The sequence below is a fragment of the Rhamphochromis sp. 'chilingali' genome, assembly GCF_963969265.1.
Source record: "Rhamphochromis sp. 'chilingali' genome assembly, chromosome: 6".
Lineage (NCBI taxonomy): Eukaryota > Metazoa > Chordata > Actinopteri > Cichliformes > Cichlidae > Rhamphochromis > Rhamphochromis sp. 'chilingali'.
Window position 1 is genome coordinate 33,431,607 of NC_137933.1, and position 144,179 is coordinate 33,575,785.

Genomic DNA, 144,179 nt, shown 5'->3' on the forward strand with positions numbered 1-144,179 from the left:
CAACTGAGTTTGAGGTCCCGAGACGACATGCTCCCACGACGTTTGGGCCACCATTTGTCATTATACAATTTGTCGGTACCGTTTTCAGCAAACAGGAAGTTGCTTAAAACTAGCAGAGAACCTGGCAAGGACTTGTCTTCTCTGACAGTCTCATAGAAAAGAACTGATGGGATTGGACACGTTCAAGATGGTGTGGTTATATCTGAAGGCTCAGACCATTTCCTTAGTTTTTCGGAGGAAGGAGCCAGTATATTTGGACAGCCCTCTAGCCACTCTAGCGCGTGAGAGCTCAATCCCACAAAAAACATTGTCATTCTTGTACTCTTTTTGCCTCTGGTTTTTATCCTGAAACACAAGCACCCATGTGTTCCAATAACTGAAGCAGCATTTCGGTTTGCACTCCCAGATTTCCATTACTTCCCCTCCCTGTCTTCCAGTGGTTCCAGCTGGTGTTGTTGGACTGCATATTGCAGCATGATCCTTGGGGAAGGCATTGTTATGGAAGTTGGGTCTAGTACACTAGAATCTATTCTAACTCCATTCAACAGCCTCCCTGTCTTAACACCACAGCTGTCAGCAATGTCACTACATGATGAGCTGTAACACCACCGAATCTAGCAACGCTTTGTCACCCTGATACACTTAAGCATTGGTTACAGAGCTCCAGCTCGGCAAAGACATGCTGTCAAGTAAGGAAAGACCATTATCTGCAATAGACACAAAAGTACAGGGAATCCCTGCAGACACAGAGATGATTAAGGGCTAAGTGTCATTCTTCCTGTCTTGGTGTATTTTTCTAAAGAGCTCTATCTCTTACTGTCCTTTTTACCGTACACCTCAGACTTATAGCCCTATCTCTCATGCTTGCTCTGGAAGGACACACACCATGACAGCCGTGTTGTGGAATTATCCCGAGGTACAAGCCTTGGTCATACACCACAAAACAACAGAAAAAGGACAATATATGAAAGTAAATCAAAGAGAATTTATAAGTATATATATATATATATATATATATATATATATATATATATATACATATATATATATATATATATATATATATATATATATATATATATATATATACATATATATACATATATATATATATATGTATATGTAAGTGGGACACTATTAGTGATGAGCACAGTAACAGATAGTGTAGCTAAGTGTCATTTGCCGTGATGGGAAAGTATTTCAGGAATGCATGCACAAGACTCTTGGTTCTGGAGGTCAAAATAGTGATGCTATGCCTCATTGGTGTCTGATTTCCCAATAATGACACTCCCAGTGTCCGAATGAAATTTCTGATTTCGAAGTGAGATTCTCGCTGGGGTCAGGCACGCTCAATGCTGATACCCTCAGGGCATTTTGGAGCATTTTTTAAAAAGCTGTCTAATTATTTTTTTTTAGTCACACTGCATTATTTATTCAAAGAAAAACTGTTATCTGCAAACATTAATTCCTTTTTTGAGGAAACTTCAGTGGTGGCAAAAGTTATTTATTTATTCGTTCATTATTCTGTTGTGTGTGCCTTACTAAAATGTGTGAAAATTTGAAAACGGAGGTATTTTGTGAACTTATTAAATTTAGTAATTCTACTAAAAAATCGAATAATTACAGAGTATTTTGTTTGTATATATGGAGTGCTTTCACTTTTATGCTGCAAATACATTTGTTATGGTTTTCTTCCTTTTGTATGTATTTTTTATCTTTGGCACTTTACATTTATGAGTTAAAAACTATGAGTTACAGGCGCCAGCAACTACTTCACAGAGCCAGTTCAACTCATTCCCCTTGTGTTTCCAGTCCTTGTGTTAATCTTAATTAAATGGCTGCTGCAGTCATCTTATATTTTCTTACAGACATGAGTCATAATTTTTTTTGCAGAAAAGCAAAGCTTATTTCCCCAAAATGTTAAAACCTCCCTTAAAATGAGAGCTATCATTTCTGTAGCAGTTTACCCTTTATGACATCTCACTTGAATGAGAGCTGTCCAGTAACACGCCAGCTTCACCACCCTCTAGGCTACTATCAGTCTGCCCGAAGAGTGTCATTAGTATTCACAAAGACAGACAGACAATCAGGCTCCAGTTTTATCACTCAGCATTTGTAAGAATCAGATCTGAGACACAGCGGTATCAATAAAAGATCTAATTTCCAGCCTTACTCCAACAACTGTGCCTCTTTCAACCTACGCTGTGGGTATCAATTGTGCATTCAATAATGAAAAGCAATTATGCAGCTAAACAAAGCTGTGGTGGTAATAGGCTGTTGTTTTATTTTTATCCACAAAATTAAAATAGATTCTGCGGCTGTGTGTGGCTTTCTTTTTCAAGAATGGGTCATGCTCAGGACAAGATACTCCTGACACCAGTCTGCCTACAGCATGATTATGATGGAGGTTTCGATCCAGATGAATTAGACAGCAAGTCAGTACGAATGCAGAGACAGTGGCAGACAATCTGGCTGAAACTAGGAAGAAACAGAAGTCGGCTGCTTAGACTATGTCTCAATTAATTATTCAAGAGCCAGATTCTCTATCCAATGACCCCGGTAAAGAAGCACAAATTATTTAGCAAGCTGCCACATCAGTGCTTGGTGTGAGGACACAAAGCATGGGCTCTCACTAAGATAGCCTATCATAGGAGGTATGTGAACCTTTGTTCAGGCAGCTTGCTGCATGACACACGGCCTCATGGGTATTGATGGCTGTATCAGGGTACAGGGCCACAGTTTCTCTCTCTGTCACCCATCCACCCTGTCCACATCCGCCAGGTCTGATAAGAAGGGTAAATGTATGCCCTTGTAATCAACAGTGACAAAACAATATCAGATATCAGTCCTGTTTGAGGAAAATGTGACACAGACCCAACAGAAATAGTACAAAGGAGAAATGTGGTGCATTTAAAAAACCAAAAAAGACAAACGAAAACTTCTACGGGAGCAAACATATCTAAAATTAAGGTCTACTGTGTATACATGACTTTGGTTGACTATTTCTGGTTTTAGTTAACCATTTGAGTCTTAATATATTGCAAATGTTTCATGCACTGGATATGTGTAGTGGAGCATGTCGATGTATTTATGCTACACTGACACCAAGACAAAGTCTTGAACTTGGTGACATACAGTAAAATGAGACAGCCACGTCTGACACAGTGATTGTCACCCTGTTATTTCTGTTGCTCTTAAAAAAAAGCTATATACTTTCCACAGCCACTCAAAATGTGTTATAATTTCAGACCATGCCAAAGAGAGAGGAAGAGAATGAGGGAGAGGCTGGGTTAGGCGAAGGCGTCAGAGTGTTTGCACACACATGTGCAGGTGTATGTGTTTGCAGTGTATGTGATGTGATAGAGAGTTAGCCTTGATCTTGTTAGTGGTGATTGGGGTCTCTGTGAGACCTCACACACTGGGCTGTGGGTGTAATTGGCCCTGGCAGGCCGGCCTGTAACCATGTGGAGACTTAGGGAAGAGGAATAGGGAGGAGAGCAAGGGCCTTTGTTTGTGGCAGCCGCCACATGTCTGCCTGTGTGGCAGTGCCGTGCTCCCGGGTGTGGAGGCTTGGCTTTGGGGAGATGATTGTTATAGCACTGGCGTTGGCTTTAGAAATGCCTTTTTAATGGGAATGCATTTCACAGGCAAGAGCAGTGAGGTCTGGGAAACCAACAGCGGGGTACACTAGTTCAGCATGTGCTCGCGTCAGGATCTAGTCCATCAGTGGAAACAGCCTGCCATCTGCTGCTGAACACAAGTATGACAGGAGGCTTCTTGAACGCCTCTCCAGACTCTTCAGCTTTTAGATATTTGCCTTTCTGAGGTAATAAAAATGACATTTTTGCACACAAAAAAGCTTTTAAAAAATTAAACGATAGCTTGTGAAATTGATTTAGACGCACATGCACCTTATACTGTCCATATGCACAGATCAATACTCTTTTAAAGTAAACGTGTATTTACCTATTCAGCCCATCTAACTCTTTTCCATTGTTTTAAAGTTATTGTCTGTTTCCCTACTAATTCTGCTTGTAAACAAGTATGATGCATATGTCGTCCGTTGTGTAGCTGTCATTGTAGAGTACCTTAATTAAAGATCCATTCAATACTAGACCATTTCCACTTACCTCAAGCACTTTCAACACTTTTGCTTAATGAACAAATGAATTATGCAGTAACATAAGCTAAGCCAACAAAAGGTATTTGCTGCCTAATGTGTTTGCCTAAATAGCAGTGAAGAGCAGGCCTACCTTTTAAGTGGATAAGGTACCACTGTTTGGCTTGGGGTAAGTGTCTCGTTTAATTTAATTCAATAATCCTGATAAATGAAATAAATCCCTTTTGGGACATCCATTCCTTGAGTAGTGAGATAATATAAAATGAGGTTCACAGAGAAAAAATGAGGACATTATGGTTGATTGAGCTTTTACAAAAAGCAGAAATATTAATACAGAGATATTCTTTATGTTTATAATTTTGCAATAATGAATGAAGCCATCCATGTGGAAAACAATCAGAGCTCAAAGTGGATGACAGTGATTGTGAGGCTTAGTGAAAGAATGCATTAGCATTTTCACACACTCCCAATGCAAATTGTTTCACTTAAACTTTTTAAATACCATTTTGTGTTCCGACTTAATTTTAATAAGTTTGCAGATAAGGAAGCATAAGCATGGACTTGAAAGGCAGATCGTGAGTCTCTGCAACACATTTATTCACCATTTGATTCATGAGAGGAAACGGGAAAATTGAAAAGAATGAAAGAACGCGATCTTCTCTGAGAAATAATCAATTTTGTGCCGAACTGAGATTATTTAAATATAATAAGAAATATCCATATCAAACATTCATTTGAATTCGGTATAGATGCTCGTATAATTATATGCAATATTCCACACAAATTAAAACTTCCTGGAGGCTGGTGCTCCTTATATTGAAAATGTTTTACTTATTTATAGTTTTGTTTGGGCTCATATTTAATTAATACATATATTTTGTACTTTACATATTTCTTATAATAAATGACAGCAATAATAAGGTTTTTTAGCATAAAGCCAAACACATTATTGTCTTAAACATTTACTTACTTTAATAGAAATTAGGAATTTATATTTATTTGTGTTTACCTATATCTATAAATAACAGCATGCAGTCAAAGAAGACAGAACTCGTTTAAGAAATAACCTTTTGTAAGATTTTTAGCGAGGTATTCATTTTGGTAAGTTTGTGCTGTAATCTTAGAAAACCTGTCAATGATCTCACTCTCAAAAATGGGCGTACTGCACCTGCTCATTACCGCAGTGAACTGTTTTTGCTCACCCCAAGTTCCCCCCAACACACACACACATACAAAATCCTATCACTTGTTTCCGGCAACTGCGGCCTCTTGTAAGTCAAATTGATTGAGTTATCCTTGAACATCTGTTGTTCAGCCAAGCCTCAAAGGTAATCCCACTAATGGCCCTCTAAGCTATCCACATAAACACACACATAAATAAAAATGTTTTCTAAGAGATTTGGTCATTGACTCGCTGCTAATCAATTCTGCAGCTGCATCTGTTGATGAAGTTTTGGAAGTAGCCTACAGAGCAAGATATATGTAGCGATCAATGCCTGGCACTAGGCTGACAAAAGTGACAGTCACAGCTCCGCTGGGAGTCAACATTTACACACAGATGGGCCGGCCTTGTCGGATGTCTTGGCAAAACGCTGCGGGATATATGCACGTGCACACATACGCAGCACTAAAACACTGACCAACAGAATGTTGCCCATAAATGACAGAAGAGGGAAAAATTATGGGCTCATTTGAAGCGCAGTCTTTAAAGTGAAGAACTGACATTTTATAATTTGAGCTACCAGGCTCTGGCACAGACTGATATGACTGCTCTTGGAAGAAAGACAGTTTTTCAACATTTTAGAGAAAAAAGGGAAAAAGGCTTTTGTACTTGCTGGCCATGTCCTTTTTTTATACATTTTGTCACTGGCTTAAAAGAATCCTCTTTAACCATAAGATGCTCACACAATTTAACAAGGGTAAAAATAATGATAACCAAAACTTAGGAGACTTAATGCTACACAAGATCACGTGTAACACACCATCCTGCAAAATTTGTCCAAACTTCTTCCATCCAGTTAGGTCAAGGTAGCCTGCAGTTCTACTTTTAAACAAAGACAAAAACTGAAGAACAGAAAACATGTTCATATACAATGGCTGCTGGCTTCTCAACATGTTACTCATGGGTTGTGGGGAGGGGGGTCTCAGAAAATTTCCAATACCTGTGCTTACAGCTAAAGAAATATCTGCATATGACAGACCAACTTGGCTTTTTTTTTTTATCTCTCCTGCTGCCAAGCAATATTCATAAATTTAATTTCCAATCTGTTCTCCTTTTATTAGTTGTGTGTTATTAAATGAGATTGCTTCATCTTAATATAATATATTTCCAAGGCCTGTGAATGTGGCTAGGAGCTGATATTCAAATTCAATAACATGGCCTGTACTTAGAGCATGGCACTAATAAATGCCAATGTATGATGCATATGAAGACAGGCTCAGCGAGGAAGTGGTAGCGGGTGATAATAATCTTGTGAATGTCCTTCACAGGAGAGACATGCTTGTCTTCCACCCCTGTGCTCCACTGCTCATATACCTGTAGGAGCTCAGATGACCTACATATGGAGGATGAGTGTGCTGCAGAGAGGAAAGGTGGCTGTTAATATTTCCCTGTGTTTTATTAACTAGACAGACAAATCCGCAGTGTGTATACACTAGCTGTCAAACTTCACTCCAGAGAGAGAACAATGTAAATCAGAACTGTGCATCTGACTTTTAACCTTGCCACTGGACACTGAAGAAACAGGCCTGTTAGTTCAATCCGAAGACATCAACAGTGTTGTTTTGGAGAGAGAGATAAACACATGGTACAGTAGTGGTACAGTTCGCAGCAGATTGGATTGGTCACAGGGTTTCACATATTGGCTTCTGTATGGTTAAAACTTGACGTCTCTCCATTTTCTTTCCTATTCTATCACTGGAACCTAACAACTGCTCTTGCAAAGGTTGCAGCTTAGGAAGCTTAGCCACAGCAGTGAGTGACCTTTACTTTTATTATGAATATTTCTATTTCATCATTATTATAGAATGAAATCTATGCATATGATCAGCACAATGGATTTCTTTTTCATTAGTTGTGTAAAATGCCAGTCAGTGAATAGAGGGGCAGCCAGGGCTGCCAGCCAGACTAGAACCCCCCCCCCCCCCCCCCCCCCCCGCACATACTGGAGGGATCTGACAATTGGAATTAATATGCGTGGAGCTTTCCCTCCCCGTATGTTGGCTGAGGTCTTCCAGGCAACTTTATCAGGGGTAACATTATCAAGAGCTTTGCCGAGAGCTTCTTCATCATGCTCACATCCGAGCCTGCCCAACACTTGTCACTGTCAATCACAAGGTGATAATACACAGATGATTCTCTCATTTGGTTTAATAAAATCTCCAGGCTTATTTCAACTGCAGTCATTACAGCAAATAATTGCTGCATTGAGGTTTTAGCCAGGCCATAGCCTCAGGGATAAGGAAAGACTATTGCTATATGAAGGATTTGGTTGATGTTGTCTTTTTTTTTCTTTTTTTAACCTTTACTCCCCAGTCGTTCATATTTCTAAAATGAATATTACATTTGAATCTAGATTTGGCTTTCTTTATTCAAACTAACATTGTTATTACATATTATCTGGATGTGGAGTCATCTGTTTTCACTTTTTTTTATCTATGTGCTGTCAAGTCAGGTTTCACCAGGGACTGCCAATTGTAATTTTTAACTGTCATTTAAACTAAATTGTAGATCTGAATCAGCGGGCCTAAAATTCTCTAAAGATATGGACTGACAGAAGGGAACATATTTCATCTTAAATTTAAATTCTGGCTCCATCTAAAAGTGCACAGCTGGAAAATTCTGCTGAAACCACTATATACTATATAAATCTTTTAGACAGGAACAATCAGACAGAGAAATATCCCATTACATCACTGATCTACTTGGCAAATGTATATAAAGGGATCTGATGCCAATATGATGCTTCCTATTCAAATGCACACTCCAGATTTGCTGTATATCTCCTGGCAAACTTAGAATCTGTTTAAGCGCCTGCTCAAATAGATCTTAAGGAAAAAAAGTGAATGCTGCTGAGGGTATGCTATTTGACTCTGGCCATTTCAGCTAAACAAAAAATTTCAATATAAAAGCAAATCCAGCTCCAACAGGTCACATATTTAATTAGGTAATCCAATCTCCTCGTTTTAATTACATTCATTAGTATATTTGTTTGACCAAACAAGGTCACAATAATTGATTAGATAAAGAATCAATGGCAAAGACAAAAAACTCATTACAGGAGCAGTGGTGTGGATATTTGCACCCTTGTTGGGGTCACACAGTTTATCCCAATGTCAAAGAAGGCAAAGCAGGCATAAACTTATTTGTTTTGAGGTGGTCTTTGATTTGTACATGCCAAAGTAGTGATTGTGACCTTGCCTTGTTGGCTGCCCCATAAAAAAGCAGTACACTAATTACTTTTGACAGTGACGTGTACTTGGGACAATATACAATCAGATAACAATAACAGAGTCAATAATTTGTATTTACTCTGAAACTTGGACAATGTCATTTCTTCCAATTAGTGCAATCACCCATGCATTAAATTAGTTTTTTCCCCCCTCTCACCCAGAAAAATAATTAGCGGTAATTATTAAGAAATCAATCAATCAAGAGAGTAAACTGTCAATGAAGCATGGTCAAAAGTTTAAAAAATGTGTGACACATGGCTTGGATCCATCTTGCCTCCAGGGGAATTTGTTATGCAGTACACCGAAAGGTTAAAGTAATGCAACAGCGCAGTGTGTATTTTGATGTTTATTTAAAATGCTAGATCCATGGATCCACTAATATTTATTTAATCTAAAAGTTAGCTTATTCAAAGTGAAAAATATGTTAAAACTTTAAATATCATACACAAAAAACAAATAGGTAGGGAGAAAATAGTCATTAGGCTATTAGGCGCACACACAAACATGTTTTTTAAAAGAGCTGAAACTCTATCAGAGGTTCATTTAACCTCTTTAATATGGAAAATTATATATAAAGTAAAAATCTTGGGGATTTGTTCTTAAAAATTTAAAATGGGAGTTGGAACATATACTCTTAAATAATAAAAGAAAAATAATCATACATAGTTTATTGCAGGACAAATTCATATTAAAAAAAAGGTAAATCATTTCAAAATTCTGCAACATGTAACCCCTGAATAATCACTGCTTTACTGTTTCCACTGTATATGATTCAAAAAGTGTTTAACGTCTAATAACCTGATTCCATCAGCATCTACTTTTTCTCACATAACAATAATATTAACAGTATATGAACAGACTTACAGTAAAAAGGTAAAATGTGGGCGGAATATGTAAAACATAACACTGAAGAAAAAGATAAATTGAAACATGGGGTGATAGAGGTTGACATTAGTCAGTAATTGTATATGTATTAGATAATGTTAGGCTATTTGCTGCTTCTTATTTTTCAACTGAATGAGAAAACTCATTGATGTCAGTTGAAAATATAACAGAGTTTGGCTTCCAATTGGTCCATTTTACCTTATTTATATGACACTTACCAAAAATGACGAGAAGACGGGTTGGAAAACAAATGTTTTCATCCACCGAGTTATTCACAAAATAAATTACAATGTCTCTCTATCATAAACGTGCCTGTTTTACATGCTTTTTTTCCTAAATAAAACATATCTATCTATCTATCTATCTATCTATCTATCTATCTATCTATCTATCTATCTATCTATCTATCTATCTATCTATCTATATATATATATATATATGAATGATTATTATTTTATTTTTTTACTTAGAGTACAGAAATTATCACATAAATTATCATCCACATTACAGACAATGACTTTTAAGGTGTATTATTCGCAAATGTTTAAATTAAACTTTAAACATTAAACATCAAACATTTTCTTCACATTGCAGTATTTGTCTTTTTTGAATTCAAGTCACCATAAATAGAAGACTGTAATATTTGTGCTGGTGGAACTGCTCTCTTCTGGGGTTTTTCGGATGTCATTATTCTCTAGATTTTTTATTTTTTTAGATTTATTTATTTGTGGATTTATTTATTATTATTATTATTTCAAACATCCAAGTCCCCATTGAATTCGAGGCCTGTGTGTTAAAGGGCACGCTGTCTATCACGTGACGAAGTCACCAGCAAATCACCTGCTAAGATTTGTTTCCTTATGAACCAATAAGGACGCGTTGTACAGCAGCAAAACGCCCTTCATTTGTTAGATTGATCTCCGGTTTCTCTGTTTGTCAAATTATTTAGCTAACCTACGTTAGCCAGCTAGCTGGAATGGTAACCAAAGGCATGGTGAGCAGCTGTGCACTTTCCTTCGAAAATTAAGGTGGAACACGCCTTAACATTTATTAATATTTAAAGGGGCGTTTATACAGTTCAAGCAAATACGGTGAGTTTAATTAATAAGCTCTCTTAAGTGCAAGATCCACAGTTAAAGACTGGTTTTGTTAGCAACGTCAAATGTAACCTTAAACCTGAAGCTGACGTTAGGTAAGTCAAGTAAAACAAATGAGACTGTGTAAATCTGGTAAAATTAACTCGTCGTATGCTTTGACCGCTTATGTTGCCAAAATTCCAGCTGTCAAGTAGAAATATGTTACGTTCAGCTGCAACACCCTGGTCCATAACATTTGCTAACGTAGCACTGTAATCTCAGATTGTGGTGAATGACACTATCGCTCATGCTTGTACTAGAAATAACGAGACTTTAACAATACATTTGGTTAAAATCAGAACATTAGTTTAAAATTTGTTACGGCTCCGACAAACAACGTTAGACACACAAGCTTTAAAACTTCTTCAATGAAACAGCTAGGTTAGCACGAAGCTAAGCTAGCCGAAACAACCCGTCCTAGTGTTAACTTTGTGGTGGCAAGTAGCTATGCTAGCTAAATTTGCATGGGATGCTTGATTAGTATTATTGTTGTTATTATTATTATTTTTTTTTTTTTTTCGAGATGCGTGTTTAGGTTGTGTGTGTTTGACTTCAACTATAGCATTTATTTCCTGTTTCCACCAAGGCAGCGAATGGCCCGGAGACTACTTGTCGTGGGACCTTCATAAAAAGAGGGACATCAGTCTGAACCTCTGAACGAGTGATGAACTTAAACCCCTTCTGGAGCATGTCTACCAATACAAGTCGTAAGGTAAACGTTGTGGAGGTTTTTTGTTTGTTTGTTTTAAGCTGTAAACATACTGTAAACATTGCCATTCCCATTCGGTATTTTTTGTGGAAAAAATGGCAAACTTGATATTGATACAACACTTTAGTGTCCAGAAGCTTGCCCTTAGGTGCCTTTCAGATATGTACAAGCCTGTGGAAACCTCTCTCTAAAATGTGCTGCACATGATAGTCATGAGCTTTGCAAAGGAGATTTTTGATGACTTAACAGTGCAGTAAGTTTTGTTTGTTTTAACTAAAATCTTCACATATAAAATGTTTTGACTGCCTATTAAACCTGGAGTATAGTAGAGCTTACTATGGGTTACAAAGGTTGTATTTCTGCTGATTGCACTTCCTAAGATTAAAATAAATAAATAAAACCTGTACTTGTCTGCCAAAACTTGATTTCGATAGTCCTAATAATTTAACATTTGAGGGGACAAACATCAAACTGAGAAAATGTATAGCTTTGTCTTTTCTCAGCCTTGATTCCCGCACCTGTTCCCACTTGGATTCATATTGTTAAGCTTGTTAACAAATCTTGTTAAACTGGAAAACTTTCATACTCGACCTAAGGGTGTGGTTTTTCCACTCATTTTGGGGGAAATATGCTTATATTGTGTGAAGTTTAACTATAACCATATGATTTAAAACTACATTATAACAAAGTCTCCACTCTTTCTGTGTTGTGGTGTTTGGTGAAGTTTGCTACTGCTTGACTAAATTTCCACCAGCACCCACAGTGGTGGGGAGGGGATTTAGGAGGGACGAAAACGGTGTGAGTGACCTTGTTTGTCTCATTGAAGGTACATTTTAACACATTCTACAGTCAAGGGTTGTTTTTTTGTTGTTGTCGTTGTTGTTGTTGTTGGGGTTTTTTTTTTTTTTTTTTTAAAGTGATTTTTTTTAAGTGCAATATTTATTGCAAGCATTTCTTGCACTGTTTCTTATGGCTTCCTGATGTATCCTGCCATTCAAAACAGCATTCTTCTGTTTTGTGTTCAGAGTGCACTGTGACACTTTACCGCAACTCCTCCTATCATCCTTGCGTCATCAGTAAGATGGCGTTACAGCTAGGCATGAAAACGCTTGCTCTTGTCTAGACATGGCTCCCTGACGAGCTACAAACCAGATGGGCAGTGTAACTTGAGAGGTCACTCACAGCACATGGTCACTACCCTGTGCCATCGGATTACTCCTTAGGTCTACCGTTTGAGCATTTATATACACTATCTAAATTTGACTGAGGGGGTTCCTTCTGATTTTTTTTTTTTCCCCTCCCACATAGCATGGGCTTTAATGTTTGATGTGTTAAGATCCCTGTCATGTTTTCAATCCTGAACAGCCGAGATCTGACAACGAGGAACAAAGCGGGCATGGGGAGCAGAGGGCCAGTCCAGCCCGGATGCCCTTCGGCAGAAAGCAGCTTCCGCCGATTCCTAAGAATGCAGCCCCTATTACCAAGCCTTCCCCAATGGGTACCCCAATCCAGTCTGCCAATGGCACGCATGCCTCTTATGGCCCTTTTTACTTGGAGTACTCTCTGCTGGCTGAGTTGTACGTATTGGTCCAGTATCAGAATTTAAATTTCAGTTTGTTGTTAATTTCTTGGCATGCTCCAATATGCTGGTAGCCCTTGTTTTTAAAATACCCACTGTATACATTTTGTATTAAACTAGTTTCACAGTATCATTTAAATTGTTTTTATTTGGTTTCCCTTCTGATTTTTCTTGTGACCTGCAGCACATTAGTGATAAAGCAGAAGCTCCCTGGAATTTATGTCCAGCCATCCTACAAGTCTGCACTAAGTAAGGATTCCACTTTTAAAAGTTCATGCAATTAATCACTTTTTATATATCAGGGGAAAGACAAAAAAAGTGATAAGTGATTCTAAAATGGCATCTCTCACTGTCTAGTGTGGTTTGGTGTCATATTCATCAGACATGGCTTGTACCAGGATGGTGTCTTCAAGTTCACTGTGTATATTCCAGACAATTATCCAGATGGGGAGTGTCCTGTAAGTATTAAAAAAATGTTCTTGTTTGATATTTTGCCCCTTACCAAAAAGTGAGATTGCATGATTTAGCTAAAAAGAGTAAACATTGGAAAATGCAAGATGTATGTCATTATAAATAAGAAGTAGCAGCATAAATGATGTATACATAAACTGTCATAAAATATGGTTTAAGAAAAAATGGTGCAAACAATTTGTTTCAGAAATTAGTATTTGACATACCAGTCTTCCATCCACTTGTTGACCCTGTGTCTGGAGAGCTTGATGTCAGAAGAGCTTTTACCAAATGGAGGTAGGTTTATCATTTTTCTGCTTATGTACTTTGCTTTGTTACTTTTCTCGAATTATATTTTGAAGTGGAAGGAATTGGGGGGGAGGTTGGAAAAACTTGAGCAACTAAATGAATCACCAAGCTCAGTGTGGGCTGCTGCTGTAGGCTTCAAGGTTCAACAGAGGTGCTCTTTTGCATACCTTGGTTGTAACAAATGCTTATTTGAGTAACTGTTACTTTTCTATCACCTGGAAGGAAACTGGCCGCCGCTGGCTTCTGGTGCCTACAAGGCATTTTCAGCAGAGAACTGCCACTTGCTGATGTTTTCTATTTTTAGACTGTGTTTTAAACCCAGTAGATCAGCATTTTCTTAAACAAACAGACTAGTTTGTCTGGTGCCCACACCCATGCTACCACCCAGTCATTCAAAGTCATTTAAATCACTTTTCTTTCCCATTCTTATGTTTGGTTTGAAATTCAGCACGTCACCAGGTTTACATGCCTGACTGATTTACTGTCATGCGATTGCCTGAGATATTTGCTGTAACATACAGTTGAACAGGTGTAAAATATGAGAGAGAGAGAGAGATATGCACCAGGAAACGTGATTCTGAAAAGTAACACAAATCCAAAAACTGTATGCCATGACTAGCTGTGCTTCTCGACGTTATCAAAAACTGAACTACGCACAAGGCAGTAAAAACAAGTTTATTATGCTATTCAGCAAGGACTGACAGTGGCATGGACTGTAGTACAAGTTTTGCATTTAAAGGCATCTTGGCACTCCTCCATGATGCAGATGTAGCTAACAGCTCTGTTTGTTAACAGAGGAAAACTCATCTGTTCCTGAAGCAGAGTTAACTTACAAATTACCTGCTTGCTAGCAAGTTTTCTTCAACAAACTTAGTATTTCTCTCTGCTGCACTGGAATCATCTTAGTGACACCAACTAATTCATAAAGTAATATTATATGTGCTTTATGCTGCAATATAAAGCACCTTGGGGCGACAGTAATTTTTTATTTTATTTTTTATTTTTTTGGCTCTCTATATACGATATGTAACTGAATTAAAATAAATCAAACATTTACTGACTTCATCCACCTGTGTGTGTGTAGACGGAATCACAACCACATCTGGCAAGTCCTGATGTATGCACGTACAGTTTTTTACAAGATTAACACCACAGACCCACTCAACCCAGAGGCTGCTGTACTGTGAGTTTAACATTCTTGGTTTTTGCCTTTTTTTTTTTTCCCTTAATGGAACTTGTTGTGTGTCTATATTTTATTTTTCCTCTGAAAATGTTAAAAAAAAAAAAAATCTTGTTAGTCATTTATAGAAAAACATAATTAAAATCTCGACTAAGAAACTGGTCTTTTAGCACTCGGTGCAAAGTGATGTTTCTAGCTAAATAAGTTTGACACTTGCTTTTTTTTTTTTTTCTTTCTTTTTCCCCAGCTACGAGAAGGATGTGCAGTTGTTCAAAAGCAAAGTGGTAGATAGTGTGAAACTATGCAACAGTCATCTTTTTGATCAGCCAAAGATCGATGATCCCTACGCAATAAGGTTGGTCAACTGTCCATTTCACATTCTAGTGCTGACCACAATAAGGAAAAAAGTGTGTGTGTTTGTTAAAACTCTAAAGAGGGAAAAAATTATCTTGTGTTCGGTTCTCCACTTTGATCCATTGGTTTCAGTTTTTCCCCATGGAACCCAGCTGTACATGAAGAAGCAAAAGACAGGATGTTCACATACAAGGTAAGTTTTGCTAAATTAAAACTTTGCACTTTTGAAGCAGGAGAGAGTTTAATCTGCATATTTTATCTGGTGATTCTTATTATGCAGCTTTTAATTTGTTGTTGTTGCCCTAGAGACGACCTGAGGATCACCACAAGGCATCTCAGGCATCGGGTTTGTCTTGGGTAAAGCCTGGCTCGACACAGCCCTTCAGCAAAGAAGACAATCCTCCCCAGAGCTGAATCTGCAATGTCAAGATAGTGGCCACTAGAGGGAGTCAGAAGCATCAGATTCCATGCCACAGGCTTGCATCAGCCATCTGTGTGAAAGTAGAACCTTGGTAGTTGGCAACTTTATATTAGCTCTTCACATTTATTGCTTGGCTTTAAAAGCTTTTTTTTTAGGCCTCAAAGAGTTTTAGAAAAAGGAAACCAAGTTTGTATCATATTTAAATCAACAATGACAAATGGATGCGTCAACATCCTTTAGGGTAAGATGCAATCAAAGTACATTCTCATTTTCGTTTTCTTATCCATTCACATATTTAGTTACGTTATGACATACAGCTGCAAAAGGCTGTGGACGATGTGAGTGAAATTATTTTCATTCTTATTGTAAGTACAGTGGATTGCATATCAATACCACTTGTTCAATTTGGCTCAGGACTGTTTATTTGTAAGACTCGGAATGTTTAATCACAGCTGTGTTGGTGGGGAAAAAAAACCCCTGTCACATCCTCCTCTATTACCAAGTTAGGTTGACATTTGCTTTATATTTGTGTTTTATTGGACAATGAGTTATTTTTTTATTTCCACTGTGTAAACGGTTGTCTTACTTTGCAGCAGAGTTGGCAAATATGGTTTTAAATAAGATTCTAAGTAAGTAAGCTTATGTATTTTGCCAGATTTGAAATAATTTTGAATGTTTTATATATATATATCATTGGTTATTAAAGGTTTGATGTGTAAATAATGGATTCTATGCTGAGGTTTAAGAGACATCTGCATTGGTGCTCTGTAAGAGAATGTCTTTTTTTTTTCTTTTTTTTTTGTAGATAATTGTAAATTACTCCCAAATAAATGACGTTACTCTAGAATTACAGAAGTCTGGAAGACAAACGCCTTTATTTTGATAAAGTTTAGTTATTTAGGACACTCTGAACAGCAAAATAGGATGGTAATAAACTGGGGTGCTTCATATTCTTTAGTTACAGGCCAGTGTCAGTTCAAACTTGAAGTCTTCAAGCAGAGGAATTTGGCTTGATTGCTGTATTTGGAAATACTGTAGGAAAATAGATTTAAAATCAGTATAAATTCAATAAAGAAATGAGCACAGCAGGTATGTTGGCCAAAGTTGTTTGAGCTGCTGTAAGAGGGAAAGTTGTAACAATAATTGTAATTTACATGATGCCATTTGGGCTCTTCAGAAGTTCAGATGTGTTGATGCGTGAACCATTTGTTCTTGACTGCTTAGGTTTGAAATTGAAACGGTATTCTTTGAAATCAATAAAAGGATTTTTAAAAGCTATGTATGTTTATGTATTTTTTTTTTCAAGTGTTTGTTTTGAACTAATGAAAACCTGATTACAAGAAACGTATTTCAAACATAATTACTCAATACAGTTACTGATACAAAGTGGCGATTTCTGTTATACTAGAAATGATTCTATCAAAGAAAACTACGTTCAAATTTGAAGTTACTTATTTTAGCGAAGTATTTCCCTCTGGCAACAGATGGCGTTATGTACCCACAGCTGAAAGCATCTCCGGCTCCTGTCACGTTCGCACTGAGGACAGACTAGGGTACATGTGCGAATATAAAACCTCTCCGGATTGGCTCCGGTTTAGACGCGGCCATCTTATGCACTCTGTCAACACAGCAACTTTACAAACGATGACATGATTTAATCAGCAACGCCCTGGCGCCACCGTCCTCAAAGTAGTCACAGTTGGTGAACCGGTTTTTAATTTAACATGGAAATTAGTGATTTTGGCAAATTGTCAGCGGTCCAATCACAGAGAGGGTTACTAATATGCAAATGCGGCGTTATCACAGTCACGTCAGCAGCAGCAGCAGAGCCGCTGTGCCGTGGTCGCCAGCAGGAGTACAACTAACAACACAGTAACAACTTCGCTAATACCACTCTGTCTTCATTGGCGTCTGGAGCTGCGCTTTGTGGTTCTTTCAGGTAAGAAACTGCGCTAATTACGTTGACTTTTCTGAGACGCGTTTGGACTTGTGGGCTTCTGTTTCATACAGTCAAGTAGCTGTCAAATTTCGGACAGTGAGTCAATGAGGGTCGCCTCAGCTGTCTGATGACACACCGCCTAGCTGGCTGTGTATCTTCCCTGTAGAAGCAAGGGTGTTCAGGAGCCAAAAACTTGTTTGTTTTCTTTGAATTCGCATCGAAAGCAGCAAATATCATCGTACTTTTTCAGAGTTTGACGCCTACATGTAAATGCGCGTGTCTCCAAAGTACTCCTTGGTGGGTTCTTCTTGGTCATGGTGGTCCTGAACTGACAGCGACCAGCCGGGCTCAAAGCAGCATGGCACTTGAATGTGGACGCCGATGTACTTAACAGTGCCAATACTTCGACAGGTTATTTGAAATGAAAACGAAAGTCAGGCGAGGATAAAGTAGTTGGCTGTTATCACGGTCACAATCATTGACGACCTCTCCATCCATCTCCGGCCCCCTCCCCCTCCCTATCTTCTTCTGTGAGCAGCGTCACGACACCTTTTGAATCCTTAGGTTATACGGTTCGAGTGCACGTGCGCACCTCGACAAACAGTTTTATATCTAAAACTCAAATGTTCCACGTGCGTTCATTTTCTTTCCGCTCGCCGAGCAGTTGCGCTTAAAGTAGCGCAACACATTGCCGCCTCGTCGGCTTATCAACCACCGCGCTCGCAGAGGCTGTAGCCATTTCTGAGGGAAGATGAAGAGGATGATATTAACTCAAGAGGTGAGCTCGGTGTCTTGCTTAAACATGGTCGCTTAAGGGCTTTGAAAACACCACAGAGGTATAGCCATGTCGCCAACTGAGACACTTTACCAATAACAACCTTGGAAGTTTCCTAAAAGTGGACTGAAAAGCGTTCGTATACGCGCTTAGCTTTTGCTTCAACTTTCAGTTAAATTGATATTGTTTCAATTTTGTTAGTTTTACACGGACATCTCCCCAAATTTCAGGAGCAGTTTATAAACACAGTTCATGTTGATATTAGGCATGAGTTGCACGTGCCTGGATGGTGCTCACAACGTCACAATTATGAAGGAAACAGCTGGAAAGCATCAGAGGGGAGAGGGGACTGGTCTATGCCTCGGAGCCAGATGGGTGGCGTTTGAAGGTTAGCAGTTGCTTGGTTTAGCTATAGGGAACCTGCATATAGATAGGGATCTACAGAAACTTAAAACTGACAAGTAATTACATGGCAGTCACATGATTTCCCAATAAACATAATGATCACTAGAGAAAGCACTGGAGAGAGTCTTGAGCTTGAAGAACAGCCCAATGTGAAAACAGGAATTGCTTCATGCCTGTGTGAATTGACTTTTGCAGGGACCTGGTGGTTAGTGGGGAGAGTGGTAATGTGCATGACAATGAGTCTTAAAAGGAAATGTAGTGATAGTACAGTAAAGTAGATTTCCTTTCTCTGTATGTTTAATTTAAGATTTAAATATTGCTTTCAAAATGCAAAGCAGTGGCATGAGGTGGTGAGAATGTTATGAATTGTTTGTTAATATATGAGATTACACATTTCTCAGGTTTGATGTTAGTAACGTTATAAAGTCACTATAAAACTCGTAATGTAGCAAGTGGAACTGTTTAACTCTGAGAGTTCATGTAGACATTTCTGTTGCTATGGGCCAAGCAGGCCACCTATGCTGGTTCACCTTAAGGTGAACTTAACTTGCATACAGAGAAGTTGGCTGTTAGAATCACTTAGTCAAAAGGATTTTTTAGGTGGGCTTTTCTTATAGCCATCACAAAACTGCAGCAGCAGCTGGATAACTGCCAGTTAAACAAGAAAAATCAAACTTATGACTTTATCTTTTTTAGGAATCATTTTTTAGTTTATTAGCTTGTGCACATTGCTCTGTTGTTGTTGTTTTTTGCATAATATTATCCATATTAGGCTGGTGTCTCTGATAACAAATCACACAGTCAGTAGTTGAGAGCACCATAATTTTTTTTATGCTGGTAGAATGTTATGGTAAACCATTTACTAGCATGGCTATTATTTTAAATATATGCTGTGATAAAGAAAAAGATGCCAGACAAAAATATGGGACAAATGTCTGTGTTCATTTGTGTGCCTGTGTGCATGTTAAGTCAGCATAATAACTGACCTCGGTAGGCTTCTGTCATCTTCCGCTGGTCTGTGGTTGCAGAACACGCACATGCGCATGCTTAAAGGGCCTCCTTTGCCTCTGTCCTTAGCTGTTGAAATTCTATCAGCTGTCTGCACCTCCCACACATTCTGCAGTAGCAGGGCAGGCAGCTTCATTGGTTGTGAAGGTAGGGGGTTGAGGCGCATTTGTGCGTATGTGTGTATTTGAAAAGGGTGGGGGTACAGGAAGAGGCACCTGCTGGTGGCTGGCGGTTGGTTTGCACCAGCTGCTTTGCTGCACACATGAAAGGCAATGCTGACAGATAACTGACAGTACCAAGTTTCTCCAGAACCATGACATAGCCTTCACTTGGATAAGTGCTTTTATATGTCAGATTGATAGAGTCATGCAGTTTTACTGCTCTCAAAGAATGCATCATTGATGATGAAGTGGATGACAAAGTTCAATATGGTGGACAAAAATATACTTGATAAACTGTTGTGTCATCTTTTAACTGGAAATTATTTGTGCATGTGTTTAAAGGTTGATTATGCTAATAAGTTTTTTTTTTTTACCAAATGAAATCTGATGTAGGCCATAGATTACCAGCTGAAACTTTATCATCTGATATAAGTATTATAATTTATATTTTTTCTCTTCATTTTAGGGCATGAAAACTATATAGTCGGCATGCTGTAGCTCTAAAGAGAGGCATTTGGGGACCAGTTTGGATCCATTGGTGTTCCAGAGGTTCCAGTCATCCTCCAGCCTCCACCATGGACTTCTTTAATGACCCTAGCCTCTTTGGTGGAGGTTTGGAAGGGCTGGATGACGATGGCTTCGCTTCAGCACCATCACTCGTGGATGAGCTAAATCTTACTGCTGACTTTGAACCGCTCCAAGTGGAGCCTCTTGGCCCTGGGAAGCATCAAGACATGATGCCACCAGCTTCTACCCAACAAGCTATGCCTAGTTACAGCCAGTCAATGGGTCATTACATTGACATTAAGGCCAATGTGGCTCAGGCATTTTCTGGTTCTCAGGGCATAAGTGAAGGCATGATTACAGAGCAACATGGCTCATACCATAATGCTCCCATGAGTCAAGTTCCTCAATCCAATGGGCTCTTCTGTAACAGTGGCAGTCCGATGTGGGGTAACCAAGACCAGAATGGGAACATGTACCAGGCCTTACCTCAACAGCAGCTTTGTCATCAACAGCAACAACTACAAAGCCAGCAACTTCATGGCAGACATCAAACACAGCACCATCCCTGTTATCAGCAAGAGGAGCAGCAGCACAGAATGCGACAGCAGCAGCTGCAACAACAGCAAAGTCATCAGCAACAGCTGTTAAACCAGCACCAACAAATTAACACACAGACTGTGTCCCTGCAGCAGCAGCATCACAATTTCCCGTTTCACCAGGGAGGCCAGTCCAGCAGCCAACAGCAAATTCACCACACTCAGCAGCAGGTTCAGCGCCAACTAACTGTGAGAGAGCAGCAGTTCCACTCAAGAGCTCTTCCAAGTAAGCATTATTTGGAAAGTCAGAATGCTTCTATGACTGCAACTTGCTTGCAAACACAGCCACAGCAAGGTAACTACCAGTTGGTCAGGGAATGTCAAGCTTTCCCTGGAACAGGACTGGAAGAATCTAACCTGTCCTTTCCCATGCACTCATCATCTATGGTTCATTCCCTGCCCATATGCTCTGTCAGTTCTGCCAGAGCTTATCAACCAACTCAGTACCCTACTTATCCTGGGGAGCCAGAATTACCCAGTCTCAATGAGCAATCTTTGTCCTCAGCCTCGGTGTCTAGGCCCAGCAACACCACTGCACCACTCACTTCTACAATACCCGAACTTACAGGGACACCATGCCAGTTTTCATCCACTGCACATTTGAGTCAGCAGCACACTAGGACCCCAATTAGCCAGGCAGAGGAATGTCCTTTCCGTGCTATACGTTGCTCCAGAGAAACCCAGGGAAACTGCAAGTCATCTGAGCTGTTTGGTGAATCTATGCGACCCTACCCCAACATCACCACCCACCTGCCTTCTGAGCAGCCTCAGAGTTGTAGGGTTATCAACACTAATGGATACCAAGCTTTGGGAGACAGCCTTTTACCATCAGCAGCTCATGATGAAGACTTGGATGGCCTGGAGCCTCCTGACCTCCTGCCTGACCTACTGCCCCAGCTTGAGCATGTTTTTAAGCAAGAGGACAAATCTAACTGTGGCTGGACTGATACTACTCAGGAGATTGGAATTGAGTACAGGAAACCATCACCCATTGAGTACAGTGAAGATAAGGTAACACATTTCATCCTTTTTGTTCCTAAAGCATTTGTTTAAAGGCACTGCACTGATCTTTATATATAACCATACACCTCATACTTAACACCCATTTCTAAGTTATAGTCAGTGACAAGAATGAAAATGAATAAGCTGATTGAAATGAAACAGTGATGTGTTGAATTTCACAATTTTAAATATTTTTTTTCTTTAATAATGGAGAAATATTTTCTTCTTTCCATATTATGGCACAGAATTTGGCCACTCATATAATGCTTAGCTATCTCAGGTAGAACATGTGCTTGCCTAGTAGAAAACCTGCAATCAGCAGTGGAAAGGGGAAGGTGTATCTTGGGCAGTCTGAAAGCTATCTGAAAATGATAATGGTCAGTCCAACCTGGCCTGTCTGTCTGGGCAGTGCACTGACAGCAGCTCAGGCCTGATTAGGCTAAGAGTGGCAGGAGAGTCTTCAGGACTTAGCTGTAAGCATACTTAGGGCTATATCAAGATGTGGGTCAGGGCAAGCCTGAAGCACTTGCACACTGCCTCGCTGGAGTGTGGGGGAGGTTGCACGCTGTTGTGGTAGCTGCCACAGTTTCTGTGCGTGAGTGCGTGTGCACGTGTGAGAGAGTGAGCGGTAGGAAAAGAGCACGGTGAAGGAGAGTGGTTAGCACTTCAGAGCGGGGGAGGGGGTTTGAGAGATGGAGAGGGCAGCAGCTCATGGAAAAAGGAGAGCTTAGGAAAGAAAGGGAGGGAAAGAGACAGAGAGGAAGAGCATGACAGAGAGAAGAGAAGCGGAGGGGGAGGTTGGGTGAATGCATTAGCTGGCTGTAACAGGCTTCAGGCGGTTCCTGGACCTCAGATGGCTTGTAACTTAGCAGCATCCATGCACTACCATCGCCCATGAGTGACACATGACCACCAGCTAAAGTCACAGACCTTTCATCATGCTCTGCACACTTTATGTGCATATGTAGATAGAAACATATTTTTGTGTTTTCTTTTGAGAACATTTGTGTTAGATTTCAGAATTTTTGTTACTAAAACAATGAAAATTATTTTTTTAAGGCACGCTTTATATATAGGCACTTTTTTAAAACCATAAAAGCACTTGTGTTTCCTATGGCCCTCTACTGACAAAACATCTCATAACCACTAACCGTACAGAAGTGTTGTTTGGCAATATTGTACCAACCTCACCTTTGTCTGTATCTGCACTTACCCTAGTGTAGTAAACACTTATATTACTACAATTTTATAGTATGTGTTTGAGTGACTCATTTAAATCTCTGTAAACAGGGACCTCTTACTAGCAGCAGGTCCATTATGTCTCCCCAATTTTAAAAGCAAATATATGCCCCAGAGCCAAAACAAAACTTGTGTTTTGAGTAGCTCATCTATACCCCAGCATTCAGCAGGTGATAACAAAACTGGTGCTGCGCCTAAACCAGAGCTCATCCACACAGGCCATTTGCTCATCTGCAAAGGTCCTTGATTGAAATGGGGCCATGAACCACAGCCATATGAACAAGCCTCTCCCTGTCTGTGTCAACATCCAGCCCTGTGTTGATGCTTACAGGCTGACTGTGCTATTCATGTGCACTGATGTGTGAAGAGCCTGCTGATAGTGTGTTTGCTGAACAGGCAAGGCATCAGGGGATAGCGGCCCACTCTTCACTCCCCCACAGTGAATGTGGCTAATTAGGATTTCCAATGTTTGTAATGGTCAGCTACAGATGTAATGACTCGCCAGGGTTAAGATTTAAGACTTATCACAGGTTTCAATATTCTGTACTTTTACATAATTAAATATTTAGAAAATGTCAAAGTTCGGTTGAAATAAATTTAAAAATAAACAACAGACCTTCTTGCAATGGAACCAAATCAAATATCATGTCTGTCAGCATACTGACATTAAATCAGTGAGATAGCTTTGGTTATCCTCTTTCGCTTAGTGGAAGGGCAGCCCATGATCCCAGCTGTCATAGGGCAAGAGGCTGGGTACACCCTACCTGGTAGCAATTTCTGCATTATTACATAAGCAAAGGTTGAACCACACCCATTTTGGTTTTTGCTACATACCTGTTACGTTTCTGGACTTGGTTTTGAACGACTGTAGTGTTGACAAAAATCAGTCCTCAAACATAAACGGTTGCCAGATGTACTCAAGACAACATTGGAATAGTTCCTGCTATTCCAGAAGCAATAGTACCACATTTTGTCACAGTGACAGAAAATTATACCACAGCAGTATTTCAGCTACTACTAGATATGTGTAGAACTCTTGCTTTATTTCCATGAATCAATTTGGCAACATGTATTCCATGCTAGTGGGCTGATTCTCATGATTCGCATTTCTTTGGTCATTTGGTAATTGTTTAGTTTGTTCCTTAAACATGGGTAAACTAAAAAGTACCTTTCTTCTGGTCATTTCATCTCTACACTAAGTTGCAAATTTGAGTAAATAATCAATTAGATCATACTACATTATTATTTATTTTTTTAGGCGTGGGAAAATTCTGAGGGTTCATCTCTAATTCTCAGCATCTTGATCCAGTAGTAAAAGCAATAATGAAACTAGAGCTAGTGATGACTGGGGATTTTACAGTACTAGAAATTTAGTAGTTGGTACCAATACCAATAGAACTAAAAGATTCACAATGCCAAATTCAGTTGTACTTAAACACAAAGTCCTTTGTTTGCTTGGGGGTGGCTGGAGCCTATCTCAGCTACCATAGGGCGAGAGGCAGAGTACACCCTGGTCAGGTTGTACACAGAGAAACAGAGAACCATTCACACTCATAGTCAGACCTATCTGCAATTAACTTAACCCAACTAATTTCATTTCTTGGACTGTGAGAGGAACCCTGAGAGAACCCACACAAGCACAGGGGAGAACATGCAAACTGTGTGGTCCTTTACGCTGTGAGGCAGCAGTGCTAACCACTAGGGGTGGGTTTTGATAATCGATTTATCGATTAAAATAGATTCTGGCTTGGATAACGTGATATCGATTCATTAAAATCCTGAATCGATTTTGTAATATAAATTTATTTCGCCCGAAAAGCCAGAATTTCAGGTTAAACCTCATAAAATTTCAACAACCACCAAACAGCTAAAACAGTAAATGAGAGCAGGTACACGGATTCTGCACAAAGATGTAAACACAAAGCGTAGATCCGCCGACGGATCAGAAGCAGTGAGATGTCGCCTTTCTCACCCGACGGCACGGACACGGTCGGGGCTGAAAGCCAACAGCTCACTGATTCTGATGTTTCAGCGGGTCCACGCTTTGTGCTTATGCCCTTTTTGTGCTGATTCTGAAGCTTTATCTCTCTCCAAACAATATTGACCAAACCAGCAACAAAAGACGATCCAAACTACACTTCACATAAACATTGTCTTGAATTCACTCAGACTTTTGCTGTTTTGCTTTCACTACGATAAAACGCTTAGTCGTGTCTCTAATAAAACCTCTGTAACTTCAGAGGTAATGTTCATATGTTGATTAATGGTTTTCTTTCGTTTTTGATCGACTGCAGAATAATTTTATAAAATCCCAGGCCAGGAAAATCACCTTGGTGTTTTTCTGTGTTTTATCCTCAGTTACTTTGACACAAAGGCATCTGCTGTGATGCTTACACCTTTGATAAAGTCTTGCGAGTGTCAGCTTCCTTTTTATAGATACAAAAATATGTAAATGTACTGATCTGAATTATGATATTTCTGAACGTCTGAGGCAAAATTTCCCAGATTCAAATCGAATCGAATTGGATCGAATCGTGGATCGAATCGATTCGGGACCTTGTGAACCGGAATCGAATCGATTCTAGAAATCAGTGACGATACCCAGCCCTACTAACCACCACCTTACTGTGCTGTTCTGGCCTACTACTGTTAGTTATATTATGTTAGCATAGGCATTTAATTTTAGCCATTGAAAAATATTTTAGTATCTGGAGTAAAGCTGGTTTCAGAATATCAGTCTCAGCTGTCTTAAACAAAATAGTAACAAGCATTTCAGGATAAAATTAGAGAGGTAATACTGTGGATGTCGTTACCGTGAATTGAAACTTTGAAGAAATCTGGAGGCTTGTCTTCACTAAATTGGAAGTATTTCGTCCCTTTGTTCAAAAACTGAAAGAGCATCGTTTGGATATTGGCTTTTGTGAATCAATTAAATCAATGTCTTGGTCCACCAACTCAACCCACCCTACTCTAAACACAAAGTGCTTCTATAGCTGAATCTTCCCTTGTCATCAGTGATTCAGAACAGAGCTATTGTGACCACTACACTACTCACTATTTTTCATATGTTGTGCCATTTCTAGTTTTGCCTTTGCTTCTTTCTTCTTCAATAGGTAAGGCTAGACTAGAATACTTGTAGCCATGTGCCTCCCCCTGCAGTTCTGGAAGAGTAGCCACCTCAGTCAGTACACTGCTTACAATGCCAAAAAAAAACCAAGTACCATCACGTTTTCAGGATTTTGATATTAAATTGTGTTGTAAGGATCGGTCTTCTGACATCCCTAGTGCTGTCAGGAAATTGTATTGAGTAATACAAAGAGAAGACTGCAATGAATACTCATTTTATATTCATCCACCATGCAGTCACACTGGCCACTGAAATTTGAATTGATTTGATAAAGGCATGTTTGAAATAATGACATTTATCCAGTGTCATAGGTTGTTGAATGTTTGGTGTCTATGTTGGCAGTGTACCCAGTAAAGCAAAATGAAAGTCTGCTAAATACACACACATATCACTTTGTTTATTTTTTGCAAGTCATATTGACTTAGGCTTTTTTGCAGGAAAGACTTAAGGGTATGGTAATCCTTTAGAGCTACAAATTGAAAATTAATTGTTGGTTATATAGGTGGTGCAATGGTGCGTGTCATCTCACAGCAAGAAGGTCCTGGGTTTGAATTCACTGTGGCCTTTCCAACCCCGAGGACATGCTCTTGTTTTTGCTTTTTTTTCTTCTAACTTTATTTATCACTGTACAAAGAAACAGGGCAGCTGTGTCCTCAGAATTTTGAGATTCTAGTTGTGAAGGACAGATGATTTTAAAATCTCAACATTGATATCTCCTTAGATATATAAGTTATATGATTATCTTCACCCCCCCCCCCCCTTTTTTTCTTCTTTTAAGAATATCAATATGTTGTCTAGCCCTGTTTTTAAATCAGCTATCGACTAAACTAGTTAGCAAGCTCAGCTAGAGCTTTTTAGCTTTACTTGAAAATGCTTCATTGTGTGTGTTGGTCAGCCAAGGCTTATACTACAAAACAAGCTCAGCCTACCCAGGATATCTTTCCATTATCTGGCCTTAAGAAGGTGGTTATCAACTTGAAAAGTCAACCTAAGGTTTCCAAATGTAACTACAAACACGTTCACATGAAAGGTGTAGAGTTGGCAGCATATGACCAGTCCCAAACAAGGACAGCTCTACATTATAAGTGTATATTAGCAGAGCGGCCAATTTTATAAAGGAAGATATGATGATTCTGTGATATTAGAAAAATATTAAGAAGGTAAATATATGTAATACAGGCTGCAAGCAGCATATTTGATGCAGACATAGGAGTAAATATGTGTAATAGGAAATGTTTGTATTAAAAGCACTATGTGAATATGTGAACCTTGTGTGCTTTAGTTAGTAAAACTAAAAAGTAACTAGTAATTGAAAAAAAGTATTTCTTTCTGATTTTAAATCAGAAAGAAAACTGGATAAAACATTGAGACTTGGGCATCCACTTCTGAGAAGATTGACAAATTCCTTAAATACGAAATTTCTATGTTTCTGTAGTGGTTAATTCACCAGTATGTGTGCAAGCTCTTTTAACAAAATGCTATTTATCAAAATTAAATGTTTTAATACATATTGTTGCTATCCACTATTTTAAAATGGACTGTTTTATATAAAAGCAGGAAAAAGTGAAGCACAGTATTATTTTTTTATTAAGATGCCAAATTACTGTTATTCACTTGCATACCCAAAAAGAAGAAATTGTTTTAGTGGTTGAATGTTGTACTTGACTAATTTCAGACGTCTCAGAGCAGTCCAGTGTGCTGGCTTAAATTTGGGTGGAAAAAACGAAAATTCATTTATTTGAAACTTCTGTTCCTAGTGTACTCAAACTGAAAGATATTTGCCAAACAGATATTTGCCAAACAAAAGGCTGAATACTGAATGTATTGCCTTTTGGTGTTGAGGACCCATTTCCATTCAAAACCAAAATATTTCTGGGCACTCAGCTCACTGACAGTCCATAAGGCCGATATGACATTACATTGCATATTTTGGTCGTACACATTTGATTGGGACTGGGATTTTGATGCTGCAAGTTTATAAAAAAAGAAATAAGACAACTACTTTTGCCATTAAGCCTCTCTTTCTTATGGAGTCATGTTTTTACCATGTGATGTTATTTCAGCTTCAGTTCATTTTATTCTGTTGTGGCAAATATAAGGCCCTATTTGTCATTGTTTTGGCACCTGGATGTGTGGAGTGCTAGCTTTGTTGTGTTAATGAATGGCTTTGTCATTTTTTCTTTGGCATGCTACTACACTCTACTGTTTGTAATTTTCATAACACTAGAGGCTACGGCTTTCATGCTGAATAGAAAAGAGAAGTGAGACTGATGAACACTGATTGCCCGGGTGGCTGTAGTCATTTGGGGGGCCCCCCAGCAGTGATACTGGGCAGGTACATCCCCGCTGGCTTTCTATATCGCTGGTGTATTGCTGCTTTCCCCTCTCTGCCCAGCCTTTTCCTCTGAGTTGTATTTCCAGTCATCAACTTTGAATATGCATGCTTGTAAAAAGGATTGCTGTTTCTGTGACAGGCTAGCTTGAGTACTTCCTGACCTCTCTGGGGTTTATGTAACTTCTAGCCACCCAAACTGGGCAAGCAATGCCATAATCAGTACTGAAACATGACACCATGCGTCACCCCGTTTGTCACCCCACAACCGACATGTGCCACACACACACACTTGTACTTGGAGAAACCTGTGCCCACATGGTGATAGCCTGTCTTATTCACACACTTTCCACTTTGTCTAATAACCTGCTCCAGTGTGACACGCAGAGCTTTGTATGTGTGCATTTCTTCTTCTGTCTGTCTTTCACTTTCTGTCTTGGTTGCTCACTCTACGAAGCATTCTGTCTGCTTCATCCGCTCTGATTGTCTTGTCTGTTTGGAGGCCTGCCAGATGAGGGCGGGGGATAACTGAGGGTCAGAGGTAGACAGGAAGTCAGGCGGCCTTTGCTGTGAGCGGAAGGGGAGGGTTCAGTGGGAGGAGGGGCTGAGAACTGAGAGGGAGGAGGGAGTTGTACTTGGATTGAGTGTGTCAGGAGCATGTGGGAACGCTGCCAGCCTCAACTGCACAGTAGGTCTGAATTTAAAGTATGCCCTTTTATGCTGCTTTTCTTTCCTTTCTACTCTCTTTTGCCTCCTTCTCCAGGGATTAAATGGCTTTGAATATTTTTGGGGGTGATGGGTGGGTGAGTGTTTGCCCAGCGGTCAAAATGTGAAGGGTTTTTTTTGTGTGTGTATGTGACTGGAATGTCTTTTTGGTTGTGACGCAACCTTCTTGAACTCACGCTAACCTTTGACTGGCAGAAAGGGCGGTTGGACTACCACAGTGTCTCTTGAGTATGAAAAGATTCAGTTCAAGGGGGACATCTTAAAAATCACTTGTAAATTATTTCAGTATAGGGTGCAACAGATGAAATAAGAAAAGACGCAGAGGAGTAATGACCCCTTTGTCCTTGTGTTTACACCTATACAATGAGTGAGAAAATTGAGAGGATAAAAGCAAACCCTTAATATGACTAAAAACTTAAGGAAAGTTATCTAAAGTGAATAAGACTGGAATAAGTGCATAAGTCTGTCATTCTGTTCCAGTCTGTGGTTTTTGCACCACAGCTTGACTTTGACACACTAAATGTCAATTGTATTGTCCCGAGAGACGGCAGTTGGCTTAGTGATTTGTAACTTCAGCAAACAGGTTTGTGTCAGTAGGAAGTCATTAAATAGTTGCCATGGACGTTGTAAGTGGAGACTTTTATTGTGTGTTATGCTTGTGTGTGTGTTTTTTGTTTTTCATTTTTTTAACAACATTTGACTTACTCAGTTGACTGTTTACCTTAGCAGAAGAGGGTTGACTGTTGAAACCGGTATGTCATAATCAATCATTGCTCCCCGTTTTGTGAGTCAGGCTACAGTGTTGTCAGACAGGCTTTGCAAAGGTTAAAAAAATGACAAGAGTATTTTAGTCACCTTAATTTTGGGCCTTTAATGTGAAAATCTGACTTTTATTTGTGTCTTTTTGGGTATATTTTTTTTATATTGATCATGCTGTAGCAAACCTACAAAATGTAATCCACATGGAGCCAGGGTTTTTCTTGCATATGACAAAAAATGTTGGTCACCATCAAAGAGGTGCTGGCCTTCCAAAGGAAAACAAAACAACAAACAGCCATTAAAATTTCATTTCATCAAGCTTCAATTTAATTTTTGTTTTTTAAATATCCAGAAACAACAGGAAAATGCACAGAGATCTGTTAAGTAAGTTACCCCACACTTAACCATATTAGCCATGTGCCAGTCAAGTATTTGAACCAAATACTGATCTGATACTGATTTTAAAAAGTGGATCGCATATTGGTGACAATGACACAATCCATCAGTTCAATCATAGCTGTTCTCTTTTGTTCAGCAAAACTAGCAAACACCAGCCGTTTGGAGGTGTTTCACACCGGCTATATCAACAGCTGCTATTTGTACGTTTGCAGATGTTTTTTTGTTTTTTTTGGGGGGGGGGGGGGTTATCTTTTTTTTACCTAAACTGTGGTCAAAGCAAATGTTTTAGTAAATGACATCCTGTAGCGCTGTTTTCTGCCCATCTCCTAGCCCTGGACCTGTACAGGTCCTGGATGGAGGGAACATCAGCACCAATGATCCTCTCTGCAGACATGATTGTCCTTTCCAGTCTGGCCCTGTCCTGCTTTGTGGCTGAGCTGAACCAGACAGTGATTGACATGCATAGGACAGATTGGATGATGATAGTGTAGAACATGACCAGCAGCTTCAGTGGCAAGTTGAACTTCCTGAGTAGCTGCAGGAAGTACAACATCTGCTGGGCCTTCTTTCAGACAGAGTTTATATGTGAGGACCACTTCAGATTGCGGGGATCCACTTCCTGTCTGTATGCTGACACATCATATTTCTGGATCAGACCAATGACAGTGGTGTCCTTGATAAACTATAGGAGTTTCACATATGGTTCTCCTGAGGTGCACTCATTTGTCTAGAGAGAGAAGAGCAGCGGAGAGAACACATCTCTGGATGAGGCTGGTGCTAATGGTCTGGTGATCCACTGACAGGTGGAAGCTAGGTGAACTTCCAGTGCAATGTCCTTCTGGTGGCTTAACACAAGTCTTTCAAAGGACTTCACAGCCACAGATGTTAGCACGACAGGCCTGTAGTCATTTAATCCTCTGGTGGACTTTTTTGGCACAAGGATTTTTTTCTTGGGCCTGTTTTAACAAATGCAAACAGTTATGTGGACAATGCTATATCGCTATATAAAGTGCGGATGCAACTGAGTTAATCATACTTAGCTGCTTCATCAACACCCCAAGGCCCATTTTAAGTTACCACAAGGTCCAGTCATTCTTTGTTGTACTGTGAAAGCCACTGAAAATAATGGGTTTGAGAGAGCAGCACCTGCTGTTTGTGTGATGCATAACTATGTAGAGTTGGGACCGAACAGAGCTGTAGTCTTGCATGCTCTATGCAGTTTCTCTCTTCCTGTTAGCCCCCAAAACCCCATTCCCTTAGACACAAAGAAAACAAAAAACCCCAACAATTGTTTGACCCCCTTAAAGCAATCACTTTGGAGAGAATGGGAAGGGAAAAACTCCCTTTTAACAGCAAGAAACCTCCGGCAGAACTTAGGCAGGGGCGACCATATGCTGCGGCTGGTTGGGATGAGGGGAGGAAGACAAGACGAGACACACTGTGAAAGAGAGCCAGAGATTAATAATAACCAGTGTTGGGTAAGTTACTTTAAAATAGTAACTTAGTTACATTACTAGTTACTTCTCTCAAAAGTAACTCAGTTACTTCAAGTTACTCGTTACTTTCAAAGTAACTAGTTACTAGGGAAAGTAACTTTGGTTTTACTCAGAATTCTCTTGTTAATGTGTTTCTTCCATAACGTTGCCAGTCTTCTAGCTTGCTTACTTGCCACAAGTGCACTGTGCCACCTACCAATAGAAAGGAAAAGATAATGTGCATATTTCCACGAGAGAAATCCCACGCCTGGACCGTCATTGACTGCTGCCATGATTCTAGCCTACGTCACAGAGTCATCTGCGCCTTTTACATCCAACACAAAAACTGCAGTCGTGGTGCTTTCGATTGTACTCAGAACTCAGAAATTCTGCCTTCTGAATAGGAAGATGTAGGTAACACCAGACTGCAGATGAGCTGCATACAGGGCTGGACTGGGAAAGAAAATTGGCCCGGGCATTTTGACTAGAGACCGGCCCACCATTATAGGAAAAATCATAAAGCCTTTGAATGAAAACAAACACTGTTGTGACAGTGATGTACACTGTTTTGATGGTATATATGCATCAATCTATCAATCGTTTGTTGTAAGATTCAGATAATTATTTTTTAAAAGCTAGACATTTTAAATGAGAATAAGAAAGAAAAGTATTTCTTTGTGCCCCCCATTCCCTGTTAATGCCCTACATGCCCCCTTGGCCACACTTTGCTAGATCCGCACCTGCACAGTTACCAGCTGTCAGCTACCTAAAAAAGGATCCTGGGGTTATTTGTCTCTCAGAAACAGTTCATAACTTCCCTTCAACTCATTCATGTCACCTAAAAGGTAAACCTGTTTCTCCATCACCTGTTCAGCTCTGATGATCCAGTAAGGACATCTCCTGGTTTCATCTTCATGTTTCCCTCTCACCAGATAACCAAACCATATCATGACCAGCAGCTTTTTTTTACAGCTGTGGCTCCAGCAAACATCAGCTGATACTAGAAATTAATATTAAATAAATTCTAACAACAGCTGATCAAGCTTAAACGTGCTGCTGTTGTTTAGCGCGACATCCGCTGGTTTCCTCTTTCGGCGCAAAGTGGGCGATAAACAAACAAGAGAGCCGATCAGCTGATCATTGATCAGTTTCATGATTGAAGTAGAAACGGGAGAGGGAGGGGGGAGAATGAGAGAAGAAGAGGCAGCTGTGCAGCGTAAAGACACAGAATAACTCCAGCTTTGTGTCTTTTTCATTGTAGCTGAATTACGGGACAAACTGTTCCTTTTCACCTCAATAAGAAACGCGTAATATTTTCTCTGAATACCAGACGGGACGGTTGGCAACTCTAATAACTTATGAACAAAATAAAGTTCAACATCAGTAACATAGCACCCACCCAGCTGTATAGAAACTCCGTCATGCTAGCTAGCACGCAGTACGGAAAAAGTCAGAATAACGAAAATAAACTCCACCTAAACTTGGTTCATATCTGACCCAGAGAGACTGCAGGTCATAACTTCTTACCTGAAGTTCAGTTCACACTTGGACCGGCGGCCGCCTCGGGTCTCTTTTCCTTCTGCGTCCCTTTTCCTTCATCCACCTGCTGCCTCCACCACTTGCTAATGTTACTGAATCTGTGGAAACTCCGCGATGCCACCACACGAAGTAACGAGTAACGACCCTATCTAAATCCCAGTAACGAGTAACGCGTTCCTGATTTTGGCATAATAACTAGTTACCGTGCTCGTTACCACAATAATAACGTAGTTACTGTAACGCGTTACTTAATAACGCGTTAGTCCCAACACTGATAATAACTAATGATTAAATACAGAGTGGTGTATAAATACATAGTGAGTGAAAAAGAAACAATGCATCAGTTGGAGTCCCCAGTAGCCTAGACCTACTGCAGCGTAACTAAGGGAGGATCGAGAGTAATTTGATCCAGCCCTAACTTTTATCAAAAAGGAACGTTTTAAGCCTAATTTTAAAAGTAGAGTAGGTGTCTCTCTCTCCTGAATCCAACCTGGGAACTGGTTCAACAGAAGAGGGGTCTGGAAGCTGAAGCTGTACCTCCCACTTTACTTTTAAGTACATTAGGAAAGTAAGTCTGCAGTCTTAGAGTGAGGTAAGGGGGTTATTCTGTACTGTAGTGTCTATAGCCCAGTTTGATCACACCAGTAAAATTAATACATATATTGTATGTTAAAAAATACATTTACATTTTTGTAAAGTACATTCTGAAAACATTAAACTCAACCATAGCCAAGATTATTTTTTTAAATAAAGCTGAAATCAGAAGCATAATTGAAGACTTGCTTTAACTTGCTCCCTTTAAAAACTGCTAAATTATTTTTTTTTCATTTAAATGTGGAATATTTGTAGAAGAAATGCAAATAGCATAAAATAACTTCAGAGTTTTTCACACACCATAAATCTGCATTACAATTTTGAGATCATAGTGGAAAAGAATAAAAACGTAAAAATAAAATATAGTACAAATACTGTTGATATGATTCATACAACTTGTTTCGTTGCCATTGAATAAGAGCATGGATGGTACCAGTATATTTGGTCAAGTAATTTACCTAACTATAGTTTTAATATATTTATACTTCATTTTAGTATTTCTGACTCAGTTATAAATATTTTGGACTCTTTTGTATTTTATTTTGTGATTAAAAATAAAAAAAAAATAAAAAAATAAAAATAGTCTTAAAATTACAAATTTTATCAAAAATAACTATCGTTTCATGTACTTTGTTCAATAATGCATCAGGAAAACAAACCTGAAGAGCCTTAGTTTATATTTTGTGGCCAAACATTTCATAATGTTGTTCTTTACTGATGAAAATTTGACAGTCTGTTTGAAACTGAATAACTATGAAATGAAGTGTGTTTTAAACCCTGCATTTCTGTGTTTATTTTGGGGTTCAGCTGTAACAGTATCAGCAGGGAAGCTGCTTCTTTGGCCATAACTCGTCCCTGCCGCTAGACATTTGTGGCTGACAGCTGTCTGTCTTTGACTTAAGGTGATTTCATACTAGTACAAAAGATGGACAAATTTGTCAATTTAAGTAAAGCCAGGAATATAGTCCCCACAAGGGACTAGTGAAATGTGTGACTAGTTGACTAACTGATGAAATGTTGGCACCAGAAATGCTAGTTGGTTAAACTAATCATATATTGTTGATTTCACTTCAGTTAGCTTTAAGTTTAATAAGAAAAGATCATTAGGGTGGATTGAACACGAGTCATGATTGAATTAAGCTATTTGGCAACTAGAGTTTAATGGCCCATCACAGCTGTACAGATTCCTAGTGATGACTTAGGCAAGACCCCCTGGAGTCTAGATGCTGGTGGTGGTGATGAAGACGGAGGCTTGGATGAAGTTCTTGGTAATGTGAGAGAGGCAGAGATGAGGAGCTGGTGGTTTACACGAAGGTAACCTGTAAATTTGTATATTTCATTGTAGGGCTGCACGATTTTGCATAAAATGAGAATCACGATTTTTTGGCTTAGAATTGAGATCACGATTCTCTCACGATTTTCTTTTCCAGTATAAATATTTATTGCACTTATTAACTGCACATCAACTTCGTATCAGTTGAGACTGAACATAAAAACAATAAATAAACATAAAAACAACAAATGTCTCACGTTTTGTTGTTGCCGCAAAATGTTGTACTACTTGAAATTCCGTCTCCACCGTTGCTCGACGCTGCGTGTATAGAGCAGGTAGTGCAACAATAGAAAAATAGTTGCGGGACGGCACTGTGTAGCGTTTGTCTAGGGTGTTGATCATTTTCCTAAATCCCTCGTTTTGCACAGTGTTGATGGGAGCCATATCTTTGTTCAGGTGATAAGTGATAGCCTCCGTAATTTCTTTGTGCCTGCGGGAGTTCGACGTGTATAGGGAAGCGCTGTATAAGGTTCCTGTTATTGATGTTTGGGTGGTTGACCGGGACGGATTTTCTCCTGTCACTTTCTCGTAGGGCTGCTCGATTATGGCAAAAATGATAATCACGATTATTTTCACTGAAATTGAGATCTCGATTATTTGACGATATTTATTTAACCCTTTAAGACCTACTATAGAACCAAGTCCACCAGAGCTTATATTATTTTTTTACATGTTGTAGTGCCATTTGTGGGAGCATTTCAAGTTGCTATACAACTGTTATAGCCCATATTTTAATAATATGTATGCATTAAGTCCATAGTAACTACATTAATTGCAAAAAAGTGCAATAATCTACAAGAAAATTGAAAATCGTTTTTGTTTTTTTACATATATTTCTACTTGGAGAAATTTAAGAGGTTTATCCCTCAAAACTTTAAATACAAAAAAGTTGCAAAAAATAGTTTACAACAACAGGAAATTTATTTTGAGTGTCTTCATAGTTTTATTTTGGAGATACAGCAATTTTTATATACTGCAGGAAAAACAAAAAAACAATCCTATGATGCAAATTTGCAAAGAAAACAGCATGTGCATCAAAACAAACTATTTCCAGCAGTGCAATTTGAGTTCTACGCATCCCAGAAACTATTCAGAAAAGTCAAACATGACCAGTATAGGTTTTTAAGGCCTACAAGTAAAAAAAACTACATTTCCGCGAAAATGACATCACTTCCTGTTTCGGCCAGGAAATGGCGGACATGTGATAGTTCGCACTGACGACTTTTTCTGGGAAGTGTTATGAACAGCTGATCGGATCGGCAAAGCGTGTTTCTGGAATATTATGTTTTTGTTCCTGCAAGCGCTTTTTATGCAATATTTGCAAAGCTTTATGTGGAAGGAAACCGTGACCGAGGACAAGCTGATGGCATAAGATGTAACTACAACTCATCCGGTTTCATATGCAAAACAAATTATTGCGCTAGCTTACACGGTTCAGGTTCTACAGGGATTTAAAAATAGTTACACAAAACGGAGCATGCTGCTCTGACCGGATTTAAAGGGTTAACAATGACTTTAAAAAATAATATAAAATAGTGTGCAACACCACTGAAGTTTTTTTTTTTTAAACCTCTCTTTTCAACCAACAGCAGTCAGTCTCCTCTTCAAATAACTTCTGCTTAGCTTTCTGAGCTTCCCTCGGGTCCTCTTAATCAGCGGTCTCCAACCTTTTTTGCGCCACGGACTGGTTTATGCCCGACAATATTTTCACGGACCGGCCTTTAAGGTGTCGCGGATAAATGAGGGAGGGGCTAATAATCGGCTCAGTCATTTTTAATGATCGTTGAAAGCCCAGATCGTAATCGTGATTAAAATTCGATTAATTGAGCAGCCCTACTTTCTCGTCATCCCTGATGTGCTCTCCGTTGTTTTTTCCCTGCTAATTTTAGCATCACACGGCACAGCTTCTGTATCACGTGGTATAAGGCTCCGCCCTTGTCATTTGTTGAGCAAGAAGAGTGAGCGCTTGTTTTCATGCAGAGTACGTCCCGGATCAAAATGCGGTACAATCGTCGTCGTCGTCTTTTTTTTTTTTTTTTTTTTTTTTTTTTAAATCGTTGTCATTTGGAAATGAGATCGCACATAAGTATGAATCGAGATCGCGATTTTCTAACGATTAATCGTGCAGCCCTATTTCATTGTATATCTTACTGTAAACCTACTGTCATTTAATGGTCGGGCATTGCACAGCTATAAGCATTTCACCTCATGTCATACTGTGTATGTGTGTGTGTGTGTGTGTGTGTGTGTGTGTGTGTGTGTGTGTGTGACACAAATAAAATTTGAATTTGAGGGAGAATGCCTGATGAGCACTGAGTGAAAGTGCACAAAGTGGAGGCCGATTGGCTTGAAGATGGTGGGCCGAAAGATGATTGGTCCAGACCAGTGATGTCAGCAGTGAGCTTGATAACTTGGGAAAGTGGAAGTAATGAAATGCACTGTCTAGCCTCCAAACATTCGGGTAGTACACAGATGTGTGATTACACATCTTCCTTATTGAACTTACACATAAGGTTCATTTCAAAGATGTAACACACCCACCTACCACTAGTAAGGGGTAAAGTAAGGCAGATGACTGCAGTAGTTTGACCAAAAAAATGAGTAAATTGGCACGTAGCAACTCGACAGGAGCAGTGTGTAACCACATTTGTTTGGATACAGTTTCCACTCCTTTTTGATTGTTCTCAATTTGAGTGTATTTTTTCTTTCATGTTTAATTGACTAGTAAATTAGTCAACAGGGAACCCCTGATGAGGTGTGAATTACGTTATGCCTCAGTTGGCTTGGGGGTGACGACCCGATCTTGTTAGACCTCACCATGCTCTTTTACCTTCTTTACCTTTAGCTCAGATTGCATATTAGTTTGGAAAAAAAAAACAACAACTCAGTTTTATGTTGCAGCTTATGAGACATGTCATAAAAATGATCTATAATTTGGATTTAACTGTTAAAATGTCATTATCTTAATATAAAGTTAAGATGCAACTAAGGTAATTCTTTTCCTTTTTTTTTTCCATTTTTGCGGGGAAAACGCTTCTGCTCTGCACTCTCGCTCTCTTCGTTTCATAGATATCTGCCATGCGCACAGGAGAAGGTAGAAATCAAAGCTGGGGGGGGAAAAAAAAGTCCTCACTTCATCAAATCTTGAAGGCTGTAGGTTAACTACACACCTGCACTGTGCTTCTTGTGCATGAATGTATGTGGTTGCCTCTATGTGTGTTCCTCCTTACGCAGGCACTGGCCCTGCTCTGCCTTTGCACTGCTTCAATAATGAAGGAGCTGTAAAGGTCTGGCAGTAAGCCCTTTGCTGAGTTCTCTTCCACCTCATCCCTCCCATCCTCCCTCCCTCTCCTTCTGTCTCTCTCTCTCTCTCTCTCTCTCTCTCTCTCTCTCTCTCTCTCTCTCTCTCTCTCTCTCTCTCTCTCTCTCTCTCTCTCTCTCTCTCTCTCTCTCTGTTGCATCCTAAGGGACCTCCTCTCGGCTCCACTCTTCAGTTTGCACCGATGTTCCCATTAATGAATGGCATCATCCGGCTTGCTTGTTTTGCACAGTTCAGTTCCACTTCACTGCCTGGTGTCTGACCTGCTGTGCCATCTCTGATTCAGAGAGCACCACATCATTACTCAGAACAACCACAGCACACACTAACTCAAAAAACCTCTAGAAGGGCACTTTCAAAGCACATCCTCCACCAAGGCAAATGTCCCATTTCACAATTTTTAAGAGAGCAATTCAGATTGGTCCCCATATTAAATTGTTTCTGCCTTAGTGGAGTCTTCCAGCATGAACAAAGTCCCATGAAATTTGACTTTAGAATGAGCACATAGCCCTGAGAATGGACCATGGACTCCATAACCATTTACCATTTCCCTCGGGATGAATAAAGTATGATCAATCAATCAATCAATATAAAGTACAGACACACTGATCCCTTTAACATGCATTCTTTCTCATGACCAGGTAACTCATCTGGATGTCCATTTGTAGAAGTAGGAGTTTACAAATGAAAATGGAAACCACCCTACTGCTCAGTTGATCTATGATTGTTATGTTTATTACTTTATCATTTCAGTTGATAGTGAAAAAGTACAGTAACGCAGGGTATCCTTTAGAGTGGGCCTACATTGTGATTGACAGGTCTCCACTGAATGAATATGGTAGGGTTGGGCAATCTTCTGAATTGGTCTTGTTGCCCTCCTGTGAGATTGCCAGTAAGTGAAACCACTTGTGCAGGGACAAGTCATGCAAAGGTGGCACTGTCCAATCTCCATGTTTGTGTACTGTGTGGCTCAAACACAGAGCAAAGCTATCCAACTAGCTCGACTGCTAGCAAAATAAAGAGACACAATTGGATTTATTTTCTAATTCCAGCCTGACATGTAAGGCTATACCAGCAGGAGACATTTGTGCATATATGGTGTTGAATGATCATAACGAGCCTACCGTAATTAGTGGGCGTACATTTGTGGATATCACCTACAAAGTTAGAACTCTTAAGTCATTGAATTTGCTGCTGCTTCTTTTTTTTCTTTATGCTTAAAGTTCTAACTTGTTCCGTTCATTCTGTTGCTATGAGTATTAAATAGCTTGTCTGTCTCTCCTCCCTTCTTCAAAAGGCACCACACTATGGAGTCTTTCATTTGCAAACAGGCCCCTACAGTGAGGTAGGGGGGAAATAACTGAGTATCTCTGCAAACAGATTTTTACATTAAGCTTTAATTTAAATCAAGATAACAGACAAAGAGGTCCTCCTGCATTCTCTAGTTTTGTTCCAATGATGAATCAATGCCATGGCTACAGATGTTTTTAAAGAGTGCAGAGCTCAGGATTTATCAGAGTTGAAGGGGAAAACAGTGTTGATTGGCCAGCTGTGGTGATCAGTGATGGAGTTACCACCAATAAGAGTTATGAGTTTACCTTGAAAAATGTCATCCCTTGTTAGTAGGGGTTTTTTTTCCACATTAAAGTGAAGTAAAGAGGCTTATGTGGATTGGAGGCAAGGGAGGCAATGCTAGTTATCTTGGGCAGCATAAGAATTTACTTGCATTTGAGACTAACAGTAGACCCTCTACAGAAATATATTTGGGAGAATGCATGTGAATCAAAAATATTACAATACAAGTAGCTCAAATAGCTTTTTGATTCGACATAAAAACAAATTTTTGTAGGGAATAGATGAGTTTCCAAACTCTCCCTACACTTAAACTGTGATGTATAAATAGGGGGTAGCAAGACTGAGAAAGTTCATATAAATTATGATGCACCGTCCGTCAATTTCTTAGTCAGTTACACTTCTTGCTTGAAAAGTCCATTTTCAAAGCAACAAGATGGCAATAGTCAAAACTGACCCTTCATGACAGGACTTCACTAACTGGTGTTGTCACATTGACTTTGTGTTTTATATTCTGTCTAGGATAGGGTCCTCTCCTCTGTTTGAAAGTGATATACAAATAGATAGCACTTCCACAAAGATAAGACCGAGTGTGTGGGGGTGTTTATGTGCGATAAGACATACACAGATTTGTTTTGAATGTCAAGAATAAAGTATACTAATTATATTAACCAGTACTCAGAAGTGAGGCTCCTTAGTTGCACTGCTGGTATGTAAAGTGTGTTTGTCAGCTACTAATTGTGAGAGTTGTCCCTCTCTGGATGGATGGTCTCTTGCTTTCATTTTGACTCCTACTCATTCGTGCATGCAAGCAGTGCTAGTCCTTGAAATATCATCTTAAATCTCACTGAGTGTCTGCCCTCTGAGCTGACACTTAAAGATGCAAGAGGGGCAAATGTCCTACTTAGAATTGCTCTCTCTCTCTTCTCAGTCATTGGCCCTGGTTGTCAAAGAGCCCAGACTAGACCATACTATGTATTCTGACCAAGTCCCAAACCCACGTCATGGCTGTTAATTTTTTTAAAAATGTTCACTCACTGGGAAAATTAGCATCATAAGCAAAGCAAACACAAAACAGAGGCCTGAGTTTATTTTCCTCAGTATGTTAATTAACAAAATATGATTTTAAATCTAGTCATCAGCATAATGAAAGACGTTATTGCTATTCACATGGCTTTAGTTTAATTAGTAACTTTAGAAACACTGCTGCGGGGCAGACAGTGCTTCCGTTTTATTTGGTTAAGTGGGTAGTAAGTCAAAGAGAGAAACAGTTTCAAATATTTACCCATTTGTGATAGTACTTCAGGAGTTAAAAACAATACTGTTTAATGTAAAATCAATTTCCTCTTTTTTTTCTCTTTTGCTTTATTAGTGGAATTTAGACAAAGGCCTGACATTTACTCTGGACTCATACTTGGATGTGAATCACATAAGGTGGCTGTAGACATCTTTTCTCTATACCTCACATTCCTGCTTTGTCTCCTCACAGTCACCCCCTAGTGTTTAAAACTGACATAGCTAGATGATTACGTCCAGCATACTATACCTATATCCCATCTGCGCCCAAAAGGCTTTTTGTTGGAATTAAGAATGTCTTTCAGCGCTAAACTTGTTTAAATAAAGGAAGAAGTCAAATAGTGCATTGCACAAACACAAGGATATATGGTCTTTCTTTATGAAAGCCTGTTGGATCTGTTGTTGTGCTTCTAAGGAGTGTAGCATGATTACATTTATAAAGCCTGTCCTTCAATTTGCTGGACCTATTAGTTAGTTAACTGTATCCAGTACATTTAGTGTTGTATTTGTACTGAAATAACCCTGATGTAAAGATCATGCAGTCTGTTGGAGAATGTTTGTTTGTTAAAGGATGGAGGAAAGAAAACGTCCTTTTTGGCTTTGAGATCCTGGTTTACTTGCACGTTATCTATAATTATCTTCACAGATGCATACATGTGCACACACAATGCATAGTGTGCTGACAGTGTTGTTTCTCCTTAGGCTAGTACAGTTTTCATGCTCATTCACTTCTTTTGGGTGTGTTGGGTTTATTGAATGGTTAACCCAGTGGATGCAGCATTATAATTATCTGTATAATGTTTTGAACTAATAGTAAGATGAAAGTGGCCTGAACAACTCCCATGTGACCAATTGTTATTTCTAGCTGCAGCATCACCTTTTTAAAAACACCTACATTACAAGCATTTTGATGGTTTAACACATTTCACACTTGCAGAAGACAGAGAAACGCTATGTCTAATTTAAAGTTTATTAAAAATATTCAAAGCTGGCTTCTTCCTGGTTTAAATGTTTAGGGAGTGACTCAGAATATAAGAACAACTGGCACATAGTTCAGGCAGCGACTTAAGTGAGGTCTCTCAATTTCCCTCTTAAATTTCACCATATGAAAAAGAAAAATACATTTTGATCTTAAGTATATTAAACCCAGCTTAGAAAGTCCTTGTGAAAAATAGCAGTTCTGGTGTTTGTTTGTTTTGTTTTTTCTTTTGGAGAAAGCCAAAACCTCTTTCATTGGTATCAATGTTTTGTTTTTGTTTGTTTTTTAAGTTTAAATATTTGCAAAACAATTTCTGTTATTCTAAACTAGAACACCTGTTTGGAAGGTGAATGAATAACCTGCCCATCTCCTTTCAAAACATACAACCTGGCTGAAATTAAACAGTCATGGTCATCCAGAATTTTTCCAGACTGAGGTGGAGGTAAGAACACAAATAACAGGTTCAGCTCAAGCAGTCATCAAGTGGTCTTTACTCTGTGAGCTCCCTAGTTAAAAGGTCCATGTCATGTTTCATTGTGCACATGGGATTGTAGTGCATTGGCAGTGTGTTAGATGTCTATGGGCAGCTACAAACTGCCCATCTACCTGTAGAAATCATTAGATAGGGGCAGTATCAGAAGTATGTGGTAAAACCGGTCTGTGGGCTACTCTTGCTTGTGCTATTGTTGGTCCATCAGCCAGCCACGGAGAAAAGCAAAGTTATAAACATACAACGAGCTGAAATGAAACAGTGTTTTAAAGCAACAAAATGAATCCACTGCAACTAGGTTTCTACTTTCATACTTTTATTTCTTTAACTTTGGAGTTTTATTGGGGGGTGCTTTTTCCATTCCGGTTAAATGCCACTATCACTCCCTTACTTGTTCTGTTAAATGCAATGCATGTCATCCATATCCAGCAATGAGCAGTTGGGATTTTGGAGGACTGCACAAGTGTACGTTTGCAAGTGTACGTGGACAAATCACAGGACCATACGTTTAGCACAAGAAGGCAGGTAACTATTTGGTGAATTCACTACAGGTGATTTTATGTGTTCATTCACTTGCAACTTAAGTGGACTATCTACTTCTGTGCTACAAAATGAAATGAAAATAGTAGATAGATATAATAGAATATTGTGAATTGATTCTCATTAAATTTTGAAGGCTGGCTTTGTTTTCCAAGAAATGCATAAATCATTATATTGTTGAGGCCTGTTTAAACTTTCTTTCTTTTTTTGGCTAAAAAGAAAAATGGTTAAACAGGACACCATCCATTTTCATCATAGCATGTCTAATTCAGAATCATGGCAAGGATAGATTGGATCTAGCATTGGTCACTGAAGACAAAACAAAATCACACAGTTAAGTCTCCGCTACAGAATAGCTGTCCTTGATTTTGTGTGTATTTTATTTTTAGCTTGAGAACATGGCAGTAAACTTATTCACCAGTGAAAACCTCATTATATGAAAGAAGTAGTGTTTTATCAATCACCTTTTCAAATTTAATTCTTAAATAACATTTAAAAATGTGAAGTGTGTGCATTGTCTATTCCAGTGCAGCCTTTTTTTCATCCCGCACAGTGTTGTCACTGACACTTGGTGTCATTGCATTTGAGCTGGATAAGGAATTAATTTTTGGGATATGAGAGTAACAGCTGGCTTTTGGCTCTAGAGCCTCGTGGGTGCTAGCCATCTTGTCATTTACAGCCAGTGCATTGCTAGCTCTGAGCTCTCCATTTTCTTAATGGTGAGTTGGTGGAGACTCTCATGGTGGTTCAGGCAAGAAATGAGAGCAGTAGCGCACTAATACAGACCCTTTGATGAGGAAGTAATGGAGTGTTCAGCGACAGACACCTGTGCCTCTGCAGCCACGCTGCTTCTCTATGCGCACACACATTTTTTTTTTCCACCCGCTTCCTTTTACCAGCTCTGCTACTCCCCTCCCCTTCTCTACTTCCCTCCCCTTCTCTACTTCCCTCCCCTCTTCCTTTCCCCTCCCTCATCTGTCCTAAAACGAAGCCACTCCCCTTGTACAGAGCTGCCAGGCTTGTTTGCATATTAACTGTCTAGTTGCCAAGGAGCTGTGGCTTCATGCCATGTGACCGTTGAAGCATGTGTACGTTGTTGACTGCTATACTTTTTTTTTTTTTCCCCTTCATTTTTTAAAATCTAGTCCGGGTAGAAAAAACATTTACCATGGAGCAAAAATGTTTCATTAAAAGCAACATAGTTACTGAATCTGGTTTTAAATGAGGCATTATTCCGACTCTCTGGAGGCTTGTACCAGGTTATTTTATTCTTCAAATACTTGATGTTTTTTTTCCTGAAGATAAACCATTGTGGGATGTACAAAATTGCATACTTGTGTAAACCTGTGGCAGTTAAAGTAATGAATGACAAAGTTTCTTTATTTTTTCACTGTTGCAGTTTAATGAGGACTGTGAGGAGACTGTATTTTTAGTTATGTTTATGTTTGTCTAGGGTGGATTGAATATATGACTATGCAATATGTGACTGTGAACTCATTACAATGTGAGTGTGAGTGTGTGTGTTGTCGAGTCATCCTTGGGGAGTGTAGCCTGGTGGACATTATCTGACAATAGATTTGTTTCGCTTGGAGATAATGCTGTTGCTCTGCTCGCAGCAAGCATGTGGTCTGCTTTAAAGTCCAAACTCCAAGGCCTGACTTGGCAGGTTGATACAAGGCACGCTGCTGCAAACACTTAGAAAGGAATATTGCTGTGCACACATGGCTGTGATCTCTGTAGAAAAGACAATATAGAGCTTTAAGAGCAAACCAGAGGGAGATGGTGTGAGAATTTCTAAAGCCACTGCTATAACAACACCCCCATTTACACACATACAGATTTTGAATAAGGCTGTTAGAATATGTGTACAACATGGAGTGTAAAGCCATATTGTATTGTAACCTCAACACACTACCCCACACATTTCACACCATAAACTCACAACCCATGTGAGGAGGATCGGCATTTAATAATATAATAAGTTATATATAAAGTAACACTATATGGGATGTGTTCCTGCCTGGAAGTCTGACTCCTTGCTTCCTAGGATAATGTCTTACTCTGTGTTTTATTTACTAATGTCTTCACAACCGCCATGCAGCTTGTGTCACCCTGACCGGTCAGATGGCATGTGTTTCAAAAGCTGTTCGTGTTTTGAATTGTGGTAATTATTCATCCCATGAATGCAACCATTTAGTCCTTTAGTTTCTTGGTGTCTTAGATTTGGCCATTAGAATAACTTCTTTTTTAGAAACGGCATGAAAAGTGTGTCCTTCCTTGAATTGAACTGGACAGACAACAAACTGTGTTGTGTGCAGCTGCATTTGAAATTGACTTTGTGTTGTGTGGGAAGGATATTGGTTTACCTTGTTTTGCACAGTAAACACAGACTAAAAACAGCTGATGGCGTCCGTCAGTAGCTCAGGCCTAACCCAGTCGTTGGGGGGTATTGTACCTGGCGTCAAGCCAGCCTGTGTCTAAATAATTCCCAATACCATGTGCCAGGCTTTGCACATGGACCCTACATTGTGCTGTCAGGAGTTCCCTGAAAGGCCTTCTAGCTCAAAGAGTTTGTGGTTCACAGGAAGAGCTCCATGTCTTGGACACATCCCAGCTTCCACTCTTGGTCACCCCTCCCCCAAGACTCGTAGCAGGGTGACCTGGCTTTGACCTGGTAAAAGTGTTTGAATTCACCGCTGGAGACAGTGTAGGCTGTGTGTGCCAATTTAATTAGGAAGTTGAAATCTGTTATACTCTGTTTGTATGAGAAATTTATTTTTAGCCTTTGGAAATTTGTTTTTCTGTTTGTTCTTCTGTCTCTCTTGGAATCTGCTGTTCTATTTATAAATCAACATATCACTATCAGTAACCAATATGAGGAAGTGAAAAGCTACGATGTTGACAATCTGTGGCGTGGGAGAAATCCAGTACTTTGGGGGTTAAGTTGTGAAAGTTAATGTAATAACTGCTAGCACCATCTGCTGGCCTACTTCCTTACAAAGAGAGAGAGAGAGAGTGAGTAAGAGAGAGAGAGAGAGAGAGAGGGAGAGAAAAACGAGTCTGGGTTTTAACGACATCTCTAATATTCATGCTGATGCATTTTGCTGCTTTGTGCTTTCATTTTCCGTCGCTCTGCCTGCCAGAGTCTCGAGCTCGCCACACACGCCCGAGCCAAGGAGAGCGGAGGGCAGCGAGGGAGAACAAGGAAAAAGATAAGTGGGGGAGAAAAGAGGAAAAAACAATCAGCCAAACAAGCGAGCAAGATAACACAAAAAAGGCTTTTGTGTGTAATAAAAGGAGTAACCTACCTTATCCCAGCTGGTGAAGAAGACGAGGAGAGGCACAAAAAGAGAAACGACTAAGCGGGAAGAGCAAGAAAGAACAAGAAACAAGAGGGTGAAGGCTCAGAGAGGCACTGAGTGCACTCACGAAAGGCAGGCAAAAAGAGGAATCAATGAGAGGGGAGGAGAGAGGAAGGCAACTCTGACACACACACACACACACAGAGTGAGTGAGGGAGACTTGGGTGAAGCCGGACGACAGTAAAGCAGCACACAGCAGCAGAATGAGAGCTTCCTGGACTGCCACGCACCTCCTCTACCGCCAACAGCGCTGCTCCCCCATCACCCTGTGAAGAGACAGGCGAGGGTGAGAGAGAAAGAGCGAGTGGGAGAGAGAGAGGAGAGAGAGTGAGCTCCCATGCGCTCCTCTTGAGCCCTGCCTGCTGGGGGAGGAGGAGACGAACAGATCCGGCGCTCTTGCACTGCCCGAGGAGAAGAGCTGACCGGGAAGGAGGAGGGGAGGCAAACGAGGAGTGAGGGAGGGGAGGGGGGGACACACGGCTCAAGGAAGAGTGAGAGACAAACGAAAAGGAGAGAGTGAGTGTGTTTGTAACAGAAAGTGTGAGTGAGCAACGGAGAGAGAAGAAACCCAGCGAAAGGGCAAGGCTTTTGTTAGCCGGTTGGAGAGGGGGAGGAAAGAGGAAGGGAAAAAAAACACCATGTCTACAGTGAAGAGGCCAAGAGGAAGGGTAAGTGAGCTGTGCTGAGAGCTGGGAGGGAGGAGGGACAAGGGGGAGGAGGAGGGGCCGGCAGGAACTGAACAACCTCCTCTGCTACTGGCTCATGCTGCACTGCCGCCATCTTGAACTCATTGCTGCTTTTTTCCCCTTTCCCTCTATATTCATTTGCTTTGCTGTGCTGGACCTTAGCATGGTTTACTGGATGTACAGTATTTTCCCCATCCCCACTGTCCAATCATACATCACTTTTCATTCTCAGTTGAATTCTGCTGCCCTGTTCTGTAGTTTATGTACAGTGTATGGTGTGTGTGTGTGTGTGTGTGTGTGTGTGTGTGTGTGTGTGTGTGTGTGCGTGTGCGCGCATGTGTTTGTGCCCTCTATGAGTTGAGCCTGTCAGTCACCAGAGACCTCACTACATGTGGAAATGAGAGGGTGGGAGCGAGGGAAAGGTGTCCGGCCCAAATGGAGCTTACTCTACCTTTTCATTAGCTGTAATAGTCCCTGCCGTTTTCATGGGACTGCGTGCTGCTAGAGAGATTGAAATCACTGCAGTGCTGGCAGGCTGTAATTTCAGTTATTTATAGATGTATTACACAGCTGCAGTGCTCTCACTTTTGGTGCATTTTATCTTTTCTCTCTCTCTCCCTTGCGCTGCCTTTCTGATAGAAACCTGTTTTCATATTTAGTCTTCCTCTTTCCTACCTCTTTCATGTGCGTTCATGTTCTTCCGCTCTTAAACATTACTTTCTACTCCTCCCTCTGTCTCTCTCTCTCTCTCTCTCTCTCTCTCTCTCTCTCTCTCTCTCTCTCTCTCTCTCTCTCTCTCTCTCTCTCTATTTTCTTTCTTTTCACCAATAACTTAAATGAGAACATTCCAGCATGATCTGGTAAATTTCCTCCTAATAGCCTCAGCGGCGTGGCACACGTGAAAATCATAATGCAGCTTTTGTGTGTATGTGTGTATTTTTTTCTCCCCACTTCTTCCAAATGAATTGCTAGTTATTCAGTTCCCTCCCCCACTTTGTCAGTGAGGTTCAAGCTAATTCTCTTTATTTAGCTAGCAGTGTGGAAAAAAAGCAACCAGCCGCGCCTGGGCCATGTAGGCATACGCAACACATTTTTAGATTAGGTCATCCATTTATGGGTTCCCTCTCTGCTGGGCTTAAAGCCCACCACAGGGTGCTTGTGTAGTCATAACCGCAGTCACGCCATCTATTATGCACATATTATCATGTATCAGGCAGGCTAGATTATTTATGTCTGCGAGGCTCACTGTGACCTGCTACATTGAACCAGTGTTTAACCCTCCGTTTGAAAAGCTTACTTGAGCCAAAAGAATTTCAGTTGACTTTTGATGTCACATGGTTTCAGAGTTCAGACAGAGGGTCGTCTGCCCTTGATCTAAATGAATTCTTGGAGGAAACATTGGCCTTTCATCAAGCTCAGTGTCTACTAGTAGAGTAGAGTTAAAGTGAGCATCATGCAGAGCATGGCAGGTCCACCCCCCACCCCCAGCTTTTGAGATGGGGACAGCAACAAGCTCTGCTGCCGGAGTGCTTCACACAGCCTTGAGAAGGTTCTGTTTTTCTGAATGAGTGATATTTTCATTCGTCACACGAATGCACCCTAGTATGTTGCGAATTCATAGAAGGCTGGATTTTAACATTTAGTTTCTTCCTTGTTTTAGACCTTGTTTCATATTTATTACATTCAGCTGCTTACTGTACAGTAAAATGGCATCGCACTGTGCTTCCACGATATTCTATGAAGGAAACAATATTTCGATTGTGTTAGCTGAGCTGTGTGACTATAGTGGATCCACATGCTGAATGCAGCTATAAATACAAGCAGTGGTATTAATGGTTTGTTTTGTTTTGTTTTTTTAATAAATGCTTATGGTGTTACAAAACAGGAAGATGTTTTGAACAATATCTTTTTTTCCTTTTTTTTTTTTTTTTTTTTTTTTAAATTGTTTTTTACCAAACCTAGTGACAACACACCTATATAAGTAGAAATGCATAACCTGTAAATGGCTGCAGGCTGTATCAGTACATCCACATTGTACCTCATTGGCTTTGTAATCTGTTATATGCATTATGTAAATTAAGGCTGATGTTGTTGTTTTTTTGTTTTTTTTCCTGTTTTGCATTTTTTATTTATTTTTTGTGAGTCAGTGTTTTGAAGCTAGTATTTGGACATTTGTTTTGTTATTAAGCTTTTTCTTTTTAAAGATCTTTGCATCACTAGATTTTTCTAAGGTGCAGCTTTTTGTTTCGAAGGCTCGATGACATCACACACCTTTTACAGTACCATGCTCACTATGTTTCTGTTTATTTTTCTCTTTGACCATAGCCTCGAAAGAACGCTAATGGTCCCGGAAGCCAGATACGGGTCCTCAGTCCCCCAATGAAGAGCAGCTCATCCTCGTCATCATCCTCTTCATCTTCCTCTTCATCTTCATCCAGCTCCTCATCAGAGAAAAGGGTTCCACGGAGGACGCATCATCAGATGGATTCAACTCCACAGGACAAGCAGGAGAAGGCAAATAGGATAATATCAGAGGCTATTGCAAAGGCTCGGCAAAGAGGGGAGAAAAACATCCCAAGGGTTATGAGCCCAGAGAGCTTCCCCAGCTCTTCTTCGCAGTACAAAGCCCACCGTGATCATGAGCACAAAGGAAATGGGAAGGCACGGTCCAAGGAGAAGGCCTGCAGGAAAGCTTGTATTGTACCCTCCTCCAAGCCCAAGCAGAAGGCCAAGATCGGGTATGTAGTCACAACCATTAATGCTCAGCTATAAACTGCTGCAGTGCGCTGTTGCTTTGGCAAAAAATAATCCACTAAGCATCGCTTTGATCTCATGTCTTTTAACTCAACTCATGCTTTAGTAACAGCGGCATTTCATGAGCCCGTATGCGCAAGTAACATGTGCCACTGATTAACTATCTGTCATTATACTTAATATACAAAAGACAAAGAAATCGTAGCTTCAGCGTTTCAGAATTCAAATTAGGATTTTTAAAAAATTGTATAGCAATAATATACACCACTTTAATATGTAAATAGGATAAACAATACATTGAGACAGAGATTCATATAAAATGAAAAGTTACAGGACCAAATCTTACATATTGGAAAGCTTATGTCAGCTATTGTATTTTCTATAGATTATGTAGTGAAAAACATGTTAACATTATTGATCACTATTTTGTCACTACTGGAAAATGGTTAAACACATAGCTTGCATTCAGTAAAAGTCACGTTTATGTTGAGGCTCTTCACTTCACTTCATCCACATCCACTTTTCTAACAGTTCCCACTGAAGCTTAGGAATTTAAAGGGATGGTTTAGAGTTTGAAACTATTACATATTTATGATGATTGTTCTAAATGTTTGATTTAAGAGCCAGTTTAAAAAGAGCAATTTTCAATAGGGGGAAAAAAATTTTTTTCAAGTTCCCAAGTCACAGATCAGTAAGTTTAAACTTGAATTAATGTTACTATACATGTACTTTGTCTTTTTCTGACTTAAGGTAATTCCTTCTTGCTATTTGCATCAATAAAGCAGCAGCATTTGACTGATTTTAGGTTCTTGTGCATCGGTTGATTTTTATTGGTACATTTCTACATTTATTTTCTGCCTGTGGTTGCCAAGATGGAAGCTCAAAGTTCAACAGACTTTACTGCACGCCATAACAATAAACCAGGCTCAGTCATCAGCATAGACATGGGAGGAGCACACAAAGACTCCATTTACATGCAGGACAGTGCTTCTTAGTATGTTTTTGTGAGTAGTGCTGATGTAAAGATACCTTAATCTGTCTCCCATCCCCCCGTTTTTAACTGCTATAAGCAGTATGTAGCTCTAAGCCACACCCAGCGCAGCCTGTTAAGATATCAGCTGGTGCAGATGTGAATGCAAAGGCAGGGAACTGAAGGAATGGGGGAATGTTTAAATATATCACATTGTACAGCTAGAAAAAAAAAATCACTATTGGTTTTAAAGCAGCACCCACATTTGAAACCTAGCGTGAGAGTGGCTGGAAATGGTCAAACTGAATATCTGGTTGGCTGCGGCCTTGGTTAATAATTAGATGAGGTATGCTGAGGGAGAAAATCTGTAGCACATAATGAATTTCACATGTCCTGTGTGTGAAAATGACAAAGTTTTGGAAGTGCTAATGTTTGGGAGAACAGTGAGATGATGGAGGCATCAGTCATTGTGATACAGTCTGCCTACACTTTCAGGTTTAGTTGGAGGTAGGTGTCTGTTGGTGTTCACATTAAGTCATGTCTCAGCTCCATGATGAGCTCCATGAGGTTTGTGGATGTGATTGAATTTTTGAACAAGCTCAGGTGTGATCTTAAAATGAAAGCGTTGTTTGAACTTGTTATTTATCTTTGACTTTTAAGATCAGGAAGCTTCACTCATATTGGTTAGAGAGTGCACACCCAGATCTTTTACTCTTCTAACCACCTTGCATCCGTTGAGACAGTTCTTAAAACCATCAGTATGTAATCAAGTGCAGTCTAAGACTTGATGGCTTTAAAGGACAGCTAACCGTGTGTTTGCAGTCTGTCATTTAAATGTGTCACAGATAACAGTCATTGTTGTTATAAGCTAATGAGCTAAGTAACCCAAGCAACCATACCTGGGGTACATGTTGTTTTAAAAAACAAAAAAACAGTCAGACCAAAATACAGTCAGTGATATAGACCACATTTTATAGCACCCATTTCTTCATGTATTCCAGCCATTTTGAAAAATGAAGTGTATTCAGGTCAGATGATGGACCGGTCATCTGACTAGAATGACCATACTGAGAAATTTATAAAGTGCACGACATTTCAAATTAGTTTGACTGCTTTGCTTTATATTTTGCTAAACATTACATGACATTACTATGCCTTAATTAATCATATTTTGGGATTTAAGCTATTTAAGCTATTAAAATTGCTCTTAAATATGTTAAGCTGTTAAAATGCAAAAGACTTTGGTGCGAACACGGCAGTGACGTATAGCTGTCTGTATATGACAAGAGGTTTGTAGGAGTGTGTGAATGTTTCCTCTGAGGTGTGAAGATTCATAGCTAAGAAAATCTTGAGGCTAATGGAGCTTTTACTTTGCTAATTAGCAAATAAAGAACAGACAAATTGGAGCGGATCTTTTTCAAGAGCTCCACTTAATGATGCTGCTTGAAGACTCAAAAACCAAAATAACTGTGACTCTTGATGGCCATGTTGATATAAACAAAGACACTTACAGGAATAGAATGTGCATTCACCTAAATCCAGCAAGTCCAGTTTAACTGAGACAGGCAGGTGTAGACCTTGAATCACGAAGTCAAAACATGATCCGCCACAGTCTCACAGCACTCTAATCATAAACATAAAAACTAAAACCCATTGTCCTGAGCACTGGATGGCCTGATTTTGTCATAAATACCATTTTCAACACCCACTTTTTTTTTTCTAAACAGTAATGAAGTAAATGTATTATTGCAAATGCAAAGGGAGTGACTACTTGTTGATGAAAGACAGAAAGGAGAAAACTTTCCAGGCTAACAAAACAAACATACCAGCTATAAAAGACTGAAGTGACTGGCACTGTTGTAACAGTTACAGTGTTTATTTTCATTTTTGCATTGTACATTTTGACTATGGACTTGTAGAACTACTTCACAGGGCCTATCCATTAGGGCTGAACGATTATGGAAAATAATCTAATTGCGATTTTTTGCCCCAATATTGCAATTGCGATGCGATATGCGATTATTTTTTAAGGTCTTTGTCTTCTGTATTATTAAACAAAGACAAGCAATACATCATATAGTATGGCCAATACTATATTACATTAATTTTAAACTGTTCTTTCCTGGAAGACAGACCTCTGTTATGATGACATGAGGTGATGCATGAATTGATGACTGACATTTTTATTTAACTTCTTCAATCACAACAGTATATTTGAACATACACAATAGTTTATTTTTAGCTTACAAAGATCTGAGCATAAAGTGCTGACAAGGAACCCTGGTGTAAACATTAAAATGAAAGTCAGTGCAATGTGCAGATTGCAGAAATATACATAAAAAAAATCAGTGGCTTTACCACACTCAGTTTTTCGACATCTGTGAACTACTAGACAGTCATTCAATTAAAAAATAATATTAAATAAATAAAACTAATAAATAAAAAATACACACATCTTACTGATCTCTGCAGTCAGTAACATTACACATAAAGTGCAAACATAATAGCAATTGTATAAACACACACACAAACACGCCTTTAAAATTTAAAGGCGTGAAATTGGACGGTCTAGCCTTCTGATTAGCTAATCAGAAGGCTAGTTCTGATTAGCGTCACCGCTGTCTCGGTGGAGTTTAATAAACTCGGCCGTCTGCTTCTTGCTATCTAAAATATAACCAGACACTGGCGTAAATTCTCGACTGTCTCATACTTCTGTTTAATAAGTTTTCTGTTTGACGTTTAGTCAGCTGTGTGAAAACCAAGGAGGAACCCACCCGGGGGATTAATAAAGTTTTATTTTATCTAATCTAATAACTTTAATCTCAGCCAAACCGATTTACTCACGAACAAACAAAACACTGAAAAAAGCCCAACAATAACATTTTTAGGTTGTCTAAGTGACTTATATATTACGTTTAACCCGAGCAGCGAAACTCCGCGGTGATCTGAAAATGATGTGCCGGGAGTTGTGCCGTTCTCGGCCGCATCAGTAACCCTCGAGCTCCCGGCTAGCTGTCGAGCTGGTGGGTAGCAGACGCCTCTGAAAACGTCGAAGCACTTTTGCAAATATGGGATATCTTGATAAACCGAGCAGATATTTGATGTTTACACAACTACTTTCTCGCCTGAAAATATGTTAAAAGTTTATTTTGTGACCCTGAAAGATTAGTATGAGTAATTTTAAAACTCAGTAGCGGCTGCCATTGCTGGAAACTGGAGTTTGGCTGGGCCGCGCTATGAATTCTGGGATATGGTAGTAATTTGGACAGCCTTCGGCGCGTCGCTGTGACGTAATCGGTCTACAAATGCGGCCTCAGGAGGATGCAGCCCATGAATTTGGACATGTCCAGAGTATAATCGCAGCCTTTGCGGTTAGAAAATTGCACTTGATCATGTCGCGATATTATCGCAAATGCGATATATCGTTCAGCCCTACTATCCATAATAGTGTTCTTGCATTAAGGCTATGAATGGCTGTATTTCTGACTGTGCCTTGGCCTCTTGCCCAGGTTGACTCTTGGTCTGGCAATAAAAGCCCAATTCTACACACATTTGCATACATTCAAGAGTACACAATTAATTATAGATATGTTGTATAATGCATAGTCTGTTTACTAGTTCTTTCTTTTTTTGTGAAGAAGATTCAGTTTCTATTTTTGCTCCACACAGATGCAGTTGGAATATGTTTATATATGTACAGGGAGGGGTAGATCTGTTGCACTTGTGATGAAGACTGCGGTGATTGAGACTATAACACGAAGCGTCTTTTCTGTATTCATAGTGGAGAGAGTCCTGTTTATATGCATGCACCACCAAGGATCTCCACATAAAATATTAATGTATACCGACTGCAGAGGTACTAACCTTCCGCTAAAGTCATTAATTCAGGCTCTGCTCTGTTGAGGGTGTGTGCTTGGCTGTGTTCTGAAAGCTGGAGGTTGTGTGTATTTGGTGCTGTTTGAGTATGTGCTCACTCTTCCATCGCATCGTCTGACTGTTCTTTAAGCAGGGAATTGGATCCCACGATAAGACCATTACCCTAATTGTCGGTATACTTAAGGCTCTGTTTCTCTGAGACCACTATACTGTCATCACTACCTATGTTTCTCGGAGAATCAATTCTGTTTAATGCCTAATAAGTGTCCTCTGGATTACTTGGATAGTTTGCTCACCAGATGCTTGGAAAGCAAATTGGGGGGTCATACAATCATATGGAAAATCTGCCTGTCTGATGAGAATAAATAAATTAATGCAGCCGATTAAAATATGGGTGCAACAGCCGCTGTGACAGGTGGACATGACAGATATCCAAGAAAAATCAAACCGGAGAACAAATGTTACATATTTGTTATCTTTGTCTTGGCTAATATGCTTCAGTATCAAATGACTCTTCTTATCTGGGGATTTTTAATGAAACTATAGCCCAACAAGAATTTCCCAACACTAAAGTCCTAACTGATGTCCTACTTTGGGAAAACAAGATGTGGTACATTAAAATCAGCTATTGGGGAATTCTAGAGACTAATTTTCAACTTGGTTTATAACCGTCTTAATAATTAAATTGACTTTAATCACTATGACTGCTGAATATTTATCAAAGCTTAAACATAGACCATTAGATCCCACAGCATTTAGGCAAATCAGACACATCATCATGGAAGCTCTTATGCTTTGCTGCTATAAGGTGCGATAACCCTGGGGAATCATTTCAACTGTTAGTACTACAGGTGTTTATGTTGAATCTTCAGATTCACTCGTTTGTGGCGTTTTTTTGTTTTTGTTTTAATCAAAAGGGCGTTACTTAAGCACTTATTTGTGCCTCAAAGATATATCATACCATAATATCATACATAAAATTGCTTGTGGTATGCTTTGGAAATGACAGACCGTAATAGTAAAACAGATTAGTGAGTTAACCCATCATTGTAAAATAGTTCATTTTTAATTATAAAAGCTTTACTTGCTTTCAGCGTGACATGATGGACTGACCCTAAAAGATGTTGTGGACAGGATGCCTTTTTCAGGGTCACCATAGGACCTGCATATCCTGTTTTTAATATTGTGTAAATACACCTAATCTTAATAAACAGGACTAGGGCACTGATAGATTTTTCTTTTCGCTTTTCAGCCAGAATTTTATAAATTTAAATATTAACCAACATTATCTACTCTAAGGAGAGGAGGTGGTTATTTTACTGGATAGGCTTGACCGATCACGGCTCTCTGTAGGCTGGAATGTGCTTTTCTGTGCAGCCTACCTGCTGAAAAATACCCTCAAATAATTATCAGATGAAAGCAGTGTGCTGCTCTTTTTGTTCCACCCTCCCCCTCCTCTTTACATTTTTTTCCTAATATAAATTTGGTTCAATCAGCATGCTCAAAGCTGTGCATCCAATGCTTCCTGTGAGCAGGCATGTTATAAATATGCTGATACTACAAAGCAGCAGGGTAGTAGGAAAATATCAAACAAAATGGTGCTTGTGAGATCAATTACATGATAGAAAATGGAGGTTTAAGTCTAGTGTATGTGCTGCAGCGTATAGCTGTTCATATTTCAATGCTTGCCTGCTAGCTGTCTAATCTCTTCTCCCTCACTTTTTTCATTAGGGAAAGCTAAAGCTGTTTTTTTTTTTTATTGTTTTCCTAGTTAATCCCTTGCAGGGTGCATTTTTGTGCGTGTTCACATGTGCAGGCATGTGATATATAAACATTCTGGGGGTCTGTGCATGTCTTAATGCAAACTCAGATGTTCTTGTGTGTGTGTGTGTGTGTGTGTGTGTGTGTGTGTGTGTGTGTGTGTGTGTGTGTGTGTGTGTGTGTGTGTGTGTGTGTGTGTGTGTGTGTGGAAGAGAGAGAGGCTACTACCCATTTTTAATTTAAAAAAAAATATGTTTGCTGTATAAAGCAGAAATCCCATGAGGCCATGTGCTCTGCGCTGATATAGTATTTGTGTTTTAGAGGGTGCTTGATAGAGCTGCTGCTGCTGCTACTGTTTCCAGTTGTTTGCTATGTGGTACTGAGATTATAGCCTTCCATTCATAAGAAGGGGGATTTCCTGAGAACGACCTGCACTGCTGTGTCAATAAGCCCCTCAGGATAAGAAACGCACACAAACACGCAGCATACTTAACGGCATTTTTGAGTATAATTCGTTCACTCAAAATCATAATTTTCTGAGGTAGGCTATCTAATAGGTGAATACTGTTCCTCCGACATGCTGAAATGCCTCATTGCAGTTTTGGCTGGCAAAGCACCATCAGATCTTGATTCTATTAAAATCAAACCCTCACTCATGCACTCTCACTGGCGGCATGCCAAGTAGGACAGGACAACACTGGGGGACAAGGGATGGGGTTATTTGGCACAATGGGGGAAAAGCAGCCAAGAAAGCCGAGCAACTAGATTATTACTCTCAGGAAAAAGCTTGTGATAGCCTATCATCAGTGATACAGAGTAATGTCAGATCAGGGACAACTGTAGTCAAATTAAAGATGTAGGATTATGTCTTGAACATGGCCTTGTAAAATTTGGAATCTTTATCAGGAACAAACATTTCCACCCAGCAACTCTGGGCGGAAATGCACCATAAAGTACAAATATAGGAAACAAAAATGAGTAGAAGTGGTGTCCTCTGCAACCATAGTGGTTATCACATGTCAAGAAACATGACATGGTTGCCAAAGTTATGAAGTCACCTTCTGATATCAGTTAGTTTTAATGGACAAACTATTCATCGAATAATGTTTCGGAGGGTTGGTCTGAAGGTCATTTGTTTTGCTCAAGATTGGGAAACATCAGTGAGAACAAATTTAATAATTTGAAATGGTTTTGACCCGATTGATAAAATTCAACATGAGAAATTGCATCAATATAGAGTTGACTGTTGGTATTATAAGATAATTATTTGTTTAACACATGCCACAGAGACTTTGTTGCAGACAGTTTCTTCTTGTGTTCACTTTCTCATAAATTTGGCATTTTCCTTCAATATAAAAAAAACAAAACTCTTTTTACAGCTGTCTCTTTGCCTGGTCAGGCTGTTAGGCATTTTGAATACTTAGGAGAATGAATAGAATTTTTGTAATTCAGTGGTTTTCATGCTGATCTTTTAAAGTTCTTTGCATCAGGGAGAACTAACTACTACCCAGAAGAGTCTGCTTTTGTACCACTTTTTGTCAGTAAGGGGTTGACTTCAAAGTCTGAGTTTATTCCCTGTCATTTGAGTTACCATATTTCAGCTTGTGGGAAGGCTATCCAGTCAAAGGGAGAATGTGCATTAGTATTGATGTTAGTAAATCTTTGGGTGGTCCTGTGTATCAGCCACATAAGCGGTGGAACAGGATGTTACCATCACTAAGATGTGGGTTTTGTTTTTTGTGTGTGCAAGTGTAGAATCTATTTTTCATTACTATGGCATCTATGTAAATCACGTGACTCTCGTAAATGCCATGCACACATGCAGCAGATGTCGATACAAATGTATCACACCGGCATCCGTATTTTCTGTCTTCACTTTCTGGCTCAATTGATGTTTCTACAGTCCTCAAGTATCTTGCTTCACAGTTCAAGTTTTCCCATATGGGGGTCAGAGAGATGCTTTAGCCCTGTTATGTGCTGTTAGTTGCCGAGCTGCTAAATGGTGATGTGACACTGCTATTCAGCAAGACCCATATCACAGCCAGCTTTTATTTAGTCAACGATAAACATTGTGTTCAGTCCCATTTAGCTACTTTATTATCATTATTATCAGTATTGTTTTTGTGTTGTTTCATTTTGGTTTTTGTCTTCTTTTCTTGGCGTCAGAGCTGGAAACTTTCTTTTTTCTTCCACTGTGTCACTCTGACTTGGCATATATCTTAGCCATTCGTAGCGTTAGTAACCATGTACTGGTGTTGTTTTCACAGGAAGTGATGTCATGAGGAAGATTTAATACCCACATAGCCAAATACACTCCCAAGGGCATGTTGCATGGCAACCATAAAGTGTCATTGTCAAGAGGATTTGTGAGATGTAATATCATCCAGAGAGGGGTGGAGGGGCAGGGACAGGGACAGGGATGCCAACTGAGGGGACAGCTCTTCAGTGTTGCTGGAAGTCTGTTATTTTCTACCTTACACAGTCAGATATTATAATGGTATGTGGATGAGTGTTTGTATCACCTGAAATGTATCTAGTCTATCAGACCACTAATTCTATGTTGCTTCAAGTATTTTTCCATGTAGATAAGCTTCAGATGATTAATTTTTTGACATTAAAAGTGAAATGTGTGAAAAAGTGTCAAAAATATGTTTTCGAGGAATTTTATTTTGTTTGTTTTTACTTTATTTTAACTATGAAAAAAATTGGGTTATAATGATATTTATGCACACTTACAAATATATACGAAGATAAGACTTTTAAAGAAGTCTTAAATCGGAATGAAATGATAAATCGGAAACAACAAAATTAGTGGCTTTACATATTGAAGTTGCTATCTTGACAGTTTGTTTCTTTGCTGTCCTAGTTGCACATATTTTTCCTCTCACACTCTTAACATGTTTGAAAGCTTATAGGGAAGAAGATATATATTTCCTATCAATATCACACCAAGCCAAAGATTTACCACTTGCGGCTAGCAAGAGATTATGCATGTGGAGAAGTGTCTGCATATGTGGTTAGAGAATATATGGAGAAAGGTCACAGAAATGATATGTGACTGAAAGAGAGGAGATTAGAATATGAAATGCTGGCAAAAAATTAAAAGCTTGCATATAGTCATTCTGCAGTTTAGTGATATTTGCTGAGATGCTGAAGATATCTGGAGCTCTGGTACTATAAATGTATATTAGACCAAGGTAAGAGTTTCATCACCCACAAACTAGGAATGGTATTTTAAAGAGGGAAAAAATATTTACCAAATTAGGATCGAATGACGTTGGTGTGAATCTTCCATTTAAGGAGGAGCTTTAGTAAAGCACCGAATTCCTCTCTGTATAAACTGAGGCAGCGTCCATTGTGAGCATGTTAATACGTGCAGCCATTCTCTACAATCGTTCCACTGCTGTTATATGTATGTTGGAGTTTGACATTAAACTGCATTTATTCCTTTTGGAGTACAGTGCAGCAAATGCTTTTCTTTTTCAATGTATATGTTTGCAAGGGGCCCAATAGTTTTGGTTGTCTTTCCACCCTTCTCTTAGAAGTCATTAATGATAGCCTTTTTGTTAGAAGTAGTTCCTTATCCACCCACTTAAAAGCTGTTAAAATGTCTCACTTTAGATTTAGTTCAAAATAACCCTGTTTCTTCTGAAATAAATGTCAGTTCTTTTGAGGTGTTTTTGCTTTCTGTGATGAGCTCTTAAAAATGCATTCACTTTGCATTAATATACTCCCTAAAGTTTATGCAAGTGCAGAATTGTCAAAAACAATGAACAAGCCAAATTGCCCATGTAGAATATTTATACTTGATAAACAGCTTGTAGAATGTTTAGCAGGACTTCATACACTTGAACACGTTTATTGGGTAGATATTTTTTTTATCATTTCATATTTAAGAACTCTAGACATGGACACATTTGTGAGATAAACAAGATTTTTAACAATGTTTTGAAAATAAATGTAGATTAATTTTACAGTGTCGAATCAAGCACGAAAAGGCAGAAAACACTAATCAGAAGCCTCTGGATTGTACCATTAGGGCATTTGTCCAGCTAAAATATGCCTAAAGCAGAGTAAAAATTGTATATTTGGTACATGTTTTTTATTGTTTTCATGGGGTCTTTTTCTCTCTCTTAGGAAAATTGTCATCAAGATTGGAAAGAAGAAAAGGCGAAAGCCCGAGTCTTCAGAGGAGTCGGATGATGACCCTCCCCCTCAACACACTTTGAAGGATGATGACTCTGTGAGTTCCAGTATAAAGTATACACAAACTTATGCAGACATACATGCACAGTACAAGCCAACAAGGAACAGGGGCTCTAATGAGACTGGGAGAAATTAGTGCATTTCATTGCCGTTTATCAAACCAAACTATGAACCTTACATATGAGACAACACTAGAATTTTAAGTTGGAACTTGGCTATATTTGACTGTGTTATTTCCCCACTTTATTCAGATTTTGTGCAGGTGTTATTGAGAGCAGACGAGAAATACGAGACTCTTTTTCTGTTAGCTTTCTGATAAAACTTAAGTGGTGTCCTCGGCCTGGCTGTTCACACTGCTGCTGAGCATTGTAGAAGACTTAACAGCTTTAGTCTGATTCTGGAAGGCTCCACTCTCTGGTTCATATGGAGGTCATACAGTGGGTGGCTATCTCAAGTGCACATTCTCATCTGTGTTGATGATTGAGAAAACTGACAGCAGAGGTTTTTATCTAGGTCAGAGCATCAATGGATAGAATGGCAAATTGAACTAGGTGTCACCTGAGTTTACCCTTTAGCATTTAAAACACACTTCTGGTCTGTGTGGAGCTTTTCTCACTAGTAGGTTCTGACAGATATCCAAAAGGTTATGAGTGACATGAATGAATGACTGGGGACGACACCCCACTAACTACAGTGTGTTGTATGATATAATTACGCCCGCTAAGTGGCACCCCAGGACTTAATTAAAATAGTCGGTGGATGACTCATTTATGATGATCTTGTGGAAGAGGTTGAAGTAGCTTGGCCGCCGGCTGGAACAGGAGCATGATCTCCTCAGGGGCTCGCTCCTATTGTTGTGGCATGCGGCAGGTTTGAGTCTCCAGCTTCTGGTCAGTTTGGGTTTGTGAATGTGAGGGTATATCTCCACGGGAATACTGTGCTGCACACCTAATTAACTGTGGCTCAGTGGCATTTATTCCTAATTAACTACATATTATCATTAGGAGGGGCTCGTGTATTGATGCAGGATGCAGCTGCCCACGCATATGATAATTATAAAGGCTTGACAGGAAGGAATAGAAAGAAGCCGGATTTTAGAGCACGTTTTTTTCTGATTTTAAGGATATTTTTCTGGACTTTGACTTGGTTTTAGTAACGTAAGGCCAGTAATAGGTTATGTTGGGCAATGGCCTGCACAATGGAAAACTCTATATTATCATTTTGAACAGGGAAATGTATAAATGTTAAGTGCTTTTGCTAGGACTGTTCGATATAATGATGTATATCGGATGACGATATAAAAACATCTATTGTTTCATTTTATGCTTCGTGGTGTCGCAAAATAAACTATTTATGGCAATATTTTTTCATCGTTTTGATGGTCACTGTAGTGACTATATTAATTTCTTAAAATTCTCTCTTTCTCTTTTATTTAATATAACCACACTACGGATGGACAAGCGCCTGTTTTTATGTGCTGTCATTGGCAACAACGACGGTAAAATCATCGCGTGTCCGCTTGTTTATTTTCCAGGTAAACCTTTCACAATAAAGCTCAAGATCCTGTTGAGACTTTTCAAAATAAACTGAATCACATGAAAAAGTATGCAGAGTATTTATAGATGAGAAGCAAAAAAGAGCCTTCGGGTGCTAAAAAATAAACCTTAGACTCAAACATTAGAACAGGCTTTCCCCCGCAGCACGCTGTGTAATAAACACTCACAAAGAAAACGGCGGCCGTTACAACCTATGTCTAAAAATGTATAGTTTCATGCATCAGTTAAAACACTCGACTCCAGGTACACGACACCCAGCTGGAAAAACTTCAGCTACCCGAGATTCACAGAGTTTACAGAAAATGTTAAATTTTTGTGATTTGTGTCGTTATCAGGACGATAGATGTTTTATATCGGGATATGAGATTTTGGTCATATCGCACAGCCCTAGCTTTTGCCATTTGTGTTTTCAACCAGCAAGAAGGATAACATCTGTGATCATAGAATATTAAAGAAAATATATTTGACAGTAGACCTGATTGTTAGCCTAATGCTTTTCTAATCTTATTCTAAATTCTAATAATAAAATGTTGGAAGTACTGGCAGGGATTTATATGAGTAAAAGCATGCTCATTAGTCACAACTTTAAAATAGTTTGTAGATTTTGTTGCTGTCTGTTTAAATCACACTAAGCGTAAATGCATGTGTAATTTGCCTTAACTAAGCAGTGGGACACTCTAGGGCTGTACGATATGACCAAAATATCATATCCCGATATAAGAAATCTATCGTCCTGATAACGATATATAAATCACAAAAATTTAACATTTTCTGTGAATCTCGGGCAGCTCGTCTTGCAGGAAGTGTTTCCAGCTGCGCGTCATGTAGCTGGAGTCGAGTGTTTTAACCGATGCATGAAACTATACATTTTTACACATAAGTTGTAAAGGCCGCCGTTTTCTTTGTATTTATTACACGGCGTTCTAACGTTTGAGTCTAAGGTTTATTTTTTTAGCACCTGGCGGCTCTTTTTTAAATTTTCATCCGTAAATAATCTGCTCTTTCACGTGATTCAGTTTATTTTGAAAAGTCTCAACAGGATCTTGAGCTTTATTGTGAAAGGTTTATGTGGAACATAAACAAGCGGACACGCGATGCTGTTACCGTTGTTGTTGCTAACCACAATGCATAAAAACAGGCACTTGTCCGTCCATAGTGTGGTTATATAAAATATAAGAGAAAGAGAGAACTTTAAGTAATTAATATAGCCACTACAGTGACCATCAAAACGATGAAAAAATATTGCCGTTGTTGTGCCAAAAAGTGATTGTCTGCCAAAAACTGATTTCCGGTATTTGCCAAAAAGCGATTGCTCATATTTAAAGTGCTATAAGTAACTTGTTGGGCTATAATATGTTAAACATATGTCAAATGCATCCCTTATGGATGACATAAAGTCATCTTGAGCCACAAACAACATTCGTGTAGCAAGATACAAGCCGCAATCAGTTTTTGGCAGCGACTTTTATATAACCTTTATTTATGCAGTAAAAAAAATCTCATTAACATTAAAAATGTATTTTGTAAGAGTAAGTTGCCCAACAGGACAGCAGAAATGGCAGCAAATATTACAATAGTTCTGTAAAAATATTTTAAGTGGGGATAAAGGACCGGATTGGTTATAATGTAAGTACAAGTTGTAAAGATACTTAAAAAACAGATAATTTTTTAATTCTTTATGTAACCCCTTTGTATCCCCTGTTCACCGAAGTCTATTTCAGAATCAGAATCAGAATCAGAATACTTTATTGATCCCTGGGGGAAATTATTTTTTGTTACAGTGCTCCATTTTAAACCAACATTAAGACAAGACAGACAATACGCTAACTAAGAATAGTACAATATATACATATATATACATACATACATACATAAGTCACTTACAAATAAATATTTGGAAAAGAAACATGTGTAGTTGTAGCAGCAAACAGTGTGTTAAGTGGATGCGTTGTACAGGGAGATGGCCACAGGCAGGAATGATTTCCTGTGTCGTTCAGTGGTGCTTTTCGGTAATCTCAGTCTCTCACTGAACGAGCTCCTGTGACTGACCAACATGTCATGGAGTGGGTGGGAGGTGTTATCCAACATTGTCTTTATCTTGGACAGCATCCGCCTCTCCGACACCACCTTGAGGGAGTCCAGCTCCATCCCCACAACATTGCTGGCCTTACGGATCAGTTTATTAAGTCTGTTAGCATCTGCGACCCTCAGCCTGCTCCCCCAGCATGCAACAGCATAGAGGATCGCACTGGCCACCACAGACTCATAGAAAATCCTCAGCATTTTCTGGCAGATGTTGAAGGACCTCAGTCGCCTCAAAAAATAGAGACGACTCTGGCCCTTCCTGTAAAGTGCTGTGGTGTTTTTAGCCCAGTCCAGTTTATTGTCAATGTGTACTCCAAGGTATTTATAGTCCTCCACAATGTCAACACTGACCCCCTGGATTGAAACAGGGGTCAAGTGTTTCCTGGTCTTCCTGAAGTCCACGATCAGTTCCTTGGTCTTTGCCACGTTGAGCTGCAGATGATTCTGCTCACACCACGTGACAAAGGAGTCGACCACAGCCCGGTACTCTGTCTCATCATCCCTGCTGATGCATCCAACCACCGCAGAGTCATCAGAAAACTTCTGAAGATGGCAGGTCTCTGTGCAGTGGCTGAAGTCTGTGGTGTAGAGGGTGAAGAGGAAGGGGGAGAGGACAGTCCCTTGTGGTGCCCCTGTGTTGCTAATCACCTTGTCAGACACACACTGTGGGAGACGTACATATTGTGGTCTTCCTGTCAGGTAATCAACAATCCAGGACACCAGAGAAGCATCCACCTGCATCGCTGCTAACTTATCACCCAGGAGGGTCGGCCTGATGGTGTTGAAAGCACTGGAAAAGTCAAAAAACATGACCCTCACAGTGCTCGCCGGCTGGTCCAGATGGGTGTAGACACGATTGAGCAGGTAGATGATGGCGTCCTCTGTTCCGAGACGAGGCTGATAAGCGAACTGAAGGGGATCCAGATGTGGTCTTACTATGGGTCGCAGCTGGTCCAGGATGAGCCTTTCCAGGGTCTTCATGATGTGGGAGGTCAGTGCCACGGGCCTGTAATCCTGGGGGCCACTGGGACGAGGCGTCTTTGGTACAGGGACGAGGCATGATGTCTTCCACATCACCGGGACCCTCTGCAGACTCAGACTCAGCATAAACAGTTTATGAAAGACTCCACACAGCTGGGGGGCACAGGCCTTGAGGACAAGGGGACTCACTCCGTCTGGTCCAGCAGACTTGCCTGAGTGAAGTCTCCTCATTTGCATCTCAACCTGGTATTGAGTGAAGGTGATGGGTGGGGGAGGGGTGTCAGGAATCTCACAGGAGGCAACATGTGAAGAGAGAGGCTGGCACAGTGGTGTGGCTCTGGATTCCAGGCTGACTGGAATCTTTACGAACATACGTAAAGATATTACACATAAAAAATACACAGAAACACTGGAAATCACTTTTTGGCACAACACCGTAAACAGTTTATTTTGCGACACCACGAAACAAACGATAACGTAAAATGAAACGATAGACCTTTTTATATCGTCATCCGATATATATACATCGAACAGCCCTAGGACACTCTGAGCCTTGATAATACGTCAATCATGAACCTGATCATATAGCGTTTTTTTTCTTTGTGTTTTCTTTAGCTAAGTTTATTACCTTGCTTTGGCGACCTATGTGATGTAGTTACATTGTTGCTTTGGTTTGTAACAGGCACACTAGTTAAGAATGAAATGAGTCCATGCTCAAGATTCTGTTAGAAAACATCTGCTCAGTCTTGATCAAATCTTCAGTCTTAGAGCCATATGGGAAATTTTCATGTGAAGCAGTCATTAATTACCAATTTTATTTTGCAGTTTCAAAATTGATTAATGAAGTATTTGAGATTACTTTGTTTTGTCTTTTGTGTAAATGTGCTTCTTACTCCTTTTTTTGGCTTATATCTTATAATTTTTTAGAAGAGGCGGTCTAATCGACAGGTGAAGAGGAAGAAGTATGCTGAAGAGCTGGAGACCAGGTTGTCAGATGAAGAAGTCAAGGTTATTGTCAAAGCCAAGAAAACCAATACTGCAGCATCCAAGGAACCCGCTCTTCAGCTATTTGTAGTAAGTAATTCTGCATATAACTCTGTGGGAAACACGTTTAATTTCAGTTGTTTCAGTTATAACATAAATGGGAAAATACAGCTTCAGTGTATTAACTGGAATCAGTGGATGTTGCATTTGTGAAAAAGATACAGTACACCCTATGATTGACTAGCTGGTAGAACCATCTTTAGCAGCAATAACTTGAAGTAACTTATTTTCTGCATGGTTTTATCAGGTTTGTGGGAATTTGTTTATGCACAGCTATCTTAAGGTCCCGCCACAGTATTTGAATTGGGTTAAAGTCTGTACTGAGCAACTGCAACAACTTGGTTCTTTTCCAGTTACTCTATTGTAAAGTTGCTGGTGTGTTTGGGATCATGGTCCAATGACCCATTTTAGACCAAGATTTTAACTGTTGGGCAGATGGTCTAACATTTGGCTCTAGAATACTTTGGTATACAGGGGAGTTTGTGGTCGACTTGGTGACTGCATGGTGCTCATGTCCTGTGGCCTTAAAACAAGCCCAAATAATTGTCCCTCCAACTTGCTCTTAACAGTTGGTATGAGGTGTTTGTGCTGATATGCTGTTTGATTTTTGTCAACCATGGTGCTTTGGTCTATGACCAAACCTCTCCACTTTGGTCTTGTCTCTCTTTTTCACATGTATTAAGAGTTTTGACTTGAAAAGAAATAGAATTGTTTGTGGAAATAATGCACATAAACATTGTTGGGAAGATCTTATTTTTGTACCATAAAAGAACACAAACACACTCAGTAAAAAAACAAAACGAAACAAAAAACAATAGGACTGCTTGCTCTGCTGAATAGCCTGTTCTTTTCAACAACACACTGTGACGTACAAACCAGGACCCCTGCAGTAAGGCTTTTAAAAAGAAGAAGGATAATATTCACTGTCCTTTTTTTATGATTTAGATGCAACAGCACAGAAGTTAGAAAGGGCCACAGAAACATTTTAATGCTTAAAAATAAAATTAGTTGTCCTCTAATTTCTGTTGTCTAAAACTGTTTTTTTCAGTTCTGGGATATTTTTATGTAATGCAGAATCACAAATTTGACAAAGTAATTTATGATGTGTAAAGCGTAAGAGAGCATCTGGTGTTTGTTTTTGTTATCATATTATGAAGACATTTATGCAACTTAATGCTCTGGGGTGACTGTTATGAATTTATCAGTTGACATTAACCATATCATGTTCTCTCTAGGAGAATCCCAGTGAAGAGGATGCTGCTGTTGTTGACAAAATCATGTCTTCTCGTATTGCTAAGAAGGAGGTAAATATTTAATTTGTTGTTTTGCCTTATTTTTTAACCATTGTACAGTTGTGATAAAAGCTTCTCTTGCAAATTTTTAGCTTAATAGATTTTTGGGACTATGTATTGAGTTGTATTGTTGTATTATGTTTTTTTTCCCCCTTATTATAGCACTAAATGAAAGCATTGCTTCTCATTGTTATGTTTTTGCATTCTTTTTCTTTAGGTCTCTCCAGGAGTGGTCATTGAGGTGGAAGAGTTTTTTGTAAAATACAAAAACTAGTAAGTTATTCATATGTAGTTTCTGGGTGGTTAGTGGCAAATATGTTTTTGTCTATAGATATATCTATAGAGACAGAGGCAACATGAAAGCTAGAGGATGTAATTAAGAACTTTTGACATTTCAAATGTCAGTACATCACAGGCATGCATGGGACAACTTTTAGTATTGTCGTGTCCTCAATGTTATGATGACTGTTTTTTCTGTTAATAAAGAAGAATACAAATTCTAGCGTATTCACACACCAAATTATCAGTTTTAATGTTTTGGAAATTAAGATTTAAGTGTCATACTCAGCTTCCCAGAATTTTTTTTTGTGTGTGGCAGATAATCTGTCATCAGCCAGATCACATCCATCATTTCACAGCCAAATGATAACGAGGATGGAAATATGAATGTGAAAACACTTTAATATTTCTAAACAAATATGACTGAGAACAGCATGCCAGTGGATACTGTGACCACATCTGCAATCTGTGATCACACCTGCTGGCCTCAGCAATTCCCCCAGATGCTGTTTAGGTGATTGCAAGAGTCCCTTACCTTACTGAACTTGTGTGTGTGTGTGTGTGTGTGTGTGTGTGTGTGTGTGTGTGTGTGTGTGTGTGTGTCAGCTCCTACCTACACTGTGAGTGGGCCACAGAACAGCAGCTGGAGAAGGACAAGAGGATTCAGCAGAAGATCAAACGCTTCAAGATGAAACAGGCACAGAGGGCACTCTTCTTTGCAGATGTAAGGATGTGCGACTGGTTTGTGTCTGGGGACGTACTGTACTACCCGTGTCGACACAAATATTTGGTTATTATTTATTTATTTTTATTTATTTTTGGGGGGGGGGGGGGGTCTTTTTGTCGAGGACATTTCTATAAGTGGGTGTGCGTGTCTCCACAATTTGGTGTGTCTTTTAGGATGCAACTGCACGTTCAGTACACATCTGCGTGCATATATTTGAGTCTCTTTACTCACTCATTTGATACAATATAATGTTTATCTCAGTTTCCAGATGGTGAGTGGGCACTTTGGTTTATTCCCTTTATTTAATCTTTTTCATTTCCTTTTGTGTTTTCCTTCTGTCTCGCTCAGATGGAAGAGGAGCCATTTAACCCTGACTATGTAGAAGTAGATAGAGTGCTGGAGGTGTCATATTGCGAGGACAAAGATACAAGAGAGGTAAGCGAATCCTTTTTCATTTCATCACATACGTGAGTTCTGTATTTGTGTAAGTTCCTGAACGGTTTTCTTGGTTTTGTTCCTTTCAAAAGATTCTCCACTCTAGCAATGTCTTTGTATCTCAGAAATGCCCAAGGCCATCCTAATGGGCTTCCTTGCAGCCTTTGTTAATATTGTAAAAGCAAAGCTTGGCCTCACTCTAGTCTTTTTCAGTGCTAATCCTCCTCTGCTTGTTACAGGAAGTGGTGTACTACCTGGTGAAGTGGTGCTCTCTGCCTTATGAAGACAGCACCTGGGAGCTGAAGGACGATGTAGATCAGAGCAAGATTGAGGAGTTTGAGCAGCTGCAGGCAGCCAAGCCAGACTCACGCAGGGTGGTAAGTTGTGCCTGCCAGCCTTCTTCAGTTATCGCTGTATTTCCATGTTTCTTTATCACTCTTGCGCGTGTGCGTGTACACACATATTACAGTGATCTAAATAAGACAACACTCACACAGGGGTATGAGCGAGCTTGAAAGACAAACCCCTGCTGTCAGTCACTTCAACATCAGTGAATGATGTTTTTATTGGAAAGGTAAAACTAGGAAAACATTTTCTATTGAAGATTCACAAGACGTACTGAACAGACGGAAGTCAAAATTAGGAGAAACAAAATAGACGAATCTTCAAAGAGAACAATGTTTTTTTGTTTTTGTTTTTTATCATACTCTATAGTTCCCCTTTATTGAGAAACAAACTGTTGTATTTATAACTAGACTACACAGAGATCAGTCGTGTAACTTGTACTATGAAGACTGACAGTTTTTGTTTCAGGTTATCTTTCGTCTTTTATTTCCCTGTCCACTACAATAGTTCACACTTTGCATACCTGTGGTTGTAACAATAGGTCAGTTTTTACACCTCTACACCTGTGTGTATATCTTTTTGCGTGCAATGTTACCATATAGGTTTGCAGATGCAGAAAGGTTGGCGTGCTGGAGATTTTGTTTTTATATTGCATGTATGTCACACTGCTGGATTTCCTTATTTTTTATATATTCTAAACCAATGTCATTCTCCAGTTTGCTTGAATAACCAACATTTTGCTTATGAACACTAATGCTAGCTCCACATCCAATTTACTATTGTATAAGTTACAGATCCTTTAGCCTATCTCGGCTATAGTACACCCTGGATGGGGTGCCAGTCAATTGTACGGTCATAATGCTAACATTATGTATAAGAAATTGTGTCATGCATTTGTAATATTTACGTTCTATGGAAAAGTGTTCATCAAAAATGTAAAGTTAACTTCCAATCTGCCATATATGTCACTTAGGAGCGTCCTCCTGCCAATCTGTGGAAGAAGAGGGAACAATCGAGGCAATACAGGAATGGCAACAGCCTCAGGGACTACCAGCTAGAAGGAGTCAACTGGCTTCTTTTCAACTGGTACAACAGGTTAGTTTTAAGCACTGTGAGTATGCATACCTGTAAAAAATCTGCAGCTATTGTGAAAAACCCAAATAGCTTTTAACTGGTATCACAGTACAGAAATTATGCCATCATGTAGTTTTTGTAGTTGTCAGCTGGATATCCATGATGTTAATCTCCCACTCAGCCACACCCCAGAGATGCTCTATTGGGTTGCAATATCACAGCCCAATAGAAAACCTGGAGAGCATTTCATTCCATTGAAGTCATTGCCGTGTTAAAGAAACCTGTTTGATAAGATTTGACATGATTTAACAAGATCCAAGCCAACATGAGCGAAATATGCTCTCTTTTCCAAGTCCCTGTTAATATTCTTGCTGTAGCATTTTGGATCAGCTGAAGGCTTTTCAAGGAGTTTTAGGAGGGCCTACTAATACTGAATTACAATAGTCCAGTCTAGAAGTAATAAATGCATGAACTAGTTTTTCAGCATCACTCTGAAACAGGGTATTTCCAATTTTAGAGAGAGTGCACAAATATAATAAAGTACTCCTACGTATTGTTTGTTATGCACATTAAATGGTCAAAAATGGCTCCAAGATTCTTCACAGTGTTACTGGAGGCCAAGGTAATGACATCCAGAGTAAGCATTTGGTTAGATAACACGTTTCTAAGATTTTTGGGGCGAGTACAATAACCTCAGTTTTATCTGAATTTAGAAGCAGAAAATTTGAAAATCATCCAGGTCTTTAAGTCTTTAAGGCATTCCTGCAGTTTAACTAATTGGTGTGTGCTATCTTGCTTAATGGATAATGTTGGGTATTACCTGCAAAGCAATAAAAATGTATGCTATGATACATGATATTGCCTAAGGGAAGCATATATAATGTAAAAGGAATTGACCCTAGCACGTGACTCTGTGGAACTCCATAATTAACCTATGGTGTTTGAAGAGGACTCTCCATTTACATGAACAAATTGGAGTCTATTTCATAGATATGATTCAAACCAAAAGCAGTCAACTGTATGACGCGTTGCACAGAGCCCCCCACACACGCTTCTTTTTAATTTAAGTGAGATCAAATTTAATTATGGAACCATTGTTTTATAAAAATAAAGGCATATAATTTCATACACATCACAAATTGCAGTGGTTATGTAATGTGCCCTAATTTCATAAAGGTAATAATATTTTGTTTTTTATACTTCAGAGATGTGCTTATCCAATTCTGTGGTCTCTTTTGGGGATATAATATGTAGTGTTGCTAATCTGTTTAGCGTTGTACAAAGAGGTTTGTTTGTTGTTTTCTTTGCTCTATTTGTATCAGTGCAAATTGGATTAATAACAGAAACGTCCATCAGTTCAGGATACTGTAGTATATTTTATTTATTTTACATACATTTTGTGTTTCAAGAAGAGGTCTTTTGGGTGTATTGGCATTGCAGATAATAAATAATGAATGATTTATCTTGCTTTGAATCCTGCGTGTGTGGGACCATCTTGTGTTTTTCTGTATTCACATTATTTGTTTAGGCCTGTGAGGGTAGTCAAATTTCCTGTCAAGGTGCATACTGTTGCGACATTTGCTTTTCTTCGCCTACAATCTCAAAAGATGTGCTGCACAGTACATCTGCTGAACACAGTGTCAGTGCGCTTGCATTAACCCTGGGAATTGGTTTTGTTATGTGTGAGCATGCAGGAGTTTGTGTATGCCTACGCAGAGAGATTCATCAAAAGTAGAGAGCTGCTTAAGAGGCCAGTGGGAATATCTGCACGTTGCAATTAGCATCAAGACATAATACCCCCACCCACTGGACAGCTGAATAAATGGTTAGCTGGAGTACACCACGCAGCAGAGGCAGTTGCATTTACCATTGTGTGCTGTATGATATCTTGGGACTATTATTACTGCTGATTATCTTGTTTTCACTGTTTTTTGTTTGTTTTTTTTTTGTTTGTTTTTTATTGTCACCGGAGTTCTGCATTTTCCTTTCATTTTCTTGCTCTTCCTCTTTTCACCTATTCCCCTGGCCATCTGTACACATTTTGTATATTGTTAGAAGAGAAGAATTTCTCATAATATACACCACGCTGTGTTTGTGATAAAATTGCATACAGTACTTAGATTCAAAACATTTGCACCCCCCCACACACCTACTTTACTTTTTGTACAAAGCAAGGAATTTATTTTCTCCTGCTTTCTTTTTGTCCTAAATCCACTGTGTTTTCTTTTCTAAGACGGAACTGCATCCTGGCAGATGAGATGGGCCTAGGGAAAACAATACAGTCCATCACTTTCCTAGAAGAAATCCATCGCGTTGGAATCCAAGCGCCCTTTCTCATAATTGCCCCACTCTCCACCATCACCAACTGGGAGCGGGAGTTCCGTACCTGGACCCACCTCAATGTCATCGTTTACCATGGAAGCATGGTCAGCAGGCAGATGCTCCAGCAGTATGAGATGTATTTCAGGGATGCACAGGTAAATGAATATATCAAGTGCAGAAAATAATACATTTTAAAATGAGTACAGCAGATTCAACACAAGAATTCACAATTATTGCTCTTGAGTACAGTAGTTCTTATTTTACAAGTACCAGTGTTATTCTGTCACACAATCAAGAGAATAATATAGAAAGGAGCCCTTTAAGAAGCTGAAATGTGCTATGTATTACTTGCATCCTTTCATATAGTTTTGGCCAATGTGTAGTAGGTACCGTAATATGATTGTATATCACCACGCTGGCTGTTTTTGGCTATGAGAAGACTTAAGGACCTATAAAGGAATCAGCTCTGGATGCACAGGGGTACTCCCAGCTTGTTTCTCTTACCAACCACATAGAGAAATGTAAGGATTTGGAGGTCTTTTAGTTCATTTTAATATATATACCTAATTTTTCCTTTTTAAAAACAGGCAAGCAGAACTCAATTCTGCTGTGCTTACCTTTTAAGAGTGAAAGGCTGTGATTCACTTAGATTAAAGTAATCACAGTGCTTTTTAAAAAACAGCAGCACTGTGTCAGTAACATGAAATCCTATGAGTAGTGTAATGATATGTTTCAAAGCAGGAGGCCTTCTTATAACAATAGGAGTCGGATATTGAAAAGCCAGGAAAACCGTGATTGTGTGTGCAACACAAACGCCAGATACCCTTTACAGTCCTATAGCTAGTGCAGCAACCTCATTTAACACCATGTTTTTCAAGGAAAACTCATCTGCTGTAAGACAGGAACAAACAACAGTTCAAGCACAGTGGATTTCTGTGCTTGGTGCAAGTTGTTTGTAAGGTTTGTGTCAAGGCTGTGTTCAGAATCGCTTGAAAAGGTATCACTTTGTAGCTGTATTGATTTTTGTCAGCCTGTATAAAATATAAATCTATAAACAGCTTGGGTTTGCTCAGAGAGAGATAGCGTTTCAACAAATATCTGGTTTATAATACTAAGATATGCATATAGCAAGAATCCAAATAGGGCCCGTGCCTGACAATATGTAGGCTGCTAGGTAGTTAGTGAGCCTTGAACAGAAGCTTTATGTGGTTGGCAGGCCATGTGATGTGTCACAGCAGGCAGTTAGGACCTTTTAGTATTCTGACGAACCGTAGGAGGAATCTAAGGCGAGAGGAGAACAGAGTGGAGCCGCCACCAGCCTGTCTCCCAGGCAGCCTGTGATGTCATAGCAGCCCCCACGGGGAGATCTCTGTCATCGCTGCTCAGACATATCAGAGTGGCTGACTCCTCAACAGCAGCCTGTTGGCTGGCTGGCTGGCTGGCTGGCTGGCTGTGGGAGGGGGTTACTGGATAACTGAGTATCCCTTGAGGACTGTTGTCAAGGCAATGGATACAAATGGAGGGGCGGGGGAAAGCAACGCTTCCCCAGACAAACAAACAAATAAACAAATAATAAATACTCACTGGCAGGTGCTTGTGTACTGGATATGCTGTAGATAGCCTCCTAACCATAATGTATGTTTTTTGATGTTTGAGAAGTCTAAATAAAGGAAACCCTGTGTTTGCTGTCAACAGCTAAAAAGGTTGCAAATATGTAGGTTTCTAATGTCAACACAGAAAAGGACAAGCTTTGTCAGAAGAACTATGTACCTTTCATGCGCATCTGTTTATAGCACTTTTTCCAGTACATTTTTTTTCAGATTCAGTGCTTGTGTAAATAGAAAACAACATTGTTTTAATCACATAACACATTGAGCATACTTCAGCTAATAAAATACGATATTTTAACTAAACGGATGAAATATGTACACTTCTCCCCTTTTTGTCTTCAGGGTCGTATCATACGTGGTGCCTACAGGTTTCAGGCTGTTATTACCACATTTGAGATGATTCTTGGAGGCTGTCCCGAACTCAATGCCATAGAGTGGCGCTGCGTTATTATTGATGAGGCCCATCGTCTCAAGAACAAGAACTGCAAGCTGCTAGAGGGATTCAAGCTCATGAACCTGGTAGATAAATCATGAGCTTAGAGAAAATTATTACACATTGTCCGAATTTTATTCAGAAATACCAATTGAAGCAATTTTCACTTTACATTTAAACTCTTGTCCTCTTCAAGGAACACAAGGTCCTGCTGACAGGTACTCCTCTCCAGAATACAGTGGAAGAGCTCTTCAGCCTGCTTCACTTTCTGGAGCCGGCACGCTTCCCTTCTGAAAACACCTTCATGCAGGAGTTTGGAGACCTTAAGACTGAAGAGCAGGTGAGCTTAGATATGTGCACATTCTGTCTCAAGAGTTTTATTCTCCATGACAAAAATACACCTTAGAGAAAAACTGCATCAATGTGTGTTGTGTTGTTGTGCTTTTATGGCTCCACACAGCACCTTAATATTTGCAGAATCTAAAAGAGATCTTTCTTTTCAGTGTTGGTTTCAGTATTTTTTTTATGAATGGGCAGCCAAATTTCAAACACACTGCTCATCAGTGAAGATACTGTTGAACTGGAGCCTATTCTAACTAGGGCACAGTCATAAAACGCACACATCCAACACATGATGAATAATAACAATTGATAACAGGTATTGCACTGCTCAGTGCTGGACTATGTGACAGTTTCGCATTTCCTGCTACATACTGCTGTTTGGCATTTCATTTTTAGTCAGTGTTACCAAAGAGGTGTTCAATGGAAGGCTGCTGAAAACATCTCAATGTCAGGAGTGTGGAAGTGTGGAGCAGCCAGTGTTCAACACATGGAACTAAATTTAGAAATGTGTAATTCTTTTCATAGTAAAAGCTGCTGGTGCTGTTAGGAGACTTATTTTCTCCACACAGCATAACTGATATTAAATGAAGTCCTGCACAGGGTGTGTAATAAAAAAAGCACTTTGTAAAGCTGGCCCAGTCCTTGGAGTGTAATAGTATCTACACCGTGATGCTGCACTACAGCACAAATTCATGATTTGTGAGATGTAGGTCTTCATAAGATGAAGGAAAAATTACTAGACATACATATGAGATGGCCTAGATTATACCTCTTTGGCAAGCTACAATAATAATGATAATATGTAGAAGGTGACTCTGTAATATAAAATACTGTGCTTGGATCAGCTTTACTCTTCAGCGACTTCTGCTTTAAGAGTGAAATTGTATGTGTTACTATGGTTGCGCTTAACACCAAATGATGCAAATAGTTTCCCCACTGTGGCATTTCTTAACAGTAGCTGGAAATGAAAATAATTTTGCAGTCAACTGCTGAGCTAACACCGAGTTACACTTCTAGCCAGTGATTATTTACATAATGTATGTTATCTACTTTTAGTGGTTCTTTGCATCACCCGCTATACTTGTGAAATACACATTTCCATGTGTAATGATACGTGTCTGTCTATGATATGGAACAGAAATTGAATTTCTTCATTTTTTGCTGCTCTGTAACTTTTAAAATACACTTATTAAATGCAATAAATCTAAATTTGAAAATGGAAATTTGATGACTTGGATAATACTGTTCGTTATAACCCAACACAGCTACAGTTGTATCCTTTTCAAACATACAATTTTTAGACCCCAAACAAGTGCAGCATAGAAGCAGCTGCCAAAGGTGAGTTCAAACTGTCTCTGTGACCCACAGGTGCAAAAGCTTCAGGGTATCCTGAAGCCTATGATGCTGCGTCGTTTGAAAGAAGATGTGGAGAAGAAGTTGGCTCCGAAAGAGGAAACCATCATTGAAGTTGAGCTCACCAACATTCAGAAGAAATACTACCGTGCCATCCTAGAGAAGAATTTTTCTTTCTTGGCTAAAGGAGCTGGCCCGGCAAATATGCCCAACCTGGTCAACACTATGATGGAGCTAAGAAAGTGTTGCAACCACCCCTACCTAATCAAAGGTAGGACAGCGCTGAAAGCTTAAATAAAGAAGTTCTGTAATAACTGCAAACTAACAGCTTTTGTTCTCACCTTCTAGAGCTAACAGCCAAATTTAGCCAATTTACTTTCTTTCTGTAATCTGCTTTTTTATGGTACACAAGTACCATTGTTTCTCATATAATTATGCTCTTAAATATCAGTCATTGAATCGAAATCCGGCTTTAAATAAAATAATTAATTTTGACAATACTTTTTTTTAATGCGCCCATGTCTTTGCTATGACAGGAGCAGAGGAAAAGATCCTAGAAGACTTCAGGGAAGTGCACAGCCCTACTGCCCTAGACTTTCACCTGCAGGCTATGGTGCAGTCTGCTGGGAAGCTCGTCCTCATTGACAAATTGCTGCCTAAAATGAAGGCAGGAGGGCACAAGGTGCTCATCTTCTCCCAAATGGTCCGCTGTCTGGACATCTTGGAAGACTACCTCATTCAGAGAAGGTAACAGGATGTAACTAGACAAACTGTAGTCCTGCAGTTCAAATGTGATATCACCCTTACTCGCTTACCTTTGACCTCGTTCCATCCAGTCTGATAGTAAGGAAGCACCATATCTGTTGTACACAACCAAACAAGGTTTTAGTTGTACACTTAGTAGTAGTTTTAAATGTTCCTTTCTACCTGCATTGTTTAAATTTCTAATTTCCTTTATGTTCAAAGAGATGTCAAATTATCACACCAAACTGCCAGGCACTTTACACGACAGCCTGCTATTTTAATCTTCTCTTTAGCATTTGTAACTTGATAATGTCTCAGTTCCATCACAGGGTTTTAGGTTTAAATTTTAGAGTGCAATACACGGAGCTATTTCAATCAGTATACGTGAATTATTTTTTTTTCTCTTTCATCAAAGATATAAAGCTAATGTGTACAAACTAAGTTCCAGCTAAAGCCCTTCACTGTCCTGTTCTAGCTCTTCCTTTCTCTTTCTCTTCTTTCTTTCTGCTGGCTGCCCACCAGAAGCTAGAACAAACCTCAAGCTATTGTAAACATGTGAGGTGCTGTGCAACACAGACCTCAGACAGGGTTCAGCAGTAGGTTACAAAAGCCCTCAGGGCTCCATCACATTAGACAAGTGGGAGATTCTGAGGTTTCTCTTGAGTGGAAGTGGATAACCCCAGGAAGAGCAAGGGGTAGGATTGTAGGAGGGGATGATTGTGGACTCGAGGATGAAAGAGCATACTCACCTCTTGTAGAAATAGTTTTATATTTCTCGGGTTAAGAAAAAGGGAATACAAAACAAAACAAGAATACTTGATAGTGTGAAGACCATAAGTACTGTGGTCTTGTTTTGAGTATGGATAAATTAATATGGCTGTCAAAGAATAACGCCCACATTTTGGTGTTTGATTAGATAAGCACTATACCTGGATCCCATGTACAAGAACTCAGAATAAACTATTTAAAAAGGTATTGTACAAACATTCATCATATTTATTTCATTTATGTTGCAGGTATCTGTACGAGCGTATTGATGGACGGGTTCGTGGAAATCTGCGACAGGCTGCCATCGACCGCTTCAGTAAGCCTGACTCAGATCGCTTTGTTTTCCTTCTGTGTACAAGAGCTGGTGGGCTGGGAATCAACCTCACAGCAGCAGACACCTGCATCATCTTCGACTCTGACTGGAACCCACAAAACGACCTGCAGGTAGGACTCAGCAGTGGGTTCAGCGAAATGCTGTAGACTTTGTTTTATTGCTGTTTCGAGAAAGTGGCATACTAACAGTTATCTGAGATCTGCTCGTGCAATTAATAGGCAGCAAAACTAGCCACCATGGGAAGTGCATTACACTGTGTCTAGTAAAAAGTACATGTTGTGAATGCTCAGTCATTCCACAAACAACTTACATGTTATTTGTTGAATCTCATTTTAATGAGTCATTTAAGAAGAGCAGTCTGTCAAACCAATGTGTAGATATTAAAACAAATTATATGCTCGGTGCAGTTTCCTCAGTTTTTGTATACTTTACAGGCCCAGGCTCGCTGCCATCGCATCGGTCAGAACAAGGCAGTGAAGGTGTACCGTTTGATCACCAGGAACTCATATGAGCGAGAAATGTTTGATCGCGCCAGCCTCAAGTTGGGTTTGGATAAAGCAGTGTTGCAGAGCATGAGTGGCCGAGATAACAGCCTGGGAGGAGGCACTGGGGGAGGGGTAAGTTTGAGAATTGTCCATACGGTCTGGAATAGAAATGAGTAGTTAAATCTTGAAATCTTGTAAATTAGAAACCATCTTGCAGAATTACACGAGCCCCAGCGCCAATGACTAATGCCTCATATGGGGAGATGCAAATAAATTATAATAACATGTTTTTTGTTTTTTGATCGAAGTGTTCTGTTTATTGTTAACGAACAGTACACCGTCCACTCTCTTCTCCAGCTTTGCCATCTTAAACTCTGAAAAGCTGGATATGAAACAAGTTAATGATCTCCTGAAAATTATTACATTTATAAAAGACAAGAGATCAATGCTGCATTTCTTTCAGCTGCCATTCCAGTAACATAAAAGTTTTGACATACATACCCGGGATACTGAATTACATTAGGAGGACACTGTAGCAAATGTGAAATGACACTAAGCCAATTTTTTCTTGTCAAGCCAACAAAAAACTAAAAACTAAAACGTGAAGGTCACTCTTAAAATTTCCACCGATCCTGTTAGTCTAATCTGTTTGTGAGGGAGTGTGTCAACACTGTGAGGTGTGTAGGTGGATGCTTAGCTGCAGTTTGTGTCCCCTGGGAGTTATATGAACAGTAAGGAGGATGTATTAGCAGTTTTCTACATCTGGTTTGACTGAACATATCTGCATACTAAACAAATGCCGGGGTTGGATATATAGCTGCTAATTTTGTGATTTTAATAATTCGGCACGCTTTTTGTCGCTCTATCTGTGTGCCTGCATTTAGTGTGCTATTTCTGTCAACTGGAGATTTGATCAACTCATGCATTATGTAGTGCCATTCCTCCTGTGGTTCCATTTCACACCTGAAGTCTATTTTGTAGACTTCAGGTCTATTATCATGTAATTATAACAGTGTTATAGTTTCATGACTTTAATGTGATTTTTTTTTCTTTACCTTACAGGCTGTGCAGCAGCAGCTGTCCAAAAAGGCGATTGAAGATCTGTTGCGACGTGGGGCCTACGGGGCAATCATGGATGAGGAGGATGAAGGGGCCAAATTCTGTGAGGAGGACATTGACCAGATCCTGCAGCGCAGGACAAAGACCATTACCATTGAGTCTGAGGGACGAGGATCCACTTTTGCCAAGGTAAAAAACAAGAAATCTGATAAATAGAACTCGTTAAGTACAAATGATTTAACATCAGCTTTATTGCCTTTTGTGTACATGAGTGTGGAGATTGCATATCGCTGGCTATTTAAAATTCTCAACCTGTGCCCATTCCTGACTCAGGGATACGGGGAAAAACAAATATGATTATAACTTAATGTGATTCTGATGTCTGCTTTCAGGCCAGTTTTGTAGCATCTGGAAACCGTACAGACATCTCCCTGGATGACCCTAATTTCTGGGACAAGTGGGCCAAAAAGGCTGACATTGATATGGATATGGTCAATGGCAGAGTGAGTACCAGACTAAAATGGATACAATATCCACAGAAATGGATAATTGGAATGTGACATACACAGGACATCTATTCCCTTTTAACTGCATAAAAGACATAAAGTCCATGAAATTTTTTCCCCCTCTACAGAACAGCCTGGTCATTGACACTCCTCGTGTCAGAAAGCAGACAAGGCCCTTTAGTGCCACCAAGGATGAGCTAGCAGAGCTTTCAGAGGGCGAGAGTGACGGCGATGAGACCAAACCTAAGCTCAGACGAAACTACGATCGCCTGAACAGCTATGGCCGCACAGAGTGCTTCAGAGTAGAGAAGAACTTGCTTGTCTATGGGTAAGATATATTTAATAAGTTTAACCTAATACTAACTATTAAATAACATAGCTGGTATTTGGAAGGACTTACCTGAATTTTTGTCAACAAAGAGGCTCCTGAAAAATTTGTAATAGATTGAATTAAACATCCTATTATCTCCACTTGAATTTGTCCATATACATACAAACAAACAAGACCATCAGGATTATAAATTACAGCAATATGCATTTTTGCTTTAACACTAAAAAACATTATCCAAACTGTATATAGAGTCTGCTTCCATACTCAAATGAGTATTCCTAAGTGTGGCATTCCCATTCTGTTTCCAGATGGGGTCGTTGGAAGGATATCCTCAACCATGGCCGTTTTAAGAAGCAGTTGACTGAGTGGGATGTGGAGTCCATCTGCAGGGCCTTGTTGGCCTACTGCCTGGTCCATTATCGTGGAGATGACAAAATCAAAAGCTTCATGTGGGACCTCATAGCCCCTACCGAGGATGGACGCACAAAGGAGTTGCAGAATCACTTAGGTGAGTCTCAGCAATTCAAGCCGACATTTACTGACTTTATTACAATCAGTAAGTAGTAAGAATTAATTTGAACCACAACACTTTTTTATTTTGCTAGGCTTGTCTGCCCCAGTTCCTCGGGGGAGAAAGGGTAAAAAGATGAAAACCCAGTCTAGTTCTTTTGACATCCACAAGGCTGAGTGGCTCAGGAAGCACAACCCTGAGCATATGCTTCAGGACGATGGCTATAAGAAGCACCTGAAACACCACTGCAACAAGTAAGTATTCACTTATGGCACTTTTCATCCAATTTGAGTTTCATCAATTAAGACAAATAATGTTCCAAATGACCACAATATAGAGGTTCTATATTGCTATTTCAAAAGCATTATAAGATAAAAGAGAGTATGCATTTAACTGGCTTATAGTGGAGATGGGGACTAATTGTCTATTGCTGTGTTGTTTAGTCTCCCGTGCATGAGAAAGAGGTGTGTGAGTGCTGATGTAAAACTTTAAGCTATTATAGAAACTGGCAGGTGGTGATTATTCTCTTTTAACAAAGATGATCTCAAGTTATTTTTCGTGTAATGAAGCCTAAGTGTATGAAAATACAGTTTGCACGTGGCTCAAATTTTAACCGCGGCATCTTCAAGCAACAATAATTAGGAAGCACTAAAACATGTATTGGAGCTGACAGTTCGCTGATTGATTAACAGACTTGACGTTGACACTAGCTGATAAGAATCTTCATGAGGCTTCAGCCCATCTAATGGCTGTCATAGATCTCTCTTATTTACAGAGGGGGGAATAGCGCTGTAAAACGCAGAGCTTGTGTCCATTGGGCTTTGGATGCAGAGCACTGAAGCTTCCATAGAAAGTTCTCCATTGTTTCCTTTTCCAGTATTGCTGAATCCAGGGATTGTCTGATATGTGACACACCGGGCAATTGGGGACATGCAGCTAGCAGGGTTTGCTGACTTGTGCGTTTTCCCTCTGAGGACCTGGAATGTGACTGGTGGGGTGGGGGTGTGCACTGGCTTCTTAACAGACCCACAAATGTAGGACACAGCTCTTGCACAGCAATGGTTGCTATAGGAAGAAGGGGTAAATTACTGTAGACTGTTTGCTAAAAGACTTGAAAAGTTTAAAGCATCAACAGGTTATGAAACTGTGAACATCTTGGACCTTACTGAATAAAATGCAGTAGATTTTTTTCCCCTTTTTACTGCATGCTGAATAATATAATTATGAAAATATACTTATACTATGCAGGTTTAAGAAGGCATTTTATGGTCATTGCGTGTTTTGGATGAGAATATTATCTATGATGAAGAATCTCTCTGTTGCGCTGATGGTGTTTTCTATGTACAGCCCATTGGAGATTTTTTGCATGCCACTCATGTCAGACATACTTGGGTTATTTGTTTTTGAAAGACTGTGTTTGACTGTGCTGAGATCCTCTGCAGCCTCTCTGAGTGAACCACATCTCTCACACACAAACACAAATGCAACTAACAGAGGCTTGGAAAAGGGGTGCTGACAGGCAGAGGAAGCAGCAGCTGCTCCTGGGTGGGTCCAGTCACACAGGAATATGGAGGGTGGAGGACGGAGGGAGGAGGACGTTCAGCTCTAATTTACCAGAGCCACAAGTCCAGGCCGGTCAACACAGACATCCATCACTCCTACAGATGGACAGACTCTGGAGCCCTCCGGTTGTTCATGGTCGTGTCAGTAAATGAAAGAAGGATTTTGGGCTCATTTATAACAATATTTAGCCTAGTTATACCAGAAGAAAGATGGAATGCCTGACATGATGTATTTGTGAGCAGCAGCCCACAGTTTTTTCAGTGCTCTTGATAGAAAAGCTGTGCTGAAAAGAAGCCTTGGCAGGAGAAGCAATGGATCCATATGATGATGTATGAATATAGTGGTATAAGTGATGAGAAAAAGTGGTCACAAATACAAGGAAGCAGACTAGCCTGCCAACAATGGTACTAACAGAGATGTGACCTAAAAAAATCATTTTAGGATTTTTCAAAATTCATTCATTTATTTATTTATTTTTGTCCTTGAAACCTGAGAGCCAAAATTGGCCAACAGGCATCATGATGTGTTCTTACAGAATGACTAGACCGTAGGTCTTCGTCACCAAGAAAATCTCAAGGCTTGCTAGACGCTACAGCTCTGGTACACCAGCACATCGGTTCCCAGCACTTCACTGTCTGCGCTCAAAGCCTGCTGCCTGTAATGTGTGATCATGCATCACAGAGCTAATGTCTCCCCTGTGAGTCAGCCTCCTCTCTACCTTGTCAGCCTCGACTTCCCAGCCTTCATCTACTGCCAGTACAACCACATGACAACTGGAGAGAGACGCTTGTCTGTTCATTCAGTCCTCAGAGCCGAGCTGTGGATGTGCTCATGACTCCCTTGTGACGTCTATACAATAATGTCACTCTAAGTGATACAATAATTCATAGTTAATTGATCAGGGTTGGCACATATGCCGGTCTCTTCAGAAGAGTTGAGTAGAGTCTCCTGCTCCGTCAAAGGCCAGTACAGTGGAGTATTTATAGCTGTACTTTGCTCTTAGTACACTTAAAGATGAGAGATTATAGGCATAAATTGATGAATGTGACTAAATGTATAAGTGAAAATGAAATGAGTATACAATACAGTCTGTAGTCTGACCACACAGTTAATTGCATTCTGCCCAACAAATTGGTGAGTCTGTGTGCGTATGTCTGTGTATTGTGTATTACTTCTGCTTGCTCAGCAGGGCTGAGTGGTCAGGGCTTTGTTCTGACCAGTGGGTTTTCTCTGTGCAGGGTGCTGCTCAGGGTCAGAATGCTCTACTACCTGAAACAAGAGGTGATAGGAAGCCAGGCCCAGAAGGTGCTAGATGGCGTGGACTCCAGGTGAGCTTGACTTTTACCTAGTCTGATGTCAACTTGGGTTGTTTGCACTGAGAATTAAAACCGTTTATCACTAAGATGAGTTTTTCCTGAAACTCTTATTGCTTGGGTCTCCATTAGAATTTATTTTTGGCAAAGACTATACTATACTCTTCTTAGGACATAACTCATCTGTTTATACTTAGCAGTAGACAGCTTTTAAACCTTTATGCAGCATTTTTATAATTGTACACTACTCGCAATCTCACTGTACAGAAAAGACCAATGCTTCCTCTGCCTTAATACAACAGTAAATGCCTTGATAGAGATGTTAAATGACAACTCTGGTTAAAGGGTTAAAGGCGTTGCCACAGGCTTCTCTCCTGGAGTGGTGTCATTAGCCTATGGTATCAACCTGTTGAGGGAACAAATGATCAGCCAAATTCATTAGAAGGTTGCAGAGCTCCACCTGCTGGTGAAAGACGGGACTTATTTATTTTCTGCTCAAGAACAAGATGGTTCAACTACAGTGCTTTTGCATCTTTGACGTGGCCAGATTCAACACTAAATTCACTATAGCAACCTTATTTGTATTTAAGGTATAATGCCACATTGTGATCTTTTCAAAAACATGCCAACTGCCATGAACATGAAATGACTATTTACATTTTACAAATAGCTTTGTATGGATTAACAATAAAAGACGTTTGTATTGAAGCAAATAGATGTATAAGGGTTTTGTTTTTTGTTTTTTTTAAGTTGTTTAATCAAAAAATATATATATATATTTTTATGCTAAATTGTTTATTTCAAACAGTACATTTGTATTTCTGAGCAGAAAATCATTATATCAAATAAAGCTCTTAACGACCAAAAAAAAAAAAAAAGTTGTTTAATCAAATCCAGCTGCTTTTTAAAAATGCATCAAGAAGTATCTTTTGAAAAACGGTCACAACTATCAGCAAGTATATTGAAATGTATAAACATCACTCCCCATAATACCCGTCTAAAGCTGTGCGTCTTCTTGTCCTCTACAGTGAAGTAAAAATCTGGGTTCCAGAGCCTGACAATTCAGAGCTTCCAGCACTGTGGTGGGATGCAATCTCTGACAAGTGTCTTCTGCTGGGTGTCTTTAAGCATGGTAACACAGTTTTTCTACTAATGTGACTTGCTTGTTTGTTTGTTTGTTTTAAAACTTCAGTACAAAAAATGTAATTCTGGATTTTAAGTTCCAACTAAAAGTTAGCTTTTAAGTTAAGCTTTTTCCGTGATGATAGTGGTGAGTTTGGTGAAAAGGAAAAGTCAGCATTTGTTATTTAAAGTACCATCAGTGGAAACCTGCTAAAATATTTTTCGTTGGTGGGAAATGAACCAGCTTGTCTACTTCATATCTGTTTCCATGCATTATCCTTAACTAATTTTGGTGTTTACTTATCCTCCTGTGCTTTCCCAGGTTATGAGAAGTACAACACTATTCGTGGAGACCCTACCCTGTGTTTCCTAGAGTGTGTGGGAAAACCAGATGAGAAGGCCATCGCTGCTGAACAGAGAAACAATGATTTCATGGATGGGTGAGTACACGACACCCACCTGAACTGTTAAAATACTTTGTCTTTTACTTTAATTTGATTAGGCTGGTCCAGATATCTTTTAATCTGTCATCTGCAAAAAAACCCCAACAAGACACAAACTTTCTCTATGTGGATAGGGATGTGGATGATCCAGAATACAAGCCTGCTCCAGCACTGTTAAAGGACGACATGGAGGTAAGGTCACAAGACTCAAAGGTGAATGTTGCTATTTGATATTTATTCCCCAAAATGTTATTCTGTTCATGTGGATGTAGCGTTTTTCTGTTCAGCTGAACAGAATCAACTTTTTAGGATTTCCTTACCTGGATGATTGAGCATGCATCAAGATATTTGATACTTAATTTGACTTGTTGGGGTTGTCAGTTCTCCAGTAATCTTCTTTAAACATATATTCTTCTCATTCAGGACGACGCCTCTTCTCCTGGAGACTTGGTTATCACTGACAGTGCTGGAGGTAAGTATTAGATGCTTGTAATTCACAGCAAATTATCATGATTACAAGCACAGGCCTCCCACGGGCAGGAGAAATCTAGAGATTTCAAGTGGTAAATTCAATAAAAATATTAGAAATAATGCCACTCTTTTTGCTGTTTATTTAATTCAGATCCTGTTCCAGTGACAGAAAGTGAAAGTGCCTACTGGCCCTCCCCCTCAGTGCTGACAGCCAGGCTGAGACGTCTGATAACAGCTTCTCAGCGCTACACCAAGAGCCGCCAGATCCTACACATCCACCAGACTCAGTCTCAGTCCTCCCAGCAGACTATGGTGCTGTCTGCTCCACTTTGCCCGCTACCCCCCACTCTCAACGACACCCTCAACCCCAAGATGGCTGCCAAGATTGAACGGCAACAAAGGTTAGAACACAGATTATATCAGTGATGGCTAAAAAAGAAGCAATTCAATATTCATATGCTCTCGTAAAAGCAGAATATTATGTGTCGGGGTTGGGCAGTGTGGGAACCCATTACCCAATCTGCTGACATAGCCTCCCAGAGCAACAGGCAATTTTCTAGGATTTCAAATGGGCCAATGGATATTCATTTTCAGTTTTAAAAATAGTAAATACAAATCAAGATTGTTAACGATAGCCATCAGTCTTCTGATGCACTTTTTCAAATTCTATTCTTAGTATCGCAGTTTCAAACATGACTGGTCAATAGTATGCCAACCAGACATCAGAAATCTTTTTTTTTTTTTTTAAGAGAGAGCGTATGTTTAACTAATAGAATTTAAATTTATTTTCCACTTTCAACAGATGGACCAGACGAGAAGAGGCTGACTTTTATCGCGTTGTCTCTACTTTTGGTGTCGTTTTTGACCCAAACCTCGGGCGGTTTGATTGGACCAAGTTCAGGGCTATGGCTCGGCTGCACAAGAAGACTGATGAGAGCCTGCAGAAATACCTTTGTGCTTTTACTGCCATGTGCCGACGTGTGTGTCGCCTGCCACCTAAAGAGGGAGGTCAGATGCTCATTTTCTTATTTGCAGACATGTATGCAGATCACAATGTCATATATTATGGTCCAGTCACACCTATATCTGAAGGGAAGATCCTTCAGATTATTTTCAACAGTTAGTGTCTCTAAGCCATTTGATCTCATCAAGAAAATCCATTTAGTTGGATAACTTAACGTGAAAACAGTGCTTCATGTAGTATGTGGCTCACTCAATCCTGACTCCAAGGTTCTGTTTTGGAGGATGGTCTGTAACACCTTAGTAAACAAGCTGGCTCAGCAGTTCTGAGGTAGACGACTGACTGATAAGGTTAATCATTTGTGGAAAGATAAACACTGTGACATTGAAGCTCCAGACAAAAACAAGTCTGAGAGTTTCCTGTTGAGAATTTTTTTTTTTCTCAAACCTGCTTGTTCATTTTGTTCCAGACTCTGCAGTGGACCCTTCTCTAAACATCCAGCCCATTACAGAAGAGCGAGCATCTCGTACCCTGTACAGAATAGAGCTGCTTCGGCAGGTGAGGGAACAAGTCCTTCGACATCAATTATTGTACGAGCGTCTGCCACTGTGTCAGATGAGCTCTGACTTACCTGTTTGGTGGGAGGCTGGTAGTCATGACCGTGACCTGCTAATTGGTGCTGCAAAGCATGGTGTAAGTCGCACTGATTACCACATTCTGAGAGACCCTGAACTCAGCTTCATGGCTGCCCAACGCAACTACAGTCAAACAAAAGCTGCACAGCAGCAATCACGTACATCCACACCGCTCTTACACCCTCAGTACCAAGCTACCACTTCAGTGTTGACAGGCTCTCCACTGCCTCCACCCACTCAAAGAGACGCAGACCTATGTGGGGTCACGCCCAAAGTGGAACCAATTTCAGAGGGTGAGGAGAGCAAGGAAAGACAGGGAGCAAGTTGGACCCCGACTCAAGCACCAGCTACTCCCACAGGTCTGGAAGAGAAGCCTGTTTCAGTAACCAGGGACAATGAAAGGCAGATGGTGGCAGCACGAACGAAACCCCTCACACCCAACTCCTCAGAGAGGAAACCGAAGAAGACCAAGAGGGGCCGCAAGGACGCCAGGCATGGCACAGAGTCCGACTCAGATGGCTCCTCCTCAAGTTCGACGTCACGCTCTTCTTCCTCTTCATCGTCATCCTCATCTTCCTCATCACATTCAGGGTCCAGCTCCTCCTCTTCTTCTTCATCTTGCTCTTCTGGCTCTTCATCATCATCATCCTCCTCCTCATCTTCTTCTGATGACAGTGAAAGTGAGGGAGAGGAAGGAAAAAAGAAGGGTGAGTACTTTCTTATGCAAGTTCCAGAAAACTTAAAGCAAGTAATGTTTTGTTAGGAGTGCTGACAGTGAGCTTTTCTAGGTTCAAATAAATGCATTTTCTCTGTTTCATTCTTTGTGGATCTCAAATGTCTTTTTGCCGATTTTTCTCAGTCCCCACTGTTACAAGTGTAAAGGGATTTGATGAGGACAGTGTGGCATCTCTCAGCGCTACGCAGGATGAAACACAAGACACCCATGTAGCTGAGAATGGCATCTCCAACAACTCTTCACACCCTTTCCAGGGTGGAGGGTACATGCTGGCTGCATCATACTGGCCAAAGGTGATTAACTATGCATATGTGCGGTTTGCATAATTTGCTGATGATGTAATGCTGAAAACACATTAATATGTCCACTTACAGTGTGGTCAGGTGCTGTGGGGAAATCGCACTAAAATTCTGTGGCTCTTGCTTTTTAAGGATCGCGTGATTATTAACCGCCTGGACAGCATTTGCCAGGCAGTGCTTAAAGGCAAATGGCCGGGAACACGTCGGGTCTATGAGCCTGGAGGCGCTGTGGCCTCCTTCTACACCACCAAGCTGCTGGACAATGCCAACAGCATGTGCGAGGACCCCTCTGCTTCACCACAGGGGTCAAAGGTGACCAAGCATGTTGCAGAAAACAAGGAGTTCTCAGTAAAACTCAACGATGTATGTTGATTTCTCCCTTCCTCCCCTCCTCCCTCCGCTTCGCCCTAATCCTAGGACCCTACCACTTCCTGCTGCCATGACCGGTGTTAGTTGCCGTGTTCAGCATGTTTCTCTGGTTTTCTTCCTGCTTTCCTTTGGGTATGATTAGTGGTTTTGACTGCCTGGCAGGAGGAGAGATTAATTTAATAGCAGCCTTCCTCTCTTTTCCCACACACTCAATTTGAATTGGGCTCTTGGGCTGTGATTACATGAGCACAAATCAGTCAGTCATGAGAATATAATAAGGTTCAGTCTGAAGCCTCTCTAGACTGAAGGGGGTCTTGCTAATAATCAGATTGAAATGGAGACCTCTGCTGTGGGTGTTCTCTGATATGCTCCTAAGCAATGTGGCCATTAACATGGCAGGCTTCAGATTTGCTTGTATTCATCTTTCCTTTTATGCTGTTTTTTGATGGGGATCATTTTCCAAATTTATGGTTTTTACCATCACAGATCATTAAACACCAGAAGCTTGTTACCTTCAATATTAAGATATTATATGCTGACAGCAGCTATTGCTTTGGCATGGCTTTCAACTCCAGTCTGAAAAAGCTTTACCCACTGCTTTGCTAAGCACTACCCACTGTGTGTCCATGTGTCCCAGTATTACTAACCAGAAAATATCTGAACAAGATTTGTTTTTATTTTGTGAGAAACTTTTTACAAGATGAATTAACAAAGATCTCAAGTAAGCATTTCCATTAAGAGAGAGCAATGAGAACAGCAGTCCTAGTCATCCTTAAATCACAAGACAAAAAGAATGTGATCATTCAGGAAAGTCTCAGACAGACTCAACAAATAAAGTCTAAAGCTTTTCTTTGTTTATAAATCTGTACATTTCCCCGACAGTCATTTTCCTAGACTTGTCTTACACTGTTGTCTGTATAACAGGAGGGAGGTCTGAAGTTGACCTTCCAGAAACAGGGTCTACCTCTGAAGAGGGCCCTGGAGTCTGAGGAAGGTCCCCAGGCCCAGCAGCAGTACCTGGCTCGGCTTCATGAGCTCCAGAGTGCCTCAGATACAGGACTTGCTGACATCACCAAACCTCAGTCCAGCTTCCAGACGGGTATGTTTCTTTAAAAATAATCTTCCTCAACAGATTTGGCGTATGAATACGCAAATCTCTAGGCAACAGGAAAGACTTTAGGCAGCAGAAGTTCTCTGTTTGTAGTCCAAGTAGTGTTGACCATTCATATTTGAGTAGGCTTTAGTTGTGTGCAGTTAAACAGTTGGTGTTATCCAAAAAGGGAATACATTGCACTATAGAAATGTATTGCCTGATGATGTGTGCTGTCTAAAATATATCTGAATGTAAATAGAGCAAAGATCTGAGCATCTGTTCGTGCACAGTGTGCTGAAATGGACAATGCTGTTTTTCTTTAGCACCACAAGATGGTAGCAAAGGATCAGAGAAAAACAGTCTGGACTGTTGCATTGGCTTTGCGTACTCAATACAGACATTTTCTTTATTAAATATCTTAATTCTGTAAGAAAATCATCTGGTCTGTTCATAATATTCTTAAATGTAAGAAAAAGTCAAAGTCCTGACACCAAAATATGAATGTGGCTCCAATTTAAGAAAAGATTTAGAGTTAGCCCTTTTTCTGACACAGTAGTTCACTGCTAACAGGCTGTTTCTCCTCCAGTTCCTACAGGTCTTACTGGTCAGATGAGGCCAAATGGAGTAATAGATGGCCAGCCAGTGGTTAAAAGGAGGAGAGGGAGGAGGAAGAACGTTGAGGGAATGGACCTGCTCTTCATGAACAAGAGTAGAGTCCCAACAGTTCCCGATCAGGTAAGCAGTTGTTCTGTTAGCTGAGCATACTTCTTAGTAAGTATGTTATGCTAGAAATCAGAAAACAATCACAAATGGCAGTTTCCTGATTTTTTTTATTTTATTTTTGGAACCAATTATATTTGTTAAAAGTGCTCTTCTGATTTTTTTTTTTTTTTTTTTTTTTTAATGGCTGTTCTGCAAAGTATACAGTATATAATGACATGCTCATATGCTTTCAGGTACCTCCAGGGTGGGGGGGTATTGGCCAGGTGGGCATGACTCCAGGCCCTGCATCAAGCTACAGTCAGAACCCCAGTCAGGTCCCTGCAGACACTGAGAGCAGGGTCCCGGTTATCAACCTGAAAGATGGCACCCGGCTGGCTGGGGATGATGCCCCCAGGAGGAAAGAACTGGAGCAGTGGCTAAAAGAAAACCCTGGCTTTGTGGCAGACACAGGAGCTTTTATCTGTGTAAGTGTTCCAAGGGCTTCAAATTCTTCTTGTCTGTTGAAAAGAGACAATTCCTGATTAACTAAAATAATAGATATTTAGAAACATTATTTTATTTAGTACATATTTAATTAAAAAAACAGAGGAACCAGTATGAGCAGAAAACTTCTTGTAGTTAGACATTCTATGTAACTAACTGTCGTTACATTTCATGTTTAGGGGGTAAATAAGATGCAAATGCAGTTCCACTTCCAGGATGGCCGGCCAAAGCAGAAAAGGCACCGCTGTAGAAATCCCAACAAGATTGATGTGAACAGCTTGACGGGAGAAGAAAGGGTCCAGATCATCAACAGGAGAAACGCACGCAAGGTGTGTTGGTGGTGTTTAAGTCATAACCAGCCATACAAATACAAAGATGGCTTTTAATTTGTTAATAATCATTTTGACAGTGTGTACATTATAACAGTGATGTGCACTTGGGTTTATGTTGTCTGTATTCTTTCTTGAAGATTGGTGGAGCCTTTGCTCCTCCGCTGAAGGACCTATGCCGATTCCTTCAGGAAAACCCAGAGTATGGAGTCCCGCCTGAATGGGCCGATGTTGTTAAACAGTCGGTAAGTTACAGAGTAACACTTCCCTCACATATTATAAAATTTATACCTTATAAAATTTAAACAGGCGTAAGTTCTACTGTCATGAAGGTTTTAACCTGTTTCTGATCATTTTAGAGACGGCAGTTTGGTGCCATCGAAATGGTTTTTAAATTCACCCCATTCATGTTATTGAGTGCAGATAGTAGTAAAACTGGCCTGACTAACCTTAATGCATATGTTCAAATATGTGCTGTTCTTCTTCTCTTAGGACAACATTAGTTTTATCTCAATGAGCCTAATTAAGTAACAGTGAACTGTTGTCACTGTCACTACCTGACTATTTGCTCGTATTGGGGAACCCTACCAACATCGTTCCATCTTTTCCAGGGTTACCTCCCAGAGAGCATGTTTGACAGGATCCTGACTGGACCCATTGTTCCAGAGGAGGTAAGTCGGCGTGGACGGCGACCTAAGAATCCTTTGGCCAAGGCAGCGGCAGCTGCAGCTGCAGCGGCAGGAGCACCACCTAACCCGGCAGCCTCGGCACTAGGTTTGAACCCACTGCTGGCAAACGGCCTCCTCTCTGGAATGGACCTCACGAGTCTGCAGGCCTTCCAGCAAAACCTCCAGAATTTACAGTCCCTGCAGCTCACTGCAGGCCTGATGGGGCTGCCGTCTGATGCTAGTAACCTGGCTGCAAGTAACTTGGCTGCCATGTTTCCCATGATGCTGTCTGGTATGGCTGGACTGCCAAACCTCCTCAGTATGGGCAGCTTGCTTGGGAAGCCTGCTCAGGAAGCTGCAGGAGGCTCTGAAGAGAAAACAAAGGGAATAACCAGCGGTGGGACAGGAGAGCCAACTGCCTCTAAAGCCCCCTCTCACACCTCAGACACCAAAGGAGAAAGGACAGAGGGCTCAAACACGACTCCTTCCTCCACTTCCAGCTCTGCTTCCTCTTCCTCCGCCACACAAAGTGCTTCAGCTGCCTCTGCAGCCTCCAGTCAGCCACTGTCTCTTAACCCCTTGTTACTCTCCAGTATGCTTTACCCAGGGACGCTTCTCACTCCAGGCCTTAACCTTCCTGTGTCCACCACACAGCCACAGAGCTCAAACAGTGACCCCACCCTTCCAACTGCTCCTCCTCTACCTTCAGTTTCCCAGTCATCACATCAGGAGACAGAGCAGCCAGAGGGAGACAAGGATGGAGAGGAGGAAGACGAGCTTTTGGAAGACGCTTTGGATGAGGGGGAGGAGGAGGAAGAGGATGAATCCATAGAACAAAAGGATAACAGTGGTCCTGAAGGTTCAGGGAAAGCAGAGTCTTCTTCATCAGAGTCTGGGAGCTCTTCCTCATCCTCGGACGATTCAGACTCAAGTGATGAGGACTGATCCTACAAATATATAAATATAAATTTATTTATGTATTGCCTAGAAATGTATACATATATTCACATATATATATGGATTTTCCAGCACTTCTGTTGTGATTTCTTTACATGTAAATACAAGAACTAACTACAATGTTCTGTAATAAAGACTACAAAAACCTTTAAAAAAGAAATAAAAAAATAGGAAAAACTGACCTAAAGAAACTGAAATAAAATGTCAATGTTTGTTCACAAGGTACAGTCTTGTTTTGAGACATTTTGCATGTCAGACTTTAGTAGATTTCTGAACTCTGAACTTGTACCATGCAATTATTGCAACAAAAAAGGCATTATTGTAATTATGTCAGGATTAATTTTATTAAAAGAAGTAAAACTACATCAACACGCTCTTTGAGCTGTACTATTAATATATTTTGATTGTCAGGGGTGTGGGGAATGACACTTGACAAACACTTTGGGTTCTCTTGTAAATAGTACTTTTACAGGTTCGTTGACACTTATGCTTTGCAGATCATACGTTGGATATGTCAGCAATAACTTGGGCAGCTAATGAATGTCACTGAAGCTGTAGATTCTCTGTCTGCCATGTTCCACCCGAGTGCACAACTCTCACAAACCTGTCAAATACCTTCATATCATCTTGAAGAGGTTATTTATCACTTCTTCTTGTCCAGGTAGGAAATGATTCCTTCCTTAGTAAGGACTTGGAAAAATGGTAAAATTATTATTTTTCCAGACGTACACAAGCTTAAATCTGTCTTTCAAAAAAAAAGAAGTTAAACATAATTCATTTCTCTACTGTCTGACTTTACATTTTAATATTCACCATCACCTTACAAACATGCCACAGCATGTTCAAGGCGCACTTTAGCCACCAACAGTAGGCATTCACATTCACCTGCACATCTCTTAATTATAACTAAAAGCTCCTTGAGCTGCGGTAACAGAGAAAAACCTTCTACTGTGTGCCAAAAAACTGCCCTTTGACCCTTGGCGGTCTTGACGGAGTTGTTTGGTCTTTGTAGTGTTGATGGATATTATTTCTACAACCCCGATGTATTTGACTGAATCTTACCTCAACTTTGCTAAATGGATTGGCTTCACTGTGCAAATGTACATGTGCATGGGTGTGTGTGTGATCTGTCAATGTACACAATGTTCTCATCTCTGCTGGAATGTGTGTCAGAGGCCTTTTTTGATTTTATTTTAAATGAAACCTTCCTCTGTGTTTTGCTTCCTGAGCTGCTCCTCTCGCCGCATCCATAACTCACCAGGCTGTATGTTAGGTGGTGGTGTGGGGGCTGACAGGCTATGAGACGTAAAAAACCGCATTGCTGTTGTTTTTTTGGTTTTTTTGTCGTTTTGTTTTTTTAATACCGTCAAAAATTTCTCTTTGGAAATTTGGAGGATTCAAGTGCTTGATGATACGCATTGCATGGCAACCTGTGTTCCTACAAAGCCCATGGGGCACAAGCACAAGTTAGTTCAGTTCCTGGCTAAGATTGTAGTATCACTGTCATTGTCTAAGTATTAAATTTTACGCAGTGCCACACGGGTTAGCTTCAGGAAGGGCTCAATAATAGCTTTTGTTGCTGGGAGTTTTCAGCGCTGTCTTGATTTATTTCACTTCACCCTCAACTCTGTTTTCTGACGAACAGAGCTTCAGATAGATGTAGAAGTGCCCTTATCCTGTACCTCACTCTCTTTCATTCACCGCTCACATCTACGCTCACTATCCATGCTTGTGTGTTTTGCTCAGCATCCGTGCACATGTCCATTTTAAACCTGTAACCAGGATATACACACAAACACTGGAGTTCACTCGAACCGAAGTACCTTTTTGTAAGTCTCTCTCAGCACAACCGTGCTTGCTCTAGGACTGCTGTTACACAGTGGACTGTTAGATACACAAATTATTTCCGAGGTGAGGTTTCTGTTTGGGCTGAGGGTGACAGCCCGCTGAAAAACCTGTTTAGTTCTTAAGTGTAGCTGTAGCATTTTTCTCCGTGGGTTCAGACATGAACAAAGACTGAAGACATGCCTGATTTCTAATGTTGCTTTAATGTGGTTTTCTTGTATGCCTGTTATATATAGACCTCGTCATGGGTTTGCTTGCAATGCAATTGCATTTTTTCTTTTTTAATTATTATTACTAACAGTACGGTATTTTTCTATGTCTGAGCAATGAACTTAAACATGCCACTGTCATTTTGTATATCTGCACCTCTACGCTCTTTAAACTTGTAGTGCCCTTATGCAAACACCCAGCCACTGCTACATCTGCTGTAGGTGACTGACTGATGACTTTTGCTACTTTTTGTTGCCCCGCAGCGATGGATTGATGACTGTGTTAATCCTCGTTAAGAGATAAATGTAGACACAAGATGGGACTTCTCGCTTTCATTGCTTTCCTTCCTTTTTTTCCTTCTTTTTGTAGAGGTTATATTGTATACAGACCTTGAAAGCACTGCTTGCTGCTAAAGAGGCTGTGCTGAATCTGCATTAAACACAGACACAAGAAAACAATGACCAATATGCAAGAGGAACGACAAAACACACTACTGCTGTACAGGGAGGTTTTCATACATGTAATCACTGAGATGACAAAACTACCATCATGGGGTTTGTATTTTTATTTCAAGCTTGATAGTATCCTAAATGTCACCCTGGTCAGTTTGTGTCTTTTTCTTTCTTTTCTTTTTTTTTTCTTTCTTTCTCATTGGACAGTTGATATATTTGCAAGTTGTGGTCTGTGTAGTCAAAATAATTCTTAATGTAGTGCAGGAAAACACGTCTTAAAAGTCATTTGTAATTTATTGGATTACTTTCTATGAAGTTCTATAGAGGAAATTGAGGTTTAATTATTTTTATTAAACATATTCTTCTGACTATCAATTAAGTGTGCCTTTTACTTTGTCCCAGGGACTTTTTGAAGAATTCAGTTATATCAAGGAGTTGACCGCTTTGTCTTGAATCCTTTAAAAAAATTGTACAGGTATATATCAAATTTTTGTTCAGCATCACAACACATGCAAAAATACATGTGTGTGTGTGTGTGTGTGTGTGTGTGTGTGTGTGTGTGTGTGTGTGTATATTTGTGTAGCCTCAACATTAGTTTAGTTACACACATACTGCAGCAGGGCACTAGCTCACAGTAACACACAATGATGAAGCAGTGAGCACCCAAACTGTTAGGCCGTAGAGCAAAGACACAACAGGTAAGTATGTGTGACTGAAATAATGCAGTAGGAAAAACATAGTTTTGTTGTTAATATTCTAGATGAGGCTTGATAATTTATTTCACTCCCAAGTATTTTCTTAAAAAAACAATTACATATTTCCTTGTGATTTTTTTTTTTAAATATTCAATTTACTGCTTATTTAATGGATCCATTTGCACATAAACACTGCATAAACGTTAGTAGACACAGAACTCTAGTGCCCATATTGTTCCAGCAATGTTGGAAATGAACAAGGCTACATACCAAACTCTTGCAGCAGAGGGCCTTTCTTCACTGCAAGTCCTTCTTTTCTCCTCAGGGTGGTGCTCAGTGACCTGTTTAACTGCTTCTACTGCTGTTTGGCACTTATCTTAGCAACCAGACCAGATGACAAGTTGAGGCTTGTCTAATGTGAGAGGCCAATGGGCTGAACTTCCTCACCCTGCAGAGCAGCAGGTTGGCTGCACTGAATCATGCGGCATTGCTCTGCTGCTACTAGACAAACACACAGGAGAGATTTTTAAGAGCAGAAGTCTGTCAGTTTGACCTAACACCATCCCAGAAGAGCCACTGACACTGGTGAGTGACTTTGATCCTGGTTTATGAGTTTTGTTTTCTTGAGCTACGTTGAAAGTTCCACAGAGATAATAAACTGCACTGGAAGTCAGCTGACTATTTGGAGTAAAATGCAACAGTTACACGATCTGCTTCAGTGTTCCTAAAAGCTGCAGAATAAAAGAATCCTCTGCACACATTAACCATCTATATAGCTATTTTTCAGCAGGCTTTAATGCACTGAATAACAAAGTCTGATTATAAACCAAGATAAAGGCAATGTTTAGTTTAATTCTCTTTAAGGGACTAGCACATGTTAGAAAGTGAAAGTAGGCCTATTTTCACTTAGCATGAGTTGCATGTGAGTTGACTTGAGTGGAGTCCAGTCCAGAGGAAACAGGAAATGGGTGTGATTTAGATATTGTGCCAGCTTTTAGCAAAATTAAAACAGCAAACAAACATGCAGAAAACACATCTGTGGTGTTTTTAAATCGACACCGTGCTTCCAGGATCTTCCTGCTAAAGATAACAAGATAGGGTGTGATTCATATTTATGAGAAGCTGCATGCATATTGATGCTTCCAACTTCCTGTTTGTCTCTTCTGAGATGCAGCAGCTGGAAGTCCGTCAGAATGAGACACAACTTGATGTTTTAAGATGCCATTGGACTGATATCAGCATTTGGACTAAAATTTGGAGTGCACGATGAGAGTTTTTCTTGCCATTTTACCTCACCACATGGAATACGCATCAGACAGCTGCTGCTTCAACCAACACGAACAGTAAGTTGTGAGCAAATCTGGAACACAGAGAATCAAAAGGCATCCATTAAGCTGCAATGATCACAAAAGTATATAGAAATGTCCTTATGTTGGAGATTAAGCAAAAGGTCAGAATTAAACTAATTCTGGTTCTGATTTTGTCTTGTTAGTGGGGGGAAAAGTATAGCCACATGAAAGGAAATATTAGGAAATCACAATAGTAATGTTGAGTGTGACGTGCTCTACTCTGAAAACCTTATGGCACATTTTTGAGCAAAACTGCTTCTTATCCACCTACAGTGTCATCCGCAGTCATTGTAGACTGACTCAGCACAGGCAGTAATAAACAGCACATGTGAGAATGGTTAGAGGAACAGAGTCTCGTTCAGGCTGGTGGTAGCACACAAAGAGACTGTAAAAAGAAGAGGGGACTTTACCGCGAGGGGACGGAGTATTCAATTCTCAGCAGATCGAACCATGCTTTGAAACACACTTTTTAGAGATTAACAGTCAACATTATCCACCATTATTATTCACGTGACCCAAGGATGGTTCAGTATTTAACTTATTATTTCCTCATGAGTCTTCTCTGGCATCTAAAATATTCTTGTTGTTACACGACTTGCCAAATTGACAGTTGCCCTGCACAGGGAAACTGAGTTTGAGATGTTTTTCTTAGGTTTTCAGTATGTGAGGTGCACAGGAACAAAAGTGACTATTCACAGCTGCCTCAGAGCAGGAAGTACACATGAGTCACTAAAGGCAAATGAACAGAGTGGGAAAGTGGTGCTGTCAACAAGACCACCAGGCCATCTAATGCATCCATAACAAGAAAGGCAGCAGCAAATATAAAACTCCAGGTGTAAGACCATAGTTTGACGTTTCTGTAAATAAGCTGGCTTTTGGGCACCCTTCCCAGTAAAATCCATCACCAGTCAGTATTAACTATATATTCTCCATTTGTCCATTAACAGGCTTAAAAGTGTGGTTTTATTTTATTTTTTTTGAGACACAATTGTTGCAGTCCATTAACAAACAGCTAGCTTTATAGCAGTGTAGCTGTAAGTGGACTGGTACTTATTTAGTACCGTTTACTAATTTGAACATTCAAAACACTTTCTACTAAAAGTCTAATTCATCCAGTCACACAAAATCATGCAGTGCTTTTATGTGTTCCTACGTACTTTTATCTAACATTCTCACAAACTCACTCCAACAGATGAAAGTTGGGATTCAGTATCTTTCACAAGGATACTTCGACACATGACCAGGAGGAGCCGGTGTTCTGGGAATCCGTCCTACCTGGCAAACCATCCTACCCGTTGTTTCTGCGCATGCGCACAACACCGGACATCCCTCCCTGGAATTCCAATTAGTAGCGGACCCACTCTACCACCTGAGCCACAGCCCCGTTCAGTTGCTTTTAGGTTAGTCGTTGTCAAAAGGTTGCGTGTATTTTTCTAGTTATTTGCCTACAGTGAGGGGTTTTTAACCTATGCAAACATGATCCTCTAAAATAGTAAGTAGCTCAACTGGATGTAAGGTGATTGCTGATTGGTGGACAAGCCAACTGGAAAAGAATGGGGGTGAAAGTGGAACAGTAAAAGTGCCAAAATTCATCAAAGCTCAAAAATACAGAATTGAAGCAGACAAGGGTCTGCAGTGGACGCTTTTGAATATTTCTAACACTTGGTTTTCCTTCAGTACTTTGTATGTTGTAACATCGTGACTTGCACAGACCAACAACAGCGCAAGCAAGAGTCGCACACACATTGATTGTACCACAAATGTTGGACACTGCCTCCCTGTGGCAAAACACACTCACTGCAGCTCGCTATGGTCTGCCAGCACACCGTCCAATAGAGAACCACGTTGAGCCATTTAGAATGAAAATGATTAGTTGACACTGATGATGATGCAGTTATCTGGTGTGTGATAATCAGCTGCTTAGTCTGCCTATGCCTCAGGTCCTCGTACAAGCTAATATTTTCAATTATGATTCATGCAAAGTTACCTCTAGTTTGTAAACAAAATGTGTATTTTTTTCACTCCATGTTTAGGTGTCCATTTGATTCCTGCTCTGACTCTCATCCTGTGTGAGTGAGGAGGTCACCATGGCAACTGTGCCACAGGGGATTGTGGGAAAGCCAAGGTTTGGCCCTAGTGACTGTCTGATCGCAATGTTGAGGTTAGCCCTGCAGTTACAAAGCATTACTGACTCACACAGTGTTTATCTGTGTAGGCTGTGTGTATGTCAACCTGATACTGATACTCGCAGCACTAATAGCTGCAATAAAGCACAACGCGCCTCAGATCTTTCATCAGTCTGCCTCACACACTGTATAAATGTGGCTAGATCAATTTAACAGCTACATAGTGTAGTTAACATCTGGTGTTTTGCTAAAAGGCACTGAGGGTGTGGTCAAGATCAATAATGTGTAAGCACACAGAGCTGATAAAGTTTCTGTACTGGGAATTCTTTAATATAGTTTCTACTGTTGTAAGCAAGAGCTTTAAAAAACACACGTGTGGCATTTCATTTACAGTTTAGAACTTACACCTCCACTTTATGCCAATGGCAGAATATTGTTGAATTACATTTTCCATTTCCTTTTGTGCTGCTCAAATTTCTGTGACGATGCCTTGGATTCAGGGCTTGCTCCAGAGATTCGACTGAGGCGATTGAAACAAGACTGAAATGCATGCTGCAAATGTTTCTACAGCATTACAGGGATGACGAGGGAAATGAGAAGACCAAAGGTACAGTGATGATTTTACAGTGGAATGTGGCCTTCAGCGTGTATCTGGTTGATAGCCGAAATTCTTATGATTAGAGAGCAGGCTGTCTTTTGATAGCAGGTGTGAAATTCTGGAATAAAGCCCGTGTTGTTGATACGTGCCAAAAAATAATCTATCTAATATTGTTCACAGAGTTGGCAGCAAAGTGCTGCTACGAGGCAGGGGTTTGGTATCACAGAATCTTGGAGAGCCTGATCAGTCAAGAGAGGAAAAGGCTGGGCTTCAGTGACATCTCAGTAAGTGCACGCCATCTGGTGGCCAAAGATGGAACTGAGCTTTGACCATATTAACTGAGCAGTCACAGATAAATGTCTCACAGCACCTGTGATCTCATAACTTATGTATTTTATTTATTTTGAGTCATCTTTGAAGTAAAGCAGCTGGTGCTTGTAATGCATGTAAAACAGGTGTGTTTGATGCAGGGCATCTTGGAGCATGATCTTTTCCAGCGCTGTCTGGTGGCCTGTTGCTTGGAGATCGCTGTAACCTCAAACAGCTTACCATGTGACTTCCCGCTGCTCCTTCAGATCCTCAAACTGGAACCATACCACTTTTGGAAGGTACTTTGTTTTTGCCATATACTGTACACTTAGTGATACAGTAACATTTAGTCTGTGATTTGAATGCTCCCTCTTTTGTTTTTCTTTGTTCTCACAGGTGATTGAGCCTGTTTGGCGGGTTGGGTCAGGCTTGCCTCACTATGTGGTCACACACCTCATCCAAGTGGAAGAAAAGGTTTTGGAGAACTTGGCTTGGATCAGCGACTCACCACTGTGGGATGAAATCACACCCAACGAGGGCCATATGCCCACCTGCCAGCAGGTTTGGAATAACACAAATACTCTTTGCCTGACATCATAAATGATCAATATTTGGAAATTTTATAACATATCCAAAGCAATTAAATTTTTCTTTGAGCAGTTCGGGTTTTAATGAGAGTTTTGCCTTGTGTCAAATGTAGGTAATGCATCCAAATAGGCTTGAAGGTCCAATGCAAACGGATCCAGGTGTGCCGAGAGGTATTAACACAGTGCACTAAAGACTCATTTTAAATAAAACCATTCCCTGCAAACTGTTTACACTATTACTATAGATTGAGTGGTAAACTATTTTTGCCAGTAGATGTCAGTTTGGGGATGAACCACTCAGCCAGGACAGAGCAGCAGTGTTCCCCATCAGCTATAAACAGACAAGAGAGATGCAGCTCCCTCCATCTGTTTGCTCGGAAGGTCAGTTCTATATCATGCGTACAGTTGCCATTGTTGTTATATGGCATGTTTAGTGTGGTCATGTCTGTCTTTATCTCAGGTTTACAGCTTGATGGCCAAGCGTCTGAGGGAGCTGTGTTCCACGCTGGAAATATCTGATGAGCTGCGATTAAAGATCTGGACCTGCTTTGAGTATTCCTTGGTCCACTGCTCTTGTCTAATGGAAGACCGTCACCTGGACCAACTGCTCATGTGTGCTATCTACATCATAGCAAAGGTGGGTTTTAAAAGATACTATTAAAACCCACCAGAATCTGCTAAAATAATGCAAGACAATGCAACTGGAAAATGCAAGTGGTTGTCTCAGAGAAGATGAATAATAAACTTTAAACAATTCTTAGGGAGTGAGGAATACATTTAAATGTTCAGGGTGGGCTAAGATATACCAGCATTTTGCAGATGATGACTAATGCAGTACCAGCAAGATGTAGGTAGGGAGAACAGCAAACAGAGAGACGGTGCAGTAAATCAAAGCCACAGTAAATCAGAATGGCCAGACTTCTTAGACCTCTGATGTTGGACACCTGCCCCAAATTGAGTCCACCCTGACCACGGAGAAGTAAAACCTTCAGGGAGGTATACAGATTTACAGTTTTATGGAAAAGAACTACTTGGTGTTTAAATAAAATTAAAGACTGTTGTGAGGGCACTTGACAGCTGAAAAAGTTTTTATCGCTTTTCACTGACATGAAATTAAAGGAAAACTGTATTTGTAATCCTAAAAAGAATCCATGTTGGTAATGCATGGACTTCATTGGAAAACACATACTCAGCAGTTAAGTGGTGGCATTTGCCTTTACAGATTACCAAGATGGAGATACCCTTCAAACAGATAATGAAATGCTACAAGTCACAGCCACGTGCCAACAAAAGTGTAAGTTTCTTTTATTTTGGTTTTTATTTTTTGCTGTCTTTAGTATACAGCTGTGAATTAACAAAATATAGCGATACAGGTTGAAACGTGTATCAGCTGGGCCCACTTATTCCAAGATTCCATCAGTTTTAGCGACATTCTGTTTTGTGTTTATCATCAAATGTTTTAATGTTAACAGGTACATTTTTTAAATAACTGTGACAATATCATTATACCTGCTTTACATGAGCATTTCAGTCTTGCAAGGAGGTTAGCAGGTTGACAGTAACAACTCAAAGCACTTGTTTCAGCATTTACCGTTTCTATCTGCAGGTCTGCAAAAACGTGCTGATTTCAGAAAGGATGGAGGAAAATTCTACCATTAAAAAAATCAGTAAGAAAGCTTTTAAATAAAAAAGTCATATTTTAAATATTATGGAACACCTGTTTTAAAAAACACACTTACAAAATAGCCTTGTAATTACAGTAATGTACATAATGCGTCCCAATAAGTATTGAAAATGGGACTACACATTGCCCTCACTGCCATCGTAGCTTTATATGTGTAATGCATGCTACCAAAGTTACCAAATGATTCACTTACAACATTTTACCTGCATTATATCCATTATCCCAGAGTAATTCCACAGTGATAAGTAACTTTTTATTATATTGTTGATTATAGATACCGGAAAGCACAGCAGCACTATCCTAACCCCCAACACACCATCAACACATTATCCAAGACCTGGGCAGGAGGAACGGGGCAATCTCATCCATTTTTACAACCAGGTCTACACGACAAAGATGCAGCATTTTGCCAAACAGTTTGCTCAAACCTCATTAGTAAGTGAACATTTTTTTCTTTTTTCTGAGTTGACGTCACAAAACTAAGAACTCAGTAAAAATGGGAAATGTTTATTTTCCATGTAATGCTTACACTTCATTTCTTGTCCAGCGAGACACCCCTCCTTTGTCTCCATACCCTCGACAGTGGAAAGCATCTCCTCGCTGTTATCAGCTGTCCAACAGCCCGTCCATCTCCATTTCACCATACAACACAGAAACCCCTTCCCCTCACAGAACTGGGCTCTGCTACTACTTCAACTCAAGTCCTCCAGAGGTGTGTGGATATAGTGTTTTTGTTTTCACATGATTGTCTTAAAAAATTTTGTGTGTTGGGGTACAATCTAGGCTGAATACATTTTACATTCCTATTTTGGAAATGATTTAGTGAATAAAAATGGTTGACTTTGCTCGCACACAGTAGAATATTATTTTCCTTTTGTTCACAGCTTCTGCGTGAGATCAACAACATGATCAAAACGGGCAGGTCACCAAACATGCGATGCTACGCGGTATCACTGGATAGAGATGAGGAAGGAGATGGATCCTCAGCCAAGAGGCTTCGTTTGGATGGGCAGTCAGCCTGGCAGAGACGACTGAGAAATGTGTTCAATGATCGCATTACAAGAATGAACCAGGACCAGGTCTAGCTTATTCCAGCTAACAGGCCTAACCTCCACTCCGATGGAAGTAAAGCACACATTTACTTCTTGACAAATTCTCTGTCAGCTCAAAGGACTAAATTTCCGTTGCTTGGCTCTTTTGTTTGGAACCATTTTTTTTCTGATACCATAAGTCATGTGTGAAGGTCTGTGAATAAGCCACTTTATCCCCAGCACAGTAATAGAAGACTGGTCATCCTGGGTTGCTGCCTGATGGAAGTGTCCTTCATGATATTGTATGAATTTAAAGAAAGACAAGGCTGCAAAGTGCCCAGTGAGTTTTTCTTAGATAAAAAAAAGGACTGAGACAGGACTTTAGCAACTAAAAGGCAGATTAGTTAGTGTTTGTCTGCATCCACAGGAATTAATATTTACAGTAATATGAAAACATAAATGTATCCACAAATGCATCCAATAGACATTTGGGCAAAAAGTTTTTTTTCTGCACAAATTTAACAATTCTGTTAAAAAAAAGTGTAACTTAGGCCTCTGAAGCTAATATAACAAAACAAAATTTTGATTTAGTCATTTTTGCATAATTAGAACATTTATATAATTATAGTTCGTTATCTTAATGACTTAAATCTCACATAATAATAATAACATGGTACCTTTACATGTATGCAAAATGTTTTATTTATTTTAAATGTTTCAATGAACATTTTAAACTCAATTTTTGGTGGATTTTCCAGCATGCTCATCACTGTCCTGTTGAAAGATTTCAACTCAAGGTTATCTTAAAGCATATTTTAAATTTCATTCTCACTTCATAGTTGTATGACTGCAAATTGCCAGGTCCCAGAGGCAGCAAAGCATTCCCATAACCATAATATATCCACACACGTACTGTTATCATGGCTATGTTAGATGTGCCTTAGTAGCCTTGGTCTTTGCCTTTATGTTAACTATAAAAATACAGCTTTGCTGTTTTGGGCATTCCTGTTATGCAGGTCAAGTTTTTGCACTGTTTACAACACAAAGAGTTCACCGCAGATCCTCTGATGAAAGCTTGGGGTCTTTGGAGACTTGCATAATTTGCTGAGACAACCCATTATGGACAATTTGGCAGCTATTTATTTTTTTAAATTTAGCTAAATTTAGCTACAAGATTTTTTTTAGATGATTTGCAGAATTATTGATTTAAATTAACTGGGGAACACCAAACCCTGGATGTCTGAGGTTAAAATAAGACTTATTACTCTCTAAGAAGAGTCTAATAACTGACACCATATTTGAAGGCCCTGTGTGATTAATTTGAGGATGTACTCATTTGTTCTCACTAGACTGATCTGTTTTTTATGTTTGACTTACTTTTGGAATTTTGAGTGTACATACTAACATTAACTCCAGTCTATGACTTGCATGAATACTGAAGTTTGAAGTGATTTGATTCTGACTGCATATTGGTGATACTAGGGGTTTGATGCATACCACTCTAAATTAATTTAAAGTTGTTTTTACATTCAACTTATCGCAAAACTATTGAGGATAAACTAAAGTAAGACTTTTGCAAAAATAATAAATGAAAAGTGCTGTTACAGTAGCAGAAACTTGCACTGGTCAACATAAATGTAGAAGCTAAAACAAATTCAGTCTCAATAAATCTTTAAAAATCCAGTCAGCAGTTTTAGCCACCGTTTATTACAGACTGAGTATCACAGCTGATTCAACAGGACATCAATCAAAAACTGCATGGTGATTTTATTAAAGCTCTTTTCCAAACAGAAAAGTGTTTTGCTTTTGAGATTTATTGCGCAGAATGATACATGTGTCAGTTGACAGAAGTTGGCTTTATTATCATCTGCTGATGCAACAAAGTTTCTTTAAATCTGAGTTTAACAATAAGTAGGTATTACCGAGCTTTTGAAGACACGTGACCACTAACCACAAGATTTTAACTTGATGACAATTAATAATGTGGGATCAAGTGAACCCCTCAGCAAACAACCCATCATGAAGGGGGGAAATGAGCAGTCCTCAGTTGATTGCAAATGGTTGGAGGTTAGTGGCAGTCGCTGGGAAAATGATTGCTAATATCCCAGTCATGCAGGCCTACAGATTAGTCAGTGACATCCTGTCAACTACCTGTTGCTAGGAAAAATGTCTATTTCCCAACCAGTTCAGTGCAGCGCCTTCTTTGCAACCAATTTCACCCAGTGAGGACCAGAAACCTCCAAGAAACACTGCCAACCAGTGCAACATCATGTAAAAAACTAGGGTTTGGCAATGGAACAGATGCCTTTCTATTTCTATAGAATTTTTCAAATTTCAGTTCAGCCGCAGTTCTGTTTGTGGAGATTTTTATTTTGCTAATTTAATCTGCGTCCTTGAAAAATTTAATTGGTAACTAATTTGTGCTATTCCTGAATAGCACCACAATATACTGCCTCTTTCCTTTTTGTTATGTTGTGTTACATCGAGAGTTAACGTGCGATTTCAAAGGTGGGGTAACCCTCAGCTGTAGCACTTCAGCGACGGAATAACTTAGAAATACGTAACGTAAGAATTCCTGTGGTTAGCTCCAGTAGAGTTTACTGTGTCCAGAATAGGACCAGTTGCTTACTGGTCTTTGTGGATTTAGGCAGTTAAATATAGAAAGATATGAGCAAACCCCTAGACACAATAAAGCTAGTATATAAGGTCAAATTTAGTGAATGAATCTAAACAGCATCATCCCCTTAAATTTAATTTAATGTCGGCCACCCTTGACATTCTTAACTTCCCAGTGACCGTGCACACCACAGCCTGCTCTGCACCATCCAGCATATCACAATACTGTAAACTTTACAACAATGCAAATTAACCACTTTAACCTGTAAATTAAACCAATTTTCAAAGAGTTTGAAAGACACTTCACAAAAAGATAATTCAGAAACATGTCATGTATAGATCCAATATCTAAAAAAAAAAAGAAGATTTTTTTTAAATTCTAACGTTTCTGATCACAAGTTGTTGACTTTTACACCTGTTTCTTTCTGCTCTATAAAGTTTGATGTAAATTGGATTTTGTGAAATGACAATGGCTAAAACTCCTCCAAGGGAATCAAAACACAAATTTTTCCACTGTGGAAAAGTCAGTAACCATAGCTACTCTGTGATTGACACACAGCCCACTTCAGTGTTTATCAGTAACCATGTTTTGCTTCAGAGTTAATTCTCAACCACTGTCGCTTAGGGATGTATTTGCAAAAAGGCAATGTGATACAACAGACAAAGGACTGTAAAATAAACCAACAAAGTTAACACAACAGGAAGTCATATAGTTGCCATGGAGAACAAATGCACCTGAGCCCACAACACACAAGTTTTAAGGTGACGACCAGGATTTTGACACTTCATACTCCTGTGGACAACCATCAGCTGAACGACACGCTGCACACTCTCAAATTTTGAAAAATCATGGGCTGCAACACAAGTAGGGGGGCCACAGTGGTTGACCCTTCTGAAAAGCCAGAGGACAGGCCGAAAACTGCCACTTCCACCAAGCAGGCGCCTGCAGAGGAAACGAATGGAACAAAAGAAAAAGATGAAAAAACGAAGAGTTCCAGCTGAGCGCCACCTTTACACCGAACCTAACTCTTCTTCTTGTAAGAACATTTTTTCTTTAAATGTTATTCATAATCTGCCTTTAAGATTTTTAGTTATTACCTGACTATGTCCTTTCATTCTCCTTTTAGTTCTATCAATGAACAAGGATACAGCACCTCTCTGTAAAGTAAGCAATCTATGACCATTGCATAGGGGTCACTTTGATACAATTACCTCTGTAACTTGACCGCCGTGTCTTTCTGAAGCAGTTTGACGTGACAAATGGGCTGCATGGTGACTGAGAAGCGTTCTGTGGTGTCTGTGTTGGTGTGTGCACAGATTGGCCTGTCCGAGGGTGAAGGAGGACCTGTAAGCAGGATGAGGCGACGCTGCACTACTGTCCATCAACGTCTGTCATCTGGGCCAGGCACACATAATCAAATACGCACACTTCTCTAGAAATCCGACTCCTATTGTCAAAGTCTAGAAACTATTTTGTGATAAATATATCGTTTGGAGTATTACATTGCGTTGTCTTGAACCTCTGTTGCCTTTATGTTCTTTTTTAGGCGTCGTTTCCTGCGGCGTACCTTGCTTTGTTTTTTCACAATCATTTATTTTCATTCTCTTCTCCTCTTTACTTGCACTCACACACCTCTGGTCAGAGCTGATAGTTACAACACTCTCTTTTAAATGCTTCCAATACTGCTGTAGGCTAAAGCAGCAACTCTTTAAGACAGTCAACTTATGTGCTAGCTCTGTGTACCTTGCAGCTTTCAGCTAGATGGGATGCTCTGCATATGAGAGGGCTGCTACCGGTGTTCATTTGGACAGTCTTTATACAACAAATAACAAACTGCTGCCAAGAGCTGGATTGAGAAGACCTTCCAGAACTTTATGTTCCTTGCCACCAGGGGGCATAGAGACAGGGGAAACAGTTCCCTTTGCCGCCACCAGGGAGCAGGAGCGATCTTCCCCCGCTGCTGTGAGACGTCTGAGGCTGGTTCCATTTGCTGAAGACATTTAATCTGAAATATAGGTTGTAAGTTTATTACCAGTGAATGGAGCTGGAATGGAATAGCCATTTTACAAAGCCATATCAAAAATACCCATCTCAGAGGCAGTGGGAAATTACATGAAAATATTACCATTATACAAATGGAAAGTGTGATTGAATAATGCGCCGGAGAAGATAAATGAAAAGCACTTTGTTGGAAAACGTGGTACTAAATAGGTTTTTAATTTCAGTAGTGGGATAAAAGAAGCGCATTTTTACCCCATTTCACTGCCAATTGATTAGTGGCTCCACACCTGCAGATAAAGAGGGGGCCTTATCGTCTCATTATCAGTTAATTAATATGCATGCACACATGCCAATTATCTTTCCTCTGCCATTTAGCAGAAATGAGACATTGATGTTTTAATGGTGCCGGAATGGATAACTCCTCTGTTGCTTTAAAGACAAGGCAGGCACATTGATTGACATAGCTGGGAAATGTTAAGAGAGACAATTGAATTAAGAGCAACCTGAAACGCTTGATTATTATATTAATACTTCTTAACAGCCATTTGCTGTTGCTTTCCAGGGGCTGTGAGATCAAGCAGAGTTTTTGATTAACTCTCTTGTGAAAGATACAAAGAGGGCAAAGCTTATGGTGCAGTCTATGTATATATATCTACCAATGAGAATCCATTATGGAAATATTTTATTTGAAGGACATGCAGAATAGCAAGCCATTACATTTTTCCACTATGCCATGACTGTAAAAAAGCTCAAGGCCACACCAAGTGAAGCAAACCCAAGATGAAAGTTATATTAATCATTACTCGGTTTAGTATACTATGTGCACTGAATTTATGTTCATGAGTCACAGGCCAGTGTTATGTGCTGGAGAAATAGGCAATATTATGGAAGGAAGCACTATTGACATTTTTCATTTCTGCATAAATGCTTGTGGTTGCACACTGTGCCCAAGGCTGTTAGCTTTTTTTAATCAGTGCTCTTTAAGCTCAATGCCACAATGCTAGGATGTTGGAGGTATTGCGATCAGAAAAAATAGAGCTAGAGAGACTGCAAAGTCTTTCAGTTAAATCCAAATCTAGGATCTGTGATTTTTACACACATAAAAAAATCACAGAGGACAAACTCATGCCACTGGAGGCAGCTGCTCACACAACTGTGCCAAACGAGAGGGCGAAAAAATGAGAAGGGCAAGTTACAAAAAGTATTTGGTTTGTAAGCGCCTTACTCAGTAATAGACCATTTATATGATATGTATAATACCCTGCCACAAATATTCACAAGTAGTGGTGTTATTTTCAGCCAGCCTCTCTTTAAAGATGTGTTCTTCACAGGGTATCTTTTGTGAATATATGATCAGAGGCACGACAGCCCTGGTCTTTAATCTTACACTGGCCTTGAAGAATGTCACTGATTCCAACCAGCCTGCACCCTCCTCCTCCTCCTCCTCCACCCTCACAACTGCAGGCTACAGAGACCATCCTATTCACAGTGTGGTGCAAGAACATGTTTCTGGTTGTTTAGAGGGCTATGGCTTTCTTTATTTTGTGTTTTCAAAAAAAAGAGAAAAAAACATTGTTAAGAACTTGTCACTACCATCTGATCCCAGAGGCCTTTGGAGTGCTGGTTCGTAAACAGCTGATTGTATAAAAATAGCTAAGACTTTCTCAATGAGCAACCCACTTTGACTTCATATCAGAAATATAACACGTTTTTGGTTTAATCTATATTTGAAGACGTAATATAGACCCCCAACACTGGTACATTTGGCATACACAAAAAAACCAAAACAATAATTTTTCTCCAAGTATAATAAAGCTAGAAGTCTCCGGGTCTGACATCTATCTGTTCGTGTGTCCCAAATTGCTCCGCTTGATAATGCCCACAGAAACAAGTGTGAAGAGAAAAAGCTGCAACCATGAATTGTAAAAGTTTGGGAACTAAAACTAAAGTTGGGAAAACGCTCAGAAATAATGCCAACATAGTTTTTGAATCAATCAACTGCATTTCAAGGCATTAAACGTGGCGGTAGATGAATTTATACATTTAGGATGTCAGAGTGCCTCATTATGTGATACCAGACGTAAACAAGGATGTTTAAATCAGGAATCTTAAAGAAGTGCTTTTGTTGTTTGTTTTTGTTTTTTACTGTGCTTGAATCTTTGGTTCAACACATCTAAACGAGGTAGTGCATATTATCATATCAAAGCACAAGTCCTCTCAGGTTCTTTAGCCAATATATCACTGTGTTGGTTATATCAAACTATGACATCTCTTACAGATGAGGCAAATATTACTATTACACTTCCACTTAAATACAAAAAACCAAAAACTATTTTCTCTCAAATATGTTTAAACTAGTAAAGGTGACTCATAAACTATTCTCCAAACCTCTTATAAAGGAGAAAAATTGAACACTGGAGTCCAATTTTGGGGAAGATGGCTTCCTAACTCATTTGATGTTTGCTGGTGATAGTTCAATATTCACAGACACGGACACCTCTTTTGGAATCACTATGAACTCATGCATACTCATACAGGCTAAAGTCCAATTCACTTCTATTCTATTCAGTTTTATTTATGCAGTGTCAAATCACAACAACCATCATCTCAAGGCTCAGGTTCACAAATTTAAGTACTTGGGATCACGGGCCGATACCCGTGATCCCAAGCTCCCGTGGTGCAAAAGACCAGCCTAACAGAAGTTGCAAAAGTCGGCGTTAAAGACAACGTGAGAAACCACATTAAGGAAGATATCAAGGAAGCTTGCACCATAGCTACCGATTGCAGGTATTAGAAGCAGATCATAAATGAGGTCCTGAGTCCATCGGCTCTAAAGGACAAAAGAAGAAGAGTTGTTGAGAAACATGTTATTTTATAGAGAAATAATGTGGTTTTAAACCCAAATGTTTGGTAGCAAACCCCCATTCTATCGGTTTTCAAACCTTTTGTGGCAAATGCACACCAAGGATGCAAGTAAATATTTCAAGGTACATAAATGCACACAAAATCGCATGTATGTCATCTGACACTCATGAGTTGGTGGTGCTTGTTTAAAGGATGCAAAAGTGGGCTGTCAAACATGCCATTGTCTCACAACACAAACATTATCACACCTGCAAATTTTAATTCCTGTAACAGCTCCATTTGGATATGGACTTGCTTCCATCACCTTATATTTTTAAAAACATTTTTGTTGTTTTTTAATGGGGAAATGAGTATATTTGAAGAGCTGACACATTAAATTAACAGTTCATTTACAACATTTTCTGCAGTTGTTTTTTTTTTTTTAAATACTAAGATATGGTTGTCTCAAATTCCATGGCACCCTTCTGCTCAGCGAAGAGCACACTATTTAGAAACAAAGTGGAACTAAATTGGAATTCCACAACAAACAGCTTCAGAAAAGTCCAACATTTTCTTCTCATCCATTTTTGTTTTCTTTTCGCTGCAGGTTTTGGGTCCTGCAAGAGCAACTAGACTTTGAATTTGGGCTCTCCTTCTGTCTTCTTTCATTAAATCTACTTTATGTGACAAATGATGCAAAACCTGGTAAAGTATTATGTCATGATCTTGGAGGTCAGTCTTCATCCATTTTGCTAATTTTCTTTCACAGGAATTAAGAGGAGCCAGGTGCTGTTACTCAAATGCACGTAATTAACTGATCATCAGTAAGTGTGACCACCTCTATATCAGACGTTTTGGCAGTTTGTAGGTCTGGAGCAGTCAGGGGGGTTTTAACACAATGCCAAGGAGGACGGACATCAGTAATGATCTTTAAAAAGCAACTGTTGCTCCCCACCAATCTGGGAAGTGTTGTAAGGCCATTTCCAAACAATTTAAAGTTCATTATTTTACTGTGCGAAAGATTATTCACGAGCGGAAACCATTCGGCACAGCCAATCTTCCCAGGAGTGGACTTCCCAGTGAATTTAACCCAAGGTTGCAATGGTCAAAGAAACTACAAAAACCTAGCATGCTAGTATGTTAAATATCACTGTTAATGATAGTATAATTAGAAAAAGACTGAACAAGTATGGCCTGTTTAGAATGGTTGCCAGGAGAAAAAAATAAAATGATTGCATCTGAACAAAACTTAAGACCTTTAAAACAACAGCCTTTGGACAGACGAGACCAAAGTGGAAATATTTGGTGAAATCCAAACATACCATATCAACACAAAGCCTTCATACCAACTCTCAAGCACAGTGGTGGAGAGGGTAATGATTTGAGCTTATTTTGCTGCAATGACTGCAAGGACCTGGGCACCTTGCAGTCATTGAGTCGACCATGAACTCTTCTGTACACCAGAGCACTGTAGAGTCAAATGTCAGGCCATCTGTCCAACGGCTAAAGATTGGTCAACTTTGGGTCATGCAACAGGACAGAGATTCCAAGCACAGTAGCAAATCGACAACAGAATGACTAAATGCTGTATTTGACCTCAACAGAGCTGTGCCTAAATAAATCCCTGCAAACCTCAATTGAATTCACCCACAACAGTGTAAGAAATTGATAAATTTATACAGAAAGCATTAACTTCAAGTTAACGCTGTTAAAGGTCATTCTACAAGCCATTGAATCATTGTGTGCACTGTTTGCAGTTCTGTGAAATGTCTATTTGGGAACTATTTTTCTCCTATTCCTGCTGCTCTATGCTCTTCTTTTCTTGTCAATGGAAACTGTGCATAATACCACCAAACAGTATCCATGGTACTAAACTTTAGAATGCACATATCATTTAGCACTTCCAAATGCTGTCGATAATATTGTCCAGATCTTATTAGAAGCTGTTTATGGTAAGAATTCAGCTATTTCTGTGGATTTGACAGCAAATCAGAGTCGTGTTGGTATTCCCCAGGGTACTTTCAGTTTGGAAATATGAGCATCTAAATATCCTAAAAAATGTGTAGAAAGAAATTTCAAGGTCCAAGATTTTTATATATTATTTACATGATTATAAATATACTTTGTACATAAACTATATTCGATATTTTGTGACACTTAATAATTGTAATTCTACAGTTTTTTTATGTAGTGCGTTGCATTCTGTTGAAACTTGACAGTAAACAGTAACATATTAAAAAAATATTTTTTCTTATTTCTTCCTCTGCCTTCATAAATATAAATGATTGATAAAATATATATCTAAAATTTCCTTAAACTGTGGAAAACATAACCCGAGGAAAGCATCTCACAACATATGCACTCAATGTTTCCAAAATAAATCACTAAAAGTCAACGGTGAACAAATACAGGGACTGAAATATCTTACCATTAAGCTTTTTGTCAAATGTCATAGCAATGAAAAGTCTGTAGGACACTGCAAATAGATTATGAATGACTGGGAAACCCTATAAAGTCTTGAAGGCAAATAAGATTTAGCTGAAGATAAAGGTCAAGGTGCTGGGGGAAAGATATAGGGAGGCATGTGAACAAGGATGACTTGATTATCCTGGAAAGGAGCACAAAGAGACATGTCCTTTTGCAACAGGGTTAGAAAGTAAATACCAGCTTCTAATAACAGAAGCAAAAGTACCAGCTATAATTCTGGAAATTTATATAAGCAAAAAGAGAATGTTTATATAATACATAATCTTTTGAAATAATGTCTAATGTACTTCTTGATTCTTCTGGGGATTAAGAAGAGAACCAAAGGCTCTTAAGAAATATTTTAGAGTGTTTCCCTAAGAACTTTATTTTGAGTATATTCTATTTCAGTGTTTGACCATCAATTAATTTTCAAATTTTAAATACATTTTGAATCATCAGTCTATATTTTAATTCTGATGGGATCTGATGGGAAGGAAGTGGCCGGGGGACAGGACAAGTCATTAATGTAACTCACTGTAGTAGAATACAATAGCTTAGCGGCAGCTGAAAGGCTTCTGTATGGTTGTGTGCGAGTATGGCTCTGTGGACGCATGCATGGTCTGTTCACGTAGCATAACTCCTTTCAAAGAAAATGGTGAAAAATAGGAAATTGTACTCTAAATGTCATTCATTCAGCTCTGATGTCAGGGTGACCTTCAGCAGAATCAGCTCTTCCTATTGTGACTGTGGACAAGTGAGCTCTCTGAAATATCAAATTTGATAAGAAAAAGTGTGTAAAAGCAAACGCGTGTCACTATATAGGCTTTGTGAGTTGTCTAAACAGATTTTAATACCACTGGTGATTATTCTGTACATGTTATTGCTTTGTGTTGTTCATGAAGGTAAATATTAACCGCATACTATATTGATTCTGTTTCATTTTTATGGGTTGGATATTTTAGCTTAAACAGAAAGAGTTTGTAATCAAAGTACCAAAAAGTAAACTGCAAGGATGGTAGCAGGGCCTGCAGAAGCTCAGATAACAAGGCCAGTTTACTTTAACTGCCTTTCTAACTGCCTTTCCTTTCTTAACAAACCAAGGTCATGCTGACGATGCTGTTAGCCACCCTCAATCAAAAAAAATTCATTGATTTGTAATTGTACTCATCCAGGAACCCAAAAGGATCTAGAGTATGATGACTCATCAGAGGTGTGAATGCCTGCCCATAAGTAATGTCATGGTATTTTGGTGTTTTTAATGTGTTTCTCACTCAGACTGGATTGATTGTACAGCATACATCTACAATGACTTCAATGAAACAAGAATTGGGTGCAAGTTTGAATTTATTTTGAATTTTCTCTAATCGACACAGAATCAAAAGTTTAGATTTAGGCTCAAATAAACACATATACTCACTAAATCTTTTATTAACTGGTGCCAAAGGCTCTGCAACATCTTTTAGCTTGACGAGGCCAAAATCATTTACCTACAACTGGTAGTTCCCCTTAGTTAGTATAAGACAAATTGGTCTGAAGACCACCCGCAGGGAAAGTGGGGAACCTTTTTAAAAATACATACTATATGCTTGTATATTTCAGCCCACATCAATCATTTTGATCCTGTGTGAATTAGAGAAAATTCAAAATAAATTCAAACTTGTGCACCCAATTCTTGTTTTTTAAAGTCACTAAAGATGTATGCTGGATACTCATTCCACATTTTAACAAAATTACTTTTAAAAAAAATCACGATTTGGATCAAAAATATAAAAGTTCCGATTAATAGTATCAAATGTATTAAAATTGAAAACAATGAGTGGCTACATGTAAAAGGTTGGGAGTGAGACCATGAGCCGCTGCATAAAGGGACACCAAAGGACATCTTGTTTGTATCTCTGAATCCAGCAGCTTTAATAGCAGTATTTGATGGGCTGGTTAAGACAATTTAAATCATACTACATTTTCCATTAGCATATGCTTTTACATACAAGATAGTTATTTACAGAGCTGAAGGAAGTTGACCACAAATATCTGTGAAAAAAACCAAACAGATATCACAGCCAATATATTCATCCAACACTCCATCCGCTATTGAGTCTTTAACTACAGACCCCCACTCACAGGCTCTCATGTTCATTATCATCTGACATGTCTGTGGAGTATACATGACTTCTAACAGAATGGGCCTCGTTCTAACGTTGCAACTGACTTCCAAGCACCACAAAAGGGGAGAAAAGGAATGGGGATACTTAAGAAATCCTACATATTTAATGTATGCCATATATCAAAAGGATAATAAAGCAAATACAACTGAATGTTTGTATTTGTCTGTTTGGCTTGTGTTTTTGGCTTGTCACACTTATGTGTGTTCAACATTTAACATCACTGGAAACAAATCCATTAGGACAAGAAAGGCTTATTATCTCAATAATTTTCCCCGACAGTTTGCTGGAGCCTTTGTGTTCACCATGACAACAGGCCTAATACCCTGAACATTACTAAACCATCTGTAGAAGGGCTGCTTCATGCACATCAAATAACAGTAATAGTCTGCTAATGGCATTATTGCCCGCTGTGTCATCATGCCACAGTCCTGCATGCCTCAAGGGAAAAGAGAAAAATCTGTTCCATTGTTCCAAAGCTGAAAGTCTCATGCTAAAAATATTAAGATTATTCTCTTATTTGTTTTGCTCGCTGTGTTTCTACATTTGTTTGTTTGAATTTTATCATTGCGAGGACAGCCAAATAAAAAAGAAAAAAAAAGAAAAAGGTTATTTTGAATGGATGCCATTTAGTCAGCATGTTTGTTTGTCTTCAGATCGTTAATAACAAGCTATCCCCTCTCCGTGATTGGGTCATGAGGAATGCAACCTCATCTGTGGGAAAAATAATTAGGACAAACGTCCAGAGCATAATAACCCCTTCTCTCTTCCTCAGAAACAAAACTACACAAAGATGGTCATGATAGACCAAAGTGCTGGTTAAATAATCCTATTGCAGTGCTAAATAAAACTTACTTGCTTGTAAAAAGACGCTGCAATCAAATAAGACAAGTGAAAAGAATGGCAGGTTTCAGACTGCGGCTGATTACAAGTTTCACATAATAAAAAGCTGCAAGCAAACAAACATGGTATTAGTGTCTAAATGTAAATACTAGCAGCAAAGATTCTCATAAAATACAAATCTAGGGTCAATAAGAGGGAGCGCATTTATATTTCATTATGTGGAAAAGAAAAAGAATACTTTGAATTTACAATGAGCTTCTAGGTAGCTACCTCCATTATTGCACTGCAGATATTCTTCCTAGAGTATAATCAGATATGTGGCTGCTGTTGTTTTTCAAACATCGTCATTATGTCACATAATTACTGCCTGCATTGTGTCTCCTACAGGCAGATTTAAGTTATTGTTCATATGTAAATAAATTAGATTGCTGAACAATTTGCATTGCGTGTAAACACAGGTAAAGGTTTCTGTTGAAACAAATAATACACACACACACACACACGCATACACACACTGGCAAGTTTGATGGTGCCTGCTTTCAACTTGCGTTTCGATGTTACGATGAGATGTACATCTCTGCCTTTTTTGCATACAAGCCAAATGCATCCTAATGGTCATTTGGAAGCAACGTTAGTCTTTTAATTAGCTGGAAAGCCTTTAGCAAAACTACTCTCATCCTTTACCATCGTTTCCATCTCAACATGAGAGTGGGGAAGCTCGGGAGGTTGTAGTTAATAGTGTAATTGCCAAGGTCCTCAAAGCTATCCTCTGTAAGTCGTGCACTGATAGGCTACGTGCTCGAAATGTGCGCGTATGAGTCTGTGTATTTAAGTGGTCTGTTTGCAAGTGCGTCTGTTATTGTATGTTGTAGATAACATGATCATTGCTCCCAATATAGAACTACAATGTAACACAAACAAGAAACTGCCAGGTTTAGGGTAGTGACTGATGATGTGTAATTATTTTAATGATCAGTTTAATGATTTAATCAGGCGTTTGTAGAGTTGGCAAGCAGTCGTGTGTGAGAAAATGTTTGTTACTGAGTTCTCTTCATTTCTGGATGTCCATTAATTGTTCACCCCAGTGACTGCTAAACTTTTGTATATATGAATCCATATATCTGTGTGTGCAGAAAGCTCTAATATGTGTGTGTGTGTGTGTGTGGGTGTTTGTATGTAGCATCTGTTCATTGTTTGCTGTGTGATGCAGTGTGTGTTGGCACTCAGGTGCAGCTGCTCTTGTCTCCTGTTGCTGTGATCTCTGAGCTGAGAGGCATTATTAGCAGCCTGCAGCTCTTGTAGCCTTTTCCACCCTAATTACACACCCATCATTAAAATGCTAATTCATGCTGTTAAAGGGGCAATTAAAAGGGTAATTAAGAAGGCTTTGTTCCACCAGTCTACCTGCATGAACAGCCTGACCATTGCTGGTTCTCTTTTGATCTTTACCATTTCCATAATGCTTGAGGCCTAATCCTCTTATCCAGGTTCAACTGGGTGTCATTGGCTACTAGTGGAGGCAACTTTAAAGGCTAAATAGTTACAATGGACTCACTCAAAAAAATAGAAAGAAATTAATAGAGTTACTATAATTAAAATGGGCTGTATGAGGATCTTATACTAAATCTGTGTTGGAAAGTAAATACACTGATTTTACACATTTTATTAACGCCATCAATTAAGCTTAGGGAGATCGAACTGGTCAGGTGCTGAATTCCATACTGCAGAAGTGGGATGTTGGAGCTGGGAGTGATGTCACTTGTGAGTTGAGTTGTGTTTTTGTCATAAAGTGGAAAAAACAAAGAAAAACAGCATTTGTTTTGCTCCTTAGGAGGTAGAGCCATTCACGCATCACTACCAATGCAGCTCAGTGCTTGTTTTCTTGCACTTTATAACACTGCTGCAACACATTCATATACAGAGTCTGGCCAGTGGAGCAAATCACAAATACATAAAAGTAGCAGTGCAGTTTTACTAATCTTTGTGCATGCTGGCGCCCTCCTGGACTGTTAAATCAGGGTTTGAAAATTCTCTGAACTCTTGACTTCAAATGGAACATGCAGAGATACTGTAGAGTGCATCAAGCTACAGGCTACAGCATCTTTTGATTTTGTTCTAAGCATCCAATGTTTATCCTTTCTTTCCAATTACATTTTGCTTTCACTTTCATTTTATTATTATTTTTATTCTCATGCAGTATGAATAAACATTTTACTAAACAGAGCAACAGTAACAAATATACATGAAAAACTGCATGTGTAAGATTTCTTCTGCAGCATGGTAATGACCAAAAACATACTGTGAGTCATTTTGTACTAGACAGTTTAGCCACAAGAAGAACATGGAGTTCTCCGATAATGTGGTCATGATCTATTATCTGTTATCAACATTATCAAATCAGACTAAGTTTAGATAAAGAGGCACAAGTATCTGAAACAGCCTCAATCAACAGAACAGTTCCCCTTTACTATATTTATGAGAACCAGCCCACAGTCTGGAGAACCATATTTAACACAACATTATTTATGGGAGGTTGTAGTCATTTCTATAGAAAGGAAATCTCTTAATATCAGTGAATTTCTAACTGTAGCCCCTCCAATAATCAAAGAACTCACAAATTTGCGTCCACCAAAACTGTTTTACCATGTCAGCTTTTTGACTTCTATTTCTTTTCTGTAAAGCAGATGTTAGGTGTTTACAACAATCTACCTGCCAGCTACTTTAAAAAACCGCACGCGTGAGACTTTTGTCCCTTGTTTACCGCTTTATACTGAATCAATCCTGATTAAAAACAATTCACGCCATCATTTTTAAAAGCATCCCCAATTTACATTTATGGGCAAAAACATTTGCACACCAGTGTGTGTGCAGTATTCAAGTGCATTTGCTAACTAGTAGATTTTTAGTTCCTAGTTTGAAAAAGCAACAAATCATTTCTGGAAAATGGACTTAACAATAAAGCTCTAATGACTCATCCAGGAAATCAGCCCTACCATCTGTACCATCCTGAGCCAAAAATATCTTATTCAGACTGAAACACATATTTTGAACAGGCTGTCTCTTTGTTAGGACAGAGTCAATCTCACTGTGGCACACAATGATGTAAATAATTACTGATGTTTTGCACATAATAAAATCAGATAATGTTAGCTTTTGTACCTGTTTATATGTGGTGTTCCTAAATTTTTTCATGCAGGACACAATGGGACCTGACGAATAAGTATCGCAGTGTTTATCTTTTATAAAGCAACTCACTGCAGATATAGCTAGTGTTAATGAAAGTAAGCGCAGATGGAACCCTCTAAAAATGAGAAATGATGGATTCGCTCCAGCTTGCCGATGCTGCAGGCCCTGTTTGGTTTCAGGGCCGGTGAAGTGTCAGTGGTTTAATTTTATAGTGCGTAGTTTTCCCTGATTTCCCCCTGGAACGGAGCACTGCTGGAGAATGCGGAACATCTGCCTCCACTCAGAAAGAGATACATATAAAAACCATCATTCCTATCAGAGCTAGTTGCAAGGAAGAGAGAGCCAAGCGCACATTAGAATAGCTGCTTTTCCCCCTCCTGTCTCGTGTTGGCTCCTGGGGACTGGCAGTCAGAAACCTATTAAATTATCCTGTGTTGTTACAGCATTTGTAGCATTTTAAATTTGAGCCCAAAGGCGATGCTGGCTTAAGGTACTCTATTGAACACTATGAACAAAATCTGTAAACTCTATATGCTAAGGTTATTATCTAATTTGAGATAACATAGATAAGCAGTACTATTATCAGACATCAGTGTTACACAGCATATCAAGTGGTGTCAATAATTGCTAAGGTCATCCAAACTCTTTGGAATACAGTTTGGTTCATTCATTTATTTTAGATAGCAGGTTATCCTCTTACATCCATTAAAGTAGTTCTAATCATCAGGAATAAACTCTAATAAATATGTCCAAGCTGAATTGTTTCGTGCCTTATGTTTGTTCCAAATGAAATTCACAAATACAAAACAGTTGCACTATTAAAAGACAACATCGCACAGGCGGCTTTTATAATCACGCAGAGTCTGACGAAATGCAATTTTTTAAAAGCACAATTCAAAATAAAATAACCATTTCCTTTTTTGTATTGCATAAACAACTTTAATCGTGTCTTTTTTGTGGTTCAGCTTTATTGCATCATGACTGTACTTCTTGATAGCTCTGTCTGCTTCTCTATTCACTATTTATCAAGTGCGTGGTTTTCATTGAGGGTATGTAGTTCTACTCCCGAGTAGAATTGAAGTCATTTAGTCTGTCATGACTACTTTCATTTTTGGCAAATCAGACAGTGGAGCCTGCAAGTCATTAGATGAGAATGAAGCAATAGACTGTGAAATGTAATGTATACAGAGGGGGGGAAAGCAAACAATGACCTTCACCAGGAAAATTGAATGAAAATGAAGGTTAGAATAGCTGTGAGGAACATCTTCTCTGGAGTAGTAAACACTTATCTATGCACAGGGAATGAGCACCAAAATATCAAGTATGTGCTTTGATTTTTTTTTAAAACTTGTGTATAAGGCTTACTATTTGTGAGAAAATAAACTTGTATCAGTTTGTTTTTATTCACCCAATGAATAATGTTTGCAGATAGAAATGTTTTTTCTTTTTTTTCTTTTTTTCTGTGCTTGACACACACAACAGCAGCAGAGGTTTATAAAAGAGTCTGCTTTTGCCATTCTCCAATTTTCAGAGTTGGAGGTGTTCCTTCTGCAATGCTTTGCACTTTAACTTTTGTACTTTTACAGTACAAGGAAACACCACAGAGCGCCTTTAAATATTAGCCAAGCAAATAAAACTAAGGGCATATGCAGCAGCAGTTATCAAATGAATGACAGATTAGAGGAAATGCCCAAGTTCTTATTGCCTCACTTGTACTCAAATTATTATAGTGCATTCTAGCAATAGTAACCATATGCATGTGCATATAACTGGGTGGTGTCAGTCTACGTAGCTAACGTGTCAACTGATGAAACTACGAAGATTTGTCCGTGTTTTCACAGTTATGTTTTTATTGTCAGTACAGAGTTATTTTACAGAGTTATTTAGATTTTTGCTTCTGTAGGTCAACAGGGTTGAAATAACCTATTATGAAAGCAGAAAACATTTCTTGAACCAAGGTGTTTATTTTTTTCAAGAACACAGCTGCTTCTGGGAAATGCTTACATAAATACAACTGTCTCATTCGGCCTTATCTTCTGGTTGCCTGTCAGTTTATGTTTGAGTATCCTTTATATAAAAAAAAAAAAAACACCCAGCACGCCCCTGCGGGCGGTTTATCCTTCAAGCTCGGGTCCTCTACCAGAGGCCTGGGAGCTTGAGGGTCCTGCGCAGTATCTTAGCTGTTCCCAGGACTGCGCTCTTCTGGACAGAGATCTCCGATGTTGTTCCTGGGATCTGCTGGAGCCACTCGCCTAGCTTGGGAGTCACCGCACCTAGTGCTCCGATTACCACGGGGACCACCGTTACCTTCACCCTCCACATCCTCTCGAGCTCTTCTCTGAGCCCTTGGTATTTCTCCAGCTTCTCGTGTTCCTTCTTCCTGATATTGCTGTCATTCGGAACCGCTACATCGATCACTACGGCCATCTTCTTCTGTTTGTCTACCACCACTATGTCCGGTTGGTTAGCCACCACCATTTTGTCCGTCTGTATCTGGAAGTCCCACAGGATCTTAGCTCGGTCATTCTCCACCACCCTTGGGGGCATCTCCCATTTTGACCTCGGGACTTCCAGGTTATACTCGGCACAGATGTTCCTGTACACTATGCCGGCCACTTGGTTATGGCGTTCCATGTATGCCTTGCCTGCTAGCATCTTGCACCCCTAATATATATATATTAGGGGTGCAACGATATTCGTATCGATATTGAACCGTTCGATACAGTGCTTTCGGTTCGGTACGCATATGTATCGAACAATACAACATTTGTAATTTATTTTATCAATTTTCCTTCTGACGATGCTGTCTGTGTTGAGCGCTCAGTGAATCTGTGTTCGACTACTCCGCCTAGGCTGCACTGTCCAGCGGAGATCCACTGAGCGCTCAACACAGACAGCATAGTCAGAAGGAAGAGCGCAGGGCACCTCCCCCACCCTCATTCAGTTCTGGCATTTGGAATTATTTTGGTTTTCATGTGAAGTATGACCCTGAAGGTAAGCGAGTCATGGACTAAAGTAAAACAGTATGTTGGATGTGCCATGCAATGCTCAATTACATTGGTGTGAACTAGTGTGCTAGCGCAGTTAGCTCGTTAATGTGTTGGCCATCTAGCCCCATGCACGGAGCAATCGGCGGTAGCTCGTTAACGGAGATTTGCCATGTTGTGGCGTTAAGGTCATTTCAACGAGATTAACCTGAAAGCACTAGTGGGAACACAACAAATATGACTGCACATTTACGCCGACATCATCCTAGTGCAAAGACAAGTGGAAGCAGACAAAAAAAAGCAAGCATGCTACTAACTTTAGCCGAGTCATTTAGACAGCTGTTAGCACATGATTCTCCTTATGCTGCTGAGAATATAGCCCAGAAGAAGCGGATAGTATAGCTTTTATTTTGGAAAGAGCCATTTCTCTGTAATAAACTCTCTTTTCCAAAGATGAGTGATTCCTCAATCAGATACAGGGCTCGCAATATCGCTAGCCCGACGTCCCGGAGCTAGCGATTTTTTCAGTCCGGCTACCAAAATCTATCTCTGCCCTGCCCGTCGGGCTATTGTAGGAAAAATATATGTCAATGCTTTTGCATTCTTTCAGAAATGTAGCTGGGTAATTATGTCATTGGCATCGGTGAGCCACTGTCAATATGTGACATATTGAAGTCGCGTTTGAATTTGCGCTTGTTTTTTTGCTTTCACTTTGCAATCGTGCGAACTGTGTATAGAGAGCGACAGCACTGATCTGTGAGTGATGATAATTTGTGCACCAATTCCTCTGACATCGTCTTATTAATCGTTAGCTTACTATGCAAACATGACAAGTGAAATCTCCCGCAGCAAGCTTAAACATGTGAGAGGTTTATATTTGACTACGATGACCTGGATGACTGAGAACCTTCACAGACAGATATATATTTTAGTTCTGCTGAGCCAAATAAGACAGGTCAGGGTGAAGAAGTGACAGCCAAAGAAAAGCTTACCACAAAACGGAGAAGTTATGACAAATCAGACTATAAGGCAAAAAGAAAGTGCAGCTTTATGGTTTCATGGACAAAAGAATTTCTGTGGCTGCAATATGATGAGCTAAATAACCAGGGCTGCACATAAGTGGTCCGCAGGTGCGCATTCGCTGTCAAAATAAAAAACACGCACAAGGGTTAGGGTTAAATTTAAAAACTGTACTTTTGAGTTAAAATATATATTTATAATTTTAATAAATGACAAATTAAAAATGCATGAACATTTTTTTGTATCGAAAAAATATCGAACCGTGACACCAAAGTATCGAACCGAACCGAACCGTGAATTTTGTGTATCGTTGCACCCCTATATATATATATATATATATATATATATATATATATATATATATATATATATATATATATAACCTCCTGCCTTGGTGGTACTTAGTGGAATCGTGGGATATTTGAGACAAGGTTGCTGTACTTGATGGCATGCCTTAGCAGCACCTTCTTTTTTCTGGCTTGTCGTTCTAGACAAATGCAATTTGGACCTAACTGGTCCACACTTGGTAAAAACATAGGCTCTACTGGAGGTCCAGAGATGCATTTACAAATGTCAGATTGGTCATGGTGCATACTGGGAGAGGAAAAGACAAAACAAATAGACAGCTGGTTCCAATTATGGTTTTACTAGGCGCTGATGGGCCAGTAATTACAGGATTAGAGACGTGTAACTGCACACAGCTTTGGGTGCTGCTCTCCAAGTTTGGAGAGGCAGAGAGACTAGTGCAGGCTAAAGCCAGATCAGCTCAAACAGTAATGTTTGCACATTACACCAGCAAAAGCTCTGCGCGTCACAGATTGTATCCATTGGCCAGAGATCTGCTGAGGCTGCGGCTGTGTCATTTGTAGGGTTTCTCTTTGGGTTCACTCCACACTGAAAAAAAACCCCCATCTCAAGTATTTCCCTTCATAGCCAAGAAGCTGTGGTAATATAAAGAACCACAGTAAGACAGACAACAAAGTAAGAATTAACCTATGGAGTTTTTTCTATAAAAGTGGAATAGAGGAATATACACAGCATAAACAATATCAATATCACACGTACAGTACATCTACATTCTGAATCTAGTATATGTTAGTGTACAAATTCTTGAGCCAACCCTCATTTCTTTATATTTTGGTAGGAAAATGGAAAACAGGTGCAGCGTTTTTTGGAACATGTGTGGACAGACATGGAAATGCAGTATATAACGCATTGGATCACTTTTATTCTTTAACACAGCCTGAACTCTTTTAGGCCAATTTTCTTGTAATTTCTTTAAGTAGTGTTCAGAAATAGCTCACCAGGCTTCTTGAAGGACATTCTAAAGCTCTTCTTTTTTATCTCCCTTGGTGGGTCAAAATCTGTTAGCAGTTTTCTGTGTTCATATTATAATTTATAGTTCATTATTTCATAGAGCCTTCACCAGATTTTAGAAATGACTGTAGCACTTACTGTTGTACCTCTCTACTGACCTCCTTTGTATGTATTGATGAAGATCTGAACCAAAAATCTCAAAATTGGATTCATCACTACATTAGACATGTTGCCACTAATTTTTTGTCCAGTTTTTGTGTAATTTGGCACCTATAATACATCAGCCTTTTCTAACTGTTTCTCTGGCTTCTTGACAGCAACTTTACACTGAGACCCTTCTGTGAGTATTGGGTCCGATGCACCTTTCATGTCCTGTGTCAGGTCTTTGCTGGATTTTTTCTATTTCGTAAAACAATGGCTTTCAGATACTATTCTATCCTACCCTTCTGCCACTTCCTTTGTTTTACACTTTTTATTGGGCATATTACACACCAGATGTGCTAGATTTCGTAGCTTTAGTAGGTGCACAGCTAAACCTCCTGCCCGGCTGATACTTAGACAAAGTGGGATATTTGAGACAAGGTTGCCGTACTTGATGGCATGCCTTAGCAGCACCTTGGTTTTTCTGGGTCGTCGTTCTAGACAAATGCAATTTGGATGTAACTAGTCCACACTAGGTAAAAACATAGGCTCTACTGGAGGTCCAGAAATGGATTTGCAAATGTCACATTGGTCATGGTGCATATTGGGAGAGGAAAAGATAAAACAGACAGCTGGTTCCATATTATACGCCATATATTCTAGATTTCAGGGTAATAGCAGGTGCAAAAATACTTTTTTATGTTTCTCAAATGGTGTTATGTGTCAGGTACAGGGACTGGACTTTTATTACTATTTTTGAGACCATTTTGAAAAGTATATAGAACATTTGGCTCATTGGAAGCAAACTATTAAGAAATAAGGTGCCTCAAGACTTTTGCACCATATTGTAAATAGCCTATAAACAGCTTATATTGTTTGTCTTAACAGATAATCAAAACTATTAACCTTCAAGTTTCACATTGCATCCTGTGGAGAGGCTGCAAGGAACTTATCTTAATATAAAAATAACTGTCTTTGTGTTACCAAAACTATTAACTATAAGGCAAATATGTCATGAACTGTGTTGTTGCTCTCTAATTATTACATTTTGTAAGTAAAACTCCTTGTAAGGGGTGGGGAACGATCAAGGTCTGGTTTAAATGAATGGAAATAATCCACAGTGAGCTCCAGCTTGTTTATTTTCACAGTTTTTGCATGTTCTCAACAAAATGCTTCTGCTGAATAAACCAAACCACAAACAGAACTCTGGATGCCAGGGTTTTGCTGGAAGAGTTATGTAATTTATGTAACTGCTGTCCATCCCCACCACCTAATGTCATCTCTAATGCAATTTATGAACATGGCACTTTATTTTCTCCAAGTGTGTCCAGCACTCTGAGTGGGAAAACAGTTTACCTTTAATTTGACTGACCAACAATGTTGATCAGTATAGTGTATGACAAGCTGGTTATATAAGCCTTGTTATGTAACCAACCCGTTACACATCAATAGATGCACTTAACTGTATTTGAAATATTTGGGTTTACAGTATCAGTGGTCATCCCAGCCAATCAAAAACAAGCAACTTTTGGCCATAACACAGTCTTATTCAAGGAATTATTAATAGTTTTCAGGAATACAACTGCTGTTGTGAAAATACGCATCCTGTCAAAGTATAAGTGGCAGATTAGGTCACAGTTTGATGATCTGAAGCTGAAAAAAAACACAATGTCTGAATGACATTCCTGCTGTATAATAAATCTAATATTATAATAAACATTTTTCTTGGGTGATTTTGACAGAAACATAACAGTTCTTTATGAAGGAAGCAGATTCCCATAACTTTCAGGAGCTATATATGTTTATTCATTTATTCAATTCCTCTGTTTATTTTATTCAAAGTAATTAAGGCAAAGAAATTACTATTTTTTCAAATTCCACGCATTTTTTATTTACTTTTTTTCCAATGTCTTTAATTATCAAAGGACCGCATAAGAGTTTAGTATTTTGAATAGCACCATCAGCAATGGCATCTTCTTCCTCAGATATAATAACTGCTGTGTGAAACATAACACTTATACTAGGCAAAATGTTATCTTTTAAGAAACATAAGATGCTTCCTTTAACATTTTAAGGTTGGAATAATACTCCTCAAGTCTTCCTGCTTTTTTTTTTTTTTTTTTACCTCTCTTTGTCATGGAAAGTACATGTTAGGATTATTTAGATGTTCTGATTTATAGATCACCATGTAAACAAAATGACAATATGGCAATAGGGATGCCATTGTAAAACAGACAGTAGGAGTGACAGCTGAACCTGAGGGGTTTCCTTGAGGTCATAATGGATAAGAAGCAAGGCTGTGGATGGGCCAGCCCCCTAGGTGTCTTAATAAATTTAAAGAGAAAGGACTGAAATGTCTGCAGGACTTGTCTGAGGGAGCTGAAGAGACTCTGGTCTATGGCAGCGGTGATGTCTCTGGAGCTGTCAGACTCTGACCAGTGTCATGTGGTAAAGGTAAAACTAGGAAATGTAGAATATAGGCGGGGCAGTATGCCAACAATGAGTTCTTACTGATGATGGTGAGTTGGTGCAATGACAATACCCATGACGTATTTATGACAATGGACACATTTGAAAATAGACTGAGGAAATCCTATCTAACGAACCATTATGATAACACATTATTTAAGGACAAACCACTTCATTCACTTAAGCATCTGAATGATGAAAATTTTATGGTTTTCTATGCCTCATGTGATGTTCCTAATTATCTTTGAGTTTTGAATTTTTAATGGCATTAAAAAAGCAATCAGTACATCACTGTGTCTACACATATAATTCACCCTGTACAAATGTGCATGCATATTTGTGTATTGATGTTTGCAAAGTTATATTTCTATCTACACTTGTGTTTGGTTATAATTTTAGCATGTGTGCTTGTGTGTACTCTGTTTGTAACCACTGCTTTTCAATCTGATGAACTGCAGACCTGAGCTGTTTTGCATCAAAGCTTCGACTCTGTATACAAACGACCACAAGTCCACCAGTCAAATGCCATGTGTTTACAACTGTGCATACATTTCAATGTGTATGACTGCACTTCTTCCAAATGCTGGAATGCATAGCTGTATAGCATCTTGCATTCCAGCAGCCAGTAAACAGACAAGACAATAACAGTCAGGACGCAAACAGATCGCCAGCCTTCTCAAGGCCCCCAGGGTCATCTGTGCAGCCAACACAAACGTGCTCCACATTATCCTCTTGGATCGTTTCATGGACAGACCTGCCTTTTGCCCCAATTCGTTTTCCATCCAAAGTGAACTTCTACAGAGCATATGTTAGATGGTTTATGGTTGTACAGACCCGTGTGTGTGCGGTATGGATTTACACAAACAGCTATGCCCAAACCACTTTTAACAAACTCGCACAAACTCCCCTCTTGTATGCAAACCTACAGAAAAACCGTATACATTTTTTGAGCATGAGCTGCACACGCATTCATATTAACCAGACTTACATTCTCCCATCTAAATCTCCAGTCAAAAAGATCTGTTTCCACAGCAGCACGCATTGGCCCAGCCCCCATAGTCTGCAACAGCAACAATACCATAGCAACCAGCTGGATTACATCCAGCATAACATGTATTAGATTTGATGGAGTCAAAGTGCTGGCCACAATCTAATTAAAGCTAATGTGTTTATATTTGTGTTGTGTGCTGCTGATTGCAGTCTCGGCGGACAGGAGTAGGGCTAACGCTCACATGATGAGGCCAGTGTTTTGGCTGCTCAGGCGATCCCAGTAATTGAGGCAGCAGAGTTAGCTTGCTTTGATTGGTTGGCTTTTAGTTCTTGTGAAACAGATGCTATGTCCACCAGCGTTTTGATCCACAATTTGATGTGCATATGTTGGAGCTGACATAGAGTCAGTTACCGAGCAGTGGTGTGTCTACCAGGCGTGAATGTGGCATGACAGCCAGACTGGAGCCTCAGAGCAATTTCTCTATCTTTTGTCCACTTGTGATATAGTTGTGTTCTGGTTGCAATGTCTAGTGTGGTAATAAGAACACTGGAGAGCATGTAAAGTATCCATACTGTAATATTTAAAAGGACAAAAAGATTTACAACATAATATCAAAATTAATAATTCCAATACTTTTTCAGGAATAAATAGACTTTTTTACTTTCATATTAGTATTTTAAAAGGTTGATTTTTCCAGTTTCAGGTCATCCTGCATGACTAGAACCTCCGGCACACGCTGAGTGCCATCACTGAAAGCTGTTTTTGAAACAAAACACCAGAAATTGTGTCTAGAAGAGAAAAAATGAAAGAAAAATGATTTTGTCATACAGTCAGATTACAACATGTTATGTGTTATTTCACTTTTTTATAATCTACTCAGAACGGGATCATTGGGTCAATCTGTCCAAACTGCAAAACAGGAGATCAATACATCTTAGATGCCAGAAGTGCCATATTTTGACCACTACTGCCATTCAAGCAATTCTTTATATGACAACAAAACTTTGCCCTATTAAGAGTTGATGAATTTTCCAACTCAAATCAAATCATAAGGATTGGGAAATTGATATATACAAAATATTCTTTAGTACTTTATAGCCATAAATTAATGTACTACATCACTGATCTATTAATTAGTTTTGTTCTCAGATTAAAGTTTATAATTAAAGTGCTTTGAAGCTTTTAAACTCTAAAAGAGAGTTTTTGTGTCAAGATGTTTGGATGCATTTCTAATCCAGCTCATATCTTACGAAAAAAGCACATCACCTGAGAAGCGTGTCATCTCTGCAGTGTAAACATGATAACTCAAGCTGTGACAGTGAGATTTTCATATCATGATGAAGCAGAGTCAATCTGCAGCAGAGTGCAGTATTGCACAGTCACACACTACTCTCAGCCTTATAAAATACCTGACTATCGCGAGACAACCATCTTTCTTGCCCATCCGTCTGATTCACTTGTAAAACATAGCTATACTTTATAGGCTTGTTACTGCCACAGGGTTACTCTTTTATTTATTACCCTGTCCACAGTGAATGGATGTGTTTCTGTCTGCGATGTGCACCTCTTGAAGTGAGCCTGATTCCTGTGTTGCTTCTACCAGACTTGGACAGGAATGCTAATGCTATCAGACAATCAGTCCCCTGCCTGTAGGTGAATAAAATGTGTGCGTATTTGTGTGTGTGTGTGTGTGTTTGTGTATGTTTGTTTGCATCCATCCAAAAGAGATGTGATTAAGACATTAACTCTGGCATGTAAATTGCTCCCTTACGCATGTTTGACTACTATGCGATCACATTAAACAAAAAAAAGGAAAGAAAGTAAAACAAGGAGCACAGGTTTATTTTTGAGCCAGACTTCAAATTCAATCTCTGCATATGCATGCTCAACTGTTTCACCGATTGAGCTGTCTGAATAGTACATCTTAGCTACACCCTTCCAGAGGGCTTATGGGGGGTGGGGCGGTGGGGTTGGGGCACTGCCTGTCACGTATGGTGACTTGATGCATCTTGGACCACTGAGCTTCAGTGCACTGAACTCTGAGATAAATGATAAAAGGGAGCTAATCTTCAATGGCATCCCATCGTAGCTCATTTCCATAGAAGGCTTTTCATTGTAGCAGGATCAAATCTGAGCTGGCACAGAACAGTTGTTTCCATTTGATATGCCCCTCTGCCCACTGCACCATAATGGCTGCCTTGCAATAAGGATATACTTTTTGATTGCCAGTGAATATCCTGCAGCGATTCAACGCTTTTTCCTTCAGACGGTGTGTGCGTGTGGAGCCCATTCTCCTTCTGCAGCTGAGTTCATCTCGATTTGGACAGAGAGGCAGAGGATGGAGGGGAGAAGAAAAGAGAAGAGATTTTAGTGCACTCTCTGTTCTCTGCGATAATGAATGCTTTGTCAGGGAGAATCCATCAACGGTCACTGTGGGGGGAGGAAATGTCAGGGAAAGTTATGGTTTGTTGGCTTTTAACCCACGTGGCCCAGCCCTGCAAAGTAATTGAAGTACAGAAAATGTCATGTTGTTGCACTTCATCTATTTGTATAGCTGTCTCACAGGATAAATAGAAATATTGCTGTGGCAACACAACGAACAACAAGCGAAGTGTCTGTTTAGATCTGCAAAGTGTGGGTGGAAGGTTGATGTACCATACAATACACCACATCGCACATCCCCAATGTTGCAAAAAGAGAATCTCTATCGATTCTTCTTCTATTTGTGGGGCTTTTTATGCTCTTGTGCCTCTTTCAGAAATAGCTTCTTCTCCTTTTGTCAATTTGATATTGTGGAGATCTGAGTGAAAAATCAGGGCTCGATGATTGCAGCCTTGTCGAAAGCAGTCGGCTATCTGTGTGATATGGACAGGAAAGGGATGAGTAGTTCACAAGGCATGAAAGGCGGAAATCTGTGTATGCTGTGCTCACACTCTCTCCCAGGTGTTCCTCTGTGACAAAGGAAAGACATGATGCTAAAACAGATAATCTTTCTGGAAGGGGGAGATGCAATTATTGGCTCCTCGCTCAATTTCAGAAAACATTTCATGGCAGACATTTTATCTATAACAATGTCGCCTGTAAAATTTAACCCTATCTGACTGCACGCTAATACAAAACATTCGATGGCAACAATATAAGCATGTGTTCATTAGGAATTAAACAAAATGTGCGACATTAAGTAGCGTGCCAGATCATCTACAATCTAAAACAAAGGCAACAAGAGAAAACAAAAGTTTTGAATTATGTATGGATAAACTGCGGCTGTGGGAAAAAGTGTACACCCCCTTAGTTACTAAGTACAAAAAAACACCTGACAAACTGCACTGATAACGGGTTGCGGCTGAACCAGACATGATTACTACCAGCTTTGTTTAATCACACCATCGCTTACAATGACCATTTTCACAGGCGTAAAGTTGACTAAAATGTTTCACCAGTAGCACATTATTCCGAAATCAACAAAAATACCAGAAGAAAAGAAAAAGTAGGCGACTGAAATACATTATCCTGGAATGAGTTACAAAGCAATTTGTACTCCGCAGATTCCAATCAGATTTTTTAGAATAGTCGTTCCCTTATGGCTGACATATAATGTCATACCTCAGTATGGACTTGTTAGAAAAACGATACAGGCTTCATGCAAGTATTGCTGTTCCAATGAAACTGTACTAATTTCACTAAGCTGCCTGCAAATATATAAACAAACTAAATGAAATTTCCAGAAATGCACCCTAGGAAAAAAGGTCACTTCATTCATTGTGGCTGAATAATATGGATGTTCTTGTTCACAATGTTTGAATTCATTTTTTGAAGGTTCTGCAAAAGTTCAAGCTGTTACTGTGTCTTTACTGTAGCCAGGCTCATTAGCTGGTGACCTTTAGTCTACTGGCCACCTCTGCAGGGATGTGGGGCCTATAGGGAGAAATACTGTCTTAACACTGCATGCACAGGGGGGCTATCATTGTTTTCTTAGGGCATTTACAGAGAACAAAACATTTGGATAGCTGTTAAAACTAGGCATATCTAGACACTGCATGGCTGATTACAATAACTTTATCAGTCTGCACTATATATTGGTTGTAGAACTGCTGATAACATTACTTCAGTAAACACCAGACCTATCATAAGGATCATAAGGAAATGTTTCTTAACAAGAAAAGCTTTGATATCATCAAGGTTAATGACAGTTTTCAGCTTATCTCATCATCTCTCAACAAATACAGTGCCAGATGTACCTACTATAATCTTACTACTATATTTATGTAATTATGTCAGTATGTACATAAATATATGTAATCTAGAGTGTAGTTCATGCCCACATAAAAACTGCATGTAGTGTGTGTTTTTGTTAAATAAATGTACACTGAACTTAAAATAGGGATATTTTGCTGATGTAGAAAGTGACTAGGAACTTGGACTATAAGAGGAAACCAGAAAGCTGGGAAACTCCAGCTGTCCAACATATTTACTACCCTTTCATTGTTATCAGATTGGTAGTCTTCAATCACTTATCTTGGGGTTAAGCAAACTTTGAGACCTGCTTGCTCTGTGTTCCCACCATTTTGCATGTCGCACCTTCTATGGTCTCTAGTCATGGCATCACAACTAGTTGCCTCCTATAACTGAGGAAAACACGTTTGTTTCTACGACATAAAAGTAAAGGTGATTGTCAGTTCATCTGTATTTGTGATAAACCAAAATAAGAACAGCAAGAAAAATGATCCCAACCATAAAACTAAGTCAACCACTAAAGAATGTATAGCAGCTTAGTCAAAGTCCAGACCCAAACCCCACTGTAATGCTGAGAAGTGCAGTTCATGCCCGCATAGCCTCAAACATGGCTGTAAGTAAGTATTTCTGCAAAGATGATAGTGCCCAATTTTCACCACAGTGAGGTCAGAGATGAAAACCCCAAGTTATACTTGAGTATTTGATTGTAGTTGCTGCTGCTAAAGATAACCCGGTAAGTTATTACTTTTCCATAATTTAGGTATTACATGCAGTAATTAAAAACGTGCACATTAATCTTGAAGAACTCTCAGTTATGAATATAGTATTTTATCTTATAAATCTGTTATTTAAAAAGTAGATTAGAAAAAAAAAGAAAAAATAGAAAAAGTGAAAGTATATTACCTACTGTAGTACACTTTAAAAAGTACCACTTTAATTTCTATCAATCAGCAACCAAGTGGACATATTATTTCAGAATAAATTTAAGAACTAATTTAATACTTCTGTGTCCTGGAAGCTTTGTCAGTTTAATTATAATGATCTTTATTTGAAGCCTTCCCAGTATAGTCGTCTATGTCTAACTAAAAGCCTGTGAAAGATGGGGCGGATACATTGCAGCCAGTTCTAATTGAAAAGGGCCTGTCTGTCTTGTTCAGCGATCCATGGATGGAACCTGTCCTCCAGTTAGAGGTAGCTGGACTTGAATGACAGCTTCCACGTTAGTGAGAGCTGCACAACCTCAAACTGATCAGCCTTTTTAACTGTTGAAGCATGGCTCCTTGTGCAGACTGCCCTTCTTTCAGTCTGCCTCATTCCAGCTCTGAGGCCAGAAATAACTGTCAGTGTTGGCTCAACTAGGCCCCTGGAATCCAGGCTTTCTGTCCATCGCAGAGGGGCCAGCATTCTTTATGTGAGTAATGGGAGAATGTGTAAGGCTTTATCTCCCATCCATCCAGCATATTGTTTGACTATGGTGGCCCAACAATGTAAACGCTCTGAGTCAGAGTTCACCAGGGTCAGGAGTGGTATTTATTGACTCAGAGAAAAGAGGTCAGAAAACATGGGGGATTATTTTGCTGTGGCTTAAAACTGAGGGAAACTGAAACGGCCTGTCATAGACGTAGCATGTTCACGGCACTGAGCAGTTGATGTGTTTTGAGTCTGGCACTGTATGTTGAGCAGCACACAATGATTTGATTCAAATGTTATGATTGGAAGGATGGAAAAAAATCTGCAATCTTCAGTAATTGCTCCCTGGAATGAAATTGATTCACACCCAACCGAGCATGAAATAACATTGGCAGATGACACTGCTGTTACTCTGCCTGAAACACAACACGAATCTAATAGGAATAATCAGCACCTTCTTGCAGGGAACACACACACACACACACACACACACTCATACTTTTAAGAGATTAGTTGATGCATTTTACCAGGAAGGTTACTATATCATGAATTAATCCCATATATACATCAACATACAGAAAATGTGTTTGTCTGAAAAAGAAGTCACAGCTGCTAATATTATGAATTAGCACTTATTGCTCTCACAGCTTCATATCCTTGATGCAGCATGGCAGATGCTTGAATATAGCAGTCTTCTTATGTTTACAAAGGAACTTTGCAAAAGAAATCCCACACAATATCCATTTTAGTAAAGAAAAAAAGTACTGCATTGTTAATGTTGCATCTTGTAAACAAGTAGAACAAAGAATTCATCAAAAGAGGCTTTCTTGTTTCCACTCTTGTAAGCTGTCTGTATTATCCCAGCTAAAATTCTCTAAAGTTTGCATCATACACTAAATAATTATCCTGCCCTTATGCTTTCCATATGTTAAACTTGGCCCATGCTCTCTGTTGTTATGCAGACTGTACAGTAGACAACCATCATGTTGTCTACTGTACAGTAGACAACATGTACAAAAACAACAGGTTTTACCAGGTGAAGCTATTGCTACCGATGCTGGATATAATACAGTTCTTTCTTTCTCTCTCTACACACATTGGTGTGTCACATTTAAACTGAATAGGGCACTAATAATTTGCTGGATAAAGTAACTGTGATGCATGATGGGAAAAGCCAGTAAGAGCCACACACTGAGAATCTTGACTGAACAAAAAAACAGCCAAGCAATGATGTTTGTTGTCTTAACTTCACTCTCTTCAATATCTCTCAAAACTATGTATGAAAAATGTGCTTTATTAAACATTTTCCGATACATACACTGCAAATAAACAACACACTATTCTGCCCCAAATCCTCACCCAGGAAATGTCTCGGCTATGAGACGCTGCAGCCACACAGGTCATTTAATGATTCTCCCATTTTTACCTTGTGCCAATAACAGATGCTGAATAATAATTGTTACAAATGTTTATCCATTTACATCATTGCCAAACCAAACTAATTCAAAAAATTGACATTGCTTAACATTTTCCAATTCAAATTAACAAAAAACCCCAAAAACAAAACAAATAAAATCTCTGTCTTTTTTTTTCTCTTTTTTTTTGTTAACTAAGAAGTTTCGAAATTTTAGGAAACATGAAAAGGGAACATTTTAGATTTTAGCCTGGTTTTCACATTTATTGGAAGGACATAAAGATTCATGTATTGACGTATGGATGAATATCAAGTTTTCTGAGATATTTTTTCCATTGCATGTATAAATTCTGCCAAGTTTGGCCCTTGGCGGTGGGTACCTACACTGGTTGTGAAAACACTCCTTACACTGCTGCACAGCACTGTTAGCCGATAGCTCTCTGGAGGCTCAGAGCTGATCAGTAAACAGACTGACCTGATTCTGATGCCCTGCCTCCAGCTATTCAGCCCATAATCATTGAGCACAGAGCTCCTCTCATGAGCTGACAGCTAGTCCATGTTCTTAGAATTTAGCTTGCCACTCCCTTACTATTTGTCCTGCATTCTGCATTTATCAGCTGCGCCTAATATATATATATATATATATATATATATATATATATATATATATATATATATATATATATGTGTGAATGTATATATCCAAATTTTGTCTTCCCAAAATTAAATGAACATGATTTAGCCATACTGAAAATATGTGCCAACACACTACAAGCAAAAAGCAGTGCTTCCTGAAGTCACTGCCTAACCACATGCCTGCATGTGCAGAACTATTTGCTTTACTACGCAGATTGAACTTTTCCCATATAGCCTTGATAACACTACATTAAGAGAGAGATTCACAACAAAATTCAAATGTCTGGCACAACAGAAGGTCAAGAGCTTGTCACCCGAAGCAGACCATCATTTATTGTTTGGAAATACTTTGGATTCAGGGCAAATGTTAACCAGGGACAAATCATATGCAGAAAATGCTTCAGAGTTGTATCTATGCTAACTTATTCAACTGGCAGAAAACACACCACAAACTAGAGTATGATTAATGCATGAAGACAAGGAAAAACAATAGAGAAGTTGCTAATGTAAATCATCCAACATCAACTCAGACATCCATAAAAGTGAGCCTGTGCAGCTTGATAATGGATCTGTCCAGCTCACAAAAATGCACTGAAATCACCAAAGCAATCACATTCCATTTGGTCAAAGATAAATAAATACAGTGGGTAATGAAGGCTTCAGGGAAATGGTCAACATACTGGATAAAAGATATGCTAGCCCCCCCATTTAGAGGGATATCACAGCTGTGAAGTACTTAGGTACAAGTGTTATTCATATGCATGAAACTCTAATGAATGGAGTGAAAGACTTTGTACTGTATTTTGCCTCTAGGTGAGGCACTCGTTTCCATTAAATAAATACCTTATTTCTCTGTAAATATACTTTAATTAACAATATAAAAGTGACAGGAGAGGAGTGCCTTGTTGATGTAATTTTACGTTTTTTTTTGTCTTTTTTTTTTACTAAGAATTTAGAAGAATAAGGTTTTAAGAATACCAGTTTTATTTAGATTTGTACATTAGCAGAGTAGCACAACACAAATGTGAAAGTGCCTCTATATTTACATGTCACTAAACTCAATGAATAATTCTGACTAATAATTGTGATCTCGATACTGATCAAAATAATTACAATAACCATTTATATTCCTTTTGAAATCTAAGCAAATAAAGATGGTTAAATTGAAGGAAGTTCTTGTCAATATTCAGCCAGGTTAGTAAAATCTGTTTTGTTTATAGTTTCAAAATGGGAAAGTTAGAGAACAGGATTTAGAAGGTGGGGAACCCCAAAAGATTTGGGCTTGTTCTCAATAATCCGTAGGAAAGCAACAGCCAGGTGTTGCAAATTCCAATATATAAATAGCTCCTTAAAATAATGCTGACAAAACAGGCTATAGGTAGATAAAGTAATTTCAGATGGCAAATTCCTTGGTTCATAAAATAATTAAAACATGGCAGTTATCAATAAGTTTAAGGTTAAGCTAGTTTCTGTAAGTTGAGGTCTAAAGATATAAAAAACAAATGATGGGCTTCTTTGAGAATAATTTAATGAAAAAAACCTCTCCAACTATTTCATGGGGGTAGATTGATTATGCCACTGGTGTTGTAACATTTCACTAATAGATGAGAGAACTGATTCAATTAAATTCTAGCAAATTGTAGAAAAACATACAAGATAATTGTCATAAATCTGCCTGAACATCCTCAATGGTCTACCTCAAGAGGCACAAGCTGAAGGCTTTGCTAGAGACCTCACAGTCTGTTCCTCACTGACTGTATTTACATTACCTTTTTCTGTAATGCAGTACTGTACAAAATCCTGTATTCAAACTATAGATACTAATCAAAGTGTTATACAAGTTCTTCTTTAGGATAGAACAAAAATCAAAAAAACAATTTTCCAGCACACTTGCTACATCAGCTGACTTCAGCTGTGGAGGAAGCAGAAAATCGCAGATAAAGACATTATTTTCATTTTTATTGCATGAAAGAGCACGGCCATGAGAGTAAAGCATCTAAAAAGATAACATGTTAACACAAAGCTAATAGCAAAGACCTCCAGACTCCAGGTTTAAGGAGAACATGCCAACCCAAGTCAAGCAGTCAAAGCTGAATAGGTAAGAAAAACAGTGATGGGCAGTCAGGCTTAGCCTCAATTTCAACCTGCAGCAGTTAAGACAGTATTTCTCTGTGAAGTGCTCTTTGGGCTGGTTTTCAACTTTAAAGATGGCTTTGTGTTAGCAATAGAAGTGATTAGATAGTCAAAGTAGCTAGTTTAGAGTTTAGTCCATCGAGTTTAGAGTATATGATCTTCTTGGAATAATGAGGACCTATACCCAAATTGGCATAACTAGAGTTTTTTTCTCGTTATTTTCACTCTGCTGACAATGAGTGGAGAAATCAATTCATGGCAATTTAACAAACTCATTTTTTTCAACAGACCCATTTCAGTACCAGGTAAGTACACCTTTAATATTTACTGAAAATGTGGCAGAGGCTAACATAGCTGGTGAAGGCAATAGATAAAAGAAGACATCTACATAAAAATCTATAATCAAAAATGCACTCAAAGTCAGTGAGATTAATGATTTCATTTTATTTTCATTACTTACTACAGACTAACTTGGTTAATTTGCTCACAGTGAGATACACCATCTCTATAACCTTGTCAGAATAGGCTCAGTCCTACAAAAAGTCAGTCCAGTTTCCATTGTCTCTCCTGGAAATTAGTGGGGGAGGGAATTAAAGAACAAGGTTAATTAAGAAAGAACTTAGATCACAGCAGCTAATCACTGCAATTTACACTGAACCCAGTATCTACAGTCATTTTTATTGAGAATTAGGAACAATATATTTATTACTTTACTTCAAAAGCTTAACATTCAGGTTTAAAGCATCACTGAGCCTGTATTCTCAGTGTATTTACAATGCAGGCTTTAAGTTTCAACATCACAATTTTGGTCATTGGGAAGTGCCGCTTCAGTGTTATTCACAAAATAGAATCTAAAATCTGTAACACTGTTGTGTTGTTACTGAATGCCGCTTATGCAACTATTACTTACTCTGAGGGTGTGTTTGTACAAGACACCTGGCTATCTCCAGGCTGAGTAAATTGTACCTCACCTCATCTGGATCTCATTGCTGCCATCAAGCAGAACAGCCATCATGCAGGTGGGAAACGAGGAATGCTTAGAACAGAAGCCACAGCTTCGTTCTCCTCCATTCTCAAGCCTGGCAGGGTAGGGCTGTACCAGCTGCTCGAGAAACCCCCAGTGTGGGAAAGTCTCTCCTCGGCTAATGGAAGACAAACACCTCGGAGAGTGGTGGAGATAGCATGAAAACGATTAAAGCGTGACCCAGATTCTGTTGTGTCTCTGGCCTTTCACTGCAGTTGACAAATACAGGAGGGGACCTTGTTAATGAAAACACTGACGAATCACTTGATGCTAATGAAGACAAACAACCTCATCCTAAGGTGCAGCTGGCATAAGCTTTGACATGATGGCACAAGGAAGGTGCCCATCAACAGAACCATTATATTAAAACTGAAACTGAGCAGCATTGATTTGCTACGAGAAAAAAAATGCAGCAATAATTGCACTTGTTCAGGGCATAAGATGCATATTTGTGTTATGAATGTGACAGGAGGACACGACTAGAAAACATTATTCAGTTCTCAGGCTACTGTGGACTTTTTGTGACATTTCACTGGTTGGCATTAGCTTTTCTCAAACAAGAAAAAAAAGCTTAATTATCTTATACTTTTACTGATATTGCAATTTCTTTAAAAGGCTTTCATGGCATTTCTATGTATTCATTAGTGTCAAGTCTTAAAATGGCACTGCTTCTAATAAAACACTCTAATTCATATTCAATATAAGATCCATATTTCATTATGTGGCATAACCCATTTGCCACAATGTTATGTTGGCTGCATTTGACCCTATTTATGTCTCCAGTAATTATAGCTCGCTGTGTGCAGAGCTTTCTCCTTCATGACTTTTGTCTCTGTCAGTATCTATTTGTCTTTGGACAAATTCGTCGCAGGAAGATCCTTTTTCTCAAATACCTTGCTTTGACTTTGTATTTTTTTTACCTGCTGAGATACCTGTGGTTCAACACTCCTAATTGACCTGTAGCTAACTGCTAATGGACCAATAAGGCAGTGTTTGTTCCATTTTGCGCATCCTTGTGCAACTTGCTTTTTCACTGTTGTGTGAGAAGAAAAGACAGAGGATATAAATATAAAACGAGCAAAAGCCCCTTGATGTTTGCCAGTGTTGTCACAGTGTGTGATGGGACTCTAGGGAGAAAAGCTTCCATCCCAGTGGGGAAGTCAACCCACGCCTTTAGTTGCAAACCTGCCCCTTTACTCTAGTGGGTTAACATCAGTGAAGAGTATGAATGATATATAGCTGATCAAGCTTTTGTTCTATGGACAGTTGAGTCCTTTGCCCTGTTATAGTCATGTAAACAATGTAGAATGCGGCATTAACATAGATAGGAAATCATTAACCCTCTATCTTCATACCATTTCTATGCATATATTGCTCTGGGGACTTTCTTTTGAATACTCATCTCTTTAAGGATGTCAGTCCTTCCCCTTTGATTCATATCCAACCTCATATCTTTCTATCTGACTTTTTTAGTCCAGTTTTTTATTATCTTAGCATGGTCATGGGGAAACTATACACAAATTCCATGCAATTATAAAGTTCATTTTTTGAGAAGCCAGTGGGAACTTAATGTTTCTGATTTTTTAGATGACGCCTGCTAGAGGCAAGTTAAGTTTTCCTAGAAAATAGTGTAAGCTAAATGTGTAAAATGTAGAGCTAAAGTGGATTAATCCATGGTATGTGCACATAGCAGTGCACTGGCTGATGAACCCTAGTCATGAGGGATTTATTTAGCAAATATCCAGCAGCCCAGCAAGGAAAAAAAATGAGGAGCCTATTCCACTGTATTTCTACCAGCCCCTGATGCCATACGTGCTCGGAATGAACAATAGTGCATTTCCTCCAGCAGCCAGTAGGGGGCACTGATATAATACAGGAGCCTGCCAATCTGTTATGCCTGGCTGGCCCACAGAGATGTTTGCAGTAATTTAGTTCCACTGCCAATATATAAATAGGAATTCTGCTGTTAGCACAAAAGAGCGGGGGGGAAAAACATACTGCCGAATGAATGTGAATTGCTCCCCTGCTCCCATTTCAACATCAAAGTAATCAAGGAAAACAAGCTTTTTTAATCGAAAGTATGCAATTAGAATAAAGCAGAACTGTCCTGGCTGTGCATACTGCCAGAATGAAGAGATTAAATGGGTAAGGAGAAAGGGGAAGCACAATCACTGCAGCAGCAGCTATCGGACTGCAGTCAGAACAGATAATGCAACACCTTTCATTTCTGTCCTATACTGTTACAACAAAGACTGACTCAATTCTGGAATCTTCAAGGGCGGAGGAAAACAGTGATTATTAGAGGCAGAACAAAGATCGCTTATAGGAAAAACGACTAATAAAAACACATGTTTTCCTTTTCCCTTTAATACTGAAACACGTTAGATTTTGAATGTTCTAAATTTTCTACGTGATCTTCTTCACTGAGCTGCAGATTCTGATTTATCCCAATTAAATAGAAGAAAGAAAAAGGATGCATGTTACAAAGAGTTATCAAAGAGCCAAGCTAGGTACAACATAGCATTCATTTGTTACTGTAGGATAATGAATCTCCCTACACACATACTAGTACACAGATTCAACACGGCTATCCATAAGCATACCCCATGCTGTCCTGTCCTATGCAGTGTCAAAACAATGATAAACATTTGGTCACTATAGGAGTGCTCTGGAAACCAGCCAAGCTGAATGGGCTTTTTTGTTTCACTGAACAATAGCACTGCTAAAAGTACTTAACAGCTGTGCTATGCTCTGGGTTCCCCATAGACCCAGAACAGCACATCATACTAAGAAGTGTTGCTTTGTGCAGTTGTTCATTTCTTTATCCTTCTGGGAACAGTATATATTGAAAATGCAGCATTCTGAATGAAGAAAAGGAACAACTCTTTCCATTTTCTCTCAAGAATATCTGTGGGTAACTGGAATATTTCTTTTTTTAAAAGATATTACGGTATTTTGGGGATGAAGTGCTTTATTTCCTGTTATTGCTTTGATAGCTTTATTGAACTAGACTGGGATTTTTTTGTGTCTCTTTTCTACTAATTTTTCTACTCTGCACAACTCTGCTCACTCATTTTAAACCTTGCTTTCTTTGATCTTTCTTTTTCGCTCTTGTAAAAATGCTGCCAGCAGAAGCTATAATGTAACCAGATAACATCTTAAGATAGCATCTCACCCTGGATAGCTGAACACAGTAATTTCAGGTAGACCAGTCACTAAGGTGCACACTATGTACACGTCAACTTCACTCTCTGCAGGATTGGACCGAACAGCTGTCATTTTAGATTGATTTCTCC

At 39.4% G+C, this 144,179-nt stretch overlaps 3 protein-coding genes and 1 long non-coding RNA gene across 14 annotated transcripts; all 4 read left to right on the forward strand.

Moving 5' to 3' along the window:
- The first annotated feature begins 10,376 nt into the window (after positions 1–10,376).
- Positions 10,377–16,873, forward strand: aktip (akt interacting protein). Of its 3 annotated transcripts, none has more exons than XM_080885348.1 (10): positions 10,377–10,649; positions 11,180–11,305; positions 12,668–12,879; positions 13,066–13,130; positions 13,239–13,339; positions 13,540–13,628; positions 14,725–14,823; positions 15,068–15,175; positions 15,307–15,367; positions 15,481–16,873. In XM_080885348.1, exons 2-10 carry the CDS (start codon positions 11,258–11,260, stop codon positions 15,586–15,588), a joined length of 891 nt encoding a protein of 296 aa, XP_080741474.1. In that variant the 5' UTR covers positions 10,377–10,649; positions 11,180–11,257; the 3' UTR covers positions 15,589–16,873. The 3 variants fall into 3 exon arrangements, with proteins under 3 accessions (XP_080741474.1, XP_080741472.1, XP_080741473.1); XM_080885346.1 differs by having other exon boundaries at positions 10,377–10,548; XM_080885347.1 differs by having other exon boundaries at positions 10,377–10,548; positions 11,184–11,305.
- A 510-nt stretch (positions 16,874–17,383) lies between these two features.
- On the forward strand, positions 17,384–96,737 carry chd9 (chromodomain helicase DNA binding protein 9). 6 transcript variants are annotated; one of them, XM_080885576.1, is made up of 39 exons: positions 17,384–17,534; positions 20,350–21,997; positions 50,081–50,493; positions 61,254–61,359; positions 66,872–67,018; positions 68,224–68,292; positions 68,498–68,553; positions 69,166–69,283; positions 69,635–69,721; positions 69,961–70,098; positions 71,040–71,161; positions 73,374–73,617; positions 75,415–75,591; positions 75,702–75,845; positions 77,216–77,471; positions 77,737–77,947; positions 78,961–79,156; positions 79,481–79,663; positions 80,594–80,779; positions 80,983–81,093; positions 81,225–81,424; positions 81,736–81,935; positions 82,033–82,192; positions 84,740–84,829; positions 85,843–85,946; positions 86,259–86,376; positions 86,514–86,571; positions 86,803–86,851; positions 87,002–87,251; positions 87,653–87,858; positions 88,281–89,153; positions 89,306–89,475; positions 89,614–89,844; positions 90,775–90,949; positions 91,530–91,678; positions 91,900–92,130; positions 92,329–92,478; positions 92,619–92,723; positions 93,090–96,737. In XM_080885576.1, exons 2-39 carry the CDS (start codon positions 20,459–20,461, stop codon positions 94,089–94,091), a joined length of 9,024 nt encoding a protein of 3,007 aa, XP_080741702.1. In that variant the 5' UTR covers positions 17,384–17,534; positions 20,350–20,458; the 3' UTR covers positions 94,092–96,737. The 6 variants fall into 6 exon arrangements, with proteins under 6 accessions (XP_080741702.1, XP_080741704.1, XP_080741703.1 ...); XM_080885578.1 differs by having other exon boundaries at positions 89,614–89,793; XM_080885577.1 differs by lacking the exon at positions 17,384–17,534 and adding an exon at positions 18,100–18,312.
- A 1,011-nt stretch (positions 96,738–97,748) lies between these two features.
- Positions 97,749–106,801, forward strand: LOC308398479 (retinoblastoma-like protein 2). 4 transcript variants are annotated; one of them, XM_080885138.1, is made up of 16 exons: positions 97,749–97,890; positions 98,480–98,648; positions 99,847–100,054; positions 100,688–100,815; positions 101,281–101,387; positions 101,559–101,662; positions 101,849–101,986; positions 102,084–102,248; positions 102,388–102,445; positions 102,546–102,655; positions 102,735–102,911; positions 103,497–103,568; positions 103,881–103,941; positions 104,233–104,393; positions 104,506–104,670; positions 104,843–106,801. In XM_080885138.1, the coding sequence occupies exons 4-16, from the start codon at positions 100,742–100,744 to the stop codon at positions 105,041–105,043; spliced, it is 1,593 nt and encodes a 530-aa protein (XP_080741264.1). In that variant the 5' UTR covers positions 97,749–97,890; positions 98,480–98,648; positions 99,847–100,054; positions 100,688–100,741; the 3' UTR covers positions 105,044–106,801. The 4 variants fall into 4 exon arrangements, with proteins under 4 accessions (XP_080741264.1, XP_080741267.1, XP_080741266.1 ...); XM_080885141.1 differs by having other exon boundaries at positions 100,688–100,779; XM_080885140.1 differs by having other exon boundaries at positions 102,549–102,655; positions 104,843–106,800.
- Positions 106,802–108,351: 1,550 nt separating this feature from the next.
- Positions 108,352–109,049, forward strand: LOC308398357. The gene is made up of 3 exons (XR_013971940.1): positions 108,352–108,642; positions 108,733–108,770; positions 108,923–109,049. It is a non-coding gene; the product is annotated as an uncharacterized lncRNA (long non-coding RNA).
- The last annotated feature ends 35,130 nt before the right edge of the window (positions 109,050–144,179 follow it).

Bases quoted from the DNA above. Each gene is read 5' to 3' on its own strand.
- aktip (XM_080885348.1), top strand. From the start codon at position 11,258: ATGAACTTAAACCCCTTCTGGAGCATGTCTACCAATACAAGTCGTAAG. The intron at 12,880-13,065 runs GTACGTATTGGT...TGTGACCTGCAG, and splicing joins TACTCTCTGCTGGCTGAGTT to CACATTAGTGATAAAGCAGA. The intron at 15,368-15,480 runs GTAAGTTTTGCT...TTGTTGCCCTAG, and splicing joins ACAGGATGTTCACATACAAG to AGACGACCTGAGGATCACCA.
- LOC308398479 (XM_080885138.1), top strand. From the start codon at position 100,742: ATGGCAACTGTGCCACAGGGGATTGTGGGAAAGCCAAGGTTTGGCCCT. The intron at 100,816-101,280 runs GTTAGCCCTGCA...CCTTGGATTCAG, and splicing joins TGTCTGATCGCAATGTTGAG to GGCTTGCTCCAGAGATTCGA. The intron at 102,446-102,545 runs GTATTAACACAG...TATTTTTGCCAG, and splicing joins GGATCCAGGTGTGCCGAGAG to TAGATGTCAGTTTGGGGATG.
- chd9 (XM_080885576.1), top strand. From the start codon at position 20,459: ATGGACTTCTTTAATGACCCTAGCCTCTTTGGTGGAGGTTTGGAAGGG. The intron at 50,494-61,253 runs GTATGTAGTCAC...TCTCTCTCTTAG, and splicing joins AAGCAGAAGGCCAAGATCGG to GAAAATTGTCATCAAGATTG. The intron at 89,154-89,305 runs GTGAGTACTTTC...GATTTTTCTCAG, and splicing joins AGAGGAAGGAAAAAAGAAGG to TCCCCACTGTTACAAGTGTA.